This window comes from Ranitomeya variabilis, chromosome 4 (assembly GCF_051348905.1).
Source record: "Ranitomeya variabilis isolate aRanVar5 chromosome 4, aRanVar5.hap1, whole genome shotgun sequence".
In the NCBI taxonomy this organism is placed as follows: Eukaryota; Metazoa; Chordata; class Amphibia; order Anura; family Dendrobatidae; genus Ranitomeya; species Ranitomeya variabilis.
In genome coordinates, this window is record NC_135235.1 from 123,415,811 (window position 1) to 123,559,989 (window position 144,179).

Here is a 144,179-nt window from a genome sequence, read left to right on the forward strand (position 1 = left end):
TATTCCACGACATATTGTTGATCTTGTCTTGTTTTGTTTTTTCTATTTTATGTATACTCTAGTTATCTGCAATAAGGAAATTCTGATGAAGGTCCTATGACGGACCGAAAACGTTTAGGCTGTGTGCACACGTATAATGGTCCACTGCGGATTTTTCCGCAGCGGATTTGATAAATCTGCAGGGCAAAAACGCTGCGTTTTTGCTGCAGATTTATTGTGGATTTCTCTGTGGTTTTACAACTGCGGTGTTCTATAGGAGCAGCTGTAAAACCGCTGCGGAATCCGCAGAAAGAAGTGACATGTTGCGGAATGTAAACCGCTGCGTTTCCGTGCGTTTTTTATCCGCAGCATGTGCACAGCGTTTTTTTGTTTCTCATAGGTTTACATTGTAATCCGCAGCGTTTTCCGCATCGTGTGCACATACCCTTAATTTATTCTATTTGGTCTAGATGTACAATAAAGAAGGAATCATTTTTTTCAAATACTGAGTGCCAAGTAATTTTTTTGCCTAAGATCTGACTGGCGACAGCTCAGAGATCACAGACCACTCCTGGCGATTCTGCTGCTTCACATCAACATAGTAGCTGCTTCTGTTTGGAGCTGCTCTGTCAACTAGGTGAGACTGCTGATGTCATGCTGATTGACACCCAGCTCCCCCTAGTTAGACAGCGGGGATCAGACTGTCTATCAGCATGACATCAGCAGTCACGCCACGGCCCATCAACTGAGCAGAAGAAAAGCAGCTGCTCTGTCTATGTGATGCCAATGGAAACAGCAGAATCGATTACAAAAGTGGTATGTGACCTCCCAGATTGGCACCGGGCACAACAGACAGGTAGTTAGCAACTATATGGCTGTTAGTCCTTGGCCCATAAGAGAAAAATATAATAAACCTAAATAACAGTGGCATTGAGTGCAATAGACACTGTTGCAACATTTGGAACTGGGCCTCCCAGCATGTTGGTCAGATGTATGGGCCCTCATAGCATTCTAAATCCTAGAAGGAAATATGTGTCCCCCCCCCCCTCAGCATTATACAGTAATGTCCCCTATCCTGGGTTCATTCTGGTATTTATGTCCCTCATCCTGGCCCCATCCTGACATATATGCTCCCAATCCAGGGAAATATGTTCCCCATCCTGGACCTATCCAGGTATATAGGTATATACTGTATGTTCCCTATCCTGAATCCATCCTGGTATATATGCCTCCAATCCTGGGCTCATCCTGGTATACCGTATATGTCCCCAATCCTCATATATGTTACCAATCCTGGTATATGTCCCTCATCTTGGCCCCATTATGGTGTAGATGTTGCTTATCCTGGACCTCATCTTGTTATATATGTGCCCCATCTCTATCCTGCCCCAAGATCCTGCACCGTGTATCTCCATCCTTCCCCATGATCCTGCTCCAGGTGTCTCCATCCTGCCCCATCTATCTCCATACCTCCCTATCTGTCTCCATCCTGCCCATGATACTGCACCACGTGTCTGCATCCTGCACCATATCTCCATCCTGCCCCATGATACTGCACTATGTGTCTCCATCTTGCCCCATGCTCCTGCCCCATCTGTCTCTATTCCTCCCTATCTGTCTCCATCCCTCCCTATCTATCTTCATCCTGTCCCATGATCCAGCCCCATCTGTTTCCATCCTGCCCCATCTGTCTCCATCCTGCCCTATCTGTCTCCATCCTGCCCCATATCCCTGCCCCATGTCTCCATCCTGCCCATGATCCTGCACCATCCGTCTCCATCGTGCCCCATCTGTTTCCATCGTGCCCCATCTGTTTCCATCGTGCCCCATCTGTTTCCATCGTGCCCCATCTGTTTCCATCGTGCCCCATCTGTTTCCATCGTGCCCCATCTGTTTCCATCGTGCCCCATCTGTTTCCATCGTGCCCCATCTGTTTCCATCGTGCCCCATCTGTTTCCATCGTGCCCCATCTGTTTCCATCGTGCCCCATCTGTTTCCATCCTGCCCCATCTGTTTCCATCCTGCCCCATCTGTTTCCATCCTGCCCCATCTGTTTCCATCCTGCCCCATGTTCCTGCCCCAGTTGTGTACATCCTGCCCCATGTCTCCATCCTGCCCATGATCCTGCACCATCCGTCTCCATCCTGCACCATGTGTCTCCATCCTGCGCCATGTGTTTCCATCCTCCACCATCTCACATGGTGCAGGATAATGATGCAGGAAGGAGACAGATGGGGCAGGAAGGAGACAGATGGGGCAGGAAGACGACAAATGTTCCATGTGGCTCCATCTTGCTGCACAAACATCTTGAGGCTGCCGCTTTCAATAAAAATAATAATAAAAAAAACACTTTCTCCTTACCTGGCCGCGTTCCAGTGGCGATGTCCAAGCCAGGCATTTCAAGCGGGGACTCGCCAGCGAATGACAATGATGTCATACGCCGGTATCGTGTGTGCTGACATCAGCTGCCAGCCTCCTATTGGCTGGCAGCTTTTAACTATTGCCGTGCGGGCCCGCAATAGAGTTTGACCGAACCTGCGTCTCGGACGCAGGTTGAGTAACTGCACCCGCAGAATCCTGCAGAATCCTGCAGCTGGGGCCCGGTGAGCAGAAGAGAGAGGGCCCGATGTGGACCCCCTCTGTTCACCAGGCTCCATACGCCATTCAGAGCAGTAGTGCCCTGATGGCGGCCCTGAGGATACGTTCACACAACCATATTTTCAGTCTTAGAATAGTGTTCTGTGTATGAAAAAGCAGACAGCATTCAAACCAATATTATTCAACGGGGCAGAGCAGATGAGCAATTTTTTTCACTGACCGAATCTGCGTGTGAAAAAATGGTGACAAACACGAGTTTAGTCTGCAAATCGAAGGAGACTCTACTGTTCTAATCTATGGGTGTGAAAAACTACTGACGCCGTGCGGAGCCACAGTGTAGCATTCAATTTTTATGGATACATTGTAATTCTGTAAAAAAGAAAGTGTAAAGGGTCTTGTAAATAATTAATAGCTGCTTCTGTAAAAATAAATTTGAATGTTTTTTTTTAGACGCTCGTGTGAACCTACCCTCACTTTGATGTTTGTTTAATTAATTAAAAGGCTGGTAATATTACTATAAAAATAAATAAATTAACATATTTGGTATTAATGCATTCATAAAACTCACCTATCAAAAATCTGAAATTAATTAACCTGATTGGTGAACAAAAAAAATAAAAAAAATCAAAACGCCAGAATTACGTTTTTTTTTTCTTTCTTCCCCAAAATAGTATCATTGCAAACATCAGTTTGGTGACAAAAAAAACACATTATTTTCTACAAACTTCAGAATTTTTGTTCACTTTAAAAAAATAAAAAGGAAGTTTGCCATCACCATAATAATACTGACCTAGAGCACAGTGACCTACTGACCTCGGTTCCCAGGTCATTTTTACAACACAATGAACGCTGTAAATACAAAACCCAAAAAACGAGTTCAGAATATCATGTTTTTCACCATTTTATCGCATTGAATTATTTCCTTTGTTTTCGGTAGATGATATGATAAAATGAACGGCGTCAATCAATAATCCATAGCTCAAATGGTTTTGTTGATGGAAAAATAAAGTTACAGCTTTTGATAAAAGAGGAGGAACAAAATAAAGGCTATGTGCACACGTTGCGGATTCATGCGCAGATTATTCCGCGCAGAATTTGAAAAATCCGCAGGTAACACACCCTGCGTTTTACCTGGGGATTACCTGCGGATTAACCATGGATTTACGGCAGTTTTTGTGCGGTTTTGACATGCGTTTTTACACCTTTGGATTCCAATTATAGAGCAGGTGTAAATCGCTGCGGAATCTGCACCAAGAATTGACATGCTACGGAAAATAAACCGCAGCGTTTCCATGCGGTTTTGGTTTTCCATAGGTTTACATGGTACTGTACAACACATGGAAAACTCCTGCGAATCCGCAGCCAAATCCAAAACGTGTGCACAAACCCAAAAAGTGTAAAATTTTTCGGTTTTTTTTATAACCACAAAGGGATTGGGTGATTGGGTAACAGTTATTTTGATTAGCAGTTTTTTCTATTTATTTATTTTTGTTTTGGGTTTTATTTATTTTCTATGCATGTTGTTATTTCCAATTTAATTCACATAGTGTGTGGATCACCAGGTCTTATGACCTTCGGGGGGCATTATTAGGAGAATTTAATATTCCATATATATACTGTGTGTGTTATATATGTATAAAATTAATCTTTTTACTTGAGCAATTCCGTTAATGAACCATGCCCACCACCATATTCACAAACAGAGCGGCCAACCCTATCTAGCCAACATTCCCTCACATCATACAGGTGACCTCACAGCTACTAGGTAATGAGAGAGCGTTCTACCTGTCATAATGGCCTCAGGGTGTAGGACATTCTACTGGCAGCCCACAAGTTATTAGCAACCCGCCTGGTACCATCAAGACATCATGGCTTCTCACAAGAAAAGCAGGAGATCCCATCCCAGAAGGAGAAGGACTCGCAGACCCCATAAAATGGGTAAATGTTATTGAGCCTACACTAAACAGTATAACCTCCATTATAATGCTATACATGTAATTCTTGGCAATGGGCAACCTTATATTTATACATTGGCTTCTTCTAGGTCATAAACGTAGACACCGTTATTATTCCAGAAGGCGGATGAAGCAGGACCAGGAATAACCCCTTACTGCTGTCACCGATGACCACTTCTCTCCTGATCGAGTCCACTGGGGAAGTTGAAATCAAGAAATTCAGAACTTCATAATCTGTCAATAAATCAGCATAAGGGCACCGGCATGAAATAAACGACCATGAGCAGATTGCAGTCTCTTCTCTTAGTTTTATAGAACTAAAATTATTTAGATAAAATAAGGTAAAACAGGATTTACAGTGGATATAAAAAGAAACATTTTAGAATTTCTTCCACTTTTAAAGTCACCTGTAATCTGTACAAATCCACAGCAAAACAAACGGAAATCTTTTTGAATGGAAAAATAAAAAAATAAAATTAACCCCTTTCTGACCTCGGACGGGATAGTACATCCGAGGTCAGAACCCCCGTCTTTGATGCGGGCTCCGGCGGTGAGCCGCATCAAAGCCGGGACATGTCAGCTGTTTTGAACTATTAACTAGTTAAATGCCACTGTCAAACACAGAGACAGAGGCATTTAACTACCGCTTCCGGCCATGCGGCGGGAAATGAGAGCATCGCTGACCCCCGTCACATGATCGGGGGTCAGTGGTGCTTCTGCATTGTAACCATAGAGGTCCTTGAGACCTCTATGGTTACTGATCCCGGCTAGCTATGAGCGTCACCCTGTGGTCGGCGCTCATAGCACACCTGCATTTCTGCTGCATAGCAGCGATCTGATGATCGCTGCTATGTAGCAGAGGCGGTCGAGTTGTGCCAGGTTCTAGCCTCCTATGGATGCTATTGAAGCATGGCAAAAGTTAAAAAAAATGTGAAAAAAATAAAAAAAAATAAAAGTTTAAATCACCCCCCTTTAGCCCCATTCAAAATAAATCAATAAAAAAAAAATCAAACCTACACATATTTGGTATCGCCGAGTTCAGAATCGCCCGATCTATCAATAGAAAAAGGCATTAACCTGATCGCTAAACAGCAAAGCGAGAAAAAAATTCGAAACGCCAGAATTACGTTTTTTTGGTCGCCGCGACATTGCATGAAAATGCAATAACGGCCGATCAAAAGAATGTATCTGCACTAAAATGGTATCATTAAAAGCACCAGCTCGGCACGCAAAAAATAAGCCCTCAACCGACCCCAGATCATGAAAAATGGAGACGCTACGGGTATAGGAAAATGGAGCATTTTTTTTAGCAAAGTTTGGAAATTTTTTTCACCACTTAGATAAAAAATTACCCAGACATGTTAGGTGTCTATGACCTTGTAATGACCTGGAGAATCATAATGGCAGGTCAGTTTTAGCATTTAGTGAACCTAGCAAAAAAGCCAAACAAAAAACCAGTGTGGGATTCGACTTTTTTTGCAATTTCACCGCACTTGGAATCTTTTTCCTGTTTTCTAGTACACGACATGCTAAAACCAATGATGTCGTTCAAAAGTACAACTTGTTTAGCAAAAAATAAGCCCTGACATGACCATATGGATATGGACAGAAAAATAAAAAAGTTATGTCTCTGGGAAGGAGGGGAGCGAAAAACGAACACGGAAAAACGGCAAATCCCAAGGTCATGAAGGAGTGAAAATAATGTGGTTGAAGAAATATACATACAAACCCTTAAACTAACACGTCATTGAAGTACACTTTCAATTTATTGTCGTGTTAAGTCTTTTTGGGTAGTTGTCTATCAGCATGGTACATCTAGAATTGGCAATCTTTCTCCACAATTCTTTGCAGTAGTGCTCCATATCTGTGAGATTGTAAGGGCATCTCCTCAGTACAGCGCCCTCTTCAGGTCATCCCACACATTTTCAATTGGATTCAGATCTGGGTTCTGGCAGGGCCATTCCACAACTCTCATCTTGTTCTAGAGAAGCCATTTTTTTGTTAATTTGGAGGTATGTTTATGGACATTATCATGCTGAAAGGTGAAATTCATATTTCTATTCATCTTTTTTGCACAAGACTTGCAAAATCAACTGATGTTTAGAACTGTTCAGAATTCCGTCTTTTTTGACTAAAGATCCAGTTATAGTTGCTGAGAAACAGTCCTATAGCCGTGGCATACCACTAATAGCAGCAGACCCTGTGGTTGCTATGGGGCCTGTGAGTTGGTCCCCCATGGCCTAGCATTGTACATTTAACTTTATCGGCATTCTGGATGTTGATACAGTTGAAAAGTAATTATGGCAGAGAGAGCCATCAGCTCCATCCTCCATCATTCTCCCTGTGCGTTTGAGCTCTGACATTTGAGAGCAGAGGTTCAGAACACGCGCTGCAGAGACCAGAGGACTGGGGAATGAAGAGAGATGAGTACTTTTATTTATTTATTTATTTTAAATCAGGCCATTATACTGTTTGGAGAGCTTTGTGGGGGCCATAAAATTGATTTCAGGGCTATGTTGGGATCGTTATACCATTTACTGGGCTATGTGGAGGCATTATACAGTTTGCAGGGCTATGTGGAAACCATTATACTATATGCAGGGCTATGTGCGGGCCATAATACAGTTTGCAGGGCTATGTGGAGACCATTATACAGCTTGCAGGGCTATGTGGTGACCATTATACTATACTAGATGGTGGCCAGATTCTAACGCATCGGGTATTCTAGAGTATATTGCCCATTTACGTAGTATATTGCCCAGTCACGTAGTATATTGCCCAGCGACGTAGTATATTGCCCAGCTACATAGTATACAGCACAGTGACATAGGATATTGCACAGCCTTGTAGTATATTGCCCAGCCACGTAGTATATTGCCCAGCCACGTAGTATATTGCCCAGCCACGTAGTATAATGCCCAGCCACGTAGTATACAGCAGAGCCACGTAGGATATTGCCCAGTGACGTAGTATATTACCGAGGCACGTATAGGGCCGAAAAATAAAAAATAAACATACTCACCTAACGATCCGAGGGCCCCTTGTAGTGTATCATACTCACCATTTTTGTCGCTGCTCCTCTGCATCCTGCCTCTTCTCTTCCTGGGATCCTGTGCAGATGGTAGTGGTCGGCTTCAGGAAAATGGCCGCTGGATGCTGCGCGTGCGCAGATCGAGATCGCGGCGGCCATTTTCCTGAAGCCGAGTTCCATTACAAGTGCCAGGGCTGGTGGGAGCAGGACCTATGAAGACGTCGCGGTCACATGACCGTGACGTCACGGCAGGTCCTTGCCGCACACCAGCCCTGGGACGGGACCGGACCGCAAGCTGACGCTTGTAATGGAGCGGTCCGGGGAGCGTGGCGAGGAGCGAGAAAGGCGGCGGAGGGTGAGTATAGCAGGTTTTTTTTTTTTATTTATTATTTTTAACATTACATTTTGTACTATTGATGCCGCATAGGCAGCGTCAATAGTACAAAGTTGGGGACACACAGGATTAATAGCAGCGGTAACGGAGTGCGTTACCCGCGGCATAACGCGGTCCGTTACCGCCGGCATTAACCCTGTGTGAGCGGTGTATGCGGGCGCCGGCAGTGAGTGCAGGGAGTAAGCGGCCATTTTTTTCTGGACTGTGCGCGTCGCTGATTGGTCGCGGCAGCCATGACAGGCAGCTGCCGAGACCAATCAGCGAACGAATAACGGTGACAGACAGAAGGACAGACGGAAGTACCCTTAGACAATTATATATATAGATGTAGGGCTATGTGCGGGCCATTATACAGTTTGCAGGGCTATGTGGAGACCATTATACTATATGTAGGGCTATGTGGAGACCATTATACAGTTTGCAGGGCTATGTGGGGGCCATTATACTTTATGCAGGGCCATGTGTGAGCCATTTTACAGTTAGCATGGCTATGTGGAGACCATTATACTTTATGCAGGGCCATGTGGGGGCCATTTTACAGTTTGCATGGCTATGTGGAGACCATTATACTATATGCAGGACTATGTGCGGGCCATTATACTATATGCAGGGCTATGTCGATACCAATATACAGTTTGCAGGGCTATATGGAGAACATTATACAGTTTGCAGTGCTTTGTGAGGACCATTATACCAGAGGCGTATCTAGGGGGGACAGCTGGGGCATGTGCCCCTGGCACAGCCAGCAGGGGGGCACAGTCGGGCCTCATAATCCGGCTGTCAGCAGTGTCTCCCCTGGTGGGTGCATTCTGCCACCCCCTGACTGAAAGTCGGCTGTTATGTGTGCCGAATGTCAAGTTGACAGCCGGCACAGAGAAGCTGCAGCGTGCCGGCCGCATGTGCAGGGATCTTTCCTGCTTCATGCCGTGCTTCGTCTCTCTCGCACAGACAGCAGCGCCGCTGGATGACGTCATCAGTCAGCGGCCGGCTGTGCCAGAGAGAGGAAGCTGCTGATGGTGATGCTTCAGCTGCGAGAGAGCGTGCGGACAGGTGAGAGGTGCTGTGTGTGTGTCTGTGTGTGTGTGTGCGTGCGTCTGTGTCTGTGTGTGTGTGTGTGCGTGCGTAGCGCTGCAGGGGAATGTGCAGAGAGGTAAATGGTGTTGTATGTATAGGAGGAGGAGACGGCAAGGATGGGGTGATGGAGAAGGCAATGATGGGTATGGTGGGGAGGAGGAAATGATTGAAGTGGAAGAATGGGCAATGATGGGGAGGGTATAGAGCAGGGGTCTCAAACTGCATTCCTCGAGGGCCTCAAACCATGCATGTTTTCAAGATTTCCTTAGCATTGCACAAGGTGCTGGAATCATTCTCTGCAGATGATTAAATTATCACCTGTGCAATACAAGGAAATCCTGAAAACATGACCTGTTTGCAGCCCTCGAGGAATGCAGTTTGAGACCTCTGGTATAGAGTGTACATACTTATGTATAACACAGTCCCTTAGTGTATATCGCACTCACTTATTATATATAGCACAGTCCCTTAGTATATAGTGTACTCACTAATTCTGTATAACACCATCCTTTGTTAGGGCTGTCCCACACGTCCAGATAATTCCGGTACCGGAATAAATCGGTACCGGAGTTATCCGTGTCCGTGTGCCTGTGAACTCACGTAGGCCATACGTGCGGCACACGTGTGCTGCCCGTATGGCGAGTGGGTGCCACACGGAGCGTGTGGTACCCTGCATCGTGCTGAAGCCGCAATTCATATGTTCCCTGCAGCAGCGTTTGCTGCAGAGAAAATATGAATAATAGTGTTTAAAATAAAGATCTATGTGTCCCCCGCCCTCCCACCCCCTGTGCGCCCCACCGCTGTTCAGAAAATACTCACCCGCTCCCACGTTGGCTGTCGCGGCTTCCTGGTCTGGCCCCATCTTCTCCTGTATGCGGTCACGTGGGGCCGATCAATTACAGTCATGAATAGGCGGCTCCACCTCCCATAGGGGCGGAGCCGACTATTCATGATTGTAAATGAGCGGCCCCACGTGACCGCATACAGTAGAAGGCGCGGGGCAGAGAGGAAGAAGTGACAGCCAACGTGGGAGCGGGTGAGTATTTTCTGAACAGCGGGGGGGCGCACAGGGGGTGGGAGGGCGGGGGACACATAGATCTTTATTTTAAACACTATTATTCATATTTTCTCTGCAGCAAACGCTGCTGCAGGGAACATATGAATCGCGGCTTCAGCACCAGTGGGGGGGACAGCGCTTACTGTAGCGCTGTCCCCTGCACGGCACACGGACTGCAAACGGAGACCGTCCGTTTGTGGTCCGTGTTTTACACGGACCCATTGACTTTAATGGGTCCGTGTAATATGTGCGCTCCCACGAACACTGACATGTCTCCGTGTTTGGCACACGGAGACACGGTCTGCAAAAAATCAATGACATCTGCACAGATGCATTGATTTTTATGGGTCTACGTGTGTCAGTGGCTCCGGTACGTGAGGAAACTGTCACCTCACGTACCGGAGCCACTGACGTGTGAAACCGGCCTTACATAGTTTCCTCTTTTATCATGTATAACACCGTTCCTTATTGCGGACCATTCTCTTCAGTTATATATGGTGCCGTCCCTTATTATATAGCTTCCTCTGCTGTTATGTACAGTGCTTTCTCTTACATAGTGTATTCTTGTTATTTTGTTATTCACAGCGCCCTCTTTTATTACATAGTCCCCTCTCCTTTTAGATATAAAATGACTGCTGATAGAGGAGCCGGTGACGAGACGACCAGACCATCAGCTCCTTCATTAGAAAAGAAGCTTTCCTCTGCTCTATCAGCCATAATTGCATTATACAGCTAACAAAAGAGGATGGTATGTAATAAAAAACAGGGCTCTACGTAATCCAATATGTAAGGGACGGTACTGTACATAACAAGAGAGGGCACTGTATAATAAGGGACGGCAATATACATAATAAATATATACACATGTATGTGTGTGTGGCTATATATATATATATACACACACTATAGCTTTTTCGCCACACATTTCTTGCACAGGGTCCCCAAGCTGTCAGTGACCGCCTCTGCCTAGGCATCAATTGTAATAATAATAATCTTTATTTATATAGCGCCAACATATTCCGCAGCACTCTACAATTAAGCGGGGACATGTACAGACAAATTCAATACAAGTTAAGACAATTTAAACAGTGACATTAGGAGTGAGGTCCCTGCTCGCAAGCTTACAATCTACAAGGAAATGGGTGGGACACAATAGGTGAAAAGTGCTTGTTATTGTTATGTTTTCAGGTCTGGCAATTATAATAAATAGGGATTTTCATATAAAGCTGCATGATCCGGTCATCAGCCCGTGTGTTTAAGTGCAATAGTCAAGTATCAAGTGCAGTTATGTGCATGGAGGGTGTGGAGACAGATGAATAGTAGGGTGCAGATTTAGAATAATATTTGGAAGGAGGGAACAGGGCAAAGTTAGTTTACTGAGTAGTTGATGTGGTGGGCTTGTTTGAAGAGATGGGTTTTCAAAGTGCGCTTGAATAGGTCGGGGCTAGGTATCAGTCTGATCGTCTGGGGAAGTGCATTCCAGAGAGCTGGCGCAGCACGAGAGAAGTCTTGTAGACGGAGGTGCGAGGTTTGGATTACGGGGGATGTTAGCCTTAGGTCATTTGTAGAAGGGAGGGCACGTGTAGGGCAATAGACAGAGATGAGAGAGGATATATATATACAGGTCCTTCTCAAAAAATTAGCATATAGTGTTAAATTTCATTATTTACCATAATGTAATGATTACAATTAAACTTTCATATATTATAGATTCATTATCCACCAACTGAAATTTGTCAGGTCTTTTATTGTTTTAATACTGATGATTTTGGCATACAACTCCTGATAACCCAAAAAACCTGTCTCAATAAATTAGCATATTTCACCCGTCCAATCAAATAAAAGTGTTTTTTAATAACAAACAAAAAAACCATCAAATAATAATGTTCAGTTATGCACTCAATACTTGGTCGGGAATCCTTTGTCAGAAATGACTGCTTCAATGCGGCGTGGCATGGAGGCAATCAGCCTGTGACACTGCTGAGATGTTATGGAGGCCCAGGATGCTTCAATAGCGGCCTTAAAGGGAAGGTGCCATAAAAAAAAAATTTTTTACAGCAATTGTAAAAATGTAAAGAATTAATGTTTAAATTTTCTTAAAAAATATTTTCATTTGTTTATAATTTAGTAAAATATGAAAAATAATTTGAAAAGTTTTGGAATTTCCACTTTTAAACACTAGGGGGAGTAGCTGCTGAAATTTCAGAAAAACCTAGTGTACAACTAGCTCACATTACTGCACTGCAGTAATTATGGGCGGAGTCTGCTGACGTGTGTGATGTCACTCCTCTCCTTCCATGTGTTTGCTAAGGGATAAGAGAGGATTCAGGAACACAGTGAGCAGCCATTTTGTTGGCGACTGCAGAGTAAGGCTGCCGTCACACTAGCAGTATTTGGTCAGTATTTTACATCAGTATTTGTAAGCCAAAACCAGGAGTGGAACAAATAGATGAAAAGTATAATAGAAACATATGCACCACTTCTGCAGTTATCACCCACTCCTGGTTTTTGCTTACAAATACTGAGGTAAAATACTGACCAAATACTGAATGTGTGACGGCAGCCTTATACTGACAAGTAGACAGTCACCGAGGATGGCAGGCAGCAAGGATTCTGGGAGATATGTGGTGGAGGGAGCAGGGTGACAGCAGCACAGAGTATTTCAGGAGAGCAGTGTGCTGGTCTATGGGGGGCACCATGTTCAGTGCGCGGAGCAGCCAGGGATTGTACATAGAACGCTGTCTTTTATACACATGGATGGGCCGTCTGCTCCACAGAAATCCAGGAAACATTTCTGCAGATTGATGGCCTGTTCTGATCCAGACTCTGCATGCAAAGACCCTAATCCCCTCCTCACATCCTGTCTTCTCCATCCTGTCCTGGCGATGTGTGAAAGTGAGACGACAGGAGCAGTCCGGTGTGACGCTGGGGGAAATGTAGCCATAGAGTAATGATAAAAATGAGACCCCTCTCTTCAGCTGCCTCACCAGCCCTGACTGCACCTAACTGGAGGTCATGCTGCCCCCTTTATTACCCCAGACCCGCGTGCAGGTGCTCAGCCAGAACCACCGTAGAATGGGTCCACTTTCTGAAGATAATACTGCCATAATGTTCTCACATAATACCGCTATATAGATCACACATAATACCGCCATATACATCACACACAATACTATCAAATAGATCACACAATACTGTCATACAGTTCTCACATACCACCATATAGATCACACATAATACCGCCATATAATTCTCACCTAGTACTTCCACATAGATCACACATAATCCCACAATATAGTTCTCATATACCACCGTCATATAGTTTTTACATCATTCCACAACACTGATCAAACATAATATTGCCATATAGATCACATATAATACCGTCACATAGATCACACAATACTTGGCGGCATAATGTGTGATATTATATATATATTATAATATCCCGGCATAATGTGTGGTCTTTATGGGAGTATATGTGTGATATATATATATATATATATATATATATATATATATATATATATATATATATATATATCGGCATTATACGTGATCCATATGGTATTGTGCTGCTCTAGGGAGGTGAGAGACGTATGGTGGAAGGAGCAGGGTGACAGGAGCACAGTATTTCAGAAGAGCAGTGTACTGGTCTGTGGGTGGGAGGGTGTGCTCACTCACACGCTCGCAACTGTATACTTATAGCCTTTACTGGCTATTAAAATGGGGGACAGCCCCCCAAAAAAGACGTGGGGCCCCCTATAATTAATAACCATGAAATATTATGCAGACAGCTGCGGGCTTACATTAATAGCCTAGGAAGGGGCCATGGATACTGTCCCCCCCCCCCCAGGCTAAAAACATCAGCTCTCAGCTGCCTTTTACATGCGCCTTTTCTGGCGCTTTGCCTGGCAATTTCCACTTGCCCTGTAGCGGTAGCAAGTGGGGTTCATATTTGTGGGGTTAATGTCACCTTCATATTGTCCAGTGACATCAAGCCCACGGCTTAGTAATGGAGAGGCGTCTATAAGGCACCCATCCATTACTAATCCTATAGTTGTATTGTAAATAAAGACTCGGCCAGAATAAAGTCCTTTATTAATCTTTTTTAAACCATACCGAACGCATAATCCTCGACTCCCACATCTCCCACAACAAAAATAATAAACCACAATGGGAAAAGACACGCAGGGGGGAGAGTGCATAGGAGAGGATTAGATACTGACTGCTGAGCCGTGTATCTAATCCTGGCCTGTGTGATACCGACAGCTGAGCCATGTATCTAATCCTGTCCTGTGTGATACCAACTGCTGAGCCGTGTATCTAATCCTGTCCTGTGTGATACGACTGCTGAGCTGTGTATCTAATCCTGTCCTGTGTGATACTGACTGCTGAGCCGTGTATCTAATCCTGTCCTGTGTGATACTGACTGCTGAGCTGTGTATCTAATCCTGTCCTGTGTGATACTGACTGCTGAGCCGTGTATCTAATCCTGTCCTGTGTGATACTGACTGCTGAGGACACAGTACACGGGACAGGATTAGCTACCCAGGACTAGATTAGCTACACAGGACAGAGGTAGCAGTGGTATACAGAGGCAGGCAGGCAGTGGTATACAGAGGCAGGCAGTGGTATACAGAGGCAGGCAGGCAGTGGTATACAGAGGCAGGCAGGCAGTGGTATACAGAGGCAGGCAGGCAGGGGTATACAGAGGCAGGCAGGGGTATACAGAGGCAGGCAGGCAGTGGTATACAGAGGCAGGCAGGCAGTGGTATACAGAGGCAGGCAGGCAGTGGTATACAGAGGCAGGCAGGCAGTGGTATACAGAGGCAGGCAGGCAGTGGTATACAGAGGCAGGCAGGCAGTGGTATACAGAGGCAGGCAGGCAGTGGTATACAGAGGCAGGCAGGCAGTGGTATACAGAGGCAGGCAGTGGTATACAGAGGCAGGCAGGCAGGGGTATACAGAGGCAGGCAGGGGTATACAGAGGCAGGCAGTGGTATACAGAGGCAGGCAGCAGTGGTATACAGAGGCAGGCAGGCAGTGGTATACAGAGGCAGGCAGGCAGTGGTATACAGAGGCAGGCAGGGGTATACAGAGGCAGGCAGGCAGGGGTATACAGAGGCAGGCAGGCAGTGGTATACAGAGGCAGGCAGGGGTATACAGAGGCAGGCAGGCAGTGGTATACAGAGGCAGGCAGGCAGTGGTATACAGAGGCAGGCAGGCAATGGTATACAGAGGCAGGCAGGCAATGGTATACAGAGGCAGGCAGGCAGTGGTATACAGAGGCAGGCAGGCAGTGGTATATAGGGGCAGGCAGTGCTAGGTGATATATAGGGGCTGGTAGCAGTGGTAGATGCATAAGAAAATAAAAACCCTGTACTTACCTTCCGTCCTCTCTCAGGAAATGCTGAGTCATGTTCAGGGCAGAGCAGTGTGACGATCTCCCTGCTCTGCTCTGAACAGGTCGGCAGTGATTGCAGCCTGTACTGTAATACTAAGTACAGGCTGCAATCACAGCTCCTTGCTGCAGATACTCACCTCGGACCCTCGCTTCCCAGCAGCAGCTTCTGCCATCGCACGCACTGAGCTGTGTGTGCGATGGCAGAGGGAAAAACAAAATGGCCGCGATCTCCTCTCACAGCTGTGATGCGGCAGCTCAGTGGGCGTGGCCAAGTCACAGCTGAGAGGCAGGAGGAGCGGCCTCAATGAAAGAGATGTCGGGGCCCGACTGCAGTTTCCTATGTACATGGCTGCCGTAAGTGAGGTGTGCAAGTGTCGTGCCCAGACACTTACACCCACACTAATGAAAATGGCGGCCTCCAGTGGTGAAAGTAAAAGTGAATAAATAAAAAAGTATGAAAGAGGTACATTTACTTTTGTATTGAAAATAATTGATTTTCAATAATCAATAATTAATAATAATCAATAATTATTAATACAAAAACTAAAATCACGGCACCCTCCCTTTAAGCTCATCCAGAGTGTTGGGTCTTGCGTCTCTCAACTTTCTCTTCACAATATCCCACAGATTCTCTATGGGGTTCAGGTCAGGAGAGTTGGCAGGCCAATTGAGCACAGTAATACCATGGTCAGTAAACCATTTACCAGTGGTTTTGGCACTGTGAGCAGGTGCCAGGAAGCATGAAGTGCTCCAAAATCTCCTGATAGCTAGCTGCATTGACCCTGCCCTTGATGAAACACAGTGGACCAACACCAGCAGCTGACATGGCACCCCACACCACTGACTGTGGGTACTTGACACTGGACTTCAGGCATTTTGGCATTTCCTTCTCCCCAGTCTTCCTCCAGACTCTGGCACCTTGATTTCCGAATGACATGCAAAATTTGCTTTCATCAGAAAAAAGTACTTGGGACCACTTAGCAACAGTCCAGTGCTGCTTCTCTGTAGCCCAGGTCAGGCGCTTCTGCCGCTGTTTATGGTTCAAAAGTGGCTTTACCTGGGGAATGCGGCACCTGTAGCCCATTTCCTGCACACGCCTGTGCACGGTGGCTCTGGATGTTTCCACACCAGACTCAGTCCACTGCTTCCTCAGGTTCCCCAAGGTCTGGAATCGGTCCTTCTCCACAATCTTCCTCAGGGTCCGGTCACCTCTTCTCGTTGTACAGCGTTTTCTGCCACATTGTTTCCTTCCAACAGACTTACCATTGAGGTGCCTTGATACAGCACTCTGGGAACAGCCTATTTGTTGAGAAATTTCTTTCTGGGTCTTACCCTCTTGCTTGAGGGTGTCAATGATGGCCTTCTTGACATCTGTCAGGTCGCTAGTCTTACCCATGATGGGGGTTTTGAGTAATGAACCAGGCAGGGAGTTTTTAAAATCCCCAGGTATCTTTTGCATGTGTTTAGAGTTAATTAGTTGATTCAGAAGATTAGGGTAATAGGTCGTTTAGAGAACCTTTTCTTGATATGCTAATTTATTGAGACAGGTTTTTTGGGTTATCAGGAGTTACTGTAGGCCAAAATCATCAGTATTAAAACAATAAAAGACCTGACAAATTTCAGTTGGTGGATAATGAATCTATAATATATGAAAGTTTAATTGTAATCATTACATTATGGTAAATAATGAAATTTAACACTATATGCTAATTTTTTGAGAAGGACCTATATATATATATATATATATATATATATATATATATATATATATATATATATATATATATATATATATATATATATATATATATATATATATATATTACACACAATAGCTTTTTTGCCACACATTTCTTGCACATGGTCCCCAAGCTGTCAGTGACCGCCTCTGCCTAGGCATCAATTGTAATCGCATCTTACAGAAGCGAGAATGCACTTGAGGCTCTGACTGCCGGGTCAGAGCAACGCGAGCAATGTGATCAGATCATGCGATTATGCTGCTGACGTCACTCCCTTGCACTGGTAGAGGTGGACACTGGTGGTAAGTACTCCAGTGGAGCTGAAAACACCAAAGATTAAGTGCACGGGGTGGGACAATTTAAGTGGGGATGGGGGGATTTATTGTGTGTGGGGAGAATTTGATTTGGGATAGGGGGATTTATTATGTGTGGGGAATATTGGAGTGGGGATGAGGGGATTTATTATGTGTGGGGAATATTGGAGTGGGGATGGGGGTGTTTAATGTGTGTAGGTAGAATTGGAGTGGGAATGGGGGATTTATTGTGTGTGGGGAGAATTAGAGTGGGGATGGGGGGATTTATTGTGTGTGGGGATAATTTGAGTGGGAATGGGGGATTAAGGGTATGTGCACACGTTGCGGATTTGGCTGCGAATCTGCAGCAGATTGGCTGCTGCGGATTCGCAGTAGTTTTCCATCCGGTTTACAGTACCATGTAAACCTATGGAAAACAAAATCCGCAGTGCACATGGTGTACAAAATACCGCACGGAAACTCTGCATTGTATTTTCTACAGCATGTCAATTGTGTGGGCTATGTGCACACGTTGCAGTTTTGGCTGTGGATCCGCAGCGGATTGGCCGCTGCGGATTCGCAGCAGTTTTCCATCCGGTTTACAGTACCATGTAAACCTATGGAAAACCAAATCCGAAGTGCCCATGGTGCGGATAATACCGCGCGGAAATGCCGCGCTGTATTTTCCACAGCATGTCAATTCTTTTTGTGGATTCCCCAGCTGTTTACACCTGCTCCTCAATAGGAATCCGCAGGTGTAAAACCGCATGTGGAATCCGCACAAAAACCACAGTTAAATCCGAGGTAAATCCCCAGGTAAAACACAGTGTGTTTTACCTGCGGATTTTGCAAAAACGGTGCAGAAAAATCCGCACAGGAATCCGCAACGTGGGCAAATAGCATTGGGCGGATTCCACAGCGTTTTACACCTGCTCCTCAATAGGAATCCGCAAGTGGTAAAAAGCAGGTGAAATCCGAACCAAAAACGCTGGAAATCCGCAATAAATTGGCTTGTTATCCGCAGATAAAACACAGTGCATTTTACCTGCGGATTTTTCAAAAACGGTGCGGAAAAATCCGCACACGAATCCGCAACGTGGGCACATAGCCTTATTGTGTGTGGGGAGAATTGGAGTGGGGATGGGGGTGTTTAATGTGTGTGGGGTGAGATTTGGAGTGGGGATGGGGGATTTAATGTGTGTGTGGAGGTACGGAGTGGGGATTGGGTTATTTATTGTGTGTGGGGAGATTTGTAGTGATGATGGGGGATTTAATGTGTGGGGAAGATTTGAGGACCCAAAATGAAGAGCAAAGGGGGAGATGGGGGGCATATATGAGGAAAGAGTACAGGGCAATGGGCGCATGTATGAGGAAACAGTAAGGGGGAATGGGGGGCATGAATGAGGAAGCAGTATGGGGGAATGAGGGCATGTATAATGAAATAGTGTGGGAGAATGGAGGGCATTTATGAGGAAACAGTATGGGGGATGGGTGCAGACAGTATGGGGAGTGAATGGGGGAATGTATGTGGACACAGTATGAGTAGCGATGTGAGAAAGGTATGTGGACAGAGTACGGGAGTGAGGGTGATGTGATGTGTGCAGACAGTATGGGGAGTCAGGTGAGCAGGCAGTATAGAAAGTGAGGGGGTAAATATATGAGAAGACAGTATGGTGAACAGGGGTATGTGAGAGGAGACAGTATGAGGAGTGTTATGATCCTTAGTGGCTGAGGATCACGAATAGACCAGCAAGTGAATAAACTAAGGACAAGCTCTAGGGAGATGGTAACTGGACTGATCGCAAATCTGAACCTATCCAAAACAACTAGAGGTAGCCGGTGAACGTGCCTAAAAAATTCCTAGACGTCTCGAGCCAGCCTGAGGAACTAGCTACCCCTAAAGAGAAAGAAAGACCTCGCTTGCCTCCAGAGAAATAATCCCCAAAGATATAGAAGCCCCCAACAAATATTAACGGTGAAGTAAGAAGAAGGCACATACGTAGGGATGAAATCAGATTCAGCAAAAGAGGCCCACTAGTACTAGAAAGCAGAAAATAGAGCAGGGGTCTATGCAATCAATAAAAAACCCTTACAAAATATCCATCCTGAGATTACAAGAACCCACACACCAACTAATGGTGTGTGGGGAGAAACTCAGTCCACTAGAGCATCCAGCAAGCGAGGGAATCACATTTTAGCAAGCTGGACAAGAAAACATGATAAACACTGCTGATAAAAAAAAAGCAAACAAAACTTAGCTTTGTCCTGGATGGACTGGGAGCAAGGTAGTCAGAAGGAATCTGTGTAGCACTGATTACATCGTCAGCCGGCAACAAGAGGAAGTAACACAGAGCTATATAGGAACCTCCCAGAGGATAACGAACCAGCTGATAGCCAGAGACCAGCAGGATAACAAACAAAGCCACCAGGGGGAGCCCAAAGCAAAAGTCACACCATACCACCAGTGACCACAAGAGGGAGCCCGAAAACAGAGTTCACAACCGTACCCCCCCCCTTAAGGAGGGGTCACCGAACCCTCATGAAAACCCCCAGGGCGATCAGGATGAGCCACATGGAAGGCACGAACCAAATCGGGCCGCATGAACATCAGAGGCGACAACCCAAGAATTATCCTCCTGACCATAGCCCTTCCACTTGACCAAATACTGGAGCCTCCGTCTAGAAACACGAGAATCCAAGATCTTCTCCACCACGTATTCCAATTCTCCCTCAAGCAGCACCGGGGCAGGAGGCTCAACCGGAGGAACCACAGGTACCACATACCTCCGCAACAACGAGCGATGGAACACATTATGAATAGCAAATGATGCCGGGAGGTCCAGACGGAATGACACAGGGCCAAGGACTTCCAGAATCTTATAAGGACCGATAAACCGAGGCTTGAACTTAGGAGAGGAGACCTTCATAGGAACGAAGCGAGAAGACAACCACACCAAGTCCCCAACGCGAAGTCGGGGACCCACACAGCGACGGCGGTTGGCAAAGAGCTGAGCCTTCTCTTGTGACAACTTCAAATTGTCCACCACATGATTCCAAATCTGATGCAACCTATCCACCACAACATCCACTCCAGGACAGTCAGAAGGCTCCACCTGACCCGAGGAAAAACGAGGATGAAACCCCGAATTACAAAAAAAAGGAGAAACCAAAGTAGCAGAACTAGCCCGATTATTAAGGGCAAACTCGGCCAACGGTAAAAAAGTAACCCAGTCGTCCTGGTCAGCAGAAACAAAACATCTTAAATAAGTCTCCAAGGTCTGATTAGTTCGCTCGGTTTGGCCATTCGTCTGAGGATGGAAGGCCGACGAAAAAGACAATTCAATGCCCAACTTAGCACAAAAGGTCCGCCAAAATCTAGACACAAACTGGGATCCTCTGTCAGAAACAATGTTCTCAGGAATCCCGTGCAAACGAACCACATTTTGAAAAAACAGTGGAACCAACTCGGAGGAGGAAGGCAACTTAGGCAAGGGCACCAAATGGACCATCTTAGAAAAACGATCACACACCACCCAGATGACAGACATTCTCTGAGAGACAGGGAGATCTGAAATAAAATCCATGGAAATGTGCGTCCAAGGCCTCTTCGGGACAGGCAAAGGTAACAGCAAACCACTGGCACGAGAACAGCAAGGCTTCGCCCGAGCACAAATTCCACAAGACTGCACAAAGGAACGCACATCCCGCGACAAGGAAGGCCACCAAAAAGACCTGGCCACCAAGTCTCTGGTACCAAATATTCCAGGATGGCCCGCCAACACCGAAGAATGAACCTCGGAGATGACTCTGTTGGTCCATCTATCCGGGACAAACAGTCTCTCCGGTGGACAGCGGTCAGGTCTATCCGCCTGAAACTCTTGCAGCACACGTCGCAAATCTGGGGAGATGGCAGACAAAATCACCCCTTCTCTAAGGATACCAGCCGGCTCTGAATCTCCAGGAGAGTCAGGCACAAAACTCCTAGAAAGAGCATCAGCCTTCACATTCTTCGAACCAGGCAGGTACGAAACCACGAAATCAAAACGAGAGAAAAACAACGACCAACGAGCCTGTCTGGGATTCAGCCGCTTGGCCGACTCGAGATAAATCAAATTCTTGTGGTCAGTCAAGACCACCACACGATGTTTAGCTCCCTCGAGCCAATGTCGCCACTCCTCAAATGCCCACTTCATAGCCAACAGCTCCCGATTACCGACATCATAATTCCGCTCGGCAGGCGAAAACTTTCTTGAAAAGAAAGCACATGGCTTCATCACAGAGCCATCGGGGCTTCTCTGCGACAAAACAGCCCCCGCTCCAATCTCGGAAGCATCAACCTCCACCTGGAAGGGAAATGAGACATCTGGCTGACATAAGACCGGAGCCGAAGAAAACCGACGCTTCAGCTCCCGAAAGGCCTCCACAGCCGCAGAAGACCAATTAGTCACATCAGAACCCTTCTTGGTCAAATCCGTCAAAGGCTTAACAACGCCAGAAAAATTAGCTATGAAGCGACGGTAAAAATTAGCAAAACCCAAGAACTTCTGAAGACTCTTAACAGATGTAGGCTGCGTCCAGTCATGAATAGCCTGAACCTTGACTGGGTCCATCTCAATAGTAGAAGTAGAAAAAATGAAACCCAAAAAAGAAATCTTCTGGACTCCAAAAATACATTTTGAGCCCTTCACAAATAAAGCAGTGTCACGTAGGACCTGAAAGACCATCCTGACCTGCTTAACATGAGACTCCCAATCATCCGAAAAAAACAGAATATCATCCAGATACACAATCATAAACTTATCCAGATATTCACGGAAGATGTCATGCATAAAGGACTGAAAGACTGAAGGAGCATTAGAAAGTCCAAAAGGCATCACCAAGTACTCAAAATGGCCTTCAGGCGTATTAAATGCAGTTTTCCATTCATCACCCTGCTTTATACGCACAAGGTTATACGCACCACGAAGATCTATCTTGGTGAACCAACTAGACCCCCTAATGCGAGCAAACAAATCAGTTAACAATGGCAAAGGATACTGAAATTTGACCGTGATTTTATTCAAAAGGCGATAATCAATACAGGGTCTCAGGGAACCATCCTTTTTAGCCACAAAAAAGAATCCTGCACCAAGAGGGGATGAGGACGGGCGAATATGTCCCTTCTCTAAAGACTCCTTTATATAACTCCGCATGGCAGCATGCTCCGGCACAGATAAATTGAAAAGTCGTCCCTTAGGAAACTTACTACCAGGAATCAAATTTATAGCACAATCACAATCCCTATGAGGAGGTAGAGAATTGAGTTTGGGCTCCTCAAATACATCCTAGTAGTCAGACAAAAACGCAGGGACTTCAGAAGGAGTGGACGAAGCAATAGACAGCACAGGAGCGTCACCATGAATTCCCTGACAACCCCAACTTGACACCAACATAGCTTTCCAATCCAGGACTGGATTATGAGTCTGCAACCATGGTAGACCCAACACGACGACATCATGCAAATTATGCAGTACAAGAAAGCGAATCACCTCCTGATGAACAGGAGTCATGCACATGGTCACTTGTGTCCAGTACTGAGGTCTATTCGTAGCCAATGGTGTAGAATCAATTCCCCTTAGTGGAATAGGGAATTTTAAAGGCTCCAAATCAAAACCACAGCGCCTGGCAAATGACCAATCCATCAGACTCAGGGCGGCACCTGAATCTACAAAAGCATTAACCGGGTAAGATGACAGGGAACAAATCAGGGTAACAGACAAAATGAACTTGGGCTGTAAAGTACCAATGGTGACAGATTTATCAACCTTTTTTTTGCGCTTAGAGCATGCTGAGATAACATGAGCTGAGTCACCACAGTAAAAGCACAACCCATTTTGCCGTCTATAATTTTGCCGTTCACTTCTGGTCAGAATTCTGTCACATTGCATAGATTCAGGTGTCTGTTCAGATGACACCGCCAAATGGTGCACAGGTTTGCGCTCCCGCAAACGCCGATCAATCTGAATGGCCAGAGTCATTGACTCATTCAGACCTGCAGGCGTAGGGAACCCCACCATGACATTCTTAATGGCTTCAGAAAGACCTTCTCTGAAATTTGAAGCCAGGGCACACTCATTCCACTGAGTAAGCACCGACCATTTCCGAAATTTCTGGCAGTACACCTCTGCTTCATCTTGCCCCTGCGAGAGGGCCAATAACGTTTTTTCAGCCTGGTTCTCAAGATTAGGTTCCTCATAGAGCAATCCAAGGGCTAGAAAAAAGCATTTACACTAAGCAATGCAGGATCCCCTGGCGCCAATGCGAAGGCCCAATCTTGGGGGTCACCACGCAAAAAGGAAATGATAATCTTAACTTGCTGAACGGTATCACCAGAGGAATGAGGTTTCAAAGAAAGAAACAACTTACAATTGTTCCTAAAATTCAGGAACCTAGATCTATCTCCAGAAAACAACTCCGGAATAGGTATTCTAGGCTCTGACATAGGACTGTGAACAACAAAATCCTGAAAACTTTGAACCCTAGCAGCAAGATGATCCAGACTGGAAGCCAAGCTCTGGACATCCATGTCAGCAGCTGAACTCAGAGCCACACCAAGATTAAGAGGAGGAGAGAAGCTAGCCACAGCAGCTAGACACACGGCAACAACAAAACAAAAAAAAAAAAAATAAATAAAAATTTCTCAAGGCTTCTTTCTCCTGCTTCTGCCATGCAATTAACACTTTACGGGCCGGCTGTACTGTTATGATCCTTAGTGGCTGAGGATCACGAATAGACCAGCAAGTGAATAAACTAAGGACAAGCTCTAGGGAGATGGTAACTGGACTGATCGCAAATCTGAACCTATCCAAAACAACTAGAGGTAGCCGGTGAACGTGCCTAAAAAATTCCTAGACGTCTCGAGCCAGCCTGAGGAACTAGCTACCCCTAAAGAGAAAGAAAGACCTCGCTTGCCTCCAGAGAAATAATCCCCAAAGATATAGAAGCCCCCAACAAATATTAACGGTGAAGTAAGAAGAAGGCACATACGTAGGGATGAAATCAGATTCAGCAAAAGAGGCCCACTAGTACTAGAAAGCAGAAAATAGAGCAGGGGTCTATGCAATCAATAAAAAACCCTTACAAAATATCCATCCTGAGATTACAAGAACCCACACACCAACTAATGGTGTGTGGGGAGAAACTCAGTCCACTAGAGCATCCAGCAAGCGAGGGAATCACATTTTAGCAAGCTGGACAAGAAAACATGATAAACACTGCTGATAAAAAAAAAAAAGCAAACAAAACTTAGCTTTGTCCTGGATGGACTGGGAGCAATGTAGTCAGAAGGAATCTGAGTAGCACTGATTACATCGTCAGCCGGCAACAAGAGGAAGTAACACAGAGCTATATAGGAACCTCCCAGAGGATAACGAACCAGCTGATAGCCAGAGACCAGCAGGATAACAAACAAAGCCACCAGGGGGAGCCCAAAGCAAAAGTCACACCATACCACCAGTGACCACAAGAGGGAGCCCGAAAACAGAGTTCACAACAGAGGAGGGAGGGGAATAGTGTGAGGAGACAGTATGGGGGAGTAAAGTGAGTGGGCACAGAATAGAAACTGAGTAGTGGGGTGTAGCATGGAGGGACAGTGTAAGGGCACAGCCAGGAGGGGACAGTATACCAAGGTGGGTGAGTGTGACAAGAGAGTACAGTGTAAATACTGGGCCCTATAGGGGGGACACAGTATAAGAGGACGGTGTGAAGAGGGGTTGGGTATGGAAGGAAGTGGTCAGTGTAAAGAGCATGTACCATAAGAGGGACAATGTGGGGGTCATATTTTGTGCAGACAATATAGTGAGGGGCAATTTTTTAATCAGGAGCATTATAATTACACTTCTATCTTTAAGGGCATCATGTGCAGATTTTCTGAAAAAGAGCGGAGAAGATGGAAGTCTGCAGAGACGAGCTGTGGATGACAAAACTCATCATGGGGTCTGGACAAGGTGAAGAAAAGAAGGAGAACGACTCCAGAGATGACTTCATCTATAAGGTACCTGGATGTAAATGTTATTTGTGATACTGACTAATTCTCATATTTTTATTTATATTAGGAGCATTAAAAGGGGATTTGTATTGAGTCTGCAGTCATTCTATGTGACTGCAGACTTCTGAGTTCTCACAGTGCGCCCTGCACGCTGTCACGATTCCCTCGTGCTGGTGATTTACATACATGAAGTCATGCGCTGACTATACATGTGTGGCATCACTTAATGAAAATGAACTAAGCGAGGCCAGGCACGTTTAGTCGGAATGTGGTCAGAAGTATACAAATCGCATGCTTGTGCTGACATGACTGTCCACAGGCAAGGGAGAATCCTAAAAGTGTGCAGTGCATGACAAGATCTATTCCTTAATAATAAAGAAAAACACAACACAGAATTTGAGTGGAAGAAAAATGGCCGTGATGTTTATTTAGGGTTAAACCAGTTAATACACAGAATAATTAATGTAATCAAATAACTTCCATATTTCCAGAAAAACACCAAATCCAATCCGCCCATACCAATGGGCGATTTTCCCAAAAGCCAAGCCTCAAAGAGGCGAGGCCCCCCCAAAAACCACACAGCCACTTTTCTACCATCGTTTGTAAATTTAAGTTAAAAATATCCAATCCGATATCTGATAAATGGACCAAATCATTCCGAAATAGCCCTGGTAAAAACCCTTCTAACTCCTCATGACGAAAAGAAAAACCACCAATCAATGGCAAAAATTTACACATTCTCCTATTAATTCTTTTACGGATCTTATCCAAAAATAAAAACTTAGTATCTGACCATAAAAATCTAGGGACTATTTCAGAAAAAAACAAGACCCACCGACGGAAAGGCCTGTCTAAGGCTGCAAATATCAGATCTCATAAAAGCTAATAAATCTAAAGTTCTCATTTTGCCCAGATCGTTACCGGACAGATGAAAATAACTAAATCTGGAAAAGGAAAAATTTTAGCACATTTTCTAAATTCAAAACAAAAATTCGACCACTTCATGCCCCGAACACTGTGCCAGAAGATCTGAACTTGAGATGAATTAAATGATAAATTCTCAGTATAAACTCTCTGCCTGGCCCTCTTGGAGCGCCCCCACACCGCCACAGGGCCGAGGGGTACCCGGAGCCGGGCCTCTGAGTCTCAGTCCTGGGGTTGTCACGGTGGCTAGACCCGGTCCGTGGCCCTGTCTGTCAGTGGGGGACGTCCGGTGCAAATAGTGGTGTTGTAACGGTGCAGTTGTGGGGTGCAGGTCGCGGTAAATAACGAGGACACCAGGTTGCAGTCTCTTTACCTCTTTACTGAAGATCTCTGGGTCCTCAGTCCAGAATACGGTTCACCAGGCTGCGCAAGTCCGGCCGGTCCAATGGCACCTCCAGAGTTCACTTCACAGGTGGAGATCGGTGCCTTCCTTCTAGCGCTATGTGTTGCGGTCCTCCCCTGCTGTGCTCACGGAAAGTCCCCACAACCGTTGTGTCTGTTTCTTAAGTTCCCTCACAACTGTATTAAATGATGTTCTTCTAATCTTCCGTCCCTTCCTTATTTCTGGTTAGAACGGCACCCGTTTGTCAGGTAGGCCTGGAGTTCTTACGGGACCCTAGAGACGCCCCTCTCCCGCAATTGCCCCCCAAGACTTCATAGGTGATTTGAGTTAGGCAGCCCGCCTGAGACTGACTGCCCTGCCGCTGTTTGGAGTATGGCTTGAAGCTGTATGCTATTCCACTCCCTCGGCGTTCCGGCCACCGGTATTGCGCCTCAGTAGGATGTTGCTCCGGTCTTACAGCACGACCCCTACTGGTATTCTCCTATCGCTTGATCTCGTTTCTCACTCAGCACAATCTATCTCGCTTCTAGTCCTTTCTTGGGCACCGCCGCTACCCGGAGCAGGCGCGGTCCCTTTACGTTCTTTCTCGTTGCCAAGCCTCTGTCAGGATCCCACCCCTGACAGAGACCCTACTGTCTCTTACTCCACAACACCCTCTGCCACTAGGTGTTGCTTCGTTCAATCCAGTCAGCTTTCTCTTCTAACTTCCTGCCTGACCCCCAGTTTACCCACTATGGTGGGGAGTGGCCTAATGAATAGTACCCTTAGCTCCCCCCGGAGGCCCTGCGGTGAAATGTATTGGTGTCTGTGATACCTGATCAGATGAACTCCTTCAGTGCCATCGAACGCACCATGGCTCCCCATAGTGGCGGAGCCACAGTACTGCAACGACCAGGACTCTGGGGCGCTGCACTCTTCTCTGCCCAAAATATATACGAGTGTCCAATAATCCACACTATGAATGGACCTGAAAAATAAATAGATAATTAGTAATCGTAAAGTTCGTGGCGGACGTACAATTTGAATCTATTAAAATTCCCATCTACCCAATTTCTGTATCGAAGCATCCTCTAAGCCTGATCTGGATGCTTCGGTAGCAGCTCCTATACGAAAAGAATGTGACGTAATCCTAAGGTGTTGGTAACTCAAAAACATAAACATTTTTTTAGAACTGCATTGAATTGAAATATAGTCACAGGTAAACCATCCAAATGAATAAATAAAGGGCCCGTAATATCTGGCCTAATAAGAAGCCAACGCATTAAACTAGATACTGGGCAGATTAAAGGCTCAGGAAAAGAGTTAATAATTAACCTAGATCCTCTCCCTAACTGGTCTGTTTTTGATTTTCTAATAAATAAAACTACCTGAGAATGATGGACGCTGGCGTCAGAAATGAACAGACCAGAAGGTTCAGATTTTTTAGCCGAGACTACCTCGCTAACACGCAAGGCACTGAAAAATGTAAGTGTGAATATTGAATAAAATAAAAGGCTCTCCTCCCTAGAACTGCAAACATCAGGGAGCGCTAGGCACAATTCTTTCAAAAGCTGAAAAGAGATCGGGCGTCTTGAATCAGGTTTAAAATTAGATCTCTTCAAGCCTTTCAAAAATTGCTTTAATGGGAAAAAACTAGTTAACGGGGGGTACCCCTTAATTTTAGAAAAAACGATACCCCTGCGATGGATTTGGCTATAGCTGAGTGGGAGAGGCCTGATTCAGATAGAGATACTGCAAACTGCAGGCCCGATAAAGCATTAGATACATTAAAATTTAAATTATGAAGGACGCAGAAATTCACCCATCTATGCCATGCGGCCGAATAATCGGCCCATGATCTAACAGAGAGGGAATTCCTAATACACTGAGGAATCAAATCGAGATCAGCTCCCAGATTGATTGCGGGCAAGGAGTTGGTTCCAAATCTGCGTTGGGTACCTGTAAGCAAAATATCGACCGCTCATGTCTGCAGAGTGAACCAGCCACAGAAGCTCATGCACTTACACCTTGTTTAGCTTTGATCAAAATATTAAATTTCAGGCATGTTAAAACCAATTGTCTTATAATCAGAGAGGCCCATTTATTTTTTGAGGACAGGGTGTTTATGGAGAGAAGTACTCCTTGATTCAATGAAAAAATGACAATCCTGGAGTTCTGAATCAAAGAGCCCCATAAATAGAGCCCCAAAAAAATTGCAAAGAGTTCCAAAACCATCTCATTACTTGTGATATTAGAATCAAACCAATGAGATGGCCACTGAACAGAACACCAATGATGTGACAAGAAAACGCCACAGCCGGAAGTGGAATTCACTGAAACAGAGAAGGGGATTGAGTCAGCAGAAATAAAGCAGTTTGCCAGCAAGACTTTCCGTTAAAATCTGAAAGAAATTTTAACCAAATTTTTACATCCTCCCTCAGCTCAGAAGAAATTCTGACATGAGAAGTAGGAGACGTTAATCCTTTAGTAGCATCATAAAGCCGTCTAGAAAAAACTCGACCGATTGGAATAACACGCAGGGCAAAATTTAGAAGGCCCAGTAAAGATTGAAGATCCTTTAGCGTCACCTTCTTTTTGCTCAGAAAATTATTTAGTGCACTGGATAATTTTACAATTTTTTCCATCGGGAGTCTGGATTCCATTTTAACCGAGACTAAGGTAACGCCTAAAAATTCGATAGAATTACAGGGAAAAACTGTTTTCTCATGGGCAATGGGAACGCCAAAATAATCGCACATTTTAATAAAACTAATAAGTGTATCTAAACAAATTGAGGATTCAGGGGGAACTACAAACAAAAAATCGTACAGATAATGCTAAATATTAACATTGGGCGAATTGGATTCCAGTATCCAATGTAAAAATGAAGAGAAGCTCTCGAAGTAAAAACAGGAAAGGGAAAATCCCATAGGAAGGCATTTGTCAAAGAAAAATTGGTTTTCAAAATAAAAGCCTAATGAATTAAAACCGTTAGGATCTATAGGTAATAGCCGAAACGCCGACTTAATGTCCGATTTGGACATAAGAGCGTTCTTACCCATAGTCCTAAGCATGTCTATGGCCAAGTTAAAAGATGAGTAGCTAACAGAACAGACATCTTTATCTACCTCATCATTCAAAGATGAACCGGTGGGGTACGATAAGTGGTGAATCAGGCGGAAAGATCCCGTATCTTTTTTGGGTACTAAACCTAATGGGGAAATACGAAAATTCGGAAATGGACCTGCGACCCTTCCAAGTTCTAGTTCGCTAAAAAAATTTTCTCTAGCTATTTCAGGATTATAAGCCAGAGAGGGGAGGTTCCTTATCAACATACAACCGATCCCTTTAAATAATGGCACAAAAAAACCTTTAGCAAACCCGTCAAAAATTAATTTACTGCTCGGAAGATCTGGGCACTTGTTTAACCAGTACACCAGTCTTTCCAGCCTCACTGGAGTCGGGGCCTTTTGCATTACTGTCCCTGGAAAGTGTTTGCTGAGCGGACTGCTTTTTAAAGCATCTTGACATAGTGTGCATTTCCGCAAAAATGAACACTCGTGTCGAAATCTGCAGTTAGTATTCCACTTACAGACCGAATCGTTAAAAGCAAAATATACGCCCCTCTTAGGGAGGGCAGATGATGCCTGCTTGGCTGAAGATTGCCTCTGAGGCAGCATTAAATTAATCCAAAGCCCCACATCCTTCGTACCCCAGGAGAGGTCAGGATGAACCGCTAACTTTTGCCTAAAGGATTCATCATAATTAAGCCAGGCAAAACCGCCGAAGTTGCGGTATGCCTCCAAAATTATGTCAATGTGTTGAAACAATTTGCTACATAAATTGGGTGATTTCTCGCCCAGGACCGCCGAATAAATTGAAAAGGCCTGTATCCAATTGTTGAAAGATCTGATGTGACCACGCTTAGCGTCATCTGAATCAGATCTATCATCACGCCTCTCCAACCTACCCGGCTGATCCCTGCGAGGGAGCAGAGAAAATAAATCAATATATTGGTTGCTCCATATCAACTCCTTTGTTGCGGAGCTTAGATGAAAACCAAGGGGAGAAAGCTCACAAGTAAGAGCTTCTTTAAAATGATTCTGGGGAATTGAAGTGGAGGATGTGGAAATTCCAGGACTGTTGTCAAAACTGACAACTGTGGGAGAAGGAGATTTAAAAACTTCTCCCAGTGTCTCTGAAGCCACATCCTTGATCATGTTTTTAAAGTCAGAGTGCGAGACAGACAGGGGCACATGAATGTTCTCACCCCTACTGATGGCGTCGCTGCTGTGTCCTGAAGAGCTGCCAGCACTCCAGCCCTCCATGTTGGGCGAGCGCCGGTGCGAGCCAGCTGAAGCTGACCCGAGGGAGTCCTCACGCTGTGGAGGCACGCGGTCTGGTGCGGGAGCCGGGATGGTGGAGGAGGCCGCAGCCATCGCCGACAGGGCGCCTGACAGAGGGGTTCCCGCAGCGCTTGTACGGCTGCATCTTACCCCTGAGCTGCCAGCGCTCCCTGATGACGCAGCTGGCGATGGCTGAGGACGCTGTGGGAGATCTCGCACTGGGCTGCGAGATCTCCTGGATGTAGCACCGCGAGGCTTCCTGGAGGGGGCTTGAGAGCGGCGTCTGGTCCTCTGTGCCGGGCGCAGTGCTTCATTCGGTATCGGCGGTGCAGGAGAGCCTGAAGCTCTGCTGACAGACGGTGGCTCTGGGGCGTCTTGACGCGAGGACTCAGCCTAGGATGCCGGTAAGGGAGGGGGGGAGATGGCTTCGGAAGCTACCGCATAAGTTTCTATAGCCAGGCAGCTCCTTAGCCAGTCAACCCCACCCTCTGCGCCGGCTCTGGAGATCAGCTGCTACAGCAATTCTTCCATCATGGAAAGGGATCTTCTTTTCTTCACCGCTCCAGCGGAATGAGGTTCCCAGGTAAAAGCTGGCATATATATAGGAATATAATTCTGCCTAACAACCACTACCACCAATAAAAAACCGTTAAAAGGGCGCCAGAGGCACCAGTTGAAACCAGTGTTTCTAAAAATAGATTACCACAGACAAATAAGATGACCTTAGATTGAACCCTAGTTTAAAACCTGACAGGCATGTTTTGGCTATAAGATTCCCAAGATCTGTAATGCCATGAGACCCCCCCTTTATTTCATTTTTTGGCGGGGGGGCTAGCATTAGTTGTGAGAATTCGGAAGCCTGCAATGTCAGGATGCAGCTCTGCAGGTTTCATCACATGGACACTTCACTCATATGCGACTTTCATACTTATGGTCCTGTGACAACTAGCTGCTCTTCCTGCTTCTCTCAGTTTTTCACTGAACATTGAGAACATTAGGGAGAGGACCTCATGGGTACATGACTAAGTGTGCAAATTGCATATGTCCTTGGGAGGGGGGTGGGCGCCAAAATGAATATTTGCTAAGGATGCCAGAAAACTTAGATACACCTCTGAATTATACTATACATAGGGTTATGTGGAGACCATTATACTATATGCAGGGCTATGTGGGTGCCATTATACAGTTTGCAGGGCTATGTGGAGACCATTATACAGTTTGCAAGGCTATGTGGAGACCATTATACTATATGCAGGGCTATGTGGGGGCCATTGGGCTATGTGGGGGCCATTATACAGTTTTCAGGGCTATGTGGGCACCATTATACAGCTTGCAGGGCTATGTGGGGGCCATTATACAGTTTGCAAGACTATGTGGGGGCCATTATACAGTTTGCAGGGCTATGTGGGGGCCATTATACTATATGCAGGGCTATGTGGGGGCCATTATACTATATGTAGGGCTATGTGGGCACCATTATACAGTTTGCAGGGCTATGTGGGGGCCATTATACTATATGCAGGGCTATGTGGGGGCCATTATACTATATGTAGGGCTATGTGGGGACCATTATACAGTTTGCAGGGCTATGTGAGGACCATTATACAGTTTGTATGGCTCAAAGGCATTATATAGTTTCAAGGCTATGTGGGGGCCGTTATATTGTTTGGAGGACTAATGGGGCCATTATACTGGGTGCAAGCCATTAGACAATGTAAAGGATTGTGTTGCGGTCATCATATTGTGTTAACGGTTGTTTAGAGGTCATAATAATGTGTGGAGGGGTGTAATGGCGGTTATACTGAATGGAAAACTAACGATAATAAGGGAAAAGTATGCAATAAGATGGATCATCAATAGAAACTCAATGTTTATTTGTATATAAGTCAAGGCATATATTAAGAACATTTACAAATCTATAACTAGTGATAACCAGACAAACCCTTAATAGAGCTAGAGTCCGCCCTATATGTCAAAATAATGAACAGATCCCAATAGCAAGTATAATAATCACCTAAAGATGAGTCCCCAGCGCTGGACCTGGGGACGTGTGACTGCAGACTTGTGAGTCCTCCCAGGTCACGCACTGTGCGCTGCGAGGATTCACCATTGTCTGGGAACGGCGGTCAGGCATGCATACTCCTGGCCAGAACCCTCAAAATTATTTCAGGTTGTTTCTCAATAGATTTGTACGGATTGAGTGACATAAAAGGTGGAAAAAGTTCTGAAATGATTCTTTTTAGTATGATTTTTTTTTACAGGACAGAAACCTGGCATTTTAATAAGGGTGTGCAGACTTTTTATATCCAGCCTAAGTCCAATACATTTTTTTCCTTCAGACCTCAGTTCTTTTGACAATATTGTATATTATTTACTAAACATATTGTATTTTATATTAACTATTGGAAACTATAAACTTTAGTAGAGACCTCCAGGGAAATATTGATTCTTCTTTTTGAAGATGAGGACCTTTCGTCTATATCTTGGAAAAATAACCTGAGAATATATACAAGGTATAAATGTAGGAGAAGGAAGAAGAGGGTAAGGCTATGTGCCCACGTGGCGGATTCATGTGCGGATTTTTCCGCACCGTTTTTGAAAAATCCGCAGGTAAAATGCACTGCGTTTTACCTGTGGATTTGCTGCGTTTTTTGTGTGGATTTCACCTGCGGTTTTACACCTGCGGATACCTATTGAGGAGCAGGTGTAAAACGCTGCGGAATCCGCACACTAAGTATTTCTTCCACAGCTTCACACCGGGCGAGTTGCAATACTACTAATCAAACAATTTTTTCTCCTTAGCTATTATCCTCCCTTTGGGCCAGTTGCAATCATCAGGTGTTACCTACTAAATATTTGGCTGTCTCATGATTAAGTAAACTATTTTCCCTTTTACCCTCTGGTTTTCTTAGCACAAAACTTTTACAAATATACAAGGTATAAATGTAAAATACATTTCCAATAAAATCTATCAAAGACTCTCTGCAGTATATTTGACATCATGTTTCACATTTGATTTTTTGTTATCTTTTAAATCAGTGATTTACATGATGCTCATATCAGGAAGAGGCCAAGTGAAGGTTATTCTCTCCGTGGCTTGTCTATGGCAAGTACTAAGAAGAGCAGAGGATAGTACTAGATCCCCTCTGTTGTAGTCTGGCGTTCATCATTAGTCATTGTCACAGCTGATGTACAGTTAAGTCGCTCGCCGGTGCTTCACAGCAGTGTATTATAAATAGGAGAAGCATAAAAGTGTCTTACCTTGAGGCTATGTGCACACGTTGCAGATTACTCTGCAGATTTTTCCAGACTAATTTTGGTAAATCCGCAGGTAATCCACACTGCGGATTTCCTGCTGAATTACCGTGGATTTACCGTTTTTTTGGGGGCGGTTTTTGTGCGGATTTCACATGCGGTTTTACACCTGCGGATTCCTATTATGGAGCAGGTGTAAACCGCTGCGGAATCCGCACAAAGAAGTGACATGCTGCCTCATGATCCTGCACCATCTCTCTCATCCTGCCCCATCTGTCTCCATCCTGCCCCATATTTCCTGCTCCATGTGTCTACATCCTGCTTCATATCTCCATCCTGCCCATGTCTCCATCCTGACCCATCTGTGTCCATCCTGCACCATGTGTTTCCATCCTGCCCCCCATGTCTCCATCCTTCACCATCTGTCTCAATCCTGCCTCATGATCCTGCTCCATGTGTCTACATCCTGCCTCATATCTCCATCCTGCCCATGTCTCCATCCTGCCCCATGTGTTTCCATCCTGCCCCATGTGTTTCCATCCTGCCCCATGTGTTTCCATCCTGCCCCATGTGTTTCCATCCTGCCCCATGTGTTTTCATCGTGCACCATGTGTCTCCTTCCTGCCCCATGTCTCCATCGTGCCTCATCTGTTTCCATCCTGCCCCATGATCCTGCTCCATGTGTCTCCATAGTGCCCCTTGTCCCCATCCTGCCCCATGTGTCTCCATCCTGCCTCATCTGTCTCCATCCTGCCCCATGATGACATTTTGCAGGATCATGGGGCAGGAAGGAGACAGATGAGGCAGGATGGAGATACATGTGCTGTCGAAACATATTGTTACTTGCCACTATTAATAAAAATAAAAAATAAAAACTTTCTCCTCGCGCTCCAGGGCGATGTTCCCTCCAGGCATTTCAAGAGGTCCACACCAAATCTAGGAGACATGTTTGAGTTTGGTCCAAGTCAGTGATCACACTTGCCAATCAAATTCTATGGGTCACTAAAAAAAAATCAGACAGCACATCAGACTTTTTTTTCATATAAGAAAAAAATGATGAAACTGATGGTAAAAGCTGACACACTGACCAAACACTGAGGAAAATCTGATCCAGCACAGAGGGAAATCAGACTATTTTTGTGCATGTGAAAAATCGCTGACTTGTGAATGAGGTCTTAGCTTACATATGTAGATAGCAACTTCATCCACATATATTGTAATCTACATTTTCCATGATACTTGGTGTGAAGTCCACACCAAGAACCTGCAACAAATCTGTAATATCTGAGCAAAACCTTCATGGGGTTATCTGGGACAATTTTATTTTTTCACTAGTCACAGCATAACTGCCATTAACCCTTTCTTACTAAGATTATTTCAGGAAGGTTATTTTCCCTACAGCACAAAACTGGTAATTTCTCTTACAGCACAAAACTGTTACCTGTGGATTCACTTTCTTCAACCGCGATATTATAACAGTGTTTCTTTTCCAGGTACTTCCATGCTTCCACACCTAGTTCACGTTACTTTTACTGAAACAATTTTTATTACTTCTTGTTCACTGTAAGCACCCTTGGATAGAATATCTTCTGTCATCTCCTATCGCGTCAAATCGTTTGACAAGTGGAATCATACTAAAATTTTCCCATGTATTTTGTATTCCACGACATATTGTTGATCTTGTCTTGTTTCGTTTTTCTATTTTATGTATACTCTAGTTATCTCCAATAAGGAAATTCTGATGAATGTCCTATGAGGGACCGAAAACGTTTAGGCTGTGTGCACACGTATAATGGTCCACTGCGGATTTTTCCGCAGCGGATTTGATAAATCTGCAGGGCAAAAACGCTGCGTTTTTGCTGCAGATTTATTGTGGATTTCTCTGTAGTTTTACAACTGCGGTGTTCTATAGGAGCAGCTGTAAAACCGCTGCGGAATCCGCAGAAAGAAGTGACATGCTGCGGAATGTAAACCGCTGCATTTCCGTGCGTTTTTTTCCGCAGCATGTGCACAGCTTTTTTTGTTTCCCATAGGTTTACATTGTAATCCGCAGCGTTTTCCGCATCGTGTGCACATCCCTTAATTTAATCTATTTGGTCTAGATGTACAATAAAGAAGGAATCATTTTTTTCAAATACTGAGTGCCAAGTAATTTTTTTGCCTAAGATCTGACTGGCGACAGCTCAGAGATCACAGACCACTCCTGGCGATTCTGCTGCTTCACATCAACATAGTAGCTGCTTCTGTTTGGAGCTGCTCTGTCAACTCGGTGAGACTTCTGATGTCATACTGATTGACACCCAGCTCCCCCTATTTAGACAGCGGGGATCAGACTGTCTATCAGCATGACATCAGCAGTCACGCCACGGCCCATCAACTGGGCAGAAGAAAAGCAGCTGCTCTGTCTATGTGATGCCAATGGAAACAGCAGAATCGATTACAAGAGTGGTATGTGACCTCCCAGATTGGCACCGGGCACAACAGACAGGTAGTTAGCAACTATATGGCTGTTAGTCCTTGGCCCATAAGAGAAAAATATAATAGACCTAAATAACAGTGGCATAGAGTGCAATGGACACTGTTGCAACATTTGGACCTGGGCCTCCCAGCATGTTGGTCAGATGTATGGGCCCTCATAGCATTCTAAATCCTAGAAGGAAATGTGTTTCCCCCCTTTCAGCATTATACAGTAATGTCCCCTATCCTGGGTTCATTCTAGTATTTATGTCCCTCATCCTCGCCCCATCCTGACATATATGCTCCCAATCCAGGGAAATATGTTCCCCATCCTGGACCTATCCAGGTATATACGTATATGCTGTATGTTCCCTATCCTGGATCCATCCTGGTATACATGCCCTCAATCCTGGGCTCATCCTGGTATATATGTCCCCAATCCTCATATATATGTTACCTATCCTGGTATATGTCCATCATCTTGGCCCCATTCTGGTGTAGATGTTGCTTATCCTGGACCTCATCATGTTATATATGTGCCCCATCTCTATCCTGCCCCAAGATCCTGCACCGTGTATCTCCATCCTTCCCCATGATCCTGCTCCATGTGTCTCCATCCTGCCTCATCTGTCTCCATACCTCCCTATCTGTCTCCATCCTGCCCCATGTTCCTGCCTCATCTGTCTCCATCCTGCCCCATCTGTCTCCATCCTGCCCCATGTTTCTCCATCGTGCCCCATCTCTTTCCATCCTGCGCCATGTGTTAACATCCTGCACCATCTCACATGGTGCAGGATCATGATGCAGGAAGGAGACAGATGGGGCAGGCAGAAGACACATGTTCCATGTGGCTCCATCTTGCTGCACAAACATCTTGAGGCTGCCGCTTTCAATAAAAATAATAATAAAAAAAAAACACTTTCTCCTTACCTGTCCGCGTTCCAGTGGCGATGTCCAAGCCAGGCATTTCAAGCGGGGACTCGCCAGCGAATGACAATGATGTCATACACCGGTAACGTGTGTGCCGACGTCAGCTGCCAGCCTCCTATTGGCTGGCGGCTTTTAACTATTGCCGTGCGGGCCCGCAATAGAGTTTAACTGAACCTGCGTCTCGGACGCAGGTTGAGTTACTGCACCCGCAGAATCCTGCAGAATCCTGCAGCTGGGGCCCGGTGAGCAGAAGAGAGAGGGCCCGATGTGAGCCCCCTCTGTTCACCGGGCTCCATACGCCATTCAGAGCAGTAGTGCCCTGATGGCGGCCCTGAGGATACGGTCACACAACCATATTTTCAGTCTTAGAATAGTATTCTGTGTATGAAAAAGCAGACAGCATTCAAACCAATATTATTCAATTCAATTTTTTTCACTGACCGAATCTGCGTGTGAAAAAATGGCGACAAACACGAGTTTAGTCTGTAAATCGAAGGAGACTCTACTGTTCTAATCTATGGGTGTGAAAAAATACTGACACCATGCGTAGCCACAGTGTAGCATTCAATTTTTATGGATACATTGTAATTCTGTAAAAAATAAAGTGTAAAGGGTCTTGTAAATCATTAATAGCTGCTTCTGTAAAAACAAATTTGAATGTTTTTTTTAGACGCTCGTGTGAACCTACCCTCACTTTGATCTTTGTTTAATTAATTAAAAGGCTGGTAATATTACTATAAAAATAAATAAATAAACATATTTGGTATTAATGCATTTATAAAACTCACCTATCAAAAATTTGAAATTAATTAACCTGATTAGTGAACAAAAAAAATAAAAACGCCAGAATTACGGGTTTTTTTCTTTCTTCCCCAAAATAGTATCATTGCAAACATCAGTTTGGTGACAAAAAAACACATTATTTTCTACAAACTTTTGAATTTTTGTTCACTTTAAAAAAATTAAAAGGAAGTTTGCTATCACCATAATAATACTGACCTAGAGCATACTGACCTACTGACCTCGGTTCCCAGGTTATTTTTACAACACAATGAACGCTGTAAATACAAAACCCAAAAATCGAGTTCAGAATATCATGTTTTTCACCATTTTATCGCATTGAATTGTTCCCTTTGTTTTTCGGTAGATGATATGATAAAATGAACGGCGTCAATCAATAATCCATAGCTCAAATGGCTTTGTTGATGGAAAAATAAAGTTACAGCTTTTGTTAAAAGAGGAGGAAAAAAAATAAAGGCTATGAGCACGTTGCGGATTCGTGTGCAGATTATTCCGTGCAGAATTTGAAAAATCCGCAGGTAACACGCCCTGCGTTTTACCTGCGGATTACCTGCGGATTAACCATAGATTTACGTCAGTTTTTGTGCGGTTTTCACATGCGGTTTTACACCTTCGGATTCCAATTATAGAGCAAGTGTAAATCGCTGCGGAATCCGCACAAAGAATTGACATGCTACGGAAAATAAACCGCAGCGTTTCCATGCGGTTTTGGTTTTCCATAGGTTTACATGGTACTGTACAACACATGGAAAACTGCTGCGAATCCCTTTATGGGAGCCAAAGTCTGGATTTTCTAGACGTCAAAATCACCATACAAGCAGGAGAAATAAACACTGAAGTTTTCCGTAAACCCACCTCCTCCAATGCACTCCTCCACTTTCAAAGCGCTCATCCCCTTTATACAAAACAGGCTTTGCCGTTCAGCCAATTCTTAAGGGTTAAGAGAATCAATAGTACTGAAAGGGGTTTTAGAAAACAGTCTCAAACGCTCTATAAGCGCTTCGAAAGTCGAGGGTACCCACGTTCCCTACTCGATGCAGCCCTAATCAGGGCAGAAAAAGATGTCTCCCCCCCCCCCCCCTCAAAAAAACTGGAGTGCCACAAAAAAATCAAGGATGATAAACCGTTTGTGTTCAGTTTCAAATTTGGGCCAATGGATATGCATATAAGATCAATAATCAGGAAAAATTGGCATATTCTAGGCAAAGACATAGAACTAACTGATAGATTTGAAAGAGGTCCGCTATTTGCTAGCCGGCGCAGTAAGAACATAGGCGACATATTGGTACGAAATCGAATTACCACTGACCGCACTCACTGGCTGAATAAAGATATTCCAAAGGGGAACTTTAAGTGCGGACACTGTAACCTATGTTCTCAACATATGACAGGTAATACCGTTATAATAGGGCCAGTAAAGCATATAGTTAAAGATTTTATCTCCTGTAAAACCACCTATGTAGTGTATGTTATTTTCTGCCAGTGCGGCTTCTATTATATAGGCAAAACCATCCGCCCTTTATATATCCGCATAAAAGAACACTTTGCTTCAGTTCGTACAGGCAAAGGTGTTCCCCGTCTAATAAATCATGTCAGACAAGCTCATGCAGGTAACATTCATACATTACGTTTTGCTGGTATTGCAAGGGTGTTTTCACCGCAACGGGGGGGGAATTTGAACCAACTATTATTAAGAAGTGAGGCTCGATGGATAATGCGCACAAACGCTATTGGCCCAATGGGACTTAATGAACGGATAGACATGTCGGTCTTCCTGTAATCCACGCTCACAACCTTTTACATACCCCTCCAGTTTGCGCCAGAAAACATAACCTTTTGATTTTGTCTCTTAAGCTGTGTTTATTATAGTTTAATAATGCTCATTTCACGTCTTTCTCCCTTTTTTTAAAGTATGTTTATAAGCACTTTTTTAAACTTGTTATATGTTGTTGGTATTGCTACGCAATTAATTTGCATCACCTGTGAGGTACGGGAACATGGGGCGGCAAGCATGTCTTGCTAAGACCATAAATTCCTCCTCCCCCTTTTTCCCGTCCATCACTGGGACCTGTAGAAGCGCCTTCCGCGCGAAACAGCTGTAGTCCTCCTTTCTCCCTCCAGCACGTTCCCTCCCGCCCGCATGTCTCTGTAAGATGTAAGATGTCCTTTTAAAGAATAAAGAAAACGATTTTTTGTCCGGACTGAGGAGTGCGCCATTCCTTTCTTCTTTTGGCTTTACCATATTGGATCTTATTGGCTGCGGCACCCTCAAGAACCGACTACACGAGACAATGGAGTCTCAGGTACTTGGATAAAATTCCACGCACGAGGGGTAAGTGCATCACAGCGGTGCTCTTTTACTTTTTTTCTTTCCACTTGGTTACATCGTTTGCCTTATAAATTGAGCACGCTGATAGCCTTCCCTGTTGACTGCGTTGCCCACACGGGCTATTTTAGTAGCACCTGTCCTCTCCAATTATGGAGTTAGAGACTCAGCCTTTGTCTCATGGACTTTTAGCGGGTCGGGAGAACGTGGAGGGATATTTCACTGATTGCGATACACGTGATGATGTGCTTTCTCTAAGTACAAAGACCTTGGAGCTTAAACTTTTTAACACAGCAGAAAGAGAAGTGAACTTGTTTTGGACCAATAATTCACTCAAATCATACAAAGATTGCGGCAGGGTCCCCCGTGGCCTAAGGGTCATAAAAAATATGTCACAATTTCAGGACAACCCGCAATTCATTAAGGAATGGGAAACCATCCTTTTAAAATGTTCGCAGGATTTGTTGGATTTGGTTCTACAGCAAAACATTTCTAATTATGAGACAATCAAAGCAGATCTGAGCAAAACAAAAGAAGAATTAAAATCAAGAATGTCAGAAATTCAATGGACCAACCTGACAAAAAAATTGGACATTAAACTTATAAACTTACAAACTGAAATCAAACAACGGAAAAGAGACAAATTTATTCGGGATAAAGCCGACTTCGAGTCGGGTAATATTTTTACCTGGAACAAACGGGGCTTCAATCAAGGAAATAAGAATTTCGTAAAAAGATCTCATAGATTCACGCCCTATAATAAAAATAATAAAAAACATACCAAAAGAGACTACCTAACCACGGACTCCGATTCTAGCGCTAATGAAGATCCCGTTTCACTAACAGACCCCGAGGAGGCTTGTTCCACACAATCTCTCCCTTTAGACGGAGAACGCGCCGGGGAGGAAAGAGGTATCGGAATAGGATCACTAAGAAAAGGGAAGAGAAAACAGGTGTCCTGGAAACCACCAGCATAGAACTTGAGTCACCTAATATGGTGATAAATCTGACTGACCGTAATCTTGATGCATCCCACCTCTCTGTACTCGCTAAGGGTCTTAATTTTTGTCTTCCTGAGCCTTTCGATTTAGTAGATTTTAAGATCGACATGTATAAAGCCGTGAGAAAAATACATCTGTTCAAAATGTTTAAAACTAAGAACAATAACCTCAATGGAGCAATTTTACCTGGAGAAACCCCGTGTCACGTGGGTCCTCTTGGTTTTATGCCATCGACACAACAAGATGCCCAGTTACTGTTAAGTTTAACGGATCCTAAGATAGAATCGATATCTCCTCAAAGAACCCCAATAGAGCCATTCATGGGTGGGGTTAAGTCCACTTTTATGCCCCCGGTTACCCCGGGCAGTCCAGCAGACATATTTGAGGCACAAGTCAACAAAGATATGGAAGCCCTGCTCTATCAAACAATGCCACCAAACTTATCTATAAAAGAAAATAGAGCTTTAAAAGAAATACAAGGGTGGCAGGATACTGTGGTTCGAGCTTCTGATAAAGGGGGTAATATCGTTCTTTTGACCAAAAACTACTATATATCGGAGGCTCTTAGACAACTGACAAATAGTGTAACTTATGCAAAAATTAAAGATGATCCTACACTAAAATTCCAGAATGATTTGAGATCCATGTTGAGGGTGTATGTTGAGAGGGGGACAATTTCAAAGAAACAGGCAGAAAAATTGATACCTGATTCACCAAATAAACCTCACTGGTACCACTTACCCAAAGTGCATAAATCAATAAATAACCCCCCAGGTCGACCCATAGTGTCAGGGGTAGGCTCCCTTACGGAGCCCCTGTCGAGATACCTAGATTGGCTTTTACGCCCCCTTCTCCAGGATGTACCCTCTTATATAAAGGACACTAACCATCTTCTACGGGTGATAAGAAATTTCACCTGGCAGGAAACCTTTAGCCTCGCATCAGTAGATGTAGAGAGCTTATATACTAGGATTCCACAAGATCTAGGGGTTAAGGTAATAAGAGAAATATTGCACAAAACACCCACGGATGACCAGACTATTAGCTTTATATGTGATGGTTTGACATTTGTCCTCAAACATAACGCTTTTTTATTTGATAATCAATGGTATATCCAATGTGAAGGTACAGCCATGGGTACATCGGTCGCATGTACCCTGGCTAACCTCTATTTAGCATACTTTGAGGACAAATATGTCTATTCTGATACCAACCCTTTTCTTAAACACATAAAGTTATTCATTAGGTACGTGGACGATGTCCTGGTCGTATGGGACGGTACAGCAGACGATTTCTCTGCCTTTGTTTCGTTTCTATCTGAAATTAATACCATGAATATGAACTTCACTTCCCTTTATGGGAGCCAAAGTCTGGATTTTCTAGACGTCAAAATCACCATACAAGCAGGAGAAATAAACACTGAAGTTTTCCGTAAACCCACCTCCTCCAATGCACTCCTCCACTTTCAAAGCGCTCATCCCCTTTATACAAAACAGGCTTTGCCGTTCAGCCAATTCTTAAGGGTTAAGAAAATCAATAGTACTGAAAGGGGTTTTAGAAAACAGTCTCAAACGCTCTATAAGCGCTTCGAAAGTCGAGGGTACCCACGTTCCCTACTCGATGCAGCCCTAATCAGGGCAGAAAAAGATGTCTCCCCCCCCCCCCCCCCCTCAAAAAAACTGGAGTGCCACAAAAAAATCAAGGATGATAAACAGTTTGTGTTCAGTTTCAAATTTGGGCCAATGGATATGCATATAAGATCAATAATCAGGAAAAATTGGCATATTCTAGGCAAAGACATAGAACTAACTGATAGATTTGAAAGAGGTCCGCTATTTGCTAGCCGGCGCAGTAAGAACATAGGCGACATATTGGTACGAAATCGAATTACCACTGACCGCACTCACTGGCTGAATAAAGATATTCCAAAGGGGAACTTTAAGTGCGGACACTGTAACCTATGTTCTCAACATATGACAGGTAATACCGTTATAATAGGGCCAGTAAAGCATATAGTTAAAGATTTTATCTCCTGTAAAACCACCTATGTAGTGTATGTTATTTTCTGCCAGTGCGGCTTCTATTATATAGGCAAAACCATCCGCCCTTTATATATCCGCATAAAAGAACACTTTGCTTCAGTTCGTACAGGCAAAGGTGTTCCCCGTCTAATAAATCATGTCAGACAAGCTCATGCAGGTAACATTCATACATTACGTTTTGCTGGTATTGCAAGGGTGTTTTCACCGCAACGGGGGGGGAATTTGAACCAACTATTATTAAGAAGTGAGGCTCGATGGATAATGCGCACAAACGCTATTGGCCCAATGGGACTTAATGAACGGATAGACATGTCGGTCTTCCTGTAATCCACGCTCACAACCTTTTACATACCCCTCCAGTTTGCGCCAGAAAACATAACCTTTTGATTTTGTCTCTTAAGCTGTGTTTATTATAGTTTAATAATGCTCATTTCACGTCTTTCTCCCTTTTTTTAAAGTATGTTTATAAGCACTTTTTTAAACTTGTTATATGTTGTTGGTATTGCTACGCAATTAATTTGCATCACCTGTGAGGTACGGGAACATGGGGCGGCAAGCATGTCTTGCTAAGACCATAAATTCCTCCTCCCCCTTTTTCCCGTCCATCACTGGGACCTGTAGAAGCGCCTTCCGCGCGAAACAGCTGTAGTCCTCCTTTCTCCCTCCAGCACGTTCCCTCCCGCCCGCATGTCTCTGTAAGATGTAAGATGTCCTTTTAAAGAATAAAGAAAACGATTTTTTGTCCGGACTGAGGAGTGCGCCATTCCTTTCTTCTTTTGGCTTTACCATATTGGATCTTATTGGCTGCGGCACCCTCAAGAACCGACTACACGAGACAATGGAGTCTCAGGTACTTGGATAAAATTCCACGCACGAGGGGTAAGTGCATCACAGCGGTGCTCTTTTACTTTTTTTCTTTCCACTTGGTTAATTAATTAAAAGGCTGGTAATATTACTATAAAAATAAATAAATAAACATATTTGGTATTAATGCATTTATAAAACTCACCTATCAAAAATTTGAAATTAATTAACCTGATTAGTGAACAAAAAAAATAAAAACGCCAGAATTACGGGTTTTTTTCTTTCTTCCCCAAAATAGTATCATTGCAAACATCAGTTTGGTGACAAAAAAACACATTATTTTCTACAAACTTTTGAATTTTTGTTCACTTTAAAAAAATTAAAAGGAAGTTTGCTATCACCATAATAATACTGACCTAGAGCATACTGACCTACTGACCTCGGTTCCCAGGTTATTTTTACAACACAATGAACGCTGTAAATACAAAACCCAAAAATCGAGTTCAGAATATCATGTTTTTCACCATTTTATCGCATTGAATTGTTCCCTTTGTTTTTCGGTAGATGATATGATAAAATGAACGGCGTCAATCAATAATCCATAGCTCAAATGGCTTTGTTGATGGAAAAATAAAGTTACAGCTTTTGTTAAAAGAGGAGGAAAAAAAATAAAGGCTATGAGCACGTTGCGGATTCGTGTGCAGATTATTCCGTGCAGAATTTGAAAAATCCGCAGGTAACACGCCCTGCGTTTTACCTGCGGATTACCTGCGGATTAACCATAGATTTACGTCAGTTTTTGTGCGGTTTTCACATGCGGTTTTACACCTTCAGATTCCAATTATAGAGCAAGTGTAAATCGCTGCAGAATCCGCACAAAGAATTGACATGCTACGGAAAATAAACCGCAGCGTTTCCATGCGGTTTTGGTTTTCCATAGGTTTACATGGTACTGTACAACACATGGAAAACTGCTGCGAATCCGCAGCCAAATCCAAAACGTGTGCACAAACCCAAAAAGTGTAAAAAGTTTTTTTTTGTTTTTTTTTATAACCACAAAGGGATTGGGTGATTGGGTAACAGTGGTTTTGATTAGCAGGTTTTTTTATTTATTTATTTTTGTTTTGGGTTTTATTTATTTTTTATGCATGTTTTTATTTCCAATTTATTTCACAGTGTGTGGATCACCAGGTCATAAGACCTTCGGGGGGCATTATTAGAAGAATGTCATATTCCATATATATACTGTGTGTGATATATATATATATATATATATATATATATATATATATATATATATATATATATATATATATATATATATATATATATTTAATCTTTTTACTTGAGCAATTCCGTTAATGAACCATGCCCACCACCATATTCACAAACAGAGCGGCCAACCCTATCTAGCCAACATTCCCTCACATCATACAGGTGACCTCACAGCTACTAGGTAATGAGAGAGCGTTCTACCTGTCATAATGGCCTCAGGGTGTAGGACATTCTACTGGCAGCCCACAAGTTATTAGCAACCCGCCTGGTACCACCAAGACATCATGGCTTCTCACAAGAAAAGCAGGAGATCCTATCCCAGAAGGAGAAGGACTCGCAGACCCCATAAAATGGGTAAATGTTATTGAGCCTACACTAAACAGTATAACCTCCATTATAATGCTATACATGTAATTCTTGGCAATGGGGAACCTTATATTTATACATTGGCTTCTTCTAGGTCATAAACGTAGACACCGTTATTACTCCAGAAGGCGGATGTAGCAGAACCAGGAATAACCCCTTACTGCTGTCACCGATGACCACTTCTCTCCTGATCGAGTCCACTGGGGAAGTTGAAATCAAGAAATTCAGAACTTCATAATCTGTCAATAAATCAGCATAAGGGCACCGGCATGAAATAAACGACCATGAGCAGATTGCAGTCTCTTCTCTTTTTATAGAACTAAAATTATTTAGATAAAATAAGGTAAAACAGGACTTACAGTGGATATTAAAAGAATCATTTTAGAATTTCTTCCACTTTTAAAGTCACCTGTAATCTGCACAAATCCACTGCAAAACAAACGGAAATCTTTTTGGATGGAAAAATAAAAAAATAAAATTAACCCCTTTCTGACCTCGTACGGGATAGTACATCCGAGGTCAGAACCCCCGTCTTTGATGCGGGCTCCGGCGGTGAGCCGCATCAAAACCGGGACATGTCAGCTGTTTTGAACTATTAACTAGTTAAATGCCACTGTCAAACACAGACAGAGGCATCTAACTACCGCTTCCGGCCGGGCGGCAGGAAATGAGCGCATCACTGACCCCCATCACATGATCGGGGGTCAGCCATGCTTCTGCATTGTAACCATAGAGGTCCTTGAGACCTCTATGGTTACTGATCCCGGCTAGCTATGAGCGCCACCCTGTGGTCGGCGCTCATAGCACACCTGCATTTCTGCTGCATAGCAGCGATCTGATGATCGCTGCTATGTAGCAGAGGTGGTCGAGGTGTGCCAGCTTCTAGCCTCCTATGGACGCTATTAAAGCATGGCAAAAGTAAAAAATAAAAAAGTTAAAAAAAGTGAAAAAAAAAATAAATAATAGTTTAAATCACCCCCCTTTCGCCCCATTCAAAATAAATCAATAAAAAAAAATCAAACGTACACATATTTGGTATCGCCGTGTTCAGAATCGCCCGATCTATCAATAGAAAAAAGCATTAACCTGATCGCTAAACAGCAAAGCGAGAAAAAAATTCGAAACGCCAGAATTACGTTTTTTGGGTCGCCGCAACATTGCATGAAAATGCAATAACGGCCGATCAATAGAACGTATCTGCACTAAAATGGTATCATTAAAAACACCAGCTCGGCACGCAAAAAATAAGCTCTCAACCGACCCCAGATCATGAAAAATGGAGACGCTACGGGTATCGGAAAATGGAGCATTTCTTTTTAGCAAAGTTTGGAATTTTTTTTCACCACTTAGTTAAAAAATTACCCAGACATGTTAGCTGTCTATGAACTCGTAATGACCTGGAGAATCTTAGTGGCAGGTCAGTTTTAGCATTTAGTGAACCTAGCAAAAAAGCAAAACAAAAAACAAGTGTGGGATTGCACTTTTTTTGCAATTTCACCGCACTTGGAATTTTTTTCCCGTTTTCTAGTACACGACATGCTAAAACCAATGATGTCTTTTAAAAGTACAACTTGTTTAGCAAAAAATAAGCCCTCACATGGCCATATGGACAGAAAAATAAAAAAGTTATGGCTCTGGGAAGGAGGGGAGCGAAAAACGAACACGGAAAAATGGAAAATCCCAAGGTCATGAAGGGGTTAAAATAATGTGGTTGAAGAAATATACATACAAACCCTTAAACTAACACGTCATTGAAGTACACTTTCAATTTATTGTCGTGTTAAGTGGAGCGCCCCCAGACGCAGGGCCGCGGGGTAATCGGTACCGGGCCTCTCTCTGTCGGTCTTGGGGTTGTCACGGTGGCCTGACCCGGTGCGTGACCCTGCTAAGGGGCGTCCAATTAAAGGTGGTGGTGCGTGGTGCGATGAAATAACGAGGACACAGGGTTGCAGTTTCTTTACCTCTTTACTGAAGGCTTCGGGATCCGCAATCCAGAGCACTGCTAACAGGGCTGTCCGAGACCAGCCGGTCCGAAGGCACATCCAGAGTTCCCTTTGCAGGTGGAAATCAGTAGCCTACCTACTAGCGCTTGGGTGTTGTAGTACTTCCCTGCTTAGCACCACGGGATAGTCCTCACAACTGTCGTGTATGTTTCTGTTCTTTCTCTCCGTCCCCCAGATGATTTGGATAGGACGCACCCGTATGACGGGGTAGGCCTGGAGCTATTTTATAGGGACCCTAGAGACGCCCCTCTCCCACAATTTGCCTCCGTTGTCTTCATTAGGTGAATTAGGTGAGACAGCCAACCTATAATTAACGGTCCTGCCGTTAGTTTGAAGTAATGCTTAGAGCCCAATACTTCCTCGGCGTTCCGGCCACCGGCTACGCGCCTCAGTAGGATGTTGCCGATCTCGGGGCACGACTCCTACTGGTTCTATCGCCTTTTGCTGTGATCTCGTTTCTCACTTCTCCACAGTAAACCTCGCTTCTTGTCCTTTCTTAAGATACCGCCGCAATGTAGAGCAGGCGCGGTTCCGTAACGATCTGTTCTGTTCGCTAGGCCACTGTCAGGATCCCACCCCTGACAGGGACCCCCCTGAAACTTCCCAAGCAACCTCTTCTCCCTAACTTCCTATCCAACCCCCAGTTTTACCCAAGTGTGAGGAGTGGCCTAATACATAGAACCCTTTGCTCCCCCTGGTGGCCAGAGTGTGAAGTGTAATGTGTGACTGTGATACCTGGTCAGGCAAACTCCTTTAGTGCAATCAGACGTACCATCACTCCCCTTAGTGGCAGAGCGACGTTACTGCAACGACCAGGTCTCTGGGGCGCTGCACTGCCCTCCCCCGGTTAAATTCAGTACTCCCGGACTGGGAAGAAAACAACAATACATGTCAGCAAAAGACATACAAAATTTTGAAATGCAATGAACAAGTAAATTTAACAGTGCTTCCCTTTATGGGAGGTGAGGACACTTGAACGTTACAAATAGTGTTGAGCGATACCGTCCGATACTTGAAAGTATCGGTATCGGAAAGTATCGGCCGCTACCGGCAAAGTATCGGATCTAATCCGATACCCGATACCCATACAAGTCAATGGGACACCAAGTATTGGACGGTATCCTGTATGGTTCCCAGGGTGTGAAGGAGAGGAAACTCTCCTTCAGGCCCTGGGATCCATATCAATGTGTAAAAGAAAGAATTAAAATAAAAAATAGGGATATACTCACCCTCCGACGCAGCCTGGACTTGACCGCCGTAACTGGGAGCCGTTGTACCTAAGAATGCGCGCTTGAAGGGCCTTAGATGAGGTCACTGCGCTGATTGGTCCGTAGCGGTCGTGTGACCGCTACGCGACCAATCACAAAGCAGTGACGTCACCTAAGGTCTTTCAAGCGCTTGAAATACCTTAGAAGACGTCCGCAGCTTCTGATTGATCGCGTAGCGGTCGCGTGACCGCTACGCGACCAATCACAAAGCAGTGACGTCTTCTAAGGTATTTCAAGCGCTTGAAAGACCTTAGGTGACGTCACTGCTTTGTGATTGGTCGCGTAGCGGTCACGCGACCGCTACGGACCAATCAGAGCGCAGTGACCTCATCTAAGGCCCTTCAAGCGCGCATTCTTAGGTACAACGGCTCCCGGTTACGGCGGTAAAGTCCAGGAGCCGCCGGAGAGGTGAGTATATCACTATTTTTTATTTTAATTCTTTATTTTACACATTGATATTAATCCCGATACCGATTCCCGATACCACAAAAGTATCGGATCTCGGTATCGGAATTCCGATACCCGCAAGTATCGGCCGATACCCGATACTTGCGGTATCGGAATGCTCAACACTAGTTACAAACAGAAACATATTTAAAGTTTTTAAATAACGCTCATTAATTAACTGACTATAAGTAACCATCTTTACCCAGCCAGGTATTCTACCTACTAAGTGCAAATTCTGGGACAATAATTTAACTTTTTCTTTAAGGGCGTTTAGGCTGAACCCACTAAAGGCTTACTATAAAACTCTAGAATATAAATTAACTTTGTCTTTATTTCTCTTTTCTAAATGCAATATTTTCTTTACTCTCTCTGATTCTGAACATGCAGGACCGCCTGGCTACTCGTCCGGGCCTACTGCCTCTTTTCTTTTGTAAGCTTTATTCTTCTTTATTCACAGTATAAGATCAATCAACCATCTCTCTATGGTTTCCAGGAGGACTCACTAACCCCTACGGGTTCACTTTCTTTGAAATTCGGCTTTCAATTCTTTCCTGTCCTCAATCTCTAATAACCTCATTAAACATTGTCTATCTTAAATAACTAAACACTATCTACTACCATTCAACATTTTCAAAGTAACATAATACTTAAGTGCAACATGTGAACATCCCCTTTAAGAGGAACACCAAGTCTCTTTGAGGTAGCGCAACTTCTCAAGTTGCAAGTCCGTTTCAAAGCAGGAACCTCTGCGCTGTTTCCTGGAACAGTCTCTTCGAAAAGCTCCTTTTCTTGTAAAACCAGTAGGGGGCACCTTTAATAAGGTGCAAACTATTTACAGCACAGTTTGTGAACCATTCACCGTCCAAGATTCGGCAGTCTTTAAAACAGTGATGAACAAAAGCAAAAATAATAGGGATCCCGGGTAAACAAAGGGATCCCTTTAAGAATAACCCTGATCGGGTATCAGCAGCAAAACAGACAAACAGGCAGTTAACTATTTACATATGATGAAGGAATACGTCCTATTCCGAAACTAGTAGGAAATTGGTCCACCGTGCTATCTGTAGCAAGTCACGTGAGCAATCACATGACCGTGACGTCACGCAAGGTCCTGCAGAGGCAGAGAACCGAGAGCTGCACAACAGCGCATAGTCGCTACTAGCAGTGAGCGAGCATAGGGCTGTTTGCCGCCGGCCGGGGCACTGCCTGGAGCCCGCTCACGTGAAAGCAAAAAGAGGGAAAAAAACTCCACTGAAGCCGCATTCTTCCACATTTGGACTTTTACAAAGACCGACTAAAGGGAACTGTGGACATTATCGACTATACCGCACCAGGTAAAAAATCACTTTATTATCTCGCTCAGAATTTCCTTATGGTAATGTCGTGCTCCACGGTGGAGCTATTTTAAAACACAGCACAAACTTATTTTTTAATAGTTTTTTAAAGTCATATAAAAGGTGCAAATATTTATTGTTTTTGGAGGTATTTAGTGGTCACAAAACTGGAGAACCCAGCGCGGATTATTTTTATATATATACCAGTTAACTATTTACAGTTGCATGGCTTTAAGGCTTACTCCGGTAAATCAGGGGGTGGCCTCCACCGGGGCTTTACCTGACAGGTGGCCCTCTGTGGCCCAGGCAGGCTTGACTCCAAGTCTACTCCCGGTGCCAGGTACACTCCATGAGTTTGAGCCTTCTGCACGACCAGGTCGTGCGCCTCGATGAGTGTCTGCATGGGCCGGTGAATAACGCTGGCGGCGGCAGAGGCTGCTGCAGCCGCTTCAGCGGCAAGCTCCTCCCCCTCGGTTCTGGAGACCGCCAGGACGGCTGTACAGTGCTGCATGTCCCGGGCCCACCAACCTCTTCCCTTTAGATGCCGGCGATACGTCACCACATCTCCCGGCCTCAGGAGGGACTTGGCGCCGTCTCCACACAAGCAGGGTTCCACCTCGCCCCGGGTGATGCGGACTCTCAGGGCTGCTCCAATTTCTTGAACGAAGCCTTTCCCTTCCTGGGGCTGGTAAACAATCACAACGCCCCATTTCGGCAAGGAGCCCTCCAGCAGCTCACCTCACGCTTCCCGCTCCACTTCCCACTGGAACTCCGCGATTAGATGGTTCCGATATTCTCCCCAAGGGAAGGGCCCGAGGTCGTGCCCCCCCGGTAATTCGGGGCCAGGCGGCGGGGCCATCGGGGCACAAATGGCCGCGGTGGTGACTGGATCAGGTGCGGGGGTGAGGCGTCCTCCCCGGGGGTCACGGCACTGAGTACCTACGCTTGAGGTAACTCCTCCAGAGCCACTCCACTCTCCTGAGGGAGGCGTACGGACTGGGGACCGTTCAGGCACGGGATGCCCCCCCCGGCAGCTCCCATGGATCCAAATCCTCCAACAGGGGCATGTCGGCGTAGTCCTCCGGTGACGGGGGCCGGTGCGGGGCCATTCTTTTCCGCAGGCCTTCTCTGGTCTCCAGTCCCACCTCATCTGGGTCATAGTTTCGTTTCTTCGGTCTCCGCCCGCCATAGAAGATCAGGAGGCGGGTTTCAGCTGCTGACGGACACCTCCTTAGGATACAGTAATATTTAGACTGGGCGGCCATTGTCTTTCGCGCTCTCCAGCTTGTGTTCTCCCACTTCCACGCCCTTCTTCTCCTCTTGCACTCCTCTGGCGCTGTAATGGCAGCGGTTTTGGCGGGAACTTTTGGCGGCAAGTGGCAATGCACAGTCTTTGCAATAAATCACAGTTCAAGCACAATTCAATCACAGTTCCAAGGCACACATGACCAGATTCTTTAGGCTTAAGTAGATCCTGTTCGTGACGCCAAGTTTTGGAGCGCCCCCAGACGCAGGGCCGCGGGGTACTCGGTACCGGGCCCCTCTCTGTCGGTCTTGTGGTTGTCACGGTGGCCTGACCCGGTCCGTGACCCTGCTAAGGGGCGTCCAATTAAAGGTGGTGGTGCTTGGTGCGATGAATTAACGAGGACACAGGGTTGCAGTCTCTTTACCTCTTTACTGAAGGCTTCAGGATCCGCAATCCAGAGCACTGCTAACAGTGCTGTCCGAGACCGGCCGGTCTGAAGGCACATCCAGAGTTCCCTCTGCAGGTGGAAATCAGTGCCTACCTACTAGCACCTGGGTGTTGTAGTACTTCCCTGCTGAGCACCACGGGATAGTCCTCACAACTGTCATGTATGTTTCTGTTCTTTCTCTCCGTCCCCCAGATGATTTGGATAGGACGCACCCGTATGACTGGGTAGGCCTGGAGCTATTTTTAGGGACCCTAGAGACGCCCATCTCCCACAATTTGCCTCCGTTGTCTTCATTAGGTGGATTAGGTGAGACAGCCAACCTATAATTAACGGTCCTGCCGTTGGTTTGAAGTAATGCTTAGAGCCCAATACTTCCTCGGCGTTCCGGCCACCGGCTACGCGCCTCAGTAGGATGTTGCCGATCTCGGGGCACGACTCCTACTGGTTCTATCGCCTTTTGCTGTGATCTCGTTTCTCACTTCTCCACAATAAACCTCGCTTCTTGTCCTTTCTTAAGATACCGCCGCAATGTAGAGCAGGCACGGCTCCGTAACGATCTGTTCTGTTCGCTAGGCCACTGTCAGGATCCCACCCCTGACAGGGACCCCCCTGAATCTTTCCAAGCAACCTCTTCTCTCACCAGGTGTTGCCTGGGTGTTTTCACAGCGATCTGCAAGGTTTCTGTGTGTGTGTGAGTGCAGCCCACTCTCTAGTCTGTGTGCAGCCATAGCTGGTTGTATTCAGGTCAGGGTGGTTCACTGCCTCATACTGTTCTATCCTTTCCATTGTCCTTTTTTGCAAGTAGTGCAGGCTGCTGCACATTTTTTTCAAATAATTCCTATTAGTGACTTTCCACCCGTATCCAGCTAAATTGTGGAAAAACACTACATAGGATAACCTAGAGTCGTTTTTTTGGGCCTTGCAGCGCCGTTTACGGCTGTCTGCACGGTCTCCGTGTGAGTGCAGCTCGCTCTGTAGTCTGTGTGCAGCCACAGCCGGTTGTATCCAGCTCAGGGTGGTTCACTGACTCATACAGTTCTATCCATTCCATTGTCCTTTTTTGCAAATAGTGCAGCCCGCTGCACATTTTTTCAAATAATTCCTACTAGTGGCTTTCCACCCGTATCCAGCTAAATTGTGGAAAAACACTACATAGGATAACGTAGAGGAGGTTTTTGGGGCCTTGCAGTGCCGTTTACGGCTGTCTGCACGGTCTCCGTGTGAGTGCAGCTCACTCTGTAGTCTGTGTGCAGCCACAGCCGGTTGTATCCAGCTCAGGGTGGTTCACTGACTCATACAGTTCTATCCATTCCATTGTCCTTTTTTGCAAATAGTGTAGCCCGCTGCACATTTTTTCAAATAATTCCTATTAGTGGCTTTCCACCCGTATCCAGCTAAATTGTGGAAAAACACTACATAGGATAACGTAGAGGAGGTTTTTGGGGCCTTGCAGCGCCGTTTACGGCTGTCTGCACGGTCTCCGTGTGAGTGCACCTCTCCCTGTTGTCAGTTCAGCCCCCAAAAAATAAATAAATAATAAAGTTCACCAAACACACCACTTTACAGTTGTGTAGGCCACATTAGCTCATACTAAAGTCTAGTCCACACTTTAGAAAATTAGTGTTTCTTATACCTGTTAGGAGCTGTTCAGGAATAAGCACACTAAGCCGTTAGTACTTTTCTGCTTATCTTTATCAGTCAACCAAGATGAAGAAGGCAGGGAGTAAGGCACGTGGGCGTGGGCGCGGAGCAGGGAGAGGACGTGGGGATTCTGTGCCTGCTGCGGGCATCGGTGACTCATCATCACCCAATTTCAGCAGGGAACAGTCCTTCATGCGCAGCTTTGTCGGAGAGCGCCATACACCGCTGCTGCATGAAGACCAAATTGAAGCCGTTGTCGGATGGATGGCAGCTAACGCATCGACTTCAATTAGTGCCACATCCTCTCAGACACAGAGCACTGGAGAGCACCCATCTGTCTCTTCACCACCTGCCAAATTGCCCAGGCAGACAGAGAGCCCAGGACTGGAGCCGTCTCTACTGCTGTTCTCTGAATCTCTTGGCTTGGAAACAGGGGGCCAGCCAAGCAGCATTGGAGAAATGGAAGAAGAGGCAGTGTGCAGTGATGCCCAACAGCTTTTTCTCTCTGAGTCTGAAGAGGCGGGTGGGCCAGTGCCTCCGGTCACCACACCGCAGAACGCATCCGCTGATGACACTCAGGTGCCACATTCTGGTGCGTGCTCTGCTGCTGAGACCACCCAGGAGGAGCAGTTGGTGGCAGAGGGTAGTGTAGATGATGAGGTCCTTGACCCATCGTGGCGTGAGGGACAGGAAGGTGGTGGGAGCAGCTCTGAGGAAGAGATTCCCCGAACGGGCCAAAGAGGGAGAGGGAGGGGGAAGACTGCGGATCCTGTAGCCTCCACTTTGGCACCCGTTAGGAGCATGTCTCTTCCAAAAGCCAAAAAGGGCGCTCCCAAGACTTGCAGTGCCTGGTCCTTTTTTAACACAGTTGCAGATGACATTTGCTATGTCAAATGCAAGGTGTGTCATCACAAAGTCAAAAGAGGGAGAAATGTCAGCAACCTCAATACCTCCAACATGTGGAAACATGTGCGGACCAGGCACGCGGCGGAGTTACAGAAACACACATAAGAGCTAGGCCAACCAACAGCGGCAACTACCACCTCTTCAGCTCGTGTTGCCTCTTCCTCCAGCTCACACACAGCTGGTTCGGCTTCCTCCCAGGATCGCCATGGAAGAACCTCTGGCACTGTTGTCCAGAGACCCACTGTAATTCCACCCGCAGCACCACGTTCCCAGTCATCCTCACACTCCCAGCCCAGTCTACAGCCAGCGGTAGTACAGGCATGGGAGAAAAGGCGGCCTTTCTCGGCAAACCACCCACGAGCACAGGCTCTGACTGCAGGCATTGCCAAACTTCTGTCACTGGAAATGCTGTCATTCAGGCTGGTGGAGACTGACAGCTTCCGTGACTTGATGTCATTGGCAGTCCCACAGTACAATGTGCCCAGCCACTTTTATTTCAGCAGGCAAGCCGTCCCTGCCCTGCACAAGCATGTGGAGGGACACATAAAACACGCGCTACTGAACGCCGTCAGTAGCAAGGTCCACCTCCCCACCGATGCGTGGACCAGGGGCGATACCTTTCCCTCACTGCCCATTGGGTTAATGTTGTTGAGCCGGGTACAGATCGTGCGAGTGACGCAGGACGTGTCCTGCCCACTCCAAGGATTGCAGGAATCCAGTCTGTACGCATTGACTCCTCCTCTTTCACAAGTTCCTCAGAATCATCGCTGCAGGAGCCGTCACAGTCCACCTCCACATGGACCCGTGAACGTTTACCTGTTACGACCGACATGAGCACAGCCGTGGCCAAACGTCAACAGGCCGTCTTGAAATTAATTTCTTTGGGGAATCGAAGCCACACAGCGCAGGAGCTCTGGAATGCCATCAAGCAGGAGAGCGATGTGTGGTTTGTGACAGCGAATCTCCAGCCAGGCATGGTAGTGTGTGATAATGGCCGAAATCTGGTGGCAGCTCTGGGCCTCGGCAACCTCACTCACATCCCATGTCTGGCACATGTGCTCAACTTGGTCGTGCAGAGTTTTTTGAGGGACTATCCGGATCTTGATGCACTGCTGCACAAGGTCCGCCTAGAGTGTGCTCACTTGCGGCGTTCCAGCACGGCAAAATCGCGCATTGCTTCTCTGCAGCACCGATTCCGCCTTCCGGAACATCGCATCATATGTGACCTGCCTACCAGGTGGAATTCCACGTTACATATGTTGGAGCGGTTGTGTGAGCAGCAGCAAGCAGTAATGGAGTACCAGCTGCATCAGGCGCAAAGAAGTCGCACTCCGCGCCGTTCAGACTTCACAACCACAGAGTGGGCCACTATGAAGGACGTCTGCCAGGTTTTGCGTCCCTTCGATTATTCCACGCGGATGGCGAGTGCAGATGATGCACCAGTCACCATGACTGTCCCCCTTATCTGCCTGCTTGAAAAATCACTGCAAGCGCTAAGGGATGATGTTGTGGAAGAGGTGGAGGATGAGGATTCACCATTTCCATCATCTTCTGGACAGTCAGCGCCACGTAGTTCCTCACAAACGCGTAGGCAGGGGACACTTTGTGAGGAGGATGAGGAGGAGTCAATGGAGGAGGAAGACATCCGTCCAGAGGAGGGATTAACACAATTGTCCAGTAGTCAGTGTGTACAGCGAGGGTGGGGTGATGACGAGCGGGCAGAGATCACCACTCAAGCAGGGGACAGCGTTTCTTGGCCAGTTGGCAGTCTGCAGCACATGGTTGATTATGCTGCAGTGCCTGAGAAACGACCCCCGCATCGCCCACATTCACAACATGTCTGATTATTGGGTGTTCACCCTCCTCGATCCTCGCTACCGGGACAACGTACAAAGCCTCATCACACCGTTGAACCGGGAGCGTAAAATGCGGGAGTACCAAGACACACTGGTGAATTCCATCATCTTCTCCAGTCCAACTGAGAGAAGTGCTGCTAGTGCTTTACAAAGCAGCTCAGTGTGTCCAGGCAGTGGAGGAGGCTCTGCACAAAGAGGGAGCAGAAGCAGTGCCTCTGCCCAAGGCAAGACCAGTATGGCCCAACTGTGACACAGTTTTCTGTGCCCGCCACAAATGTCTACACCTGCATGCAGGATAGCTGCGGAGACACCATCACGTGTTTCTCAACGCAAGCAGTGAATAGCCAGACCTTTCCCCGGGAAGGAACAACCACGGGAAGGGCAGCATCCCATAAAGGAAAACATCCAATACAGGAAAACCACCTATGCCAAGCATGGTATCCATCCACAGACAGCTGTTTCGGGGTGTTTGCCCCTCATCAGTGTGGAGTAGGAATCTGGCTATTAGGAGCAGTGCCGGGGAAAGGTCTGGCTATTCACTGCTTGCGTTGAGAAACACGTGATGGTGTCTCCGCAGCTATCCTGCATGCATTTGCATATTTCCCATAAGGGATGGGGGCAGTGTTCTGGATCACTGCGTTGAGAAACACGTGATGGTGTCTCTGCGGTGTTGGATGTTTTGGTCTCCCCGAGGCCAATCATCTGTTCCTTCACAGCCTTTTACTAGGCACTGCTCCTAATAGCCAGATTCCTACTCCACACTGATGAGGGGCAAACACCCCGAAACAGCTGTCTGTGGATGGATACCATGCTTGGCATAGGTGGTTTTCCTGTATTGGATGTTTTCCTTTATGGGATGCTGCCCTTCCCGTGGTTGTTCCTTCCTGGGGAAAGGTCTGGCTATTCACTGCTTGCGTTGAGAAACACGTGATGGTGTCTCCGCAGCTATCCTGCATGCATTTGCATATTTCCCATAAGGGATGGGGGCAGTGTTCTGGATCACTGCGTTGAGAAACACGTGATGGTGTCTCCGTGGTGTTGGATGTTTTGGTCTCCCCGAGGCCAATCATCTGTTCCTTCACAAATGTCTACACCATCACAGACGGCTCCAGTCAGCAGGAGGCAACGGTTCCGTCAGATGGTGACAGACTACATGTCTTGCCCTCTTGCTGTACTCCCAGACGGCTCTTCCCCTTTCAAGTTTTGAGTCTCTAAGATGGATACATGGCCAGAGCTAAGCCAGTATGCATTGGAGGTGCTGGCTTGCCCTGCGGCTAGTGTATTATCGGAACGCGTCTTTAGTGCTGCAGGTGGTGTACTAACAGACCGTCGCATGCGACTATCCTCCGATAACGTTAACCGGCTTACTTTCCTGAAAATGAACCAGGCCTGGATCTCGCAGGAATTTGCCACTCCTCTTCCTGATTAAATAATTGGGTGACTGTCTACAGTATCCAGGTCTCCTGTTGTGTTCATCTTTCTACCACCTGAACTGTAATTCCTGGGCTCCAACACCGCCAGTTGAGGCTCAGAAGTGCCGTCTGCACGGTCTAAACATACGACCCAGTGTTATTGGGTGTCAGTAACGTCAGCTGATCCCCAGCTGTGTAGCCGGCAATGTGTCCTGCGACCGCCACGCTGACACAACAACTGAAATGTAAGGGAACCTGTCCCCCCCCCCCCCAGGCGTTTGTTAGTGAAATAGCCACCTTGTGCAGCAGTTATGCTGCACAAGGAAAAGGTAACTCTTTTTGTTTAGCTCCTTGCACATGCAGAACTTAACACTTTTAAAGTGTGTCCACTGATACCGTAAAACCATCCCAGAGGTGGGACTTCCCTTTGTAATGTGACGCAGCACACCCGTCATTCCTACCCCCTTGGCGACGTGCGCCGCCTCCTCCGCGTTGTTTAATTCTGTCCCGGAGCCAGCGCTGTTATGTTATCCCTTGGCCAGGCACACTTTGCGGTGCCCGTCTTCTGACATCATTTGGTGTCAGGCTGGCTGCGCCTGTGCAGCCGCGCTGGACGAGATCCCGCCTCGCAGTATCTTCTGATTTAATCACACTGCGGGCCTGGGATCCATGGGCATGCGCAGTGCATATCTTCACCTCCGCCTCTCACTCATCTCCCTCCACCTTCTTCAGACTGTGCGCCGTCAGCTGATCCCTAATAGCATGCCACGGCCGTGACACCGCACAGTCTGAAGAAGCCGGAGGGAGGGGAGTGAAAGGCGAGGGTATGCACTGTGCATGGCCACGGATCCCAGGCCCGCGGTGGGATTACATTAGATGACACTGCGAGGCGGGATCTCGGCCAGCGCGGCCGCACAGGCGCAGCCAGCCTGACACAAAATGATGTCAGAAGACGGGCACCGCAAAGTGCGCCTGGCCAAGGGATAACATAACAGCACAGGCTCCGGGACGGAATCAAGCAACGCTGAGGAGGCGGCGCATGGCACCAAGGGGGTAGGAATGACGGCTGGGCTGCGTCACATTACAAAGGAAAGTCCCACCTCCGGGATGGTTTTACGGTATCAGTGGACACACTTTAAGTGTTTAGTTCTGTGTTTGCAAGGAGCATAATGAAAAGAGCCACCTTTTCCTTTGGCATCCTTTGTAATGCAAAAGCTGGCTCTTTCAGCTACAAACTCCTTTTGGGGTGGGGGTTAAAGGTTCCCTTTCGACTTGCTCCAATCAGGCTTCGGCCTAAACGGTGTTCCTCTGCACCTCCTGCTGTCCCTGGACTCCAACACCGCTAGTTGGTGCCTGGAAGTGCTGTCCGCACAGTCAACAGTCGCTCCTCTGTTATTGGGGTTCAGTAACGTCAGCTGCTCCCCTGCTGTGTGTGCTGCAATGCCTCCTATCTGCTCCTCCTGCTGTCCCTGGGCTCCAACACCACTAGTTGGTGCCTGGAAGTGCTGTATGCACAGTTAACACTTGCTGCAGTGCAATTGGGGTTCAGTAACGTCAGCTGCTCCCCTGCTGTGTGTGCTGCAATACCTCTTATCTGCTCCTCCTGCTGTCCCTGGGCTCCAACACCGCTAGTTGGTGCCTGGAAGTGCTGTCCGCACAGTCAACAGTCGCTCCTCTGTTATTGGGGTTCAGTAAAGTCAGCTGCTCCCCTGCTGTGTGTGCTGCAATGCCTCCTATCTGCTCCTCCTGCTGTCCCTTGGCTCCAACACCGCTAGTTGGTGCCTGGAAGTGCTGGATGCACAGTTAACACTTGCTGCTGTGTTATTGGGGTTCAGTAATGTCAGCTGCTCCCCTGCTGTGTGTGCTTCAATACCTCCTATCTGCTCCTCCTGCTGTCCCTGGGCTCCAACACCGCTATTTTGTGCCTGGAAGTGCTTTCCGCAGTCAACAGTCGCTCCTCTGTTATTTGGGTTCAGTAACATCAGCTGCTCCCCTGCTGTGTGTCTGGCAACGTGTCATGCGACCGCCACGCTGGCACAACTAACAGACATTTACATGCCTCCAGTGCAGGCTTCGGCCTACACTCTGCTTCTTCGGCTGTCCCTGGGCTCCAACACTGCTGGTTGCTGCCCGGAAGTGCTGTTTGCACAGAGCCAAACACCTCGCCAATGTGTTAGTGGGGTTCAGTAACGTCAGCTGATCCCCTGCTGTTTATCCGGCAACGTGTCATGTGACTGCCACGCTGGCACAACTCAAATTTAAGGGAACCTGCCCACCCCCACCCCCCCAGGCGTTTGTTACTGAAAGAGCCACCTTGTGCAGCAGTAATGCTGCAGAAGGAAAATGTGGCTCTTTTAATTATGCTCCTTTCAAAGGCTGAACTACACACTTATGAAATGTGTCTCCTCACACCGTTTAACCATCCCGGAGGTGGGACTTTCCTTTGTAATGTGACGCAGCCCAGCCATCATTCCTACACCCTTGGCGCCGTGCGCCGCCTCCTCAGCTTTGTTTGATTCTGTCCCGGAGCCTGCGCTGTTATGTTATCCCTTGGCCAGGCACACTTAGCGCTCCCGTCTTCTGACATCACTTGGTGTCAGGCTGGCTGCGCCTGTGCAGCCGCGCTGGACGAGATCCCGCAGCGCTAAGTGTGCCTGACCAAGGGATAACATAACAGCGCAGGCTCTGGGACAGAATCAAACAACGCTGAGGAGGCGGCGCACGGCGCCAAGGGGGTAGGAATGACGGCTGGGCTGCGTCACATTACAAAGGAAAGTCCCACCTCCGGGACGGTTTAACGGTGTGAGGGGACACATTTCATAAGTGTGTAGTTCAGCCTTTGAAAGGAGCATAATTAAAAGAGCCACCTTTTCCTTTTGCATCATTAGTGCTGTACAAGATGGCTCTTTCAGCAACAAACGCCTGGGGTGGGGGTTAAAAGTTCCCTTTCAACTTGCTCCAGTGCAGGCTTCAGCCTACACTCTATTCCTCCTGCTGACCACGGGCTCTAACACCGCCAGTTGGCGCCCGGAAGTGCTAGCTGCACAGAGAAAAACACCAGCCAATGTGTCAGTGGGGTTCAGCAACGCCAGCTGTTCCCCTGCGGTGTAGCCGGCATCGTGTCCTGCAAACGCCACGCAGACACAACAGACCTAAAACTGCCTCCAGTGCAGGCTTCGGCCTACACCCTGCTCCCTCTCCTCCTGCTGTCCCTGGGCTCGAGCACCGCTAGTTGGTGCCTGGAAGTGCTGTCCGCACAGTCAACAGTCGCTCCTCTGTTATTGGGGTTCAGTAACGTCAGCTGCTCCCCTGCTGTGTGTGCTGCAATACCTACTATATGCTCCTCCTGCTGACCCTGGGCTCTAACACCGCTAGTTGGCGCCCGGAAGTGCTAGCTGCACAGAGAAAAACACCAGCCAATGTGTCAGTGGGGTTCAGTAACGGCAGCTGTTCCCCTGCTGTGTAGCCGGCATTGTGTCCTGCAAACGCCATGCAGACACAAGAACTGAAATTGAAGGGAACCTGTCCCCCCCCAGGCATTGGCATGTATAGCAGCCACCTTGTACAGCAGTAATGCTGCATTTGTACAAGGTGGCTCATTAAGTTACTCACCTTGAACACGCCGAATGCAACATGTCTAAAATGTGTCTCCTAAGACCATTAAACCGTCCGTGAGGTGTGACTTTCCTTTGTAATGACACGCTGCACCCCCCTTGGTAGCGCTGCCCGTCTTCTGACATCATTGTTTGGCTGGCTGCGCCTCTGCGGCCGCCCTGCCCTCGGTGTCTTATTTATTTTGACTGCGAGGGTGTGATTGAGCAGTGCATATCTTCGCCTGTCACTCATCTCCTTCCGCCTTCTTCAGACTGTACGGCTTCATGGCCGTGGCATGCGATAAGGGATCAGCTGGCGCCGCACAGTCTGTAGCAGGTGTAAGGACACGAGTGAGAGGCGAACATATTGACTGCGCAAGGCCATGAATCCCAGCCCCGCAGTGTGAATTAATGAAAAGACACTGTGGGGCTGGGATTCATGGGCATCGCGAACTGCATCGGCCGACATGAAATGTCACAAGACGGGCAGCAATAACAGCGCATGGCCAAGGGATAACAGCGCAGACTCCTGTACAGCTAATAACGACGCTCAGGAGACTGCACCCAGCACCAAGGTGGGATTCTTGACAGCTGTGCTGCGTCTCATTAAGAAGGAAACTCCCACCTACAAGACAGTTTTGACTGTATAAGGGGCTAAATGTTATACCTGTTTCATCCAGCATGTGCAAGATTCAAAACTTAAAGAACAACCCTTCACTTGGACAGCATTACAGCTGCACAAGGTGTGGCTCTTCTTGTTTGTAACACCTGAGGGGGTGGTTAAAGGTTACCTTTAAAATTGGTTCAATTAGGCTTCGGCCTACACTCTGCTCCCTCTCCTCCTGCTGTCCCTGGGCTCTAAAACTGCCAGTTGGTGCCCGGAAGTGCTGGATGCACAGAGCAAAACACCCGCCAATGTGTCAGTGGGGTTCAGCACCGCCAGCTGTTCCCCTGCTGTGTAGCCGGCAACGTGTCCTGCAAAAGCCACGCAGACACAAAGCTGCCGCCAGTGCAGGCTTCGGCCTACACTCTGCTCCCTCTCCTCCTGCTGACCCTGGGCTCTAACAACGCCATTTGGCGCCCAGAAGTGCTGGATGCACAGAGAAAAACACCAGCCAATGTGTCAGTGGGGTTCAGCACCGCCAGCTGTTCCTCTGCTGTGTAGCCGGCATCGTGTCCTGCAAACGCCACGCAGACACAAAGCTGCCGCCAGTGCAGGCTTCGGCCTACACTCTGCTCCCTCTCCTCCTGCTGACCCTGGGCTCTAACACTGCCAGTTGGTGCCCGGAAGTGCTGGATGCACAGAGCAAAACACCCGCCAATGTGTCAGTGGGGTTCAGCAACGCCAGCTGTTCCCCTGCTGTGTAGCCGGCATCGTGTCCTGCAAACGCCATGCAGACACAAGAACTGAAATTGAAGGGAACCTGTCCCCCCCCCCCCCCAGGCATTTGTATGTATTACAGCCACCTTGTACAGCAGTCATGCTGCATTTGTGCAAGGTGGCTCATAAACTTATTCTCCTTGCACACGTGGAACTGAACACGTCTAAAATGTGTCCCCTGAGACCATTAAAACGTCCCTCAGGTGTGACTTTCCTTTGTAATGACACGCAGCAAGCCCGTTGGTAGCGCTGCCCGTCTTCTCACATCATTGTTTGGCTGGCTGCGCCTCTGCGGCAGCCCTGCCCGACACAACGCCCCTCGGTGTCTAATTTTTTTAGACTGCGAGGGTGTGATTGATGGGCATGACCAGTGCCTATTTTCGCCTGGCACTTATCTCCTTCCGACTTCTTCACACTGTGCGGCCTCATGGCCGTGGCATGCCATAAAGGATCAGCTGGCGCCGCACAGTCTGAAGCAGGTGTAAGGACCCGAGTGAGAGGCGAACATATGTACTGCGCAAGGCCAGGAATCCCAGCCCCGCAGTGTGAAACAATGTAAAGACATTGCTGGGCTGGGATTCATGGGCATCGCGAACCGCACCAGCCGACATCAAATGATGTCAGAAGACGGACAGTGCATGGCCAAGGGATAACGCAACAGCACAGACTCCTGTACAGCAAAATGCGATGCTCAGGAGGCCGCGCCAAGCACCAAGGTGGTATTTTTGCCAGCTGTGCTGCGTCTCATTAAGAAGGGAACTCCCTCCTCCAAGACAGTTTTGACTGTATAAGGGCCTAAATGTGGTACGTGTTTCATTCAGCGTGTGCAAGGAACAAAATTAAAAGAGCAACCTTTGACTTGGGCAGCATTACTGCTGCCCAAGGTGTGGCTCTTCTAGTTTGTAACACCTGAGGGGGGGGTTAAAGGTTACCTTTAAAATTGGTTCAATTAGGCTTCGGCCTACACTCTGCTCCCTCTCCTCCTGCTGTCCCTGGGCTCTAACACTGCCAGTTGGTGCCCGGAAGTGCTGGCTGCACAGAGCAAAACACCCGCAACTCTGTCAGTGGGGTTCAGCACCGCCAGCTGTTCCCCTGCTTTGTAGCTGGCAACGTGTCCTGCAAAAGCCACGCAGACACAAAGCTGCCACCAGTGCAGGCTTCGGCCTACACTCTGCTCCCTCTCCTCCTGCTGACCCTGGGCTCTAACACTGCCAGTTGGTGCCCAGAAGTGCTGGCTGCACAGAGCAAAACACCCGCCAATGTGTCAGTGGGGTTCAGCAACGCCAGCTGTTCCCCTGCTGTGTAGCCGGCAACGTGTCCTGCAAAAGCCACGCAGACACAAAGCTGCCGCCAGTGCAGGCTTCGGCCTACACTCTGCTCCCTCTCCTCCTGCTTATCCTGGGCTCTAACAACGCCAGTTGGCGCCCGGAAGTGCTGGCTGCACAGAGAAAAACACCCGCCAATGTGTCAGTGGGGTTCAGCAACGCCAGCTGTTCCCCTGCTGTGTAGCCGGCATCGTGTCCTGCAAACGCCATGCAGACACAAGAACTGAAATTGAAGGGAACCTGTCCCCCCCCCCCCAGGCGTTGGAATGTATAACAGCCACCTTGTACAGCAGTAATGCTGCATTTGTACAAGGTGGCTCATTAAGTTACTCTCCTTGCACACGCCGAACGCAACACGTCTAAAATGTGTCTCCTGAGACCATTAAACCGTCCCTGAGGTGTGACTTTCCTTTGTAATGACACGCTGCACCCCCCTTGGTAGCACTGCCCGTCTTCTGACATCATTGTTTGGCTGGCTGCGCCTCTGCGGCTGCCCTGCCCGACAGAACGCCCCTCGGTATCTTATTTATTTTGACTGCAAGGGTGTGATTGACGGGCATGAGCAGTGCATATCTTCGCCTGTCACTCATCTCCTTCCGCCTTCTTCAGACTGTACGGCTTCATGGCCGTGGCATGCGATAAGGGATCAGCTGACGCCGCACAGTCTGTAGCAGGTGTAAGGACACGAGTGAGAGGCGAACATATTGACTGCGCAAGGCCAAGAATCCCAGCCCCGCAGTGTGAATTATTGAAAAGACACTGCGGGGCTGGGATTCATGGGCATCGCGAACCGCACCAGCTGACATGAAATGATGTCACAAGACGGGCAGCACTAACAGCGCATGGCCAAGGGATAACAGTGCAGACTCCTGTACAGCTAATAACGACGCTCAGGAGACTGCGCCCAGCACCAAGGTGGGATTTTGGACAGCTGTGCTGTGTCTCATTAAGAAGGAAAGTCACGCCTCCAAGACAGTTTGACTGTATAAGGGGCTAAATGTTATACGTGTTTCATTCAGCGTCTGCAAGATTCAAAAATTAAAGAGCAACCTTTCACTTGTGCAGCATTACAGCTGCACAAGGTGTGGCTCTTCCAGTTTGTAACACCTGAGGGGGGTTAAAGGTTACCTTTAAAATTGGTTCAATTAGGCTTCGGCCTACACTCTGCTCCCTCTCCTACTGCTGACCCTGGGCTCTAACAACGCCAGTTGGCGCCCGGAAGTGCTGGCTGCACAGAGAAAAACACCCGCCAATGTGTCAGTGGGGTTCAGCAACGCCAGCTGTTCCCCTGCTGTGTAGCCGGCATCGTGTCCTGCAAACGCCACGCAGACACAACAGACCTCCAAATGCCTCCAGTGCAGGCTTCGGCCTACACTCTGCTCCCCCTGCTGACCCTTTGCTCCAACACCACTAGTTGGGGCTCTAGGAAGACAAGCTTGAATAGGTCCCCATCCTGGTTCCAGTACCGTCAGCTGGTTCCGGGCAGAGCCTTTGGCTTAGGTGCCTCCTTCTGGGTATCCGAGTTCCACCAACGTCAGGTGGTCCTTGGTAGTGCTTTCATGCACGGGTACCTCCTGCTTAGTAACCGGGTTCCAGTAACGTCAGCTGGTCCTCGGTAGTTCCATTGGCTCTTGGACCTTCGGCTACCCATCCGGGTTCCAGTACCATCAGCTGGTTCTCGGCAGTGTCTTTTGCTCTTGTACCTTCTGCTCCCCATCCTGGTTCCAGTACCGTCAGCTGGTTCCGGGCAGAGCCTTTGGCTTAGGTGCCTCCCTCTGGGTATCCGAGTTCCACCAACGTCAGGTGGTCCTTGGTAGTGCTTTCAGGCACGGGTACCTCCTGCTTAGTAACCGGGTTCCAGTAACGTCAGCTGGTCCTCGGTAGTTCCATTGGCTCTTGGACCTTCGGGTAGCCATCCGAGTTCCAGTTCCATCAGCTGTTTCTCTGCATTTTCTCAGCCTTCTTGTACCTTCTGCTACATTTCCAAGTTCAAGACCCTAAAGACGATGACCCGGAAGACCACCCCTAAGATGATGACGACACCAGAGACGACAACCACTGAGATGACGACGACCCTGGAGCCGGCGACGACATGGGAGACCGAGAAGCGGAAGAACAAGAGGCTGCAGAACAAAGAGCAGAAGAACATTAAGCATAACACTAAATATCAGAGCAAAAGTTATTATCTAAATTATAAGCAGAAGAAGACTAAGCAGTGTATGGGGGTGAGTCCGTTCCTCCTCGTGGTGCCCCTGGATAAAGCCTGATGCTGCAGGCCAAACTGAACGCGGACAAATGTAACTCTTTTGTGACAGGCAGAACGGAAGGTGTAATCTTCAAACTTTTATAGATAACAACTACGGGAATGCCTGTCACAAATAAGAATATGATGAAGAACTTGAATATGAAGAATAATAGTTAAATAAAAAGAATATGAACAATGTAACAAAAAACAATTATAGATAGAAGATGAAGAAGAAGATGAATAAGGTGAAGAAGAAGTTGATGTCAAAGATGCTGATGATGATGAAGAAGAAAGTGTGGGAGAAGTAAAAAAGAGGGTGAAGGGCGTGGAAGTAGTGAAACATCAATATCTGACAAAATAAAAAAAATCGTAAGATAGTCAATATCTTTGTAACTCCGAACGTCTTAAAAAAAAAATAAAATTCCTGCTATTCTATTTGATTGGGCTAAACCTCTATGCCTTTAATGTCTCCGCCACCTCCCCCAATACATCCTACATTATTCTTAGTTGTTTTCCTTCATGTAGAATGAACCTACAAGGAAAGAAAGGGTTTATTTTAATTCCGATATTTTCGTCCCATTGACTTGCATTGGTATCGGGTATCGGTGAGATCCGATATTTTGCCGGTATCGGCCGATACTTTCCGATACCGATACTTTCCGATATCGGAAGGTATCGCTCAACACTAGTGAGATTGTAAGGGCATCTCCTCAGTACAGCGCCCTCTTCAGGTCATCCCACACTTTTTCAATTGGATTCAGATCTGGGTTCTGGAAGGGCCATTCCACAACTCTGATCTTGTTCTAGAGAAGCCTTTTTTTGTTAATTTGGAGGTATGTTTATGGACATTATCATGCTGAAAGGTGAAATTCATATTTCTATTCATCTTTTTTGCACAAGACTTGCAAAATCAACTGATGTTTAGAACTGTTCAGAATTCCGTCTTCTTTGACTAAAGATCCAGTTATAGTTGCTGAGAAACAGTCCTATAGCAGTGGCATACCACTAATAGAAGCAGACCATGTGGTTGCTATGGGGCCTGTGAGTTGGTCCCCCATGGCCTAGCATTGTACATTTAACTTTATCGGCATTCTGGATGTTGATACAGTTGAAAAGTAATTATGGAAGAGAGAGCCATCAGCTCCATCCTCCATCATTCTCCCTGTGCGTTTGAGCTGGGACATTTGAGAGCAGAGTTTCAGAACACGCGCTGCAGAGACCAGAGGAGTGGGGAATGAAGAGAGATGAGTACTTTTATTTATTTATTTATTTATTTTAAATCAGGCCATTATACTGTTTGGAGAGCTTTGTGGGGGCCATAAAATTGATTTCAGGGCTATGTTGGGATCGTTATACCATTTACTGGGCTATGTGGAGGCACTATACAGTTTGCAGGGCTATGTGGAGACCATTATACTATATGCAGGGCTATGTGCGGGCCATAATACAGTTTGCAGGGCTATGTGGAGACCATTATACAGTTTGCAGGGCTATGTGAATGGAGCGCCCCCACACCGCCGCAGGGCCGAGGGGTACCCGGAGCCGGGCCTCTAGTTCTCAGTCTCGGGGTTGTCACGGTGGCTAGACCCGGTCCGTGGCCCTGTCCGTCAGTGGGGGACGTCCGGTGCAATAAGCGGTGTTGTAACGGTGCAGGTCGCGGTAAATAATGAGGACACCAGGTTGCAGTCTCTTTACCTCTTTACTAAAGATGTTGGAGACCTCAGTCCAGAGCGCTGTTAACTGGGTTTTCAGAGACCGGCCGGTCCAACGACACATCAGGAGTTCCTCCTTACAGGTGGGAATCAGTATCTACCTTCTAGCGCTGTGTGTTGTAGTTCTTCCCTGCTGAGCTCCCGGGATAGTCCTCACAACTGTTTCTTTCTGTCTCTACTGTTCTTTCTCCGTCCTCCAGATGATATGGTAGGACGCACCCGTATGACGGGGTAGGCCTGGAGTTCTTCCGGGACCCTAGAGTCGCCCCTCTCCCACAGCTGCCTCCGTTGTCTGCTTAGGTGTTAAGTGAGACAGCCAACCTGTAATTAGCTGTCCGGCCGTGGTTTGCAATGTACTTAAAGTCTCTTACTTGCTCGGCGTTCCGGCCACCGACTGTTTGCGCCTCAGAAGGATGTTGCCTCGGTCTAACAGCAGGACCCCTTCTGGTATTTCTCCTTTTCTGTATTCCCGTTGTTTACTGGTTAGTTCTGCTCTGAGGAGTCTGCCAGGATCCCATCCCTGACAGGTCCTCTCACTAGCTCTTCCCAGCTACTTCTCCCTGTCTTCCTGTCCAACCCCCAGTTTTACCAGAGTTGTGAGGAGTGGCCTACTAGATAGGACCACCCCCCCTGGTGGCCGGAGTGTGAAGTGTGGTGTCAGTGTACCTGGTCAGAGAAACTCCTTAGTGTATCAGACGTACCATAGCTCCCCATAGTGGCGGAGCCACAGTACTGCAACAACCAGGACTCTGGGGTGCTGCATGAAGACCATTATACTATATGTAGGGCTATGTGGAGACCATTATACAGTTTGCAGGGCTATGTGGGGGCCATTATACTTTATGCAAGGCCATGTGGGGGCCATTTTACAGTTTGCATGGCTATGTGGAGACCATTATACTATATGCAGGGCTATGTGGAGACCATTATACTATATGCAGGGCTATGTGTGGGCCATTATACAGTTTGCAGGGCTATGTGGATACCAATATACAGTTTGCAGGGCTATATGGAGAACATTATACAATTTGCAGTGCTATGTGAGGACCATTATACCAGAGGCGTATCTAGGGGGGATAGCTGGGGCATGTGCCCCTGGCAAAGCCGTCGGGGGGCACAGTCGGGCCTCATAATCTGGCTGTCAGCAGTGTCTCCCCTGGTGGCTGCATTCTGCAACCCCCTGACTGAAAGTCGGCTGTTATGTGTGCTGAATGTCAAGTTGACAGCCGGCACAGAGAAGATGCAGCGTGCCGGCCGCATGTGCAGGGATCTTTCCTGCTTCATGCCGTGCTTCGTCTCTCTCACACAGACAGCAGCGCCGCTGGATGATGTCATCAGTCAGCGGCCGGCTGTGCCAGAGAGAGGAAGCTGCCGATGGTGATGCTTCAGCTGCGGGAGAGCGTGCGGACAGGTGAGAGGTGCTGTGTGTGCGTGTGTGTGTGCGTGAGTCTGTGTGTGTGCGTGCGTTGCGCTGCAGGGGAATGTGCAGAGAGGTAAATGGTGCTGTGTGTATAGGGGGAGGAGACGGCAAGGATGGGGTGATGGAGAGGGCAATGATGGGTATGGTGGGGAGGAGGAAATGATTGAAGTGGAAGAATGGGCAATGATGGGGAGGGTATAGAGCAGGCGTCTCAAACTGCATTCCTTGAGGGCCTCAAACCATGCATGTTTTCAAGATTTCCTTAGCATTGCACAAGGTGCTGGAATCATTCTCTGCAGATGATTAAATTATCACCTGTGCAATACAAGGAAATCCTGAAAACATTACCTGTTTGCAGCCCTCGAGGAATGCAGTTTGAGACCTTTGGTATAGAGTGTACATACTTATGTATAACACAGTCCCTTAGTGTATAGTGCACTCACTTATTATATATAGCACAGTCCCTTAGTATATAGTGTACTCACTAATTCTGTATAACACCATCCTTTGTTACATAGTTTCCTCTTTTATCACATATAACACCGTTCCTTATTGCGGACCATTCTCTTCAGTTATATATGGTGTCGTCCCTTATTATATAGCTTCCTCTGCTGTTATGTACAATGCTGTCTCTTACATAGTGTATTCTTGTTATTTTGTTATTCACAGCGCCCTCTTTTATTACATAGTCCCCTCTCCTTTTAGATATAAAATGACTGCTGATAGAGGAGCCGGTGACGAGACGACCAGACCATCAGCTCCTTCATTAGAAAAGAAGCTTTCCTCTGCTCTATCAGCCATAATTGCATTATACAGCTAACAAAAGAGGATGGTATGTAATAAAAAACAGGGCTCTACTTAATCCAATATGTAAGGGACGGTACTGTACATAACAAGACAGGGCACTGTATAATAAGGGACGGCAATATACATAATAAATATATACACATGTATGTGCGTGTGGCTATATATATATATATATATATATATATATATGTATATATATATATATATATATATATATATATATATATATATATATATATATATATATATATATAATATACACACAATAGCTTTTTCGCCACACATTTCTTGCACAGGGTCCCTAGGCTGTCAGTGACCGCCTCTGCCTAGGCATCATTTGTACTCGCATCTTACAGAAGCGAGAATGCACTTGAGGCTCTGACTGCCGGGTCAGAGCAACGTGAGCAACGTGATCAGATCATGCGATTACGCTGCTGACGTCACTCACTTGCACTGGTAGAGGTGGACACTGGTGGTAAGTGCTCCAGCGGAGCTGAAAACACCGAAGATTAAGTGCACGGGTGGTACAATTTAAGTGGGAACGGGTGGATTTATTATGTGTGAGGAGAATTGGAGTGGGAATGGGGGATTAAGGGTATGTGCACACGTTGCAGTTTTGGCTGCGGATTCGCAGCAGTTTTCCATTCGGTTTACAGTACCATGTAAACCTATGGAAAACCAAATCCGAAGTGCCCGTGGTGCGGATAATATCTGCGGCTTGTTATCCGCAGATAAAACACAGTGCATTTTACCTGCAGATTTTTCAAAAACGGTGTGGAAAAATCCGCACACGAATCCGCAACGAGGGCACATAGCCTTATTGTGTGTGGGGAGAATTTGAGTGAGGATGGGGGATTTATTATGTGTGGGGAGAATTGGAGTGGGGATGGGGGTGTTTAATGTGTGTGGGGTGAGATTTGGAGTGGGGATGGGGGATTTAATGTGTGTGTGGAGGTACGGAGTGGGGATTGGGTTATTTATTGTGTGTGTGGGGAGATTTGTAGTGATGATGGGGGATTTAATGTGTGGGGAAGATTTGAGGACCCAAAATGAAGAACAAAGGGGGAGATGGGGGGCATATATGAGGAAACAGTACAGGGCAATGGGGGCATGTATGAGGAAACAGTAAGGGGGAATAGGGGGCATGAATGAGGAAGCAGTATGGGGGAATGAAGGCATGTATGAGAAAACAGTACTGGGGAATGGGAGGCATGTATGAGGAAATAGTATGGGGAAATGGAGGGCATTTATGAGGAAACAGTATGGGGGATGGGTGCAGACAGTATGGGGAGTGAATGGGGGAATGTATGTGGACACAGTATGAGTAGGGATGTGAGAAAGGTATGTGGACAGTACGGGGAGTGAGGGTGATGTGTGCAGACAGTATGGGGAGTCAGGTGAGCAGGCAGTATAGAAAGTGAGGGGGTAAATATATGAGAAGACAGTATGGTGAACAGGGGTATGTGAGAGGAGACAGTATGAGGAGGGAGGGGAATAGTGTGAGGAGACAGTATGGGGGAGTAAAGTGAGTGGGCACAGAATAGAAACTGAGTAGTGGGGTGTAGCATGGAGGGACAGTGTCAGGGCACAGCCAGGAGGGGACAGTATACCAAGGAGGGAGAGTGTGACGAGAGAGTACAGTGTAAATACTGGGCCCTATAGAGGGGACACAGTATAAGAGGACGGTGTGAAGAGGGGTTTGGTATGGAAGGAAGTGGTCAGTGTAAAGAGCATGTACCATAAGAGGGACAATGTGGGGGTCATATTTTGTGCAGACAATATAGTGAGGGGCAATTTTTTAATCAGGAGCAGTATAATTACACTTCTATCTTTAAGGGCATCATGTGGAGATTTTCTGGAAAAAAAACAGAGAAGATGGAAGTCTGCAGAGACGAGCTGTGGATGACAAAACTCATCATGGGATCTGGACAAGGTGAAGAAAAGAACGAGAACGAGTCCAGAGATGACTTCATCTATAAGGTACCTGGATGTAAATGTTATTTGTGATACTGACTAATTCTCATATTTTTTATTTATGTTAGGAGCATTGAAAGGGATGTCCAGGTTTGTATTGAGTCTGCAGTCATTCTATGTGACTGCAGACTTCTGAGTTCTCACAGTGCGCCCTGCACGCTGTCACGATTCTCTCGTGCTGGTGATTTACATACATGAAGTCATGCGCTGACTAGACATGTGTGGCATCACTTAATGAAAATGAACTAAGCGAGGCCGAGCACGTTTAGTCGGAATGTGGTCAGAAGTATACAAATCGCATGCTTGTGCTGACATGACTGTCCACCGGCAAGGGAGAATCCTAAAAGTGTGCAGTGCATTAGTTGTGAGAATTCGGAAGCCTGCAATGTCAGGATGCAGCTCTGCAGGTTTCATCACATGGACACTTCACTCATATGCGACTTTCATCAGTGGCGTAGGAAGGGGGGTGCGGGGGGGGGGCGGGCCGACCCAGAGAGGAGGAGGAGGAAGAAAAAAAAAAAAAAAAAGAGAGACGCGGGCCCTTTAAATCTTCGGGCGGCGCCGACCGCCACCACGACCAGGCCCCCCCCTCCCGGTGCCAGCGCTGGCATTGGGCCCCCCTTTAATACTCTCACCTCTCCTGGTTCCTGCGGCAGCTGCAGCGTCTTCAGCGCCCTCTGACTCTGCGACGTCTCAGGGCAGAGGGTGCGATGACGTCATCACTGCGCGCTCAGCCTCTCTGTCCTGAGCGTTGCAGACAGAGCCGGAGAGACGCTGAGTGCACGGGACCTGCGCTGGGAACGGGAGAGGTGAGGATTTTACTACTTTTTTTTTTTTTAATGTCTGACTCAGACAGACTGGGGGCAATATGCTGGAGACAGACTGGGGGCAATATGCTGGAGACAGACTGGGGGCAATATGCTGGAGACACACTGGGGGCAATATGCTGGAGACAGACTGGGGGTAATATGCTGGAGACAGACTGGGGGCAATATGCTGGAGACAGACTGGGGGTAATATGCTGGAGACAGACTGGGGGCAATATGCTGGAGACACACTGGGGGCAATATGCTGGAGACAGACTGGGGGCAGTATGCTGGAGACAGACTGGGGGTAATATGCTGGAGACAGACTGGGGGTAATATGCTGGAGACAGACTGGGGGCAATATGCTGGAGACAGACTGGGGGCAGGTTGCTGGAGACAGACTGGGGGCAGATTGCTGGAGACACACTGGGGGCAGATTGCTGGAGACAGACTGGGGGCAGATTGCTGGAGACAGACTTGGGGCAGATTGCTGGACGCACTGGGGGCAGATTGCTGGACGCACTGGGGGCAGATTGCTGGACGCACTGGGGGCAGATTGCTGGACGCACTGGGGACAGATTGCTGGATGCACTGGGGGCAGATTGCTGGACGCACTGGGGGCAATGCTGGACACTGGGGCAGATTGCTGGACACACTGGGGGCAATGCTGGACACTGGGGCAGATTGCTGGACACACTGGGGGCAATGCTGGACACACTGGGGGCAATGCTGGACACTGGGGCAGATTGCTGGACACACTGGGGGCAGATTGCTGGACACTGGGGGCAGATTGCTGGACGCACTGGGGGCAGATTGCTGGACGCACTGGGGGCAGATTGCTGGACGCACTGGGGGCAGATTGCTGGACGCACTGGGGGCAGATTGCTGGACGCACTGGGGGCAGATTGCTGGACACACTGGGGGCAATGCTGGACACTGGGGCAGATTGCTGGACACTGGGGCAGATTGCTGGACACACTGGGGGCAATGCTGGACACTGGGGCAGATTGCTGGACACTGGGGCAGATTGCTGGACACACTGGGGGCAATGCTGGACACTGGGGCAGATTGCTGGACACTGGGGCAGATTGCTGGACACACTGGGGGCAATGCTGGACACTGGGGCAGATTGCTGGACACACTGGGGGCAATGCTGGACACTGGGGCAGATTGCTGGACACACTGGGGGCAATGCTGGACACTGGGGCAGATTGCTGGACACACTGGGGGCAATGCTGGACACTGGGGCAGATTGCTGGACACACTGGGGGCAATGCTGGACACTGGGGGCAATGCTGGACACTGGGACAATGCTGGACACTGCGCCTGTGCGGCCGCCCAGCTTGTGAATCCCAGCCCCGCACTCTGCATAATGCATAACACACTGTGGGGCTGGGATTACCAAGGTGGGTGGCCGCACAGGCGCAGTCTGCAAGCCTGCCTGTGACGTCATACGGCCAGAGCTCTCTGCGCCTGCACCAAACAGCGATACACAGCGCAGGCACCGGATTTCATGGGTTAACAGTGCTGAGGGGGCGGTGCCCGGCGCTGAGTGACGGCAATGGGGGGGCGCCAAACTCGGAATCAGCCCCGGGCGGCAAAAGCTCTAGCTACGCCAGTGACTTTCATACTTATGGTCTTGTGACAACTACCTGCTCTTCCTGCTTCTCTCAGTTTTTCACTGAACATTGAGAACATTAGGGAGAGGACCTCATGGGTACATGACTAAGTGTGCAAATCGCAAATGTCCTTGGGAGGGGGGTGGGCGCCAAAATGAATATTTGCTAAGGATGCCAGAAAACGTAGATACACCACTGAATTATACTATATGTAGGGTTATGTGGAGACCATTATACTATATGCAGGGCTATGTGGGGGCCATTATACAGTTTGCAGGGCTATGTGGGGTACATTATACAGTTTGCAAGGCTATGTGGAGGCCATTATACTATATGCAGGGCTATGTGGAGACCATTATACTATATGCAGGGCTATGTGGGGGCCATTATACAGTTTGCAGGGCTATGTGGGCACCATTATACAGTTTGCAGGGCTATGTGGGGGCCATTATACTATATGCAGGGCTATGTGGGGGCCATTATACAGTTTGCAGGGCTATGCGGGCACCAATATACAGTTTGCAGGGCTATGTGGGGGCCATTATACTATATGCAGGGCTATGTGGGGGCCATTATACAGTTTGCAGGGCTATGTGGGCACCATTATACAGTTTGCAGGGCTATGTAGGGGCCATTATACTATATGCAGTGCTCTGTGGTGATCATCATACAGTTTGCAGGGCTATGTGACGACCATTATACAATTTGTATGGCTCAAAGGCATTATATAGTTTCAAGGCTATATGGGGGCCGTTATATTGTTTGGAGGACTAATGGGGCCATTATACTGGGTGAAAGCCATTAGACAATGTAAAGGATTGTGTTGCGGTCATCATATTGTGTTGACGGCTGTTTAGAGGCCATAATAATGTGTGGAGGGGTGTAATGGCGGTTATACTGTATGGAAAACTAACGATAATAAGGGAAAAGTATGCAATAAGATGGATCATCAATAGAAACTCAATGTTTATTTGTACTTAAGTCAAGGCATATATTAAAAACATTTAAAAAGCCAAAAATCTATAACTAGTGATAACCAGACAAACCCTTAATAGAGCTAGAGTCTGCCCTATATGTCAAAATAATGAACAGATCCCAATAGCAAGTATAACTAGATGGGCATTTCCTGAAGGAAATACATGGTGCTTGAACAGCGCTGCCAGCTTTACAGCAGCACTTTTCACACACGGGACCAAGGGGGCCACTTACTTTTCCACACCCGGGACCGGGGAGCACTTACTTTTGCACACGGGGCCGGGGGCGCACTTACTTTTGCACACGCGGCCGGGGGCGCACTTACTTTTGCACACGGGGCCGGGGGCGCACTTACTTTTGCACACGGGGCCGGGGGCGCACTTACTTTTGCACACGGGGCCGGGGGCGCACTTACTTTTGCACACGGGGCCGGGGGCGCACTTACTTTTGCACACGGGGCCGGGGGCGCACTTACTTTTGCACACGGGGCTGGGGGCGCACTTTCTTTTGCACACGGGGCCGGGGGGGTGCACTTACTTTTGCACACGGGGCCGGGGGCGCACTTACTTTTGCACACAGGGCCGGGGGCGCACTTACTTTTGCACACGGGGCCGGGGGCGCACTTACTTTTGCACACGGGGCCGGGGGCGCACTTACTTTTGCACCCGGGGCCGGGGGCGCACTTACTTTTGCACACGGGGCCGGGGGCACACTTACTTTTGCACACGGGGCCGGGGGCGCACTTACTTTTGCACCCGGGGCCGGGGGCGCACTTACTTTTGCACACGGGGCCGGGGGGCACTTACTTTTCACACACGGGGCCGGAGGGGCACTTAGTTTTCACACACGGGGCCGGGGGGGCACTTAGTTTTCACACACGGGGCCGGGGGGGGGCACTTACTTTTCACACACGGGGCCGGGGGGCACTTACTTTTCACACACGGGGCCGGGGGGGCACTTACTTTTGCACACAGGGCCGGGGGCGCACTTACTTTTCACACACGGGGCCAGGGGGCACTTACTTTTCACACACGGGGCCGGAGGGGCACTTACTTTTCACACACGGGGCCGGGGGGCACTTACTTTTCACACACGGGACGAGAGGGTGTCATAGTCACTTTATTCTGATGTTTGACTTTGATAAATGATCATGTCCTAAAATGGACACCGTACATTTGCATAGCTGCCATCTTTGGAAGGTCAAGTTGGGGGTAATGGAAAGTTCGCCATTATTTCCTATGGGAAATTTTTTTTTTTAAATGCGATTTAAATAAAATCTACATATCGGATCGACTATAAAAGTCATAGCACACCTGTCCCCACCGAGGCCTTCGAAACGCCGTCTGAACGGGGTCTCTGCACCGACCGGTTCGGGCCGCATTAATTGCGGAAAACGCGGAGAAGAATAATAATAATAAACTAGATGGGCATTTCCTGAAGGAAATACATGGTGCTTGAACAGCGCTGCCAGCTTTACAACAGCACTTTTCACACACGGGACAGGGGGGCCACTTACTTTTCCACACCCGGGACCAGGGGAGCACTTACTTTTCCACACCCGGGACCGGGGCGCACTTACTTTTGCACACCCGGGACCGGGGCGCACTTACTTTTGCACATGGGGCCGGGGGCGCACTTACTTTTGCACACGGGGCCGGGGGCGCACTTACTTTTGCACACGGGGCCGGGGGCGCACTTACTTTTGCACACGGGGCCGGGGACGCACTTACTTTTACACACGGGGCCGGGGCGCACTTACTTTTGCACACGGGGCCGGGGGCGCACTTACTTTTGCACACGGGGCCGGGGGCGCACTTACTTTTGCACACGGGGCCGGGGGCGCACTTACTTTTGCACATGGGGCCGGGGGCGCACTTACTTTTGCACACGGGGCCGGGGCCGCACTTACTTTTGCACACGGGGCTGGGGGCGCACTTACTTTTGCACACGGGGCCGGGGGCGCACTTACTTTTGCACACGGGGCCGGGGGCGCACTTACTTTTGCACACGGGGCCGCACTTACTTTTGCACACGGGGCCGGGGACGCACTTACTTTTGCACACGGGGCCGGGGGCGCATTTACTTTTGCACACGGGGCCGGGGGCGCACTTACTTTTGCACACGGGGCCGGGGGCGCACTTACTTTTGCACACGGGGCCGGGGGCGCACTTACTTTTGCACACGGGGCCGGGGGCGCACTTACTTTTGCACACGGGGCCGGGGGCGCACTTACTTTTGCACACGGGGCCGGGGGGGCACTTACTTTTCACACGCGGGGCCGGGGGGGCACTTACTTTTCACACACGGGGCCGGGGGGGCACTTACTTTTCACACACGGGGCCGGGGGGGCACTTACTTTTCACACACGGGGCCGGGGGGCACTTACTTTTCACACACGGGGCCGGGGGGGCACTTACTTTTCACACACGGGGCCGGGGGGGCACTTACTTTTCACACACGGGGCCGGGGGGACACTTAGTTTTCACACACGGGGCCGGGGGGGCACTTACTTTTCACACACGGGGCCGGGGGGGCACTTACTTTTCACACACGGGGCCGGGGGGGGCACTTACTTTTCACACACGGGACGAGAGGGTGTCATAGTCACTTTATTCTGATGTTTGACTTTGATAAATGATCATGTCCTAAAATGGACACCGTACATTTGCATAGCTGCCATCTTTGGAAGGTCAAGTTTGGGGTAATGGAAAGTTCGCCATTATTTCCTATGGGAAATTTTTTTTAAAAAATGCGATTTAAATAAAATCTACATATCGGATCGACTATAAAAGTCATAGCACACCTGTCCCCACCGAGGGCTTCGAAACGCCGCCTGCACGGGGTCTCTGCGCCGAGCGGTTCGGGCCGCATTAATTGCGGAAAACGCGGAGAAGAATAATAAAATATAAGAAATCGGATTACAATATGTTGCTTGAACCTAGGAGGTTCAAGCACCATAATAATCACCTAAAGATGAGTCCCCAGCGCTGGACCTGGGGATGTGTGACTGCAGACTTGTGAATCCTCCCAGGTCACGCACTGTGCGCTGCGAGGATTCACCATTGTCTGGGAACGGCGGTCAGGCATGCATACTCCTGGCCAGAACCCTCAAAATGATTTCAGGTTGTTTCTCAATAGATTTGTACGGATTGAGTGACATAAAAGGTGGAAAAAGTTCTGAAATGATTCTTTTTAGTATGATTTTATTTACAGGACAGAAACCTGCCATTTTAATAAGGGTGTGCAGATTTTTTATATCCAGCCTAAGTCCAATACATTTTTTTCCTTCAGACCTCAGTTCTTTTGACAATATTGTATATTATTCATTAAACATATTGTATTTTATATTAACTATTGGAAACTATAAACTTTAGTAGAGACCTCCAGGGAAATATTGATTCTTCTTTTTGAAGATGAGGACCTTTCGTCTATATCTGGAAAAAAGAACCTGAGAATATATACAAGGTATAAATGTAGGAGAAGGAAGAAGAGGGTAAGGCTATGTGCCCACGTGGCGGATTCATGTGCGGATTTTTCCGCACCGTTTTTGAAAAATCCGCAGGTAAAATGCACTGCGGTTTACCTGTGGATTTGCTGCGTTTTTTGTGTGGATTTCACCTGCGGTTTTACACCTGCGGATACCTATTGAGGAGCAGGTGTAAACCGCTGCGGAATCCGCACACTAAGTATTTCTTCCACAGCTTCACACCGGGCGAGTTGCAATACTACTAATCAAACAATTTTTTCTCCTTAGCTATTATCCTCCCTTTGGGCCAGTTGCAATCATCAGGTGTTACCTACTAAATATTTGGCTGTCTCATAATTAAGTAAACTATTTTCCCTTTTACCCTCTGGTTTTCTTAGCACAAAACTTTTACAAATATACAAGGTATAAATGTAAAATACATTTCCAATAAAATCTATCAAAGACTCTCTGCAGTATATTTGACATCATGTTTCACATTTGATTTTTTGTTATCTTTTAAATCAGTGATTTACATGATGCTCATATCAGGAAGAGGCCAAGTGAAGGTTAATCTCTCCGTGGCTTGTCTATGGCAAGTACTAAGAAGAGCAGAGGATAGTACTAGATCCCCTCTGTTGTAGTCTGGCGTTCATCATTAGTCATTGTCACAGCTGATGTACAGTTAAGTCGCTCGCCGGTGCTTCACAGCAGTGTATTATAAATAGAAGAAGCATAAAAGTGTCTTACCTTGAGGCTATGTGCACACGCTGCAGATTACTCTGCAGATTTTTCCAGACTGATTTTGGTAAATCCACAGGTAATCCGCACTGCGGATTACCTGCTGAATTACCGTGGATTTACCGTTTTATTTTTTGGCGGTTTTTGTGCGGATTTCACATGCGGTTTTACACCTGCAGATTCCTATTATGGAGCAGGTGTAAACCGCTGCGGAATCCGCACAAAGAAGTGACATGCTGCCTCATGATCCTGCACCATCTCTCTCATCCTGCCCCATCTGTCTCCATCCTGCCCCATATTTCCTGCTCCATGTGTCTACATCCTGCCTCATATCTCCATCCTGCCCATGTCTCCATCCTGCCCCATGTGTTTCCATCCTGCCCCATGTGTTTCCATCCTGCCCCATGTGTTTCCATCCTGCCCCATGTGTTTCCATCCTGCCCCATGTGTTTTCATCCTGCACCATGTGTCTCCTTCCTGCCCCATGTCTCCATCGTGCCTCATCTGTTTCCATCCTGCCCCATGATCCTGCTCCATGTGTCTCCATAGTGCCCCTTGTCCCCATCCTGCCCCATGTGTCTCCATCGTGCCTCATCTGTCTCCATCCTGCCCCATGATGACATTTTGCAGGATCATGGGGCAGGAAGGAGACAGATGAGGCAGGATGGAGATACATGTGCTGTCGAAACATATTGTTACTTGCCACTATTAATAAAAATAAAAACTTTCTCCTCGCGCTCCAGCGGCGATGTTCCCTCCAGGCATTTCAAGAGGTCCACACCAAATCTAGGAGACATGTTTGAGTTTGGTCCAAGTCAGTGAACACACTTGCCAATCAAATTCTATGGGTCACTAAAAAAAAATCAGACAGCACATCAGACTTTTTTTTCATATAAGAAAAAAATGATGAAACTGATGGTAAAAGCTGACACACTGACCAAACACTGAGGAAAATCTGATCCAGCACTGAGGGAAATCAGACTATTTTTGTGCATGTGAAAAATCGCTGACTTGTGAATGAGGTCTTAGCTTACATATGTAGATAGCAACTTCATCCACATATATTGTAATCTACATTTTCCATGATACTTGGTGTGAAGTCCACACCAAGAACCTGCAACAAATCTGTAATATCTGAGCAAAACCTTCATGGGGTTATCTGGGACAATTTTATTTTTTCACTAGTCACAGCATAACTGCCATTAACCCTTTCTTACTAAGATTATTTCAGGAAGGTTATTTTCCCTACAGCACAAAACTGGTAATTTCTCTTACAGCACAAAACTGTTACCTGTGGATTCACTTTCTTCTACGGCGATATTATAACAAAGTGTTTCTTTTCCAGGTACTTCCATGCTTCCACACCTAGTTCACGTTACTTTTACTGAAACAATTTTTATTACTTCTTGTTCACTGTAAGCACCCTTGGATAGAATATCTTCTGTCATCTCCTATCGCGTCAAATCGTTTGACAAGTGGAATCATACTAAAATTTTCCCATGTATTTTGTATTCCACGACATATTGTTGATCTTGTCTTGTTTCGTTTTTCTATTTTATGTATACTCTAGTTATCTCCAATAAGGAAATTCTGATGAAGGTCCTATGAGGGACCGAAAACGTTTAGGCTGTGTGCACACGTATAATGGTCCACTGCGGATTTTTCCGCAGCGGATTTGATAAATCTGCAGGGCAAAAACGCTGCGTTTTTGCTGCAGATTTATTGTGGATTTCTCTGTAGTTTTACAACTGCGGTGTTCTATAGGAGCAGCTGTAAAACCGCTGCGGAATCCGCAGAAAGAAGTGACATGCTGCGGAATGTAAACCGCTGCATTTCCGTGCGTTTTTTTCCGCAGCATGTGCACAGCTTTTTTTGTTTCCCATAGGTTTACATTGTAATCCGCAGCGTTTTCCGCATCGTGTGCACATCCCTTAATTTAATCTATTTGGTCTAGATGTACAATAAAGAAGGAATCATTTTTTTCAAATACTGAGTGCCAAGTAATTTTTTTGCCTAAGATCTGACTGGCGACAGCTCAGAGATCACAGACCACTCCTGGCGATTCTGCTGCTTCACATCAACATAGTAGCTGCTTCTGTTTGGAGCTGCTCTGTCAACTCGGTGAGACTTCTGATGTCATGCTGATTGACACCCAGCTCCCCCTAGTTAGACAGCGGGGATCAGACTGTCTATCAGCATGACATCAGCAGTCACGCCACGGCCCATCAACTGGGCAGAAGAAAAGCAGCTGCTCTGTCTATGTGATGCCAATGGAAACAGCAGAATCGATTACAAGAGTGGTATGTGACCTCCCAGATTGGCACCGGGCACAACAGACAGGTAGTTAGCAACTATATGGCTGTTAGTCCTTGGCCCATAAGAGAAAAATATAATAGACCTAAATAACAGTGGCATAGAGTGCAATGGACACTGTTGCAACATTTGGACCTGGGCCTCCCAGCATGTTGGTCAGATGTATGGGCCCTCATAGCATTCTAAATCCTAGAAGGAAATGTGTTTCCCCCCTTTCAGCATTATACAGTAATGTCCCCTATCCTGGGTTCATTCTAGTATTTATGTCCCTCATCCTCGCCCCATCCTGACATATATGCTCCCAATCCAGGGAAATATGTTCCCCATCCTGGACCTATCCAGGTATATACGTATATGCTGTATGTTCCCTATCCTGGATCCATCCTGGTATACATGCCCTCAATCCTGGGCTCATCCTGGTATATATGTCCCCAATCCTCATATATATGTTACCTATCCTGGTATATGTCCATCATCTTGGCCCCATTCTGGTGTAGATGTTGCTTATCCTGGACCTTATCTTGTTATATATGTGCCCCATCTCTATCCTGCCCCAAGATCCTGCACCGTGTATCTCCATCCTTCCCCATGATCCTGCTCCATGTGTCTCCATCCTGCCTCATCTGTCTCCATACCTCCCTATCTGTCTCCATCCTGCCCCATGTTCCTGCCTCATCTGTCTCCATCGTGCCCCATCTCTTTCCATCCTGCCCCATGTTCCTGCCCCATCTGTGTACATCCTGCCTCATGTCTCCATCCTGCACCATGTGTCTCCATCGTGCCCCATCTCTTTCCATCCTGCGCCATGTGTTTCCATCCTCCACCATCTCACATGGTGCAGGATCATGATGCAGGAAGGAGACAGATGGGGCAGGCAGAAGACACATGTTCCATGTGGCTCCATCTTGCTGCACAAACATCTTGAGGCTGCCGCTTTCAATAAAAATAATAATAAAAAAAAAACACTTTCTCCTTACCTGTCCGCGTTCCAGTGGCGATGTCCAAGCCAGGCATTTCAAGCGGGGACTCGCCAGCGAATGACAATGATGTCATACGCCGGTAACGTGTGTGCTGACGTCAGCTGCCAGCCTCCTATTGGCTGGCGGCTTTTAACTATTGCCGTGCGGGCCCACAATAGAGTTTAACTGAACCTGCGTCTCGGACGCAGGTTGAGTTACTGCACCCGCAGAATCCTGCAGAATCCTGCAGCTGGGGCCCGGTGAGCAGAAGAGAGGGGGCCCGATGTGGGCCCCCTCTGTTCACCGGGCTCCATACGCCATTCAGAGCAGTAGTGCCCTGATGGCGGCCCTGAGGATACGGTCACACAACCATATTTTCAGTCTTAGAATAGTATTCTGTGTATGAAAAAGCAGACAGCATTCAAACCAATATTATTCAACGGGGCAGAGCAGATGAACAATTTTTTTTCACTGACCGAATCTGCGTGTGAAAAAATGGCGACAAACACGAGTTTAGTCTGTAAATCGAAGGAGACTCTACTGTTCTAATCTATGGGTGTGAAAAAATACTGACACCATGCGGAGCCACAGTGTAGCATTAAATTTTTATGGATACATTGTAATTCTGTAAAAAATAAAGTGTAAAGGGTCTTGTAAATAATTAATAGCTGCTTCTGTAAAAACAAATTTGAATGTTTTTTTTAGACGCTCGTGTGAACCTACCCTCACTTTGATCTTTGTTTAATTAATTAAAAGGCTGGTAATATTACTATAAAAATAAATAAATAAACATATTTGGTATTAATGCATTCATAAAACTCACCTATCAAAAATTTGAAATTAATTAACCTGATTGGTGAACAAAAAAAATAAAAACGCCAGAATTACGGGTTTTTTTCTTTCTTCCCCAAAATAGTATCATTGCAAACATCAGTTTGGTGACAAAAAAACACATTATTTTCTACAAACTTTTGAATTTTTGTTCACTTTAAAAAAATTAAAAGGAAGTTTGCCATCACCATAATAATACTGACCTAGAGCACACTGACCTACTGACCTCGGTTCCCAGGTTATTTTTACAACACAATGAACGCTGTAAATACAAAACCCAAAAAACGAGTTCAGAATATCATGTTTTTCACCATTTTATCGCATTGAATTGTTCCCTTTTTTTTCGGTAGATGATATGATAAAATGAACGGCGTCAATCAATAATCCATAGCTCAAATGGCTTTGTTGATGGAAAAATAAAGTTACAGCTTTTGTTAAAAGAGGAGGAAAAAAAATAAAGGCTATGAGCACGTTGCGGATTCGTGTGCAGATTATTCCGTGCAGAATTTGAAAAATCCGCAGGTAACACGCCCTGCGTTTTACCTGCGGATTACCTGCGGATTAACCATAGATTTACGTCAGTTTTTGTGCGGTTTTCACATGCGGTTTTACACCTTCGGATTCCAATTATAGAGCAAGTGTAAATCGCTGCGGAATCCGCACAAAGAATTGACATGCTACGGAAAATAAACCGCAGCGTTTCCATGCGGTTTTGGTTTTCCATAGGTTTACATGGTACTGTACAACACATGGAAAACTGCTGCGAATCCGCAGCCAAATCCAAAACGTGTGCACAAACCCAAAAAGTGTAAAAAGTTTTTTTTTGTGTTTTTTTATAACCACAAAGGGATTGGGTGATTGGGTAACAGTGGTTTTGATTAGCAGGTTTTTTTATTTATTTATTTTTGTTTTGGGTTTTATTTATTTTTTATGCATGTTTTTATTTCCAATTAATTAGGTCATAAGACCTTCGGGGGGCATTATTAGAAGAATTTAATATTCCATATATATACTGTGTGTGATATATATATATATATATATATATATATATATATATATATATATATATATATATATATATTTAATCTTTTTACTTGAGCAATTCCGTTAATGAACCATGCCCACCACCATATTCACAAACAGAGCGGCCAACCCTATCTAGCCAACATTCCCTCACATCATACAGGTGACCTCACAGCTACTAGGTAATGAGAGAGCGTTCTACCTGTCATAATGGCCTCAGGGTGTAGGACATTCTACTGGCAGCCCACAAGTTATTAGCAACCCGCCTGGTACCATCAAGACATCATGGCTTCTCACAAGAAAAGCAGGAGATCCTATCCCAGAAGGAGAAGGACTCGCAGACCCCATAAAATGGGTAAATGTTATTGAGCCTACACTAAACAGTATAACCTCCATTATAATGCTATACATGTAATTCTTGGCAATGGGCAACCTTATATTTATACATTGGCTTCTTCTAGGTCATAAACGTAGACACCGTTATTACTCCAGAAGGCGGATGTAGCAGAACCAGGAATAACCCCTTACTGCTGTCACCGATGACCACTTCTCTCCTGATCGAGTCCACTGGGGAAGTTGAAATCAAGAAATTCAGAACTTCATAATCTGTCAATAAATCAGCATAAGGGCACCGGCATGAAATAAACGACCATGAGCAGATTGCAGTCTCTTCTCTTAGTTTTATAGAACTAAAATTATTTAGATAAAATAAGGTAAAACAGGATTTACAGTGGATATAAAAAGAATCATTTTAGAATTTCTTCCACTTTTAAAGTCACCTGTAATCTGCACAAATCCACTGCAAAACAAACGGAAATCTTTTTGGATGGAAAAATAAAAAAATAAAATTAACCCCTTTCTGACCTCGTACGGGATAGTACATCCGAGGTCAGAACCCCCGTCTTTGATGCGGGCTCCGGCGGTGAGCCGCATCAAAGCCGGGACATGTCAGCTGTTTTGAACTATTAACTAGTTAAATGCCACTGTCAAACACAGACAGAGGCATCTAACTACCGCTTCCGGCCGGGCGGCAGGAAATGAGCGCATCACTGACCCCCATCACATGATCGGGGGTCAGCCATGCTTCTGCATTGTAACCATAGAGGTCCTTGAGACCTCTATGGTTACTGATCCCGGCTAGCTATGAGCGCCACCCTGTGGTCGGCGCTCATAGCACACCTGCATTTCTGCTGCATAGCAGCGATCTGATGATCGCTGCTATGTAGCAGAGGTGGTCGAGGTGTGCCAGCTTCTAGCCTCCTATGGACGCTATTAAAGCATGGCAAAAGTAAAAAATAAAAAAGTTAAAAAAAGTGAAAAAAAAAAAAATAATAGTTTAAATCACCCCCCTTTCGCCCCATTCAAAATAAATCAATAAAAAAAAATCAAACGTACACATATTTGGTATTGCCGTGTTCAGAATCGCCCGATATATCAATAGAAAAAAGCATTAACCTGATCGCTAAACAGCAAAGCGAGAAAAAAATTTGAAACGCCAGAATTACGTTTTTTGGGTCGCCGCAACATTGCATGAAAATGCAATAACGGCCGATCAATAGAACGTATCTGCACTAAAATGGTATCATTAAAAACACCAGCTCGGCACGCAAAAAATAAGCTCTCAACCGACCCCAGATCATGAAAAATGGAGACGCTACGGGTATCGGAAAATGGAGCATTTCTTTTTAGCAAAGTTTGGAATTTTTTTTCACCACTTAGTTAAAAAATTACCCAGACATGTTAGGTGTCTGTGAACTCGTAATGACCTGGAGAATCTTAATGGCAGGTCAGTTTTAGCATTTAGTGAACCTAGCAAAAAAGCAAAACAAAAAACAAGTGTGGGATTGCACTTTTTTTGCAATTTCACCGCACTTGGAATTTTTTTCCCGTTTTCTAGTACACGACATGCTAAAACCAATGATGTCTTTTAAAAGTACAACTTGTTTAGCAAAAAATAAGCCCTCACATGGCCATATGGACAGAAAAATAAAAAAGTTATGGCTCTGGGAAGGAGGGGAGCGAAAAACGAACACGGAAAAATGGAAAATCCCAAGGTCATGAAGGGGTTAAAATAATGTGGTTGAAGAAATATACATACAAACCCTTAAACTAACACGTCATTGAAGTACACTTTCAATTTATTGTCGTGTTAAGTGGAGCGCCCCCAGACGCAGGGCCGCGGGGTAATCGGTACCGGGCCTCTCTCTGTCGGTCTTGGGGTTGTCACGGTGGCCTGACCCGGTGCGTGACCCTGCTAAGGGGCGTCCAATTAAAGGTGGTGGTGCGTGGTGCGATGAAATAACGAGGACACAGGGTTGCAGTTTCTTTACCTCTTTACTGAAGGCTTCGGGATCCGCAATCCAGAGCACTGCTAACAGGGCTGTCCGAGACCAGCCGGTCCGAAGGCACATCCAGAGTTCCCTTTGCAGGTGGAAATCAGTAGCCTACCTACTAGCGCTTGGGTGTTGTAGTACTTCCCTGCTTAGCACCACGGGATAGTCCTCACAACTGTCGTGTATGTTTCTGTTCTTTCTCTCCGTCCCCCAGATGATTTGGATAGGACGCACCCGTATGACGGGGTAGGCCTGGAGCTATTTTATAGGGACCCTAGAGACGCCCCTCTCCCACAATTTGCCTCCGTTGTCTTCATTAGGTGAATTAGGTGAGACAGCCAACCTATAATTAACGGTCCTGCCGTTGGTTTGAAGTAATGCTTAGAGCCCAATACTTCCTCGGCGTTCCGGCCACCGGCTACGCGCCTCAGTAGGATGTTGCCGATCTCGGGGCACGACTCCTACTGGTTCTATCGCCTTTTGCTGTGATCTCGTTTCTCACTTCTCCACAGTAAACCTCGCTTCTTGTCCTTTCTTAAGATACCGCCGCAATGTAGAGCAGGCGCGGTTCCGTAACGATCTGTTCTGTTCGCTAGGCCACTGTCAGGATCCCACCCCTGACAGGGACCCCCCTGAATCTTCCCAAGCAACCTCTTCTCTCACCAGGTGTTGCCTGGGCAAAACCCAGTCAGGTTCTCCCTAACTTCCTATCCAACCCCCAGTTTTACCCAAGTGTGAGGAGTGGCCTAATACATAGAACCCTTTGCTCCCCCTGGTGGCCAGAGTGTGAAGTGTAATGTGTGACTGTGATACCTGGTCAGGCAAACTCCTTTAGTGCAATCAGACGTACCATCACTCCCCTTAGTGGCAGAGCGACGTTACTGCAACGACCAGGTCTCTGGGGCGCTGCACTGCCCTCCCCCGGTTAAATTCAGTACTCCCGGACTGGGAAGAAAACAACAATACATGTCAGCAAAAGGCATACAAAATTTTGAAATGCAATGAACAAGTAAATTTAACAGTGCTTCCCTTTATGGGAGGTGAGGACACTTGAACGTTACAAATAGTGTTGAGCGATACCGTCCGATACTTGAAAGTATCGGTATCGGAAAGTATCGGCCGCTACCGGCAAAGTATCGGATCTAATCCGATACTGATACCCGATACCAATACAAGTCAATGGGACACCAAGTATTGGACGGTATCCTGTATGGTTCCCAGGGTGTGAAGGAGAGGAAACTCTCCTTCAGGCCCTGGGATCCATATCAATGTGTAAAAGAAAGAATTAAAATAAAAAATAGGGATATACTCACCCTCCGACGCAGCCTGGACTTGACCGCCGTAACTGGGAGCCGTTGTACCTAAGAATGCGCGCTTGAAGGGCCTTAGATGAGGTCACTGCGCTCTGATTGGTCCGTAGCGGTCGTGTGACCGCTACGCGACCAATCACAAAGCAGTGACGTCACCTAAGGTCTTTCAAGCGCTTGAAATACCTTAGAAGACGTCCGCAGCTTCTGATTGGTCGCGTAGCGGTCGCGTGACCGCTACGCGACCAATCACAAAGCAGTGACGTCTTCTAAGGTATTTCAAGCGCTTGAAAGACCTTAGGTGACGTCACTGCTTTGTGATTGGTCGCGTAGCGGTCACGCGACCGCTACGGACCAATCAGAGCGCAGTGACCTCATCTAAGGCCCTTCAAGCGCGCATTCTTAGGTACAACGGCTCCCGGTTACGGCGGTAAAGTCCAGGAGCCGCCGGAGAGGTGAGTATATCACTATTTTTTATTTTAATTCTTTATTTTACACATTGATATTAATCCCGATACCGATTCCCGATACCACAAAAGTATCGGATCTCGGTATCGGAATTCCGATACCCGCAAGTATCGGCCGATACCCGATACTTGCGGTATCGGAATGCTCAACACTAGTTACAAACAGAAACATATTTAAAGTTTTTAAATAACACTCATTAATTAACTGACTATAAGTAACCATCTTTACCCAGCCAGGTATTCTACCTACTAAGTGCAAATTCTGGGACAATAATTTAACTTTTTCTTTAAGGGCGTTTAGGCTGAACCCACTAAAGGCTTACTATAAAACTCTAGAATATAAATTAACTTTGTCTTTATTTCTCTTTTCTAAATGCAATATTTTCTTTACTCTCTCTGATTCTGAACATGCAGGACCGCCTGGCTACTCGTCCGGGCCTACTGCCTCTTTTCTTTTGTAAGCTTTATTCTTCTTTATTCACAGTATAAGATCAATCAACCATCTCTCTATGGTTTCCAGGAGGACTCACTAACCCCTACGGGTTCACTTTCTTTGAAATTCGGCTTTCAATTCTTTCCTGTCCTCAATCTCTAATAACATCATTAAACATTGTCTATCTTAAATAACTAAACACTATCTACTACCATTCAACATTTTCAAAGTAACATAATACTTAAGTGCAACATGTGAACATCCCCTTTAAGAGGAACACCAAGTCTCTTTGAGGTAGCGCAACTTCTCAAGTTGCAAGTCCGTTTCAAAGCAGGAACCTCTGCGCTGTTTCCTGGAACAGTCTCTTCGAAAAGCTCCTTTTCTTGTAAAACCAGTAGGGGGCACCTTTAATAAGGTGCAAACTATTTACAGCACAGTTTGTGAACCATTCACCGTCCAAGATTCGGCAGTCTTTAAAACAGTGATGAACAAAAGCAAAAACAAAAAGCAAAAATAATAGGGATCCCGGGTAAACAAAGGAATCCCTTTAAGAATAACCCTGATCGGGTATCAGCAGCAAAACAGACAAACAGGCAGTTAACTATTTACATATGATGAAGGAATACGTCCTATTCCGAAACTAGTAGGAAATTGGTCCACCGTGCTATCTGTAGCAAGTCACGTGAGCAATCACATGACCGTGACGTCACGCAAGGTCCTGCAGAGGCAGAGAACCGAGAGCTGCACAACAGCGCATAGTCGCTACTAGCAGTGAGAGAGCATAGGGCTGTTTGCCGCCGGCCGGGGCACTGCCTGGAGCCCGCTCACGTGAAAGCAAAAAGAGGAAAAAAAACTCCACTGAAGCCGCATTCTTCCACATTTGGACTTTTACAAAGACCGACTAAAGGGAACTGTGGACATTATCGACTATACCGCACCAGGTAAAAAATCACTTTATTATCTCGCTCAGAATTTCCTTATGGTAATGTCGTGCTCCACGGTGGAGCTATTTTAAAACACAGCACAAACTTATTTTTTAATAGTTTTTTAAAGTCATATAAAAGGTGCAAATATTTATTGTTTTTGGAGGTATTTAGTGGTCACAAAACTGGAGAACCCAGCGCGGATTATTTTTATATATATACCAGTTAACTATTTACAGTTGCATGGCTTTAAGGCTTACTCCGGTAAATCAGGGGGTGGCCTCCACTGGGGCTTTACCTGACAGGTGGCCCTCTGTGGCCCAGGCAGGCTTGACTCCAAGTCTACTCCCGGTGTCAGGTACACTCCATGAGTTTGAGCCTTCTGCACGACCAGGTCGTGCGCCTCGATGAGTGTCTGCATGGGCCGGTGAATAACGCTGGCGGCGGCAGAGGCTGCTGCAGCCGCTTCAGCGGCAAGCTCCTCCCCCTCGGTTCTGGAGACCGCCAGGACGGCTGTACAGCGCTGCATGTCCCAGGCCCACCAACCTCTTCCCTTTAGATGCCGGCGATACGTCACCACATCTCCCGGCCTCAGGAGGGACTTGGCGCCGTCTCCACACAAGCAGGGTTCCACCTCGCCCCGGGTGATGCAGACTCTCAGGGCTGCTCCAATTTCTTGAACGAAGCCTTTCCCTTCCTGGGGCTGGTAAACAATCACAACGCCCCATTTCGGCAAGGAGCCCTCCAGCAGCTCACCTCACGCTTCCCGCTCCACTTCCCACTGGAACTCCGCGATTAGATGGTTCCGATATTCTCCCCAAGGGAAGGGCCCGAGGTCGTGCCCCCCCGGTAATTCGGGGCCAGGCGGCGGGGCCATCGGGGCACAAATGGCCGCGGTGGTGACTGGATCAGGTGCGGGGGTGAGGCGTCCTCCCCGGGGGTCACGGCACTGAGTACCTACGCTTGAGGTAACTCCTCCAGAGCCACTCCACTCTCCTGAGGGAGGCGTACGGACTGGGGACCGTTCAGGCACGGGATGCCCCCCCCGGCAGCTCCCATGGATCCAAATCCTCCAACAGGGGCATGTCAGCGTAGTCCTCCGGTGACGGGGGCCGGTACGGGGCCATTCTTTTCCGCAGGCCTTCTCTGGTCTCCAGTCCCACCTCATCTGGGTCATAGTTTCGTTTCTTCGGTCTCCGCCCGCCATAGAAGATCAGGAGGCGGGTTTCAGCTGCTGACGGACACCTCCTTAGGATACAGTAATATTTAGACTGGGCGGCCATTGTCTTTCGCGCTCTCCAGCTTGTGTTCTCCCACTTCCACGCCCTTCTTCTCCTCTTGCACTCCTCTGGCGCTGTAATGGCAGCGGTTTTGGCGGGAACTTTTGGCGGCAAGTGGCAATGCACAGTCTTTGCAATAAATCACAGTTCAAGCACAATTCAATCACAGTTCCAAGGCACACATGACCAGATTCTTTAGGCTTAAGTAGATCCTGTTCGTGACGCCAAGTTTTGGAGCGCCCCCAGACGCAGGGCCGCGGGGTACTCGGTACCGGGCCCCTCTCTGTCGGTCTTGTGGTTGTCACGGTGGCCTGACCCGGTCCGTGACCCTGCTAAGGGGCGTCCAATTAAAGGTGGTGGTGCTTGGTGCGATGAATTAACGAGGACACAGGGTTGCAGTCTCTTTACCTCTTTACTGAAGGCTTCAGGATCCGCAATCCAGAGCACTGCTAACAGTGCTGTCCGAGACCGGCCGGTCTGAAGGCACATCCAGAGTTCCCTCTGCAGGTGGAAATCAGTGCCTACCTACTAGCACCTGGGTGTTGTAGTACTTCCCTGCTGAGCACCACGGGATAGTCCTCACAACTGTCATGTATGTTTCTGTTCTTTCTCTCCGTCCCCCAGATGATTTGGATAGGACGCACCCGTATGACTGGGTAGGCCTGGAGCTATTTTTAGGGACCCTAGAGACGCCCATCTCCCACAATTTGCCTCCGTTGTCTTCATTAGGTGGATTAGGTGAGACAGCCAACCTATAATTAACGGTCCTGCCGTTGGTTTGAAGTAATGCTTAGAGCCCAATACTTCCTCGGCGTTCCGGCCACCGGCTACGCGCCTCAGTAGGATGTTGCCGATCTCGGGGCACGACTCCTACTGGTTCTATCGCCTTTTGCTGTGATCTCGTTTCTCACTTCTCCACAATAAACCTCGCTTCTTGTCCTTTCTTAAGATACCGCCGCAATGTAGAGCAGGCACGGCTCCGTAACGATCTGTTCTGTTCGCTAGGCCACTGTCAGGATCCCACCCCTGACAGGGACCCCCCTGAATCTTTCCAAGCAACCTCTTCTCTCACCAGGTGTTGCCTGCGTGTTTTCACAGCGATCTGCAAGGTTTCTGTGTGTGTGTGAGTGCAGCCCACTCTCTAGTCTGTGTGCAGCCATAGCTGGTTGTATTCAGGTCAGGGTGGTTCACTGCCTCATACTGTTCTATCCTTTCCATTGTCCTTTTTTGCAAGTAGTGCAGGCTGCTGCACATTTTTTTCAAATAATTCCTATTAGTGACTTTCCACCCGTATCCAGCTAAATTGTGGAAAAACACTACATAGGATAACCTAGAGTCGTTTTTTTGGGCCTTGCAGCGCCGTTTACGGCTGTCTGCACGGTCTCCGTGTGAGTGCAGCTCGCTCTGTAGTCTGTGTGCAGCCACAGCCGGTTGTATCCAGCTCAGGGTGGTTCACTGACTCATACAGTTCTATCCATTCCATTGTCCTTTTTTGCAAATAGTGCAGCCCGCTGCACATTTTTTCAAATAATTCCTACTAGTGGCTTTCCACCCGTATCCAGCTAAATTGTGGAAAAACACTACATAGGATAACGTAGAGGAGGTTTTTGGGGCCTTGCAGTGCCGTTTACGGCTGTCTGCACGGTCTCCGTGTGAGTGCAGCTCACTCTGTAGTCTGTGTGCAGCCACAGCCGGTTGTATCCAGCTCAGGGTGGTTCACTGACTCATACAGTTCTATCCATTCCATTGTCCTTTTTTGCAAATAGTGTAGCCCGCTGCACATTTTTTCAAATAATTCCTATTAGTGGCTTTCCACCCGTATCCAGCTAAATTGTGGAAAAACACTACATAGGATAACGTAGAGGAGGTTTTTGGGGCCTTGCAGCGCCGTTTACGGCTGTCTGCACGGTCTCCGTGTGAGTGCACCTCTCCCTGTTGTCAGTTCAGCCCCCAAAAAATAAATAAATAATAAAGTTCACCAAACACACCACTTTACAGTTGTGTAGGCCACATTAGCTCATACTAAAGTCTAGTCCACACTTTAGAAAATTAGTGTTTCTTATACCTGTTAGGAGCTGTTCAGGAATAAGCACACTTAAGGTACCGTCACACTAAACGATATCGCTAGCGATCCGTGACGTTGCAGCGTCCTCGCTAAGCGATATCGTTTAGTTTGACACGCAGCAGCGATCAGGATCCTGCTGTGATGTCGCTGGTCACTGAATAAAGTCCAGAACTTTATTTGGTCGTCCGATCGCCGTGTATCGTTGTGTTTGACACCAAAAGCAACGATACCAGCGATGTTTTACACTGGTAACCAGGGTAAACATCGGGTTACCAAGCGCAGGGCCGCGCTTAGTAACCCGATGTTTACCCTGGTTACCAGCGTAAAAGTAAAAAAAACAAACAGTACATACTCACCCAGCGTCATACCTCCCCCAGCGTCTGCTTCCTGACACTGACTGAGCGCCGGCCCTAAAGTGAAAGTGAAAGCCGCTGTGCTGTTAGGGCCGGAGCTCAGTCAGTGTCAGGAAGCAGAAGCTGGGGGACGCTGGGTGAGTATGTACTGTTTGTTTTTTTTACTTTTACGCTGGTAACCAGGGTAAACATCGGGTTACTAAGCGCGGCCCTGCGCTTAGCAACCCGATGTTTACCCTGGTTACCCGGGGACCTCGGCATCGTTGGTCGCTGGAGAGCGGTCTGTATGACAGCTCTCCAGCGATCAAACAGCGACGCTGCAGCGATCGGCATCGTTGTCGCTATCGCTGCAGCGTCGCTTAATGTGACGGTACCTTAAGCCGTTAGTACTTTTCTGCTTATCTTTATCAGTCAACCAAGATGAAGAAGGCAGGGAGTAAGGCACGTGGGCGTGGGCGCGGAGCAGGGAGAGGACGTGGGGATTCTGTGCCTGCTGCGGGCACCGGTGACTCATCATCACCCAATTTCAGCAGGGAACAGTCCTTCATGCGCAGCTTTGTCGGAGAGCGCCATACACCGCTGCTGCATGAAGACCAAATTGAAGCCGTTGTCGGATGGATGGCAGCTAACGCATCGACTTCAATTAGTGCCACATCCTCTCAGACACAGAGCACTGGAGAGCACCCATCTGTCTCTTCACCACCTGCCAAATTGCCCAGGCAGACAGAGAGCCCAGGACTGGAGCCGTCTCTACTGCTGTTCTCTGAATCTCTTGGCTTGGAAACAGGGGGCCAGCCAAGCAGCATTGGAGAAATGGAAGAAGAGGCAGTGTGCATTGATGCCCAACAGCTTTTTCTCTCTGAGTCTGAAGAGGCGGGTGGGCCAGTGCCTCCGGTCACCACACCCCAGAACGCATCCGCTGATGACACTCAGGTGCCACATTCTGGTGCGTGCTCTGCTGCTGAGACCACCCAGGAGGAGCAGTTGGTGGCAGAGGGTAGTGTAGATGATGAGGTCCTTGACCCATCTTGGCGTGAGGGACAGGAAGGTGGTGGGAGCAGCTCTGAGGAAGAGATTCCCCGAACAGGCCAAAGAGGGAGAGGGAGGGGGAAGACTGCGGATCCTGTAGCCTCCACTTTGGCACCCGTTAGGAGCATGTCTCTTCCAAAAGCCAAAAAGGGCGCTCCCAAGACTTGCAGTGCCTGGTCCTTTTTTAACACAGTTGCAGATGACATTTGCTATGTCAAATGCAAGGTGTGTCATCACAAAGTCAAAAGAGGGAGAAATGTCAGCAACCTCAATACCTCCAACATGTGGAAACATGTGCGGACCAGGCACGCGGCGGAGTTACAGAAACACACATAAGAGCTAGGCCAACCAACAGCGGCAACTACCACCTCTTCAGCTCGTGTTGCCTCTTCCTCCAGCTCACACACAGCTGGTTCGGCTTCCTCCCAGGATCGCCATGGAAGAACCTCTGGCACTGTTGTCCAGAGACCCACTGTAACTCCACCCGCAGCACCACGTTCCCAGTCATCCTCACACTCCCAGCCCAGTCTACAGCCAGCGGTAGTACAGGCATGGGAGAAAAGGCGGCCTTTCTCGGCAAACCACCCACGAGCACAGGCTCTGACTGCAGGCATTGCCAAACTTCTGTCACTGGAAATGCTGTCATTCAGGCTGGTGGAGACTGACAGCTTCCGTGACTTGATGTCATTGGCAGTCCCACAGTACAATGTGCCCAGCCACTTTTATTTCAGCAGGCAAGCCGTCCCTGCCCTGCACAAGCATGTGGAGGGACACATAAAACACGCGCTACTGAACGCCGTCAGTAGCAAGGTCCACCTCCCCACCGATGCGTGGACCAGGGGCGATACCTTTCCCTCACTGCCCATTGGGTTAATGTTGTTGAGCCGGGTACAGATCGTGCGAGTGACGCAGGACGTGTCCTGCCCACTCCAAGGATTGCAGGAATCCAGTCTGTACGCATTGACTCCTCCTCTTTCACAAGTTCCTCAGAATCATCGCTGCAGGAGCCGTCACAGTCCACCTCCACATGGACCCGTGAACGTTTACCTGTTACGACCGACATGAGCACAGCCGTGGCCAAACGTCAACAGGCCGTCTTGAAATTAATTTCTTTGGGGAATCGAAGCCACACAGCGCAGGAGCTCTGGAATGCCATCAAGCAGGAGAGCGATGTGTGGTTTGTGACAGCGAATCTCCAGCCAGGCATGGTAGTGTGTGATAATGGCCGAAGTTTGGTGGCAGCTCTGGGCCTCGGCAACCTCACTCACATCCCATGTCTGGCACATGTGCTCAACTTGGTCATGCAGAGTTTTTTGAGGGACTATCCGGATCTTGATGCACTGCTGCACAAGGTCCGCCTAGAGTGTGCTCACTTGCGGCGTTCCAGCACGGCAAAATCGCGCATTGCTTCTCTGCAGCACCGATTCCGCCTTCCGGAACATCGCATCATATGTGACCTGCCTACCAGGTGGAATTCCACGTTACATATGTTGGAGCGGTTGTGTGAGCAGCAGCAAGCAGTAATGGAGTACCAGCTGCATCAGGCGCAAAGAAGTCGCACTCCGCGCCGTTCAGACTTCACAACCACAGAGTGGGCCACTATGAAGGACGTCTGCCAGGTTTTGCGTCCCTTCGATTATTCCACGCGGATGGCGAGTGCAGATGATGCACCAGTCACCATGACTGTCCCCCTTATCTGCCTGCTTGAAAAATCACTGCAAGCGCTAAGGGATGATGTTGTGGAAGAGGTGGAGGATGAGGATTCACCATTTCCATCATCTTCTGGACAGTCAGCGCCACGTAGTTCCTCACAAACGCGTAGGCAGGGGACACTTTGTGAGGAGGATGAGGAGGAGTCAATGGAGGAGGAAGACATCCGTCCAGAGGAGGGATTAACACAATTGTCCAGTAGTCAGTGTGTACAGCGAGGGTGGGGTGATGACGAGCGGGCAGAGATCACCACTCAAGCAGGGGACAGCGTTTCTTGGCCAGTTGGCAGTCTGCAGCACATGGTTGATTATGCTGCAGTGCCTGAGAAACGACCCCCGCATCGCCCACATTCACAACATGTCTGATTATTGGGTGTTCACCCTCCTCGATCCTCGCTACCGGGACAACGTACAAAGCCTCATCACACCGTTGAACCGGGAGCGTAAAATGCGGGAGTACCAAGACACACTGGTGAATTCCATCATCTTCTCCAGTCCAACTGAGAGAAGTGCTGCTAGTGCTTTACAAAGCAGCTCAGTGTGTCCAGGCAGTGGAGGAGGCTCTGCACAAAGAGGGAGCAGAAGCAGTGCCTCTGCCCAAGGCAAGACCAGTATGGCCCAACTGTGACACAGTTTTCTGTGCCCGCCACAAATGTCTACACCTGCATGCAGGATAGCTGCGGAGACACCATCACGTGTTTCTCAACGCAAGCAGTGAATAGCCAGACCTTTCCCCGGGAAGGAACAACCACGGGAAGGGCAGCATCCCATAAAGGAAAACATCCAATACAGGAAAACCACCTATGCCAAGCATGGTATCCATCCACAGACAGCTGTTTCGGGGTGTTTGCCCCTCATCAGTGTGGAGTAGGAATCTGGCTATTAGGAGCAGTGCCGGGGAAAGGTCTGGCTATTCACTGCTTGCGTTGAGAAACACGTGATGGTGTCTCCGCAGCTATCCTGCATGCATTTGCATATTTCCCATAAGGGTTGGGGGCAGTGTTCTGGATCACTGCGTTGAGAAACACGTGATGGTGTCTCCGCGGTGTTGGATGTTTTGGTCTCCCCGAGACCAATCATCTGTTCCTTCACAGCCTTTTACTAGGCACTGCTCCTAATAGCCAGATTCCTACTCCACACTGATGAGGGGCAAACACCCCGAAACAGCTGTCTGTGGAAAAAAACTGGGAAAGGTCTGGCTATTCACTGCTTGCGTTGAGAAACACGTGATGGTGTCTCCGCAGCTATCCTGCATGCATTTGCATATTTCCCATAAGGGATGGGGGCAGTGTTCTGGATCACTGCGTTGAGAAACACGTGATGGTGTCTCTGCGGTGTTGGATGTTTTGGTCTCCCCGAGGCCAATCATCTGTTCCTTCACAGCCTTTTACTAGGCACTGCTCCTAATAGCCAGATTCCTACTCCACACTGATGAGGGGCAAACACCCCGAAACAGCTGTCTGTGGATGGATACCATGCTTGGCATAGGTGGTTTTCCTGTATTGGATGTTTTCCTTTATGGGATGCTGCCCTTCCCGTGGTTGTTCCTTCCTGGGGAAAGGTCTGGCTATTCACTGCTTGCGTTGAGAAACACGTGATGGTGTCTCCGCAGCTATCCTGCATGCATTTGCATATTTCCCATAAGGGATGGGGGCAGTGTTCTGGATCACTGCGTTGAGAAACACGTGATGGTGTCTCCGTGGTGTTGGATGTTTTTGGTCTCCCCGAGGCCAATCATCTGTTCCTTCACAAATGTCTACACCATCACAGACGGCTCCAGTCAGCAGGAGGCAACGGTTCCGTCAGATGGTGACAGACTACATGTCTTGCCCTCTTGCTGTACTCCCAGACGGCTCTTCCCCTTTCAAGTTTTGAGTCTCTAAGATGGATACATGGCCAGAGCTAAGCCAGTATGCATTGGAGGTGCTGGCTTGCCCTGCGGCTAGTGTATTATCGGAATGCGTCTTTAGTGCTGCAGGTGGTGTACTAACAGACCGTCGCATGCGACTATCCTCCGATAACGTTAACCGGCTTACTTTCCTGAAAATGAACCAGGCCTGGATCTCGCAGGAATTTGCCACTCCTCTTCCTGATTAAATAATTGGGTGACTGTCTACAGTATCCAGGTCTCCTGTTGTGTTCATCTTTCTACCACCTGAACTGTAATTCCTGGGCTCCAACACCGCCAGTTGAGGCTCAGAAGTGCCGTCTGCACGGTCTAAACATACGACCCAGTGTTATTGGGTGTCAGTAACGTCAGCTGATCCCCAGCTGTGTAGCCGGCAATGTGTCCTGCGACCGCCACGCTGACACAACAACTGAAATGTAAGGGAACCTGTCCCCCCCCCCCCAGGCGTTTGTTAGTGAAATAGCCACCTTGTGCAGCAGTTATGCTGCACAAGGAAAAGGTAACTCTTTTTGTTTAGCTCCTTGCACATGCAGAACTTAACACTTTTAAAGTGTGTCCACTGATACCGTAAAACCATCCCAGAGGTGGGACTTCCCTTTGTAATGTGACGCAGCACACCCGTCATTCCTACCCCCTTGGCGACGTGCGCCGCCTCCTCCGCGTTGTTTAATTCTGTCCCGGAGCCAGCGCTGTTATGTTATCCCTTGGCCAGGCACACTTTGCGGTGCCCGTCTTCTGACATCATTTGGTGTCAGGCTGGCTGCGCCTGTGCAGCCGCGCTGGACGAGATCCCGCCTCGCAGTGTCTTCTGATTTAATCACACTGCGGGCCTGGGATCCATGGGCATGCGCAGTGCATATCTTCACCTCCGCCTCTCACTCATCTCCCTCCACCTTCTTCAGACTGTGCGCCGTCAGTAGTGTTGAGCATTCCGATACCGCAAGTATCGGGTATCGGCCGATACTTGCGGTATCGGAATTCCGATACCGGGATTCCGATACTTGCCGCGTATCGGATACCGGAATCGGAAGTTCCAAGATTCAAAATGCAGAAATTCAGCCAATGAGAATGATTCCAAGTGTGGGCACATCCTGTTTAGCATGGAGGGCATGAAACTACTGGCAAGGCTGTGATTGGCTGCTGAAATGATGTCATGATGCAGTTTAAAAGTCGCTGGCGCCATTTTGCGATCACTCTGCTGTGAATTCAGTTAGTGACAGGACGCTGTTTGCTGACTGAGGGACAGTTTAGAGATAGCGATTTGCTTCTTTGTGCTTTCCAAAGGCTAATTTAGCAACCGCTGTGTTCACCTACTATTCACCTTGCTTTTGCCTTGTAGCGCTGTTTTCACAGCGATCTGCAAGGTCTGTGTGTGTGTGTGTGTGTGTGAGTGCAGCCCACTCTCTAGTCTGAGTGCAGCCACATAGGCCATCCATAGCTGGTTGTATTCAGTTCAGGGAGGGTGGTTCATTGCCTCATACTGTTCTTTTTTTTTTTTTTTTTTCAAGTAGTGTAGTCTGCTGCTAATTTATTCAAAAAAATCCTATTAGTGTCTTTCCACCCGTCTCCAGCTAATTTGTGGAAAAACACTACATAGGATAACGTAGAGGAGGGTTTTTGGGCCTTGCAGCGCCGTTTACGGCTGTCTGCACGGTCTCCGTGTGACTGCAGCTCGCCCTGTAGTCTGTGAGCAGCCGTAGCCTGGTTGTCTCCAGCTCAGGGTTGTTCACTGCGTCATACTGAAAAATCAATTTTCATTTTTTTTCAAGTAGTGTAGTCTGCTGCTAATTTATTCAAAAAAATCCTATTAGTGTCTTTCCACCCGTCTCCAGCTAATTTGTGGAAAAACACTACATAGGATAACGTAGAGGAGGGTTTTTGGGCCTTGCAGCGCCGTTTACGGCTGTCTGCAAGGTCTCCGTGTGACTGCAGCTCGCCCTGTAGTCTGTGAGCAGCCGTAGCCTGGTTGTCTCCAGCTCAGGGTTGTTCACTGCGTCATACTGAAAAATCAATTTTCATTTTTTTTCAAGTAGTGTAGTCTGCTGCTAATTTATTAAAAAAATTCCTATTAGTGTCTTTCCACCCGTCTCCAGCTAATTTGTGGAAAAACACTACATAGGATAACGTAGAGGAGTGTTTTTGGGCCTTGCAGCGCCGTTTACGGCTGTCTGCACGGTCTCCGTGTGACTGCAGCTCGCCCTGTAGTCTGTGAGCTGCCATAGCCTGGTTGTCTCCAGCTCAGGGTTGTTCACTGCGTCATACCGCCAAATCAATTTTCATTTTGTTTTAAGTAGTGCAGGCTGCTGCACATTTTTTCAAAAAATTCCTATTAGTGTCTTTCCACCCGTCTCCAGCTAACTTGTGGAAAAACACTACATAGGATAACGTAGAGGAGGGTTTTTAGGCCTTGCAGCGCCGTTTACGTCTGTCTGCACGGTCTCCGTGTGACTGCAGCTCTATCCGTTGTCAGTTCAGCCCCCAAAAAATAAAAAAATAATAAAGTTCACCAAACACACCAGTTACACCACTTTACATTTGTGTAGGCCACATTAGCTCATATTAAAGTCTAGTCCACACTTTAGAAAATTAGTGTTTCTTATACCTGTTAGGAGGAGTTGCTCAGGAATAAGCACACAAAGCCGTTAGTACTTTTCTGCTTATCTTTATCAGTCAACCAAGATGAAGAAGGCAGTGAGTAAGGCACGTGGGCGTGGGCGTGGGCGCGGAGCAGGGAGGGGACGTGGGGATTCTGTGCCTGCTGCGGGCACCGGTGACTCATCAGCACCCACATTCACCAGGCAACAGTCGTTCATGCGCAGCTTTGTGTCAGAGCGCCGTACACCGCTGCTGCGTGAAGAACAAATTGAAGCCGTTGTCGGATGGATGGCAGCTAATGCATCAACTTCAATTAGTGCCACATCCTCTCAGACACAGAGCACTGGAGAGCAGCCATCTGTCTCTTCACCACCTGCCAAATTGCCCAGGCAGACAGAGAGCCCAGGACAGGAGCCGTCTCTACTTCTGTTCTCTGAATCTCTTGGCTTGGAAACAGGGGGCCAGCCAAGCAGCATTGGAGAAATGGAAGAAGAGGCAGGGTGCAGTGATGCCCAACAGCTTTTTCTCTCTTCCTCTGAAGAGGCGGGTGGGCCAGTGGCTCCGGTCACCACATCGCAGGCCGCATCAGCTGATGATGACACTCAGGTGCCACTTACTGGTGCGTGCTCTGCTGCTGAGACTACCCAGGAGGAGCAGTTGGGGGCAGAGGGTAGTGTAGATGATGAGGTCCTTGACCCATCTTGGCGTGAGGGACAGGAAGGTGGTGGGAGCAGCTCTGAGGAAGAGATTCCCCGTACGGCCCAAAGAGGGAGAGGGAGGGGGAAGACTGCGGATCCTGCAGCCTCCGCTTTGGCACCCGTTAGGAGCATGTCTCTTCCAAAAGCCAAAAAGGGCGCTCCCAAGACTTGCAGTGCCTGGTCCTTTTTTGACACAGTTGCAGATGACATTTGCTATGTCAGATGCAAGGTGTGTCATCAAAAAGTCAAAAGAGGGAAAAATGTCAGCAACCTCAATACCTCCAACATGTGGAAACATGTGCGCAACAGGCACCCGGCGGAGTTAGAAAAACACACTGAAGAGCTAGGCCAACCAACAGCGGCAGCTACCACCTCTTCAGCTCGTGTTGCCTCTTCCTCTAGCTCACACGCAGCTGGTTCGGCTTCCTCCCAGGATCGCCGTGGAAGAACCTCTGGCCCTGTTGTCCAGAGACCCGCTGTAATTCCACCCGCAGCACCACTTTCCCAGTCATCCACACACTCCCAGCCCAGTCTACAGCCATCGGTAGTACAGGCATGGGAGAAAAGGCGGCCTTTCTCGTCAAACCACCCACGAGCACAGGCTCTGACTGCAGGCATTGCCAAACTTCTTTCACTGGAAATGCTGTCATTCAGGCTGGTGGAGACTGACAGCTTCCGTGACTTGATGTCATTGGCAGTCCCACAGTACAATGTGCCTAGCCGCTTTTACTTCAGCAGGCAAGCCGTCCCTGCCCTGCACAAGCATGTGGAGGGACACATAAAACACGCGCTACTGAACGCCGTCAGTAGCAAGGTCCACCTCACCACCGATGCGTGGACCAGTCAACATGGACAGGGGCGATACCTTTCCCTCACTGCCCATTGGGTTAATGTCGTTGAGCCGGGTACAGACCGTGCGAGTGGCGCAGGACGTGTCCTGCCCACTCCAAGGATTGCAGGAATCCATTCTGTACGCATTGACTCCTCCTCTTACACCAGTTCCTCAGAATCATCGCTGCAGGAGCCGTCACAGTCCACCTCCACATGGACCCGTGATGAACGTGTACCTGTTACGACCGACATGAGCACAGCCGTGGCCAAACGTCAACAGGCCGTCTTGAAATTAATTTTTTGGGGGAATCGTAGCCACACAGCGCAGGAGCTCTGGAATGCCATCAAGCAGGAGAGCGATGTGTGGTTTGTGCCAGCGAATCTCCAGCCAGGCATGGTAGTGTGTGATAATGGCCGAAATCTGGTGGTAGCTCTGGGCCTCGGCAACCTCACTCACATCCCTTGTCTGGCACATGTGCTCAATTTGGTTGTGCAGAGCTTTTTGAGGGACTATCCGGATCTTGATGCACTGCTGCACAAGGTCCGCCTAGAGTGTGCTCACTTGCGGCGTTCCAGCACGGCAAAATCGCGCATTGCTTCTCTGCAGCACCGATTCCGCCTTCCGGAACATCGCATCATATGTGACCTGCCTACCAGGTGGAATTCCACGTTACATATGTTGGAGCGGTTGTGTGAGCAGCAGCAAGCAGTAATGGAGTACCAGCTGCATCAGGCGCAAAGAAGTCGCACTCCGCGCCGTTCAGACTTCACAACCACAGAGTGGGCCACTATGAAGGACGTCTGCCAGGTTTTGCGTCCCTTCGATTATTCCACGCGGATGGCGAGTGCAGATGATGCACTAGTCACCATGACTGTCCCCCTTATCTGCCTGCTTGAAAAATCACTGCAAGCGCTAAGGGATGATGTTGTGGAAGAGGTGGAGGATGAGGATTCACCATTTCCATCATCTTCTGGACAGTCAGCGCCACGTAGTTCCTCACAAACGCGTAGGCAGGGGACACTTTGTGAGGAGGATGAGGAGGAGTCAATGGAGGAGGAAGACATCCATCCAGAGGAGGGAGTTACCGAATTGTCCAGTACTCAGTGTGTACAGCGAGGGTGGGGTGATGACGAGCGGGCAGAGACCACGCCTCCAGCAGGGGACAGCATTTCTTGGGCAGTTGGCAGTCTGCAGCACATGGTGGATTACATGCTGCAGTGCCTGAGAAACGACCGCCGCATCGCCCACATTCTCAACATGTCTGATTATTGGGTGTTCACCCTCCTCGATCCTCGCTACCGGGACAACGTAGAAAGCCTCATCACACCGTTGAACCGGGAGCGAAAAATGCGGGAGTACCAAGACACACTGGTCAATTCCATCATCTTCTCCATTCCAACTGAGAGAAGTGCTGCTAGTGCATTCCAAAGCAGCTCAGTGCGTCCAGGCAGTGGTGGAGGCTCTGCTGTTGTGATTTTGCTTTTTGCTCCCTCTAGTGGTCATTAGTGATTTCACTCTGGAGCGTCTGTCTTTTCCTATATCCTCACCTGGGCCGTTAGTTCAGGGGCGTTGCTATATAAGCTCCCTGGACCTTCAGTTCAATGCCTGGCATCGTTGAAATCAGAGCTAATCTATTGTGCTCTTGTCCTCTGATCCTGGTTCCTGTTTTTCAAGCTAAGTCTGCTTCTTTGCTTTTTGCTTTTGTTTTGTTTGGTATTTTTGTCCAGCTTGTTCCTATCTGTATCCTGACCTTTGCTGGAAGCTCTAGGGGGCTGGTGTTCTCCCCCCCCGGACCGTTAGACGGTTCGGGGGTTCTTGAATCTCCAGCGTGGATTTTTATAGGGTTTTTGTTGACCAGATAAGTTATCTTGCTTTATTCTGCTATTAGTAAGCTGGCCTCTCTTTGCTGAACCTGGTTCATTTCTGTGTTTGTCATTTCCTCTTACCTCACCGTTATTATTTGTGGGGGGCTTGTATCTTGCTTTGGGGTCCCTTTCTCTGGAGGCAAGAGAGGTCTTTGTTTTCTTCTCCTAGGGGTAGTTAGATTCTCCGGCTGGCGCGAGTCATCTAGCGATCACCGTAGGCATGATCCCCGGCTACTTCTAGTGTTGGTGTTAGGAGTAGCTATTTGGTCAACCCAGTTACCACAGCCCTATGAGCTGGATTTTTGTATCTTGCAGACTTACACGTTCCTCTGAGACCCTGTCCACTGGGGTCATAACAGTATGCCAGGCCAGTATTAAATGTTTAATGCATTGCAGAAGTGGGATTATAATTAAGAAAATTTTGAGTTTTTTTTTTCCCTCTCTCATTTTTTTTTTTTTTTTTTTTTTCTTTTCCCCTTTACCTCAGAGTGGCTTAAGCTTGCTGCAGACATGAATGTCCAATATATCACAACAGAAAAGAACGGAGTTCATGTCCAAAAATACAAAAAACTTTATTAAATGACAAAAGATACTAATAAATAACAACCACATATATAAAAATACACTACAATGTAAGTCAAGATAGTTGGAGATGGAGGTAGCACAGATAAAAACAGTGCGGCACTCAGGCTGATGCCATGTACATGCAAAAATATATAAACATCACCTGCATAGTGCAGAGTAGAAGTGCAGGTATTAGCCCAGGGGGTATGAGTACCACTATGTAACATAATATAACAAGAGCCCTGTACACTGGCTCAAATCACACCGAAAAGGAAGCATGAATCCCCACCCTGGGTTCTTACCCACACTCTGGCATCAGGACCGGACCGCACCGTCGCCCCAACGCGCGTTTCGCGTCGGCTTCTTCGGGGGGCGGTGCTGCTAACTATCTGGCGCTGTGCTTTATGGGGTGATAAATCATATTGATACCGTCCACCTGTAGCGGCGCATATTCGCGTGCAGTCCGGCCGGGAACTGCATTATGAGCGACATCCAAGATGGCGCTGCGGTTCACCAGCGAGGCCGAAAGACCTCACTGAGCCGCAAACGTCATCAGACTGCGCCGCCCACAATGCCCCGGGACAAGGACGTCACTGGGCATGCGCACGGTGGATCAGGTACCATGAAACTAACACTGAGGGACGGCGGAATCATGTAGTGCCTATCTTAAAATGAAATTAGATACAAAACGGGAACAAGACCGCAAGAAAGAAAAAGTGAATGAAAGTAAGATGAAATATATTAAGAGTATGTGCACAATTAAATAAGATTAAAATCGCCATATTATATAACACCAATAGTGACAAGTGACCAACTAATATATGCATGTTTATATGTGCTAATTAAAGATGATGACAATAATGTCAACAATAAAAACGACATTAGAATAATAAAAAAAGGTGACCAAATAAATGTGAATAAACATTTGATAATAAAAAGACATAACAAAAGGGGGAAAAAAAGACAAACAAATATTGTGCTAATAAACATCCAACTTCTTGTATAATTCCAGAATATCTTGTGAACTGTGATAGATCAACGTGGACAGAAGCAGGAGGGGAAGTTCCTCATTCCTCAGCATGATCTACGGACCGTCTGGACCCACATCAGTGGAACACCCACAATGCGCCATAACCTAACATGAGGTAACTAATCAAAAAAATAAATATATACAAATTAAAAATAAACAAGGAAACAGACAGCAACACATACAATTTAAAAACATACAGAAAATTCAGGAGCTGAAGCTCAGGCTCTCATTCAGGCCAGCAGGGGCCAAAGTGTTCAGTACCGCTATCCAGCGGCACTCCCTTTGAGCCAATTTTTGTTTTGCGTCGCCTCCTCTTATGCCTACACGAATCCTTTCAATCCCCCATGCTTTTAAATCCTTGGGATTGCACTTGTGGTATTTCCGAAAATGTTTCGGAATCGGTTTTAGACTCTCAATATCTTCCACATCACGTGCCGCTATTATGTCACGTACATGCTCGCGAATGCGAATGCGTAACTCCCGTGATGTTAGCCCGATGTAGACAAGCTTACACGTGCACACTGCGTAATATACAACATGCGTTGTATTGCAGGTAATATATTGATTTATTCGAAATTGCCGCCTCCCATCTGATGACGAAAAAGTAAAAGTTCTGATGAGGTTTTTACACGCCAGGCAACCACCACATGGAAAGAAACCATTTCTTTGTCTCCCTGCCTGGAACGGGTCTGGTATCTTGGCCACATAGTGGCTATGCACAAATATGTCTTTAAAATTATTGCTCCTCCGAGCAGTCATTAGGGGCTGGTCAGACAGAAATCTGCCCAGTAAGGGATCCGTTGCAAGAAGTGGCCAGTGCTTTCTCAAGATGCTCCGCATCTCATCCCACTTATGGTTAAAGGTGGATATAAATCTTGGTTGTTCATCCCAGGCTTTTCCCTGTATTTTTCGCCTCTCCACCAAAAGATCACTCCTATTTGTTTTCTTGGCCCTTAGATACCCTTTCTTTATTGTGCGGCCACTGTAGCCACGCTGTTTGAACCGCTCCCCAAGGTCCACAGCCTGCCTCTCAAAAAGTGTGTCGGAGGCACAGATCCTTCGAGCCCGAAGGAACTGGCCTATGGGGATGGCTCTTATCGTGGAAGGTGGATGGGACGAGGTGGAATGCAACAAGGCATTCACCGATGTTTCCTTCCTATACATATCAGTATAGATGTAACCATTTTCCTGTACCCTCAATGTTATATCAAGGAAGGAAATCTCGTTCATATGATAGGTATAGGTGAGTCTGATGTTGAAGCCGTTGTCGTTCAATCCCGTCATAAATTCCTGTAACTCCAGGACAGGGCCATGCCATATAAACAAAACATCATCTATATACCTGTACCACCCAAGAATTTGAGGGGCAGACTGTGCGCCCCCCTGGAACACCTCACGTTCCCAGTAACCTAGAAATAAGTTCGCATAGGAAGGCGCACAGGCCGCCCCCATGGCAGTGCCCTGTCTCTGGAGAAAAAAACGGTCCTTAAAAACAAAAAAATTGTGTGTTAGGATGAACTCCAACAACTCCAACACCAGCTCACGTAAATCAGGGTCCAGATTGCTTGACTCTAAATAGAATCTAGTAGCCCTCATCCCATCCACATGGCGGATGCTGGTATATAAAGACTCAACATCCGCCGTGACTAATAACATGTCCTTCTCCACGACAAGGCCATCTACCCGTCTCAGGACGTCCGTGGTGTCCCTGACATAGGAGGGCAGAGTCTCAACCTGTGGTTTTAGGTAGTATTCAATAAATTTGCATGTTGCATCGCACAGCCCTCCCATGCCAGAGACAATCGGACGCCCCGGTGGAGAAGTCAGGTCTTTGTGGACCTTGGGGAGTAAATAAAAGGTAGGTACCACAGGGTGCTGAACCAGCAGACCACCCAACGTTTTTTTACTGATGATCCCCCTTTCAAATGCAATCTCTAAGATATTTTGTAGTTGAATTTGAAATTTTACAAGAGGGCTCTGTTGTAATGGGGTATAAGTATCCCTGTTTCTTAACTGCCGGAAGGCCTCCTTTTCGTACCTCTCCACAGGCCAGATGACAACATTTCCCCCCTTGTCCGCCGGTTTAATGACAACATCGTCCCACATTTTAATTTCTTGCATAGCCTCTCTCTGTGCCCTTGTAAGATTATCTCTTTTTTTGTAATTAGTTATTTTATTGAAATCCTCTATTACCAATTTGGTGAAGATTTCCACCTGTGGGCAAAGGGACAAGGGGGGAAAAGTGGTACATCTGGCAGATATAGGAGGTGGAGAGGCACTTACCCCTTCATCAGAAGACTCCTGCTCCAATTCTTCCAAATTTTTGAGGGCTTCTAATTCAATTGGGTCAATCACTGCAGCACTTCCTGAAGAGCGTAGATGGAGTCTCTTAAGAATGATTTTTCGGGCGTACAGATGTAAATCTTTTAGTGCTACAAAAAAATCAAAATTATTGCAGGGTGAAAAAGAAAGACCTAATTCCAATACTTGTTTTTGAGATGCAGACAGAGCATGAGTGGAGAGATTGATTACCTCAAGCACATTAGTTTTTGATTTCTTATCCATGGAAGGAGACGTATTTATTTTTCGTTTATTCCTGAGGCGTCCCTCCCTCCAGTCATTGTTCCTCTCTGCATCCCTTTTTGTCCACCCTGGTCTTACATTATCCATTCTCTGTGTTCTTTCCTCAGCCGAGGAGACAGAAGAAATTGACATTGATCGACTTCGTGAGAAATTTCTATTGTAGGGCCGTCTGTTATGCCACTTATATATTCTCCCTTGTTGTCGATCAGCCAGATCACGTTGATATTTTTTCGTTTTGTTCTGTACTACTTCAGTTTCCCATTTTTTTAGGGCTGAATCAACTTCTTCTTTAAATTTGACTGCTGCCTCACCAGTAAGACATCTGTTAATCTCCTCCTGTGTGGTGTTTAATTCTATATCTAGTTCTTTGAGTTGTCTCTCATTATGTTTGGATAATAATTCCATGAATCTTTTGGAGCACAGGGAGGCTGCTTCCTCCCACTGCTCCACAAATTCAGTATCACTCACCACAAAAGAGGGGAACACTTGGACACGTAGTCCCCTAGGGACCAACCCACACCCAATGTACCGCTCCAGGAAGGCCCTGTTCCACCATAGGCGGGTACGTTTATTGAGAAAGTCTTTATATTTATTCGTGAGGCCACTTATATCTCCAGATTTAAAATCAGCTGTACTACCACCACTCTCACTAAAAACTTGATCAAGCTGATTTAGCCACGCTTTTTCGCGTTCACGGAAGTCCATTTCCTCCAAATTGGTTACTGTGAAAACACAGGCAGCAAGACAATAAAACAATCCCAAAATGAGAGAATTAATTATAAAGTTCTTCCACATACTCACAACCGCAATGGGGGAGTATATCCGGAAGACAAATTTACTGAGTTTTAGGACACTCCCAAGACCAATATATCACAACAGAAAAGAACGGAGTTCATGTCCAAAAATACAAAAAACTTTATTAAATGACAAAAGATACTAATAAATAACAACCACATATATAAAAATACACTACAATGTAAGTCAAGATAGTTGGAGATGGAGGTAGCACAGATAAAAACAGTGCGGCACTCAGGCTGATGCCATGTACATGCAAAAATATATAAACATCACCTGCATAGTGCAGAGTAGAAGTGCAGGTATTAGCCCAGGGGGTATGAGTACCACTATGTAACATAATATAACAAGAGCCCTGTACACTGGCTCAAATCACACCGAAAAGGAAGCATGAATCCCCACCCTGGGTTCTTACCCACACTCTGGCATCAGGACCGGACCGCACCGTCGCCCCAACGCGCGTTTCGCGTCGGCTTCTTCGGGGGGCGGTGCTGCTAACTATCTGGCGCTGTGCTTTATGGGGTGATAAATCATATTGATACCGTCCACCTGTAGCGGCGCATATTCGCGTGCAGTCCGGCCGGGAACTGCATTATGAGCGACATCCAAGATGGCGCTGCGGTTCACCAGCGAGGCCGAAAGACCTCACTGAGCCGCAAACGTCATCAGACTGCGCCGCCCACAATGCCCCGGGACAAGGACGTCACTGGGCATGCGCACGGTGGATCAGGTACCATGAAACTAACACTGAGGGACGGCGGAATCATGTAGTGCCTATCTTAAAATGAAATTAGATACAAAACGGGAACAAGACCGCAAGAAAGAAAATGTGAATGAAAGTAAGATGAAATATATTAAGAGTATGTGCACAATTAAATAAGATTAAAATCGCCATATTATATAACACCAATAGTGACAAGTGACCAACTAATATATGCATGTTTATATGTGCTAATTAAAGATGATGACAATAATGTCAACAATAAAAACGACATTAGAATAATAAAAAAAGGTGACCAAATAAATGTGAATAAACATTTGATAATAAAAAGACATAACAAAAGGGGGAAAAAAAGACAAACAAATATTGTGCTAATAAACATCCAACTTCTTGTATAATTCCAGAATATTTGGGATTGTTTTATAGACATGAATGTCCAGACCTTGATTACAAGTGTGGACCAGCTTGCCGCTCGTGTGCAGGGTATACAAGATTATGTTACCAGAAATCCTAGGTCTGAACCCAAGATTCCGATTCCTGAACTGTTTTCAGGAGACCGATTTAAGTTTAGGAATTTCAGGAATAATTGTAAATTATTTTTGTCCCTGAAACCTTGTTCGTCTGGAGACTCTGCTCAACAAGTAAAAATTGTTATTTCATTCTTACGGGGTGACCCTCAGGATTGGGCTTTTTCGTTGGCGCCAGGAGATCCGGCATTGGCTGATATTGATGCGTTTTTTCTGGCGCTCGGTTTACTTTATGAGGAACCCAATCTTGAGATTCAGGCAGAGAAAGCCTTGCTGGCTATGTCTCAGGGCCAGGACGAGGCAGAGGTGTATTGCCAAAAATTTCGGAAATGGTCCGTGCTGACACATTGGAACGAGTGTGCACTGGCCGCTAATTTTAGAAATGGCCTTTCTGAGGCCATTAAGAATGTTATGGTGGGTTTTCCCATTCCCACAGGTCTGAATGATACCATGTCCCTGGCTATTCAAATTGACCGGCGGTTGCGGGAGCGCAAAACCGCAAATTCCCTCATGTTGTTGTCTGAACAGACACCTGATGTGATGCAATGTGATAGAAAAACCGCAAATTCCCTCATGGTGTTGTCTGAACGGACTCCTGATTTGATGCAATGTGATAGAATCCTGACTAGAAATGAGAGGAAAATTCATAGACGCCGGAATGGCTTGTGCTACTACTGTGGTGATTCTACACATGTTATCTCAGCATGCTCTAAACGTATATCTAAGGTTGTTAGTCCTGTCACCGTTGGTAATTTGCATCCTAAGTTTATTCTGTCTGTAACTTTGATTTGCTCACTGTCATCTTATCCTGTCATGGCGTTTGTAGATTCAGGTGCTGCCCTGAGTCTTATGGATCTCTCATTTGCTAAGCGCTGTGGTTTTATTCTTGAACCATTAGAAAATCCTATCCCTCTTAGGGGTATTGATGCTACGCCATTGGCAGAAAATAAGCCGCAGTATTGGACACAGGTTACCATGTGCATGACTCCTGAACACCGCGAGGTGATACGTTTTCTCGTTCTACATAAAATGCATGATTTGGTTGTTTTGGGGCTGCCATGGTTACAGACCCATAATCCAGTCCTTGACTGGAAGGCTATGTCAGTGTCTAGTTGGGGCTGTCGTGGTATTCATGAGGATTCCCTGCCTGTGTCTATTGCTTCTTCTACGCCTTCGGAAGTTCCGGAGTACTTGTCTGATTATCAGGATGTCTTTAGCGAGTCCAGGTCCAGTGCATTGCCTCCTCATAGGGAATGTGACTGTGCAATAGATTTGATTCCAGGCAGTAAGTTTCCTAAGGGAAGACTGTTTAATCTGTCGATACCTGAACATACCGCTATGCGTTCATATATCAAGGAGTCTCTGGAGAAAGGACACATCCGTCCGTCTTCTTCCCCTCTTGGTGCGGGATTCTTTTTTGTGGCTAAAAAGGACGGATCTTTGAGGCCTTGTATTGACTATCGGCTTTTAAATAAGATCACTGTCAAATTTCAGTATCCTTTGCCGCTGTTGTCTGACTTGTTTGCCCGGATTAAAGGTGCCAAGTGGTTTACCAAGATAGACCTTCGTGGTGCGTACAACCTTGTGCGCATTAAGCAAGGGGATGAATGGAAAACCGCATTCAATACGCCCGAAGGTCATTTTGAGTACTTGGTGATGCCTTTTGGGCTCTCTAATGCCCCTTCAGTTTTTCAGTCCTTTATGCATGACATTTTCCGGAACTATCTGGATAAATTTCTGATCGTTTATCTGGATGATATTCTGGTTTTTTCTGATAATTGGGACTCGCATGTGGAGCAGGTCAGGATGGTCTTTAAAATTTTGCGTGAAAATTCTTTGTTTGTCAAGGGCTCAAAGTGTCTTTTTGGTGTACAGAAGGTTCCCTTTTTGGGGTTCATTTTTTCCCCTTCTGCTGTGGAGATGGACCCAGTCAAGGTCCGAGCTATTCTTGATTGGACTCAGCCCTCGTCAGTTAAGAGTCTTCAGAAGTTCTTGGGTTTCGCTAACTTCTACCGTCGTTTTATCGCTAACTTTTCTAGCATTGTGAAACCTTTGACGGATATGACCAAGAAGGGCTCCAATGTGGTTAATTGGGCTCCTGCTGCCGTGGAGGCTTTCCAGGAGTTGAAACGTCGGTTTACTTCGGCGCGTGTTTTGTGCCAGCCTGATGTCTCGCTTCCCTTTCAAGTTGAGGTGGATGCTTCAGAGATTGGAGCAGGGGCCGTTTTGTCGCAGAGAGGCCCTGGTTGCTCTGTTATGAGACCTTGCGCCTTTTTCTCTAGGAAGTTTTCGCCTGCGGAGCGAAATTATGATGTGGGCAATCGGGAGTTGTTGGCCATGAAATGGGCATTTGAGGAGTGGCGTCATTGGCTCGAGGGTGCTAAGCATCGTGTGGTGGTCTTGACTGATCACAAAAATCTGATGTATCTCGAGTCTGCTAAACGCCTGAATCTTAGACAGGCCCGCTGGTCATTGTTTTTCTCCCGTTTTGACTTTGTTGTCTCGTATTTACCAGGTTCAAAGAATGTGAAGGCCGATGCTCTTTCCAGGAGCTTTGTGCCTGATGCTCCTGGAGTCGCTGAACCTGTTGGTATTCTTAAGGATGGTATTATCTTGTCAGCTATTTCTCCAGATCTGCGACGTGTGTTGCAGAGATTTCAGGCTGATAGGCCTGATTCTTGTCCACCTGACAGACTGTTTGTGCCTGATAAGTGGACCAGCAGAGTCATTTCCGAGGTTCATTCCTCGGTGTTGGCAGGTCACCCAGGAATTTTTGGCACCAGAGATCTGGTGGCCAGATCCTTTTGGTGGCCTTCCTTGTCTAGGGATGTGCGGTCATTTGTACAGTCCTGTGGGACTTGTGCTCGAGCTAAGCCTTGCTGTTCTCGTGCCAGCGGGTTGCTCTTGCCCTTGCCTGTCCCTAAGAGACCTTGGACACATATCTCCATGGATTTCATTTCTGATCTTCCGGTGTCTCAGGGCATGTCTGTTATCTGGGTGATATGTGATCGCTTCTCCAAGATGGTCCATTTGGTTCCTTTGCCTAAACTGCCTTCCTCTTCCGATCTGGTTCCTGTGTTTTTCCAGAACGTGGTTCGTTTGCACGGCATCCCTGAGAATATTGTGTCAGACAGAGGATCCCAGTTCGTTTCCAGATTCTGGCGATCCTTTTGTAGTAGGATGGGCATTGACTTGTCGTTTTCGTCTGCTTTCCATCCTCAGACTAATGGACAGACGGAGCGAACTAATCAGACTTTGGAGGCTTATTTGAGGTGTTTTGTCTCTGCTGATCAGGACGATTGGGTGACCTTCTTGCCGTTAGCTGAGTTTGCCCTTAATAATCGGGCTAGTTCCGCCACCTTGGTTTCGCCGTTTTTCTGCAACTCTGGTTTCCACCCTCGTTTTTCTTTGGGTCATGTGGAACCTTCTGACTGCCCTGGGGTGGATTCTGTGGTGGATAGGTTGCAGCGGATCTGGAATCTTGTGGTGGACAACTTGAAGTTGTCACAGGAGAGGGCTCAGCGCTTTGCCAACCGCCGCCGCGGTGTGGGTCCCCGACTACGTGTTGGGGATTTGGTGTGGCTTTCTTCCCGCTTTGTTCCTATGAAGGTTTCCTCTCCCAAATTTAAACCTCGTTTTATTGGTCCTTACAAGATATTGGAAATTCTTAATCCTGTGTCCTTTCGCCTGGATCTTCCTGTGTCGTTTGCTATCCACAACGTGTTTCATAGGTCCTTGTTGCGGCGGTACGTTGTGCCTGTGGTTCCTTCTGCTGAGCCTCCTGCTCCGGTGTTGGTTGAGGGCGAGTTGGAGTACGTGGTGGAGAAGATCTTGGATTCTCGTCTCTCCAGGCGGAGGCTTCAGTACCTGGTCAAGTGGAAGGGCTATGGTCAGGAAGATAATTCCTGGGTGGTCGCCTCTGATGTTCATGCGGCCGATTTAGTTCGTGCCTTTCACGCCGCTCATCCTGATCGCCCTGGTGGTCGTGGTGAGGGTTCGGTGACCCCTCACTAAGGGGGGGGTACTGTTGTGATTTTGCTTTTTGCTCCCTCTAGTGGTCATTAGTGATTTCACTCTGGAGCGTCTGTCTTTTCCTATATCCTCACCTGGGCCGTTAGTTCAGGGGCGTTGCTATATAAGCTCCCTGGACCTTCAGTTCAATGCCTGGCATCGTTGAAATCAGAGCTAATCTATTGTGCTCTTGTCCTCTGATCCTGGTTCCTGTTTTTCAAGCTAAGTCTGCTTCTTTGCTTTTTGCTTTTGTTTTGTTTGGTATTTTTGTCCAGCTTGTTCCTATCTGTATCCTGACCTTTGCTGGAAGCTCTAGGGGGCTGGTGTTCTCCCCCCTGGACCGTTAGACGGTTCGGGGGTTCTTGAATCTCCAGCGTGGATTTTTATAGGGTTTTTGTTGACCAGATAAGTTATCTTGCTTTATTCTGCTATTAGTAAGCTGGCCTCTCTTTGCTGAACCTGGTTCATTTCTGTGTTTGTCATTTCCTCTTACCTCACCGTTATTATTTGTGGGGGGCTTGTATCTTGCTTTGGGGTCCCTTTCTCTGGAGGCAAGAGAGGTCTCTGTTTTCTTCTCCTAGGGGTAGTTAGATTCTCCGGCTGGCGCGAGTCATCTAGCGATCACCGTAGGCATGATCCCCGGCTACTTCTAGTGTTGGTGTTAGGAGTAGCTATTTGGTCAACCCAGTTACCACAGCCCTATGAGCTGGATTTTTGTATCTTGCAGACTTACACGTTCCTCTGAGACCCTGTCCACTGGGGTCATAACACTCTGCACAAAGAGGGAGCAGAAGCAGTGCCTCTGCCCAAGGCAAGACCAGTATGGCCCAACTGTGGCACAGTTTTCTGTGCCCCCCACAAAAGTCTACACCATCACAGACGGCTCCAGTCAGCAGGAGGCAACGGTTCCGTCAGATGGTGACAGACTACATGTCTTGCCCTCTTGCTGTACTCCCAGACGGCTCTTCCCCTTTCAAGTTTTGGGTCTCAAAGCTGAATACATGGCCAGAGCTAAGCCAGTATGCATTGGAGGTGCTGTCTTGCCCTGCGGCCAGTGTATTATCGGAACGTGTCTTTAGTGCTGCAGGTGGTGTACTAACTGACCGTCGCATGCGACTATCCTCCGATAACGTTGACCGGCTTACTTTCCTGAAAATGAACAAGGCCTGGATCTCGCAGGAATTTGCCACTCCTCCTCCTGATTAAATAATTAGGTCACTGTATACGTTATCCAGGTCTCCTGTTGTGTTCATCTTTGTACCACCTGAACTTAAATTCCTGGGCTCCAACACCGCCAGTTGAGGCTCAGAAGTGCCGTCTGCACAGTCAAAACATACGACCCAGTGTTATTGGGTTTCAGTAACGTCAGCTGATCCCCAACTGTGTAGCCGGCAATGTGTCATGCGACCGCCACGCTGACACAACAACTGAAATGTAAGGGAATCTGTCCCCCCCCCCCCCAAGGCGTTTGTTACTGAAAGAGCCACCTTGTGCAGCAGTAATGCTGCACAAGGAAAAGGTAGCTATTTTGGTTTAGCTCCTTGCACACGCAAAACTTAACACTTATAAAATGTGTCCACTGATACCGTAAAACCGTCCCGGAGGTGGGACTTTCCTTCGTAATATGACGCAGCACAGCCGTCATTCCTACCCCCCCGGCGCTGCGCCCCGGCTCCTCAGCGTTGTTTGATTCCGTCCCGGAGCCTGCGCTGTTATGTTATCCCGTGGCCAGGCACACTTAGCGCTGCCCGTCTTCTGGCATCATTTGGTGTCAGGATGGCTGCGCCTGTGCGGCCGCGCTGGCCGAGAGCCCGCCTCGCAGTGTCTTCTGATTTAATCCCACTGGGGGCCTGGGATCCATGGACATGCGCATTGCATATCTGAACCTCCACCTCTCACTCATCTCCCTATGGCTTCTTCAGACTGTTCGGTGTCAGCTGGTCCCTAATAGCATGCCACGGTCGTGACACCGCACAGTCTTAAGAAGCCGTAGGGAGGGGAGTGAGAGGCGAGGATATGCACTGCGCATGGCCATGGATCCCAGGCCCCCAGTGGGATAAAATCAGAAGACACTGCGAGGCGGGCTCTCGTCCAGCGCGGCCGCACAGGCGCAGCCAGCCTGACACCAAATGATGTCAGAAGATGGGCAGCGCTAAGTGTGCCTGGCCAAGGGATAACTTAACAGCGCAGGCTCCGGGACGGAATCAAACAACGCTGAGGAACCGGGGCGCGGCGCCGGGGGGGTAGGAATGACGGCTGTGCTGCGTCATATTACGAAGGAAAGTCCCACCTCCGGGACGGTTTCACGGTTTCAGGGGACACATTTTATAAGTGTTTAGTTCTGTGTTTGCAAGGAGCGTGATGAAAAGAGCCACCTTTTCCTTTTGCATCTTTTGTGCTGCACAAGCTGGCTCTTTCAGCTACAATCGCCTTGGGGGGGGGTTAAAGGTTCCCTTTCGACTTTCTCAGGCTTCGGCCTACATTGTGTTCCTCTGCTTTTCCACCTGTCCCTGGGCTCCAACACCGCCAGTTGCCGTCCAGAAGTGCTGTCCGCACAGTCCCAACAGTCGCTCCTCTGTTATTGGGGTTTAGTAACGTCAGCTGTTCCCCTGCTGTGTGTGTGGCAATCCCTCCTACCTCCTCCTACCTCCTCCACCTCCTCCACCTGTCCCTGGGCTCCAACACCGCCAGTTGCCGTCCAGAAGTGCTGTACGCACAGTCAACAGTCCCTCCTCTGTTATTGGGGTTCAGTAACGTCAGCTGTTCCCCTGCTGTGTGTGTGGCAATCCCTCCTACCTCCTCCTCCTCCTCCACCTGTCCCTGGGCTCCAACACCGCTAGTTGCCGTCCAGTAGTGCTGTACGCACAGTCAACAGTCCCTCCTCTGTTATTGGGGTTTAGTAACGTCAGCTGTTCCCCTGCTGTGTGTGTGGCAATCCCTCCTACCTCCTCCTACCTACTCCACCTCCTCCACCTGTCCCTGGGCTCCAACACCGCCAGTTGCCGTCCAGAAGTGCTGTACGCACAGTCAACAGTCCCTCCTCTGTTATTGGGGTTCAGTAACGTCAGCTGTTCCCCTGCTGTGTGTGTGGCAATCCCTCCTACCTCCTCCTCCTCCTCCACCTGTCCCTGGGCTCCAACACCGCTAGTTGCCGTCCAGTAGTGCTGTACGCACAGTCAACAGTCCCTCCTCTGTTATTGGGGTTTAGTAACGTCAGCTGTTCCCCTGCTGTGTGTGTGGCAATCCCTCCTACCTCCTCCTACCTCCTCCACCTCCTCCACCTGTCCCTGGGCTCCAACACCACCAGTTGCCGTCCAGAAGTGCTGTACGCACAGTCAACAGTCCCTCCTCTGTTATTGGGGTTCAGTAACGTCAGCTGTTCCCCTGCTGTGTGTGTGGCAATCCCTCCTACCTCCTCCTCCTCCTCCACCTGTCCCTGGGCTCCAACACCGCTAGTTGCCGTCCAGTAGTGCTGTACGCACAGTCAACAGTCCCTCCTCTGTTATTGGGGTTTAGTAACGTCAGCTGTTCCCCTGCTGTGTGTGTGGCAATCCCTCCTACCTCCTCCTACCTCCTCCACCTCCTCTACCTGTCCCTGGGCTCCAACACCGCCAGTTGCCGTCCAGAAGTGCTGTACGCACAGTCAACAGTCCCTCCTCTGTTATTGGGGTTCAGTAACGTCAGCTGTTCCCCTGCTGTGTGTGTGGCAATCCCTCCTACCTCCTCCTCCTCCTCCACCTGTCCCTGGGCTCCAACACCGCTAGTTGCCGTCCAGTAGTGCTGTACGCACAGTCAACAGTCCCTCCTCTGTTATTGGGGTTTAGTAACGTCAGCTGTTCCCCTGCTGTGTGTGTGGCAATCCCTCCTACCTCCTCCTACCTCCTCCACCTCCTCCACCTGTCCCTGGGCTCCAACACCGCCAGTTGCCGTCCGGAAGTGCTGTCCGCACAGAGCAAAACACCTCGCCAATGTGTTAGTGGGGTTCAGCACCGCCAGCTGTTCCCCTGCTGTGCAGCCGGCAACGTGTACTGCGACTGCCACGCAGGCACAACAAGTTAAATTTAAGGGAACCTGTCCCCCCCCCCCAGGCGTTTGTTACTGAAGGAGCCACCTTGTGCAGCAGTAATGATGCAAAGGGAAAAAGTGCCTCTTTTCGTGGTGCTCCTTGCACATGCTGATCCTAACACTTATGAAAAGTGTCCCCTCCTACCGTGATACCGTCCGGTTGGTGGAACTTTCCTTTGTGATGTGACGCAGCACAGCCGTCATTCTTACCCCCTTGGCGCCGTGCGCCGCCTCCTCAGCGTTGTTTGAATCAGTCCCGGAGCCTGTGCTGTTAGGTTAGCCCTTGGCCATGCACACATTTTGCGCTGCCCGTCTTCTGACATCATTTGGTGTCAGGCTGGCTGCGCCTGTGCGGCCGCGCTGGCAGAGAGCCCGCCTCGTACTGTCTTCTGATTTAATCCCACTGGGGGCCTGAGATCCATGGACATGCGCAGTGCATATCTGAACCTCCACCTCTCAGTCATCTCCCTACGGCTTATTCAAACTGTGCGGTGTCAGCTGGTCCCTAATAGCATGCCACGGCCGTGACACCGCACAGTCAGAAGAAGCCGTAGGGAGATGAGTGAGAGGTGGAGGTTCAGATATGCACTGCGCATGTCCATGGATCTCAGGCCCCCAGTGGGATTAAATCAGAAGACAGTACGAGGCGGGCTCTCTGCCAGCGCGGCCGCACAGGCGCAGCCAGCCTGACACCAAATGATGTCAGAAGACGGGCAGCGCAAAATGTGTGCATGGCCAAGGGCTAACCTAACAGCGCAGGCTCCGGGACTGATTCAAACAACGCTGAGGAGGCGGCGCACGGCGCCAAGGGGGTAAGAATGACGGCTGTGCTGCGTCACATCACAAAGGAAAGTTCCACCAACCGGACGGTATCACGGTAGGAGGGGACGCTTTTTATAAGTGTTAGGTTCAGCATGTGCAAGGACCATAATTAAAAGAGCTAAGTTTACCTTTTCCAGCATTAGTGCTGTACACAATGGCTCTTTCAGCTACAAACGCCTGGGGGGGGGTTAAAGTTTCCCTTTCAACTTGCTCCAGTGCAGGCTTCGGCCTACACTCTGCTCCCTCTCCTCCTCCTGCTGACCCTGGGCTCTAACACCGCCAGTTGGGGCCCGGTACTGCCAGCTGCACAGAGAAAAACACAAGCCAATGTGTCAGTGGGGTTCAGCACCGCCAGCTGTTCCCCTGCTGTGCAGCCGGCAACGTGTCCTGCAACAGCCACGCAGGCACAACAGACCCAAAGCTGCCGCCAGTGCAGGCTTCGGCCTACACTCTGCTCCATCTCCTCCTCCTGCTGACCCCGGGCTCTAACACCGCCAGTTGGGGCCCGGTACTGCCAGCTGCACAGAGAAAAACACCAGCCAATGTGTCAGTGGGGTTCAGCACCGCCAGCTGTTCCCCTGCTGTGCAGCCGGCATCGTGTCCTGCAAAAGCCACGCAGACACAAGAACTGAAATTGAAGGGAACCTGTCCCCCCTCCCCCAGGCGTTTGTACGTTTTTAAGGCCACCTTGTACAGCGGTAATGCTGCATGTGTGCAAGGTGGCTCATAAACGTATTGTCCTCGCACATGTGGAACTGAAAACACGTCTGAAATGTGTCCTCTGTGTGACCATTTAACCGTCCCGGTGGTGTGACTTTCCTTTGTAATGACACGCTGCAACCCCCTTGGTAGCGCTGCCCGTCTTCTGGCATCATTGTTTGGCTGCCTGCGCCTCTGCGGCCGCCCTGACCCACACAACGCCCCTCGGTGTCTTATTTCTTGGGACTGCGAGGGTGTGATTGATGGGCATGAGCAGTGCATCACTTCGCCTGTCCCTCATCTCCTTCCGCCTTCTTCAGACTGTGCGGCTTCATGGCCGTGGCATGCGATAAGGGATCAGCTGACGCCGCACAGTCTGCAGCGGGTGTAAGGACCCGAGTGCGAGAGGCGAACATATGTGCTGCGCCAGGCCATGAATCACAGCCCCGCAGTGTTTTAACAATGTTAAGACACCGCGGGGCTGGGATTCATGGTCATCGCGAACCGCAGCGGCCGACATTAAATGAGGTCAGAAGATGGGCAGCGCTAACAGCGCTAGGCCAGGGGATAACATGACAGCGCAGACTCCTGTACAGCAAATAACAACGCTCAGGAGGCTGCACCCAGCACCAAGGTGGGATTCTTGACATCTGTGCTGCGTCTCATTACAAAGGGAACTCGCGCCTCCAACACAGTTTGACTGTATAAAGGGCTAAATGTTATACGTGTTTCATTCAGCGTGTGCAAGGAGCAAAATTAAAAGAGCAACCTTTGACTTGTGCAGCACTGCTGCTGCATAAGCTGTGGCTCTTCTACTTTGTAACCCCTGAGGGGGGGTTAAAGGTTACCTTTGAAATTGGTTCAAGTAGGCTTCGGCCTACACTCTGCTCCCCCTGCAGAGCCCGGGCTCCAACACCGCCAGTTGGGGCCCGGTACTGCTAGCTGCACAGAGCCAAACACCAGCCAATGTGTCAGTGGGGTTCAGCACCGCCAGCTGTTCCCCTGCTGTGCAGCCGGCAACGTGTCCTGCAACAGCCACGCAGGCACAACAGACCCAAAGCTGCCGCCAGTGCAGGCTTCGGCCTACACTCTGCTCCATCTCCTCCTCCTGCTGACCCCGGGCTCTAACACCGCCAGTTGGGGCCCGGTACTGCCAGCTGCACAGAGAAAAACACCAGCCAATGTGTCAGTGGGGTTCAGCACCGCCAGCTGTTCCCCTGCTGTGCAGCCGGCATCGTGTCCTGCAAAAGCCACGCAGACACAAGAACTGAAATTGAAGGGAACCTGTCCCCCCTCCCCCAGGCGTTTGTACGTTTTTAAGGCCACCTTGTACAGCGGTAATGCTGCATGTGTGCAAGGTGGCTCATAAACGTATTCTCCTCGCACATGTGGAATTGAAAACACGTCTGAAATGTGTCCTCTGTGTGACCATTTAACCGTCCCGGTGGTGTGACTTTCCTTTGTAATGACACGCTGCAACCCCCTTGGTAGCGCTGCCCGTCTTCTGGCATCATTGTTTGGCTGCCTGCGCCTCTGCGGCCGCCCTGACCCACACAACGCCCCTCGGTGTCTTATTTCTTGGGACTGCGAGGGTGTGATTGATGGGCATGAGCAGTGCATCACTTCGCCTGTCCCTCATCTCCTTCCGCCTTCTTCAGACTGTGCGGCTTCATGGCCGTGGCATGCGATAAGGGATCAGCTGACGCCGCACAGTCTGCAGCGGGTGTAAGGACCCGAGTGCGAGAGGCGAACATATGTGCTGCGCCAGGCCATGAATCACAGCCCCGCAGTGTTTTAACAATGTTAAGACACCGCGGGGCTGGGATTCATGGTCATCGCGAACCGCAGCGGCCGACATTAAATGAGGTCAGAAGATGGGCAGCGCTAACAGCGCTAGGCCAGGGGATAACACGACAGCGCAGACTCCTGTACAGCAAATAACAACGCTCAGGAGGCTGCACCCAGCACCAAGGTGGGATTCTTGACATCTGTGCTGCATCTCATTACAAAGGGAACTCGCGCCTCCAACACAGTTTGACTGTATAAAGGGCTAAATGTTATACGTGTTTCATTCAGCGTGTGCAAGGAGCAAAATTAAAAGAGCAACCTTTGACTTGTGCAGCACTACTGCTGCATAAGCTGTGGCTCTTCTACTTTGTAACCCCTGAGGGGGGGTTAAAGGTTACCTTTGAAATTGGTTCAAGTAGGCTTCGGCCTACACTCTGCTCCCCCTGCAGAGCCCGGGCTCCAACACCGCCAGTTGGGGCCCGGTACTGCTAGCTGCACAGAGCCAAACACCAGCCAATGTGTCAGTGGGGTTCAGCACCGCCAGCTGTTCCCCTGCTGTGCAGCCGGGAACGTGTCCTGCAACAGCCACGCAGGCACAACAGACCCAAAGCTGCCGCCAGTGCAGGCTTCGGCCTACACTCTGCTCCATCTCCTCCTCCTGCTGACCCCGGGCTCTAACACCGCCAGTTGGGGCCCGGTACTGCCAGCTGCACAGAGAAAAACACCAGCCAATGTGTCAGTGGGGTTCAGCACCGCCAGCTGTTCCCCTGCTGTGCAGCCGGCATCGTGTCCTGCAAAAGCCACGCAGACACTTGCTCTTGTACCTTCTGCTCCCCATCCTGGTTCCAGTACCGTCAGCTGGTTCCGGGCAGAGCCTTTGGCTTAGGTGCCTCCCTCTGGGTATCCGAGTTCCACCAACATCAGGTGGTCCTTGGTAGTGCTTTCAGGCACGGGTACCTCCTGCTTAGTAACCGGGTTCCAGTAACGTCAGCTGGTCTTCGGTAGTTCCATTGGCTCTTGGATCTTCGGCTACCCATCCGGGTTCCAGCACCGTCAGCTGGTTCTCGGCAGTGTCTTTTGCTCTTGTACCTTCTGCTCCCCATCCTGGTTCCAGTACCGTCAGCTGGTTCCGGGCAGAGCCTTTGGCTTAGGTGCCTCCCTCCGGGTATCCGAGTTCCACCAACGTCAGGTGGTCCTTGGTAGTGCTTTCAGGCACGGGTACCTCCTGCTTAGTAACCGGGTTCCAGTAACGTCAGCTGGTCCTCGGTAGTTCCATTGGCTCTTGGACCTTCGGGTAGCCATCCGAGTTCCAGTTCCATCAGCTGGTTCTCGGCATTTTCTCAGCCTTCTTGTACCTTCTGCTACATTTCCAAGTTCAAGAGACTAAACACGATGACCCGGAAGACCACCCCTAAGATGACGACGACACCAGAGACGACAACCACCGTGATGACGACGACCCTGGAGACGATGACCCCGAAGACCACCCCGATGACGACGACCCCGGAGACGACGACCTTGAAGACCACCCCGATGACGACGACCCCGGAGACGACGACCCTGGAGACGACGACGACCTGGAAGACCGAGAAGCAGAAGAACAAGAGGCTGCAGAACAAAGAGCAGAAGAACATTAAGCATAAGACTAAATATCAGAGCAAAAAATATTATCTAAATTATAAGCAGAAGAAGACTAAGCAGTGTATGGGGGTGAGTCCGTTCCTCCTCGTGGTGCCCCTGGATAAAGCCTGATGCTGCAGGCCAAATTGAACGCGGACAAATGTAACTCTTTTGTGACAGGCAGAACGGAAGGTGTAATCTTCAAACTTTTATAGATAACAACTACGGGAATGCCTGTCACAAATAAGAATATGATGAAGAAGTAGAATATGATGAAGATAATAGTAAAATAAAAAGAATATGAACAATGTAACCAAAAAAATAATAGGTAGAAGATGAAGAAGAAGATGAATAAGGTGAAGAAGTTGATGTCAAAGAAGCTGATGATGAGGATAACGAAGAAGAAAGTGTGGGAGAAGTAAAAAAGAAGGTGAAGGGCGTGGAAGTAGTGAAACATCAATATCTGACAAAATAAAAAAAAATTAACATAGTCAAAATCTTTCTACCGCCGAACGTCATAAAAAAAAACAAAAAACCTGCTATTCTATTACATTGGGCTAAACCTCTGTGCCTTTAATGTCTCCGCCACGTCCCCCAATACATCCTACATTATTCTTACTTGTTTTCCTTCATGTAGAATGAACCTACAAGTTTATAAAGGGTTTATTTTAATTCCGATATTTTCGTCCCATTGACTTGCATTGGGATCGGGTATCGGTATCGGATTAGATCCGATATTTTTACGGTATCGGCCGATACTTTCCGATACCGATACTTTCCGATATCGGAAAGTATCGCTCAACACTAGCCGTCAGCTGATCCCTAATAGCATGCCACGGCCGTGACACCGCACAGTCTGAAGAAGCCGGAGGGAGGGGAGTGAGAGGCGAGGATATGCACTGTGCATGGCCACGGATCCCAGGCCCGCGGTGGGATTACGTTAGATGACACTGCGAGGCGGGATCTCGGCCAGCGCGGCCGCACAGGCGCAGCCAGCCTGACACAAAATGATGTCAGAAGACGGGCACCGCAAAGTGCGCCTGGCCAAGGGATAACATAACAGCACAGGCTCCGGGACGGAATCAAGCAACGCTGAGGAGGCGGCGCATGGCACCAAGGGGGTAGGAATGACGGCTGGGCTGCGTCACATTACAAAGGAAAGTCCCACCTCCGGGATGGTTTTACGGTATCAGTGGACACACTTTAAGTGTTTAGTTCTGTGTTTGCAAGGAGCATAATGAAAAGAGCCACCTTTTCCTTTGGCATCCTTTGTAATGCAAAAGCTGGCTCTTTCAGCTACAAACTCCTTTTGGGGTGGGGGTTAAAGGTTCCCCTTCGACTTGCTCCAATCAGGCTTCGGCCTAAACGGTGTTCCTCTGCACCTCCTGCTGTCCCTGGGCTCCAACACCGCTAGTTGGTGCCTGGAAGTGCTGTCCGCACAGTCAACAGTCGCTCCTCTGTTATTGGGGTTCAGTAACGTCAGCTGCTCCCCTGCTGTGTGTGCTGCAATGCCTCCTATCTGCTCCTCCTGCTGTCCCTTGGCTCCAACACCGCTAGTTGGTGCCTGGAAGTGCTGGATGCACAGTTAACACTTGCTGCCGTGTTATTGGGGTTCAGTAATGTCAGCTGCTCCCCTGCTGTGTGTGCTGCAATACCTCCTATCTGCTCCTCCTGCTGTCCCTGGGCTCCAACACCGCTATTTTGTGCCTGGAAGTGCTGTCCGCAGTCAACAGTCGCTCCTCTGTTATTTGGGTTCAGTAACATCAGCTGCTGCCCTGCTGTGTGTCTGGCAACGTGTCATGCGACCGCCACGCTGGCACAACTAACAGACATTTACATGCCTCCAGTGCAGGCTTCGGCCTACACTCTGCTTCTTCGGCTGTCCCTGGGCTCCAACACTGCTGGTTGCTGCCCGGAAGTGCTGTTTGCACAGAGCCAAACACCTCGCCAATGTGTTAGTGGGGTTCAGTAACGTCAGCTGATCCCCTGCTGTTTATCCGGCAACGTGTCATGTGACTGCCACGCTGGCACAACTCAAATTTAAGGGAACCTGCCCACCCCCACCCCCCCAGGCGTTTGTTACTGAAAGAGCCACCTTGTGCAGCAGTAATGCTGCAGAAGGAAAATGTGGCTCTTTTAATTATGCTCCTTTCAAAGGCTGAACTACACACTTATGAAATGTGTCTCCTCACACCGTTTAACCATCCCGGAGGTGGGACTTTCCTTTGTAATGTGACGCAGCCCAGCCATCATTCCTACACCCTTGGCGCCGTGCGCCGCCTCCTCAGCTTTGTTTGATTCTGTCCCGGAGCCTGCGCTGTTATGTTATCCCTTGGCCAGGCACACTTAGCGCTCCCGTCTTCTGACATCACTTGGTGTCAGGCTGGCTGCGCCTGTGCAGCCGCGCTGGACGAGATCCCGCAGCGCTAAGTGTGCCTGACCAAGGGATAACATAACAGCGCAGGCTCTGGGACAGAATCAAACAACGCTGAGGAGGCGGCGCACGGCGCCAAGGGGGTAGGAATGACGGCTGGGCTGCGTCACATTACAAAGGAAAGTCCCACCTCCGGGACGGTTTAACGGTGTGAGGGGACACATTTCATAAGTGTGTAGTTCAGCCTTTGAAAGGAGCATAATTAAAAGAGCCACCTTTTCCTTTTGCATCATTAGTGCTGTACAAGATGGCTCTTTCAGCAACAAATGCCTGGGGTGGGGGTTAAAAGTTCCCTTTCAACTTGCTCCAGTGCAGGCTTCAGCCTACACTCTATTCCTCCTGCTGACCACGGGCTCTAACACCGCCATTTGGCGCCCGGAAGTGCTAGCTGCACAGAGAAAAACACCAGCCAATGTGTCAGTGGGGTTCAGCAACGCCAGCTGTTCCCCTGCGGTGTAGCCGGCATCGTGTCCTGCAAACGCCACGCAGACACAACAGACCTAAAACTGCCTCCAGTGCAGGCTTCGGCCTACACCCTGCTCCCTCTCCTCCTGCTGTCCCTGGGCTCGAGCACCGCTAGTTGGTGCCTGGAAGTGCTGTCCGCACAGTCAACAGTCGCTCCTCTGTTATTGGGGTTCAGTAACGTCAGCTGCTCCCCTGCTGTGTGTGCTGCAATACCTACTATATGCTCCTCCTGCTGACCCTGGGCTCTAACACCGCTAGTTGGCGCCCGGAAGTGCTAGCTGCACAGAGAAAAACACCAGCCAATGTGTCAGTGGGGTTCAGTAACGGCAGCTGTTCCCCTGCTGTGTAGCCGGCATTGTGTCCTGCAAACGCCATGCAGACACAAGAACTGAAATTGAAGGGAACCTGTCCCCCCCCCAGGCATTGGCATGTATAGCAGCCACCTTGTACAGCAGTAATGCTGCATTTGTACAAGGTGGCTCATTAAGTTACTCACCTTGAACACGCCGAATGCAACATGTCTAAAATGTGTCTCCTAAGACCATTAAACCGTCCGTGAGGTGTGACTTTCCTTTGTAATGACACGCTGCACCCCCCTTGGTAGCGCTGCCCGTCTTCTGACATCATTGTTTGGCTGGCTGCGCCTCTGCGGCCGCCCTGCCCTCGGTGTCTTATTTATTTTGACTGCGAGGGTGTGATTGAGCAGTGCATATCTTCGCCTGTCACTCATCTCCTTCCGCCTTCTTCAGACTGTACGGCTTCATGGCCGTGGCATGCGATAAGGGATCAGCTGGCGCCGCACAGTCTGTAGCAGGTGTAAGGACACGAGTGAGAGGCGAACATATTGACTGCGCAAGGCCATGAATCCCAGCCCCGCAGTGTGAATTAATGAAAAGACACTGCGGGGCTGGGATTCATGGGCATCGCGAACCGCACCGGCCGACATGAAATGTCACAAGACGGGAAGCACTAACAGCGCATGGCCAAGGGATAACAGCGCAGACTCCTGTACAGCTAATAACGACGCTCAGGAGACTGCGCCCAGCACCAAGGTGGGATTCTTGACAGCTGTGCTGCGTCTCATTAAGAAGGAAACTCCCACCTACAAGACAGTTTTGACTGTATAAGGGGCTAAATGTTATACCTGTTTCATCCAGCATGTGCAAGATTCAAAACTTAAAGAACAACCCTTCACTTGGACAGCATTACAGCTGCACAAGGTGTGGCTCTTCTTGTTTGTAACACCTGAGGGGGTGGTTAAAGGTTACCTTTAAAATTGGTTCAATTAGGCTTCGGCCTACACTCTGCTCCCTCTCCTCCTGCTGTCCCTGGGCTCTAAAACTGCCAGTTGGTGCCCGGAAGTGCTGGATGCACAGAGCAAAACACCCGCCAATGTGTCAGTGGGGTTCAGCACCGCCAGCTGTTCCCCTGCTGTGTAGCCGGCAACGTGTCCTGCAAAAGCCACGCAGACACAAAGCTGCCGCCAGTGCAGGCTTCGGCCTACACTCTGCTCCCTCTCCTCCTGCTGACCCTGGGCTCTAACAACGCCATTTGGCGCCCGGAAGTGCTGGATGCACAGAGAAAAACACCAGCCAATGTGTCAGTGGGGTTCAGCACCGCCAGCTGTTCCTCTGCTGTGTAGCCGGCATCGTGTCCTGCAAACGCCACGCAGACACAAAGCTGCCGCCAGTGCACACGTGGAACTGAACACGTCTAAAATGTGTCCCCTGAGACCATTAAAACGTCCCTCAGGTGTGACTTTCCTTTGTAATGACACGCAGCAAGCCCGTTGGTAGCGCTGCCCGTCTTCTCACATCATTGTTTGGCTGGCTGCGCCTCTGCGGCAGCCCTGCCCGACACAACGCCCCTCGGTGTCTAATTTTTTTAGACTGCGAGAGTGTGATTGATGGGCATGACCAGTGCCTATTTTCGCCTGGCACTTATCTCCTTCCGACTTCTTCACACTGTGCGGCCTCATGGCCGTGGCATGCCATAAAGGATCAGCTGGCGCCGCACAGTCTGAAGCAGGTGTAAGGACCCGAGTGAGAGGCGAACATATGTACTGCGCAAGGCCAGGAATCCCAGCCCCGCAGTGTGAAACAATGTAAAGACATTGCTGGGCTGGGATTCATGGGCATCGCGAACCGCACCAGCCGACATCAAATGATGTCAGAAGACGGACAGTGCATGGCCAAGGGATAACGCAACAGCGCAGACTCCTGTACAGCAAAATGCGATGCTCAGGAGGCCGCGCCAAGCACCAAGGTGGTATTTTTGCCAGCTGTGCTGCGTCTCATTAAGAAGGGAACTCCCTCCTCCAAGACAGTTTTGACTGTATAAGGGCCTAAATGTGGTACGTGTTTCATTCAGCGTGTGCAAGGAACAAAATTAAAAGAGCAACCTTTGACTTGGGCAGCATTACTGCTGCCCAAGGTGTGGCTCTTCTAGTTTGTAACACCTGAGGGGGGGGGGTTAAAGGTTACCTTTAAAATTGGTTCAATTAGGCTTCGGCCTACACTCTGCTCCCTCTCCTCCTGCTGTCCCTGGGCTCTAACACTGCCAGTTGGTGCCTGGAAGTGCTGGCTGCACAGAGCAAAACACCCGCAACTGTCAGTGGGGTTCAGCACCGCCAGCTGTTCCCCTGCTTTGTAGCTGGCAACGTGTCCTGCAAAAGCCACGCAGACACAAAGCTGCCACCAGTGCAGGCTTCGGCCTACACTCTGCTCCCTCTCCTCCTGCTGACCCTGGGCTCTAACACTGCCAGTTGGTGCCCGGAAGTGCTGGCTGCACAGAGCAAAACACCCGCCAATGTGTCAGTGGGGTTCAGCAACGCCAGCTGTTCCCCTGCTGTGTAGCCGGCAACGTGTCCTGCAAAAGCCACGCAGACACAAAGCTGCCGCCAGTGCAGGCTTCGGCCTACACTCTGCTCCCTCTCCTCCTGCTTACCCTGGGCTCTAACAACGCCAGTTGGCGCCCGGAAGTGCTGGCTGCACAGAGAAAAACACCCGCCAATGTGTCAGTGGGGTTCAGCAACGCCAGCTGTTCCCCTGCTGTGTAGCCGGCATCGTGTCCTGCAAACGCCATGCAGACACAAGAACTGAAATTGAAGGGAACCTGTCCCCCCCAGGCGTTGGAATGTATAACAGCCATCTTGTACAGCAGTAATGCTGCATTTGTACAAGGTGGCTCATTAAGTTACTCTCCTTGCAAACGCCGAACGCAACACGTCTAAAATGTGTCTCCTGAGACCATTAAACCGTCCCTGAGGTGTGACTTTCCTTTGTAATGACACGCTGCACCCCCCTTGATGGCGCTGCCCGTCTTCTGACATCATTGTTTGGCTGGCTGCGCCTCTGCGGCTGCCCTGCCCGACACAACGCCCCTCGGTATCTTATTTATTTTGACTGCAAGGGTGTGATTGACGGGCATGAGCAGTGCATATCTTCGCCTGTCACTCATCTCCTTCCGCCTTCTTCAGACTGTACGGCTTCATGGCCGTGGCATGCGATAAGGGATCAGCTGACGCCGCACAGTCTGTAGCAGGTGTAAGGACACGAGTGAGAGGCGAACATATTGACTGCGCAAGGCCAAGAATCCCAGCCCCGCAGTGTGAATTAATGAATCCCAGCCCCGCAGTGTCTTTTCATGGGCATCGCGAACCGCACCAGCCAACATGAAATGATGTCACAAGACGGGCAGCACTAACAGCGCATGGCCAAGGGATAACAGCGCAGACTCCTGTACAGCTAATAACGACGCTCAGGAGACTGCGCCCAGCACCAAGGTGGGATTTTGGACAGCTGTGCTGCGTCTCATTAAGAAGGAAAGTCACGCCTCCAAGACAGTTTGACTGTATAAGGGGCTAAATGTTATACGTGTTTCATTCAGCGTCTGCAAGATTCAAAAATTAAAGAGCATCCTTTCACTTGTGCAGCATTACAGCTGCACAAGGTGTGGCTCTTCTTGTTTATAACACCTGAGGGGGTGGTTAAAGGTTACCTTTAAAATTGGTTCAATTAGGCTTCGGCCTACACTCTGCTCCCTCTCCTCCTGCTGTCCCTGGGCTCTAACACTGCCAGTTGGTGCCCGGAAGTGCTGGCTGCACAGAGCAAAACACCCGCCAATGTGTCAGTGGGGTTCAGCACCGCCAGATGTTCCCCTGCTGTGTAGCCGGCAACGTGTCCTGCAAAAGCCACGCAGACACAAAGCTGCCACCAGTGCAGGCTTCGGCCTACACTCTGCTCCCTCTCCTCCTGCTGACCCTGGGCTCTAACACCACCAGTTGGCGCCCGGAAGTGCTAGCTGCACAGAGAAAAACACCCGCCAATGTGTCAGTGGGGTTCAGCAACGCCAGCTGTTCCCCTTCTGTGTAGCCGGCATCGTGTCCTGCAAACGCCATGCAGACACAAGAACTGAAATTGAAGGGAACCTGTCCCCCCCCCCCCAGGCATTGGCATGTATAACAGCCACCTTGTACAGCAGTAATGCTGCATTTGTACAAGGTGGCTAATTAAGTTACTCTCCTTGCACACGCCAAACGCAACACGTCTAAAATGTGTCTCCTGAGACCATTAAACCGTCCCTGAGGTGTGACTTTCCTTTGTAATGACACGCTGCACCCCCCTTGGTAGCGCTGCCCGTCTTCTGACATCATTGTTTGGCTGGCTGCGCCTCTGCGGCCGCCGTGTCTGACACAACGCCCCTCGGTGTCTTATTTATTTTGACTGCGAGGGTGTGATTGACGGGCATGAGCAGTGCATATCTTCGCCTGTCACTCATCTCCTTCCACCTTCTTCAGACTGTACGGCTTCATGGCCGTGGCATGCGATAAGGGATCAGCTGACGCCGCACAGTCTGTAGCAGGTGTAAGGACACGAGTGAGAGGCGAACATATTGACTGCGCAAGGCCAAGAATCCCAGCCCCGCAGTGTGAATTATTGAAAAGACACTGCGGGGCTGGGATTCATGGGCATCGCGAACCGCACCAACTGACATGAAATGATGTCACAAGACGGGCAGCACTAACAGCGCATGGCCAAGGGATAACAGTGCAGACTCCTGTACAGCTAATAACGACGCTCAGGAGACTGCGCCCAGCACCAAGGTGGGATTTTGGACAGCTGTGCTGTGTCTCATTAAGAAGGAAAGTCACGCCTCCAAGACAGTTTGACTGTATAAGGGGCTAAATGTTATACGTGTTTCATTCAGCGTCTGCAAGATTCAAAAATTAAAGAGCAACCTTTCACTTGTGCAGCATTACAGCTGCACAAGGTGTGGCTCTTCCAGTTTGTAACACCTGAGGGGGGTTAAAGGTTACCTTTAAAATTGGTTCAATTAGGCTTCGGCCTACACTCTGCTCCCTCTCCTACTGCTGACCCTGGGCTCTAACAACGCCAGTTGGCGCCCGGAAGTGCTGGCTGCACAGAGAAAAACACCCGCCAATGTGTCAGTGGGGTTCAGCAACGCCAGCTGTTCCCCTGCTGTGTAGCCGGCATCGTGTCCTGCAAACGCCACGCAGACACAACAGACCTCCAAATGCCTCCAGTGCAGGCTTCGGCCTACACTCTGCTCCCCCTGCTAACCCTTTGCTCCAACACCACTAGTTGGGGCTCTAGGAAGACAAGCTTGAATAGGTCCCCATCCTGGTTCCAGTACCGTCAGCTGGTTCCGGGTAGAGCCTTTGGCTTAGGTGCCTGTTGTGAAATTGGATTCTGGGCTCCCCCGGTGGCCACTTGTGGAATTGAACTTGTGTGCATCATCCCCTCTGTTCACCTGCTCCTATCAGGATGTGGGAGTCGCTATATAACCTTGCTCCTCTGTCAGTTTCATGCCGGTCAACAATGTAATCAGAAGCCTTCTGTGCTTGTTCCTGCTACTAGACAACCCCCAGCTAAGTTGGACTTTTGTCCTTGTGTGTTTTTGCATTTTGTTCCTGTTCACAGCTGCTGTTTCGTTACTGTGTCTGGAAAGCTCTTGTGATCGGAAATTGCCACTCTGGTGTTATGAGTTAATGCTAGAGTCTTAAAGTAATTTCTGGATGGTGTTTTGATAGGGTTTTCTGCTGACCATGAAAGTGCCCTTTCTGTCTTCCTGCTATCTAGTAAGCGGACCTCGATTTTGCTAAACCTATTTTCATACTACGTTTGTCATTTCATCTAAAATCACCGCCAATATATGTGGGGGCCTCTGTCTGCCTTTTGGGAAAATTTCTCTAGAGGTGAGCCAGGACTGTCTTTTCCTCTGCTAGGATTAGGTAGTTCTCCGGCTGGCGCTGGGCATCTAGGGATAAAAAAACGTAGGCATGCTACCCGGCCACTTCTAGTTGTGCGGCAGGTTTAGTTCATGGTCAGTATAGTTTCCATCTTCCAAGAGCTAGTTCTCATATATGCTGGGCTATGTTCTCTCGCCATTGAGAATCATGACAGGTGCCTCCTTCTGGGTATCCGAGTTCCACCAACGTCAGGTGGTCCTTGGTAGTGCTTTCAGGCACGGGTACCTCCTGCTTAGTAACCGGGTTCCAGTAACGTCAGCTGGTCCTCGGTAGTTCCATTGGCTCTTGGACCTTCGGCTACCCATCCGGGTTCCAGTACCGTCAGCTGGTTCTCGGCAGTGTCTTTTGCTCTTGTTCCTTCTGCTCCCCATCCTGGTTCCAGTACCATCAGCTGGTTCCGGGCAGAGCCTTTGGCTTAGGTGCCTCCCTCAGGGTATCCGAGTTCCACCAACGTCAGGTGGTCCTTGGTAGTGCTTTCAGGCACGGGTACCTCCTGCTTAGTAACCGGGTTCCAGTAACGTCAGCTGGTCCTCGGTAGTTCCATTGGCTCTTGGACCTTCGGCTACCCATCCGGGTTCCAGTACCATCAGCTGGTTCTCGGCAGTGTCTTTTGCTCTTGTACCTTCTGCTCCCCATCCTGGTTCCAGTACCGTCAGCTGGTTCCGGGCAGAGCCTTTGGCTTAGGTGCCTCCCTCTGGGTATCCGAGTTCCACCAACGTCAGGTGGTCCTTGGTAGTGCTTTCAGGCACGGGTACCTCCTGCTTAGTAACCGGGTTCCAGTAACGTCAGCTGGTCCTCGGTAGTTCCATTGGCTCTTGGACCTTCGGGTAGCCATCCGAGTTCCAGTTCCATCAGCTGTTTCTCTGCATTTTCTCAGCCTTCTTGTACCTTCTGCTACATTTCCAAGTTCAAGACCCTAAAGACGATGACCCGGAAGACCACCCCTAAGATGATGACGACACCAGAGACGACAACCACTGAGATGACGACGACCCTGGAGCCGGCGACGACATGGGAGACCGAGAAGCGGAAGAACAAGAGGCTGCAGAACAAAGAGCAGAAGAACATTAAGCATAACACTAAATATCAGAGCAAAAGATATTATCTAAATTATAAGCAGAAGAAGACTAAGCAGTGTATGGGGGTGAGTCCGTTCCTCCTCGTGGTGCCCCTGGATAAAGCCTGATGCTGCAGGCCAAACTGAACGCGGACAAATGTAACTCTTTTGTGACAGGCAGAACGGAAGGTGTAATCTTCAAACTTTTATAGATAACAACTACGGGAATGCCTGTCACAAATAAGAATATGATGAAGAACTTGAATATGAAGAATAATAGTTAAATAAAAAGAATATGAACAATGTAACAAAAAACAATTATAGATAGAAGATGAAGAAGAAGATGAATAAGGTGAAGAAGAAGTTGATGTCAAAGATGCTGATGATGATGAAGAAGAAAGTGTGGGAGAAGTAAAAAAGAGGGTGAAGGGCGTGGAAGTAGTGAAACATCAATATCTGACAAAATAAAAAAAATCGTAAGATAGTCATTATCTTTGTAACTCCGAACGTCTTAAAAAAAAAAATAAAATTCCTGCTATTCTATTTGATTTGGCTAAACCTCTATGCCTTTAATGTCTCCGCCACCTCCCCCAATACATCCTACATTATTCTTAGTTGTTTTCCTTCATGTAGAATGAACCTACAAGGAAAGAAAGGGTTTATTTTAATTCCGATATTTTCGTCCCATTGACTTGCATTGGTATCGGGTATCGGTGAGATCCGATATTTTGCCGGTATCGGCCGATACTTTCCGATACCGATACTTTCCGATATCGGAAGGTATCGCTCAACACTAGTGAGATTGTAAGGGCATCTCCTCAGTACAGCGCCCTCTTCAGGTCATCCCACACTTTTTCAATTGGATTCAGATCTGGGTTCTGGAAGGGCCATTCCACAACTCTGATCTTGTTCTAGAGAAGCCTTTTTTTGTTAATTTGGAGGTATGTTTATGGACATTATCATGCTGAAAGGTGAAATTCATATTTCTATTCATCTTTTTTGCACAAGACTTGCAAAATCAACTGATGTTTAGAACTGTTCAGAATTCCGTCTTTTTTGACTAAAGATCCAGTTATAGTTGCTGAGAAACAGTCCTATAGCAGTGGCATACCACTAATAGAAGCAGACCATGTGGTTGCTATGGGGCCTGTGAGTTGGTCCCCCATGGCCTAGCATTGTACATTTAACTTTATCGGCATTCTGGATGTTGATACAGTTGAAAAGTAATTATGGAAGAGAGAGCCATCAGCTCCATTCTCCATCATTCTCCCTGTGCGTTTGAGCTGGGACATTTGAGAGCAGAGTTTCAGAACACGCCCTGCAGAGACCAGAGGACTGGGGAATGAAGAGAGATGAGTACTTTTATTTATTTATTTATTTTAAATCAGGCCATTATACTGTTTGGAGAGCTTTGTGGGGGCCATAAAATTGATTTCAGGGCTATGTTGGGATCGTTATACCATTTACTGGGCTATGTGGAGGCACTATACAGTTTGCAGGGCTATGTGGAGACCATTATACTATATGCAGGGCTATGTGCGGGCCATAATACAGTTTGCAGGGCTATGTGGAGACCATTATACAGTTTGCAGGGCTATGTGAAGACCATTATACTATATGTAGGGCTATGTGGAGACCATTATACAGTTTGCAGGGCTATGTGGGGGCCATTATACTTTATGCAAGGCCATGTGGGGGCCATTTTACAGTTTGCATGGCTATGTGGAGACCATTATACTATATGCAGGGCTATGTGGAGACCATTATACTATATGCAGGGCTATGTGCGGGCCATTATACAGTTTGCAGGGCTATGTGGATACCAATATACAGTTTGCAGGGCTATATGGAGAACATTATACAATTTGCAGTGCTATGTGAGGACCATTATACCAGAGGCGTATCTAGGGGGGATAGCTGGGGCATGTGCCCCTGGCAAAGCCGTCGGGGGGCACAGTCGGGCCTCATAATCTGGCTGTCAGCAGTGTCTCCCCTGGTGGCTGCATTCTGCCACCCCCTGACTGAAAGTCGGCTGTTATGTGTGCCGAATGTCAAGTTGACAGCCGGCACAGAGAAGATGCAGCGTGCCGGCCGCATGTGCAGGGATCTTTCCTGCTTCATGCCGTGCTTCGTCTCTCTCACACAGACAGCAGCGCCGCTGGATGATGTCATCAGTCAGCGGCCGGCTGTGCCAGAGAGAGGAAGCTGCCGATGGTGATGCTTCAGCTGCGGGAGAGCGTGCGGACAGGTGAGAGGTGCTGTGTGTGCGTGTGTGTGTGCGTGAGTCTGTGTGTGTGCGTGCGTTGCGCTGCAGGGGAATGTGCAGAGAGGTAAATGGTGCTGTGTGTATAGGGGGAGGAGACGGCAAGGATGGGGTGATGGAGAGGGCAATGATGGGTATGGTGGGGAGGAGGAAATGATTGAAGTGGAAGAATGGGCAATGATGGGGAGGGTATAGAGCAGGCGTCTCAAACTGCATTCCTTGAGGGCCTCAAACCATGCATGTTTTCAAGATTTCCTTAGCATTGCACAAGGTGCTGGAATCATTCTCTGCAGATGATTAAATTATCACCTGTGCAATACAAGGAAATCCTGAAAACATTACCTGTTTGCAGCCCTCGAGGAATGCAGTTTGAGACCTTTGGTATAGAGTGTACATACTTATGTATAACACAGTCCCTTAGTGTATAGTGCACTCACTTATTATATATAGCACAGTCCCTTAGTATATAGTGTACTCACTAATTCTGTATAACACCATCCTTTGTTACATAGTTTCCTCTTTTATCACATATAACACCGTTCCTTATTGCGGACCATTCTTTTCAGTTATATATGGTGCCGTCCCTTATTATATAGCTTCCTCTGCTGTTATGTACAATGCTGTCTCTTACATAGTGTATTCTTGTTATTTTGTTATTCACAGCGCCCTCTTTTATTACATAGTCCCCTCTCCTTTTAGATATAAAATGACTGCTGATAGAGGAGCCGGTGACGAGACGACCAGACCATCAGCTCCTTCATTAGAAAAGAAGCTTTCCTCTGCTCTATCAGCCATAATTGCATTATACAGCTAACAAAAGAGGATGGTATGTAATAAAAAACAGGGCTCTACATAATCCAATATGTAAGGGACGGTACTGTACATAACAAGACAGGGCACTGTATAATAAGGGACGGCAATATACATAATAAATATATACACATGTATGTGTGTGTGGCTATATATATATATATATATATATATATATATATATATATATATATATATATATATATATATATATATACATACACACAATAGCTTTTTCGCCACACATTTCTTGCACAGGGTCCCTAGGCTGTCAGTGACCGCCTCTGCCTAGGCATCAATTGTACTCGCATCTTACAGAAGCGAGAATGCACTTGAGGCTCTGACTGCCGGGTCAGAGCAACGTGAGCAACGTGATCAGATCATGCGATCATGCTGCTGACGTCACTCACTTGCACTGGTAGAGGTGGACACTGGTGGTAAGTGCTCCAGCGGAGCTGAAAACACCGAAGATTAAGTGCACATGTGGTACAATTTAAGTGGGGATGGGGGGATTTATTGTGTGTGGGGAGAATTTGAGTGGAAATGGGGGGATTTATTATGTGTGGGGAATATTGGAGTGGGGATGAGGGGATTTAATGTGTGTGAGGAGAATTGGAGTGGGGATGGGGGTGTTTAATGTATGTAGGGAGATTTGGAGTGGGAATGGGTGGATTTATTATGTGTGAGGAGAATTGGAGTGGGAATGGGGGATTAAGGGTATGTGCACACGTTGCAGTTTTGGCTGCGGATCCGCAGCGGATTAGCCGCTGCGGATTCGCAGCAGTTTTCCATTCGGTTTACAGTACCATGTAAACCTATGGAAAACCAAATCCGAAGTGCCCGTGGTGCGGATAATATCTGCGGCTTGTTATCCGCAGATAAAACACAGTGCATTTTACCTGCAGATTTTTCAAAAACGGTGTGGAAAAATCCGCACACGAATCCGCAACGAGGGCACATAGCCTTATTGTGTGTGGGGAGAATTTGAGTGAGGATGGGGGATTTATTATGTGTGGGGAGAATTGGAGTGAGGATGGGGGTGTTTAATGTGTGTGGGGTGAGATTTGGAGTGGGGATGGGGGATTTAATGTGTGTGTGGAGGTACGGAGTGGGGATTGGGTTATTTATTGTGTGTGGGGAGATTTGTAGTGATGATGGGGGATTTAATGTGTGGGGAAGATTTGAGGACCCAAAATGAAGAGCAAAGGGGGAGATGGGGGGCATATATGAGGAAAGAGTACAGGGCAATGGGGGCATGTATGAGGAAACAGTAAGGGGGAATAGGGGGCATGAATGAGGAAGCAGTATGGGGGAATGAAGGCATGTATGAGAAAACAGTACTGGGGAATGGGAGGCATGTATGAGGAAATAGTATGGGGAAATGGAGGGCATTTATGAGGAAACAGTATGGGGGATGGGTGCAGACAGTATGGGGAGTGAATGGGGGAATGTATGTGGACACAGTATGAGTAGCGATGTGAGAAAGGTATGTGGACAGAGTACGGGGAGTGAGGGTGATGTGTGCAGACAGTATGGGGAGTCAGGTGAGCAGGCAGTATAGAAAGTGAGGGGGTAAATATATGAGACGACAGTATGGTGAACAGGGGTATGTGAGAGGAGACAGTATGAGGAGGGAGGGGAATAGTGTGAGGAGACAGTATGGGGGAGTAAAGTGAGTGGGCACAGAATAGAAACTGAGTAGTGGGGTGTAGCATGGAGGGACAGTGTCAGGGCACAGCCAGGAGGGGACAGTATACCAAGGAGGGAGAGTGTGACGAGAGAGTACAGTGTAAATACTGGGCCCTATAGAGGGGACACAGTATAAGAAGACGGTGTGAAGAGGGGTTTGGTATGGAAGGAAGTGGTCAGTGTAAAGAGCATGTACCATAAGAGGGACAATGTGGGGGTCATATTTTGTGCAGACAATATAGTGAGGGGCAATTTTTTAATCAGGAGCAGTATAATTACACTTCTATCTTTAAGGGCATCATGTGGAGATTTTCTGGAAAAAAAACAGAGAAGATGGAAGTCTGCAGAGACGAGCTGTGGATGACAAAACTCATCATGGGGTCTGGACAAGGTGAAGAAAAGAACGAGAACGAGTCCAGAGATGACTTCATCTATAAGGTACCTGGATGTAAATGTTATTTGTGATACTGACTAATTCTCATATTTTTTATTTATGTTAGGAGCATTGAAAGGGATGTCCAGGTTTGTATTGAGTCTGCAGTCATTCTATGTGACTGCAGACTTCTGAGTTCTCACAGTGCGCCCTGCACGCTGTCACGATTCTCTCGTGCTGGTGATTTACATACATGAAGTCATGCGCTGACTAGACATGTGTGGCATCACTTAATGAAAATGAACTAAGCGAGGCCAGGCACGTTTAGTCGGAATGTGGTCAGAAGTATACAAATCGCATGCTTGTGCTGACATGACTGTCCTCCGGCAAGGGAGAATCCTAAAAGTGTGCAGTGCATTAGTTGTGAGAATTCGGAAGCCTGCAATGTCAGGATGCAGCTCTGCAGGTTTCATCACATGGACACTTCACTCATATGCGACTTTCATCAGTGGCGTAGGAAGGGGGGTGCGGGGGGGGGGCGGGCCGACCCAGAGAGGAGGAGGAGGAAGAAAAAAAAAAAAAAAAAAGAGAGACGCGGGCCCTTTAAATCTTCGGGCGGCGCCGACCGCCACCACGACCAGGCCCCCCCCTCCCGGTGCCAGCGCTGGCATTGGGCCCCCCTTTAATACTCACCTCTCCTGGTTCCTGCGGCAGCTGCAGCGTCTTCAGCGCCCTCTGACTCTGCGACGTCTCAGGGCAGAGGGTGCGATGACGTCATCACTGCGCGCTCAGCCTCTCTGTCCTGAGCGTTGCAGACAGAGCCGGAGAGACGCTGAGTGCACGGGACCTGCGCTGGGAACGGGAGAGGTGAGGATTTTACTACTTTTTTTTTTTTTATGTCTGACTCAGACAGACTGGGGGCAATATGCTGGAGACAGACTGGGGGCAATATGCTGGAGACAGACTGGGGGCAATATGCTGGAGACAGACTGGGGGCAATATGCTGGAGACAGACTGGGGGCAATATGCTGGAGACACACTGGGGGCAATATGCTGGAGACAGACTGGGGGTAATATGCTGGAGACAGACTGGGGGCAATATGCTGGAGACAGACTGGGGGTAATATGCTGGAGACAGACTGGGGGCAATATGCTGGAGACACACTGGGGGCAATATGCTGGAGACAGACTGGGGGCAGTATGCTGGAGACAGACTGGGGGTAATATGCTGGAGACAGACTGGGGGTAATATGCTGGAGACAGACTGGGGGCAGATTGCTGGAGACAGACTGGGGGCAGATTGCTGGAGACAGACTGGGGGCAGATTGCTGGAGACAGACTGGGGGCAGATTGCTGGAGACAGACTGGGGGCAGATTGCTGGAGACAGACTGGGGGCAGATTGCTGGAGACAGACTGGGGGCAGATTGCTGGACGCACTGGGGGCAGATTGCTGGACGCACTGGGGGCAGATTGCTGGACGCACTGGGGGCAGATTGCTGGACGCACTGGGGACAGATTGCTGGACGCACTGGGGGCAGATTGCTGGACGCACTGGGGGCAATGCTGGACACTGGGGCAGATTGCTGGACACACTGGGGGCAATGCTGGACACTGGGGCAGATTGCTGGACACACTAGGGGCAATGCTGGACACACTGGGGGCAATGCTGGACACTGGGGCAGATTGCTGGACACACTGGGGGCAATGCTGGACACTGGGGGCAGATTGCTGGACGCACTGGGGGCAGATTGCTGGATGCACTGGGGGCAGATTGCTGGACGCACTGGGGGCAGATTGCTGGACGCACTGGGGGCAGATTGCTGGACGCACTGGGGGCAGATTGCTGGACACACTGGGGGCAATGCTGGACACGGGCAGATTGCTGGACACTGGGGCAGATTGCTGGACACACTGGGGGCAATGCTGGACACTGGGGCAGATTGCTGGACACACTGGGGGCAATGCTGGACACTGGGGCAGATTGCTGGACACACTGGGGGCAATGCTGGACACTGGGGCAGATTGCTGGACACACTGGGGGCAATGCTGGACACTGGGGCAGATTGCTGGACACACTGGGGGCAATGCTGGACACTGGGGGCAATGCTGGACACTGGGGCAGATTGCTGGACACACTAAGGCAATGCTGGACACACTGGGACAATGCTGGACACTGCGCCTGTGCGGCCGCCCAGCTTGTGAATCCCAGCCCCGCACTCTGCATAATGCATAACACACTGTGGGGCTGGGATTACCAAGGTGGGTGGCCGCACAGGCGTAGTCTGCAAGCCTGGCTGTGACGTCAGACGGCCAGAGCTCTCTGCGCCTGCACCAAACAGCGATACACAGCGCAGGCACCGGATTTCATGGGTTAACAGTGCTGAGGGGGCGGTGCCCGGCGCTGAGTGACGGCAATGGAGGGCGCCAAACTCGGAATCAGCCCCGGGCGGCAAAAGCTCTAGCTACGCCAGTGACTTTCATACTTATGGTCTTGTGACAACTAGCTGCTCTTCCTGCTTCTCTCAGTTTTTCACTGAACATTGAGAACATTAGGGAGAGGACCTCATGGGTACATGACTAAGTGTGCAAATCGCAAATGTCCTTGGGAGGGGGGTGGGCGCCGAAATGAATATTTGCTAAGGATGCCAGAAAACGTAGATACACCTCTGAATTATACTATATGTAGGGTTTTGTGGAGACCATTATACTATATGCAGGGCTATGTGGGGGCCATTATACAGTTTGCAGGGCTATGTGGGGTACATTATACAGTTTGCAAGGCTATGTGGAGGCCATTATACTATATACAGGGCTATGTGGAGACCATTATACTATATGCAGGGCTATGTGGGGGCCATTATACAGTTTGCAGGGCTATGCGGGCACCAATATACAGTTTGCAGGGCTATGTGGGGGCCATTATACTATATGCAGGGCTATGTGGGGGCCATTATACAGTTTGCAGGGCTATGTGGGCACCATTATACAGTTTGCAGGGCTATGTAGGGGCCATTATACTATATGCAGTGCTCTGTGGTGATCATCATACAGTTTGCAGGGCTATGTGACGACCATTATACAATTTGTATGGCTCAAAGGCATTATATAGTTTCAAGGCTATATGGGGGCCGTTATATTGTTTGGAGGACTAATGGGGCCATTATACTGGGTGAAAGCCATTAGACAATGTAAAGGATTGTGTTGCGGTCATCATATTGTGTTGACGGCTGTTTAGAGGCCATAATAATGTGTGGAGGGGTGTAATGGCGGTTATACTGTATGGAAAACTAACGATAATAAGGGAAAAGTATGCAATAAGATGGATCATCAATAGAAACTCAATGTTTATTTGTATATAAGTCAAGGCATATATTAAAAACATTTAAAAAGCCAAAAATCTATAACTAGTGATAACCAGACAAACCCTTAATAGAGCTAGAGTCCGCCCTATATGTCAAAATAATGAACAGATCCCAATAGCAAGTATAACTAGATGGGCATTTCCTGAAGGAAATACATGGTGCTTGAACAGCGCTGCCAGCTTTACAGCAGCACTTTTCACACACGGGACCAAGGGGGCCAC